Source organism: Arachis hypogaea, chromosome 4 (assembly GCF_003086295.3).
Source record: "Arachis hypogaea cultivar Tifrunner chromosome 4, arahy.Tifrunner.gnm2.J5K5, whole genome shotgun sequence".
Classification (NCBI taxonomy): Eukaryota; Viridiplantae; Streptophyta; class Magnoliopsida; order Fabales; family Fabaceae; genus Arachis; species Arachis hypogaea.
The window spans coordinates 127,091,965-127,196,706 of NC_092039.1; the positions used below are offsets into that span (position 1 = coordinate 127,091,965).

At 31.3% G+C, this 104,742-nt stretch overlaps 15 protein-coding genes and 1 non-coding gene across 24 annotated transcripts; 9 read left to right on the plus strand and 7 right to left on the minus strand.

Moving 5' to 3' along the window:
- Window positions 1-926: 926 nt before the first annotated feature.
- Window positions 927-2,649, minus strand: LOC112744830 (small ribosomal subunit protein eS19z). The gene is made up of 4 exons (XM_072234075.1): window positions 2,405-2,649; window positions 1,669-1,759; window positions 1,349-1,532; window positions 927-1,232 (listed from the first exon to the last, which is right to left on the minus strand). The coding sequence occupies exons 1-4, from the start codon at window positions 2,486-2,488 to the stop codon at window positions 1,160-1,162; spliced, it is 432 nt and encodes a 143-aa protein (XP_072090176.1). The 5' UTR covers window positions 2,489-2,649; the 3' UTR covers window positions 927-1,159.
- A 9,447-nt stretch (window positions 2,650-12,096) lies between these two features.
- LOC112744831 (protein LAZY 1-like) lies at window positions 12,097-16,913 on the plus strand. Of its 2 annotated transcripts, none has more exons than XM_072234076.1 (5): window positions 12,097-12,260; window positions 12,390-12,459; window positions 13,185-14,065; window positions 14,983-15,181; window positions 16,552-16,913. In XM_072234076.1, exons 1-5 carry the CDS (start codon window positions 12,255-12,257, stop codon window positions 16,569-16,571), a joined length of 1,176 nt encoding a protein of 391 aa, XP_072090177.1. In that variant the 5' UTR covers window positions 12,097-12,254; the 3' UTR covers window positions 16,572-16,913. The 2 variants fall into 2 exon arrangements, with proteins under 2 accessions (XP_072090177.1, XP_072090178.1); XM_072234077.1 differs by having other exon boundaries at window positions 12,104-12,260; window positions 13,209-14,065.
- Window positions 16,914-24,668: 7,755 nt separating this feature from the next.
- On the plus strand, window positions 24,669-27,579 carry LOC112744833 (uncharacterized). The gene is made up of 4 exons (XM_072234084.1): window positions 24,669-25,660; window positions 25,976-26,216; window positions 26,806-26,923; window positions 27,044-27,579. Exons 1-4 carry the CDS (start codon window positions 24,990-24,992, stop codon window positions 27,133-27,135), a joined length of 1,122 nt encoding a protein of 373 aa, XP_072090185.1. The 5' UTR covers window positions 24,669-24,989; the 3' UTR covers window positions 27,136-27,579.
- Window positions 27,580-28,349: 770 nt separating this feature from the next.
- Window positions 28,350-32,424, plus strand: LOC112744834 (glucose-6-phosphate 1-dehydrogenase 2, chloroplastic-like). Of its 3 annotated transcripts, none has more exons than XM_072234080.1 (10): window positions 28,350-29,057; window positions 29,198-29,709; window positions 29,809-29,903; window positions 30,027-30,141; window positions 30,300-30,505; window positions 30,590-30,739; window positions 30,817-30,937; window positions 31,027-31,256; window positions 31,363-31,563; window positions 31,845-32,424. In XM_072234080.1, exons 2-10 carry the CDS (start codon window positions 29,470-29,472, stop codon window positions 32,098-32,100), a joined length of 1,614 nt encoding a protein of 537 aa, XP_072090181.1. In that variant the 5' UTR covers window positions 28,350-29,057; window positions 29,198-29,469; the 3' UTR covers window positions 32,101-32,424. The 3 variants fall into 3 exon arrangements, with proteins under 3 accessions (XP_072090181.1, XP_072090179.1, XP_072090180.1); XM_072234078.1 differs by having other exon boundaries at window positions 29,480-29,709; XM_072234079.1 differs by having other exon boundaries at window positions 28,584-29,057; window positions 29,467-29,709.
- A 1,221-nt stretch (window positions 32,425-33,645) lies between these two features.
- On the plus strand, window positions 33,646-37,377 carry LOC112744835 (ACT domain-containing protein ACR4-like). 4 transcript variants are annotated; one of them, XM_025794582.3, is made up of 7 exons: window positions 33,646-33,882; window positions 33,974-34,019; window positions 34,128-34,242; window positions 34,332-34,399; window positions 35,403-36,035; window positions 36,592-36,696; window positions 36,786-37,377. In XM_025794582.3, exons 1-7 carry the CDS (start codon window positions 33,809-33,811, stop codon window positions 37,158-37,160), a joined length of 1,416 nt encoding a protein of 471 aa, XP_025650367.1. In that variant the 5' UTR covers window positions 33,646-33,808; the 3' UTR covers window positions 37,161-37,377. The 4 variants fall into 4 exon arrangements, with proteins under 4 accessions (XP_025650367.1, XP_072090183.1, XP_072090182.1 ...); XM_072234082.1 differs by lacking the exon at window positions 34,332-34,399 and having other exon boundaries at window positions 35,419-36,035; XM_072234081.1 differs by lacking the exon at window positions 34,332-34,399 and having other exon boundaries at window positions 33,647-33,882; window positions 35,416-36,035.
- Window positions 37,378-38,098: 721 nt separating this feature from the next.
- Window positions 38,099-40,757, plus strand: LOC112744837 (uncharacterized). The gene is made up of 10 exons (XM_072234085.1): window positions 38,099-38,420; window positions 38,672-38,740; window positions 38,904-38,983; window positions 39,105-39,204; window positions 39,306-39,359; window positions 39,587-39,664; window positions 39,780-39,877; window positions 39,965-40,022; window positions 40,142-40,263; window positions 40,388-40,757. The coding sequence occupies exons 1-10, from the start codon at window positions 38,220-38,222 to the stop codon at window positions 40,539-40,541; spliced, it is 1,014 nt and encodes a 337-aa protein (XP_072090186.1). The 5' UTR covers window positions 38,099-38,219; the 3' UTR covers window positions 40,542-40,757.
- A 9,570-nt stretch (window positions 40,758-50,327) lies between these two features.
- LOC112740720 (putative glutaredoxin-C14) lies at window positions 50,328-50,729 on the plus strand. Its single transcript, XM_072234623.1, has one exon. It carries the CDS (start codon window positions 50,328-50,330, stop codon window positions 50,727-50,729), a length of 402 nt encoding a protein of 133 aa, XP_072090724.1.
- A 4,541-nt stretch (window positions 50,730-55,270) lies between these two features.
- Window positions 55,271-56,511, plus strand: LOC112744838 (triphosphate tunnel metalloenzyme 3-like). The gene is made up of 2 exons (XM_072234086.1): window positions 55,271-55,875; window positions 55,989-56,511. Exons 1-2 carry the CDS (start codon window positions 55,656-55,658, stop codon window positions 56,375-56,377), a joined length of 609 nt encoding a protein of 202 aa, XP_072090187.1. The 5' UTR covers window positions 55,271-55,655; the 3' UTR covers window positions 56,378-56,511.
- LOC112744839 (small nuclear ribonucleoprotein SmD1a) lies at window positions 56,483-58,074 on the minus strand. Its single transcript, XM_072234087.1, has 4 exons — window positions 57,822-58,074; window positions 57,647-57,723; window positions 57,029-57,220; window positions 56,483-56,916 (listed from the first exon to the last, which is right to left on the minus strand). Exons 1-4 carry the CDS (start codon window positions 57,833-57,835, stop codon window positions 56,855-56,857), a joined length of 345 nt encoding a protein of 114 aa, XP_072090188.1. The 5' UTR covers window positions 57,836-58,074; the 3' UTR covers window positions 56,483-56,854.
- A 7,136-nt stretch (window positions 58,075-65,210) lies between these two features.
- Window positions 65,211-66,496, minus strand: LOC112743445 (serine/threonine-protein phosphatase 7 long form homolog). Its single transcript, XM_072234624.1, has 3 exons — window positions 65,775-66,496; window positions 65,570-65,657; window positions 65,211-65,477 (listed from the first exon to the last, which is right to left on the minus strand). The coding sequence occupies exons 1-3, from the start codon at window positions 66,494-66,496 to the stop codon at window positions 65,211-65,213; spliced, it is 1,077 nt and encodes a 358-aa protein (XP_072090725.1).
- A 1,446-nt stretch (window positions 66,497-67,942) lies between these two features.
- Window positions 67,943-72,570, plus strand: LOC112744840 (uncharacterized). Its single transcript, XM_072234088.1, has 5 exons — window positions 67,943-68,405; window positions 69,069-69,168; window positions 69,310-70,548; window positions 71,306-71,480; window positions 71,605-72,570. The coding sequence occupies exons 3-5, from the start codon at window positions 69,379-69,381 to the stop codon at window positions 72,225-72,227; spliced, it is 1,968 nt and encodes a 655-aa protein (XP_072090189.1). The 5' UTR covers window positions 67,943-68,405; window positions 69,069-69,168; window positions 69,310-69,378; the 3' UTR covers window positions 72,228-72,570.
- Window positions 72,571-78,075: 5,505 nt separating this feature from the next.
- LOC112744842 (uncharacterized) lies at window positions 78,076-80,358 on the minus strand. Its single transcript, XM_072234089.1, has 3 exons — window positions 80,102-80,358; window positions 79,753-79,858; window positions 78,076-78,628 (listed from the first exon to the last, which is right to left on the minus strand). The coding sequence occupies exons 1-3, from the start codon at window positions 80,144-80,146 to the stop codon at window positions 78,471-78,473; spliced, it is 309 nt and encodes a 102-aa protein (XP_072090190.1). The 5' UTR covers window positions 80,147-80,358; the 3' UTR covers window positions 78,076-78,470.
- Window positions 80,359-82,766: 2,408 nt separating this feature from the next.
- On the minus strand, window positions 82,767-82,918 carry LOC112746598 (U12 minor spliceosomal RNA). The gene has a single exon (XR_011881555.1). It is a non-coding gene; the product is annotated as a U12 minor spliceosomal RNA (small nuclear RNA).
- LOC112744844 (wound-induced basic protein) lies at window positions 82,855-84,510 on the plus strand. The gene is made up of 3 exons (XM_072234092.1): window positions 82,855-83,034; window positions 83,361-83,523; window positions 84,260-84,510. Exons 2-3 carry the CDS (start codon window positions 83,453-83,455, stop codon window positions 84,330-84,332), a joined length of 144 nt encoding a protein of 47 aa, XP_072090193.1. The 5' UTR covers window positions 82,855-83,034; window positions 83,361-83,452; the 3' UTR covers window positions 84,333-84,510.
- A 67-nt stretch (window positions 84,511-84,577) lies between these two features.
- On the minus strand, window positions 84,578-91,055 carry LOC112744843 (probable sulfate transporter 4.2). 2 transcript variants are annotated; one of them, XM_072234090.1, is made up of 17 exons: window positions 90,381-91,055; window positions 90,138-90,186; window positions 89,363-89,564; window positions 88,691-88,859; window positions 88,459-88,524; window positions 88,269-88,376; window positions 87,825-87,932; window positions 87,660-87,725; window positions 87,389-87,449; window positions 87,126-87,253; window positions 86,802-86,843; window positions 86,259-86,375; window positions 85,842-85,893; window positions 85,593-85,731; window positions 85,434-85,522; window positions 85,113-85,189; window positions 84,578-85,020 (listed from the first exon to the last, which is right to left on the minus strand). In XM_072234090.1, the coding sequence occupies exons 1-17, from the start codon at window positions 90,729-90,731 to the stop codon at window positions 84,691-84,693; spliced, it is 2,154 nt and encodes a 717-aa protein (XP_072090191.1). In that variant the 5' UTR covers window positions 90,732-91,055; the 3' UTR covers window positions 84,578-84,690. The 2 variants fall into 2 exon arrangements, with proteins under 2 accessions (XP_072090191.1, XP_072090192.1); XM_072234091.1 differs by having other exon boundaries at window positions 89,363-89,568; window positions 90,381-90,926.
- A 4,991-nt stretch (window positions 91,056-96,046) lies between these two features.
- On the minus strand, window positions 96,047-100,225 carry LOC112744845 (metal tolerance protein 11). Of its 2 annotated transcripts, none has more exons than XM_072234093.1 (6): window positions 99,714-100,225; window positions 98,447-98,556; window positions 98,030-98,275; window positions 97,647-97,727; window positions 97,320-97,553; window positions 96,047-96,748 (listed from the first exon to the last, which is right to left on the minus strand). In XM_072234093.1, the coding sequence occupies exons 1-6, from the start codon at window positions 99,886-99,888 to the stop codon at window positions 96,404-96,406; spliced, it is 1,191 nt and encodes a 396-aa protein (XP_072090194.1). In that variant the 5' UTR covers window positions 99,889-100,225; the 3' UTR covers window positions 96,047-96,403. The 2 variants fall into 2 exon arrangements, with proteins under 2 accessions (XP_072090194.1, XP_072090195.1); XM_072234094.1 differs by lacking the exon at window positions 99,714-100,225 and adding an exon at window positions 99,190-99,401.
- Between the last annotated feature and the right edge of the window lie 4,517 nt (window positions 100,226-104,742).

Sequence of the window (104,742 nt, forward strand, 5' to 3'; positions counted from 1 at the left end):
AAATATATTTTGTAACAATATAAAGGATAGCAGTTATCGCATGATGGAGAATAACATTTATCTAGCTAATTTTGCATTAATATCATAATTTTTTACACTAAATTATGTAATTATAAAAAAAATACGAAAATTACAGAAATCGTTAGTTCATATCAAGAGTCAAAATTATGATCTTTTATTGTTTGTTTTCGTTTTTGCTTAGTGTATTTTAATTTATTATCAATTCTAGTAGAGACTAGAGAGAGATTTATAGTCCCTTGAAACCAAATTTGTGCCTAACATTACTTGAATTTGTCTAGATGATGGTGATCTACTAATACATCAAATTGAACTCTAGTATACTAGATCCTAAACTCATGGTTCCTTAAGACACAATTTTTCATAACCATTACTAGACACACAAAAGATATTAGACAATAGACACTAAACCCATGGTCCCTTAGACTAAATTGTGCCTAACTTTACATGAATTCCTCTGGATGATAACGATTTCATTATACATTGAATTGAAGAACTTTGGTGAAGAGAAAATCGGGTTGTCCTTTAGATTCTCAATGTCATGAGGTTGCCGTTTATTTACCTCTCTTTGCTAAACCAGCAAAATGTACATGTAATAGAATATCATTTCAAAACAAAGGAAAATACATTATTTAATTGCTAAGTCCAAAATAATCAAAAATAATTTATTTGAACTAAAATTTTATAACGTCACAAATTTTATTATTATTACCATACATCTAAATATCTGGTCTTGAAATAGAATGAAGACGCTAGAATGTGAAGATAAAGTGAATTGTTTGTCTGAGGCTCTCGGATTTTCATGCTGCATGCTTCTTTCGAAAGAGCAAATAGATTGTTTCTCTGGTGAAAAATAGGCTCTCAATATGAGGGGAAGCATCACTAACGTTCCCAACTATTCCATACCATTAAAAACGTTGAAAATGATAATGTATTGATAATTCAAATCAAAATCTTACTAAACAAAAACTCCAAACTAATGTAAAAGGATAAACTTTGAAATAAAAGATACAAATTGCAAAACGCTCAGCAAATAAAGCTGTTCAACTTAATATTTTCCTTAATGCCATCTACTAATAATAACCAAATTTGATTCCTATGAGCACATGCAAATGCAGCTTTAGTTCTCAGTAAAAACCAATCAAGGAGCAATCACAATGCGGCCGGCAACTTGATCGAGATCCCTACGACCATTAGAAGTCAATCTTCTTCCCCTACAACCCATAGAAACAACATCAAGTTTATGCCATAGATATTATATTAGGTAATGGAACTTTTTTGTTTAATGTTTTGGGATTTACGGGGTTCATAACTTTCATTAAAGCCTTACCCCTTTGTATCGAGCTCAATAATGTTCACTTTTTGCAACTGTTGCAGAATGTGCCTGGCTATACCGCCACTGCTCTTGCAAAAATGCGGGGGACGGCTTCCATTTCTCTTGCTTCCACCATAGATCCTCCTAAAAGCACCAACACCAAGGCCACCTCTCAGATAAACCTTCCTTGCCATGGAGGCTACAACAATTACAGAATCCCATCAGTCTTAACAGCAAACCTTAACATTTACCAACAGAATGAATCATATAGAGAGTATGCAACCATGTTAATGTACAACAAAGTTCCACCCTAATAGTTAAAAGAATAAACTCACCAGCTCTAATATAATACCAGTCAGGATCATAAGGAGCCAATTCCTTAAACTTTGCAGTTTTCACAATGTCTGTCCACTCAGGCAACTCCATCTGTTTAGCAATTAAAGAGTCAATAAATTAGCATGTACAAACTTCATTCCCCTAATCCATCACTGAAATTTTATTACATTCTACATACAAATTTCTACATTGACTCAAAGAAGCACCAAATTTTCAGTAACAAATAAAAAGGAATGGAAGTACTGGACAACATTTCATTCAATTAAATACAGAGAGAGTTCATTGCTATCTCTTGGCAGCATTATAACTGAAATACTTTGACCAAATACTGAAACAGAAACAGAAGCATTAGCAGCTATCATTATGTGCTCTAGAGTGTGAGACCAAAGCCATTAAAGACCAACAAGTTGTCACTCTCTACTTCATCCAAATTTTCTTCCACATAGATGACCTCGTTGAACTTCAACTAAATCCAAAGCAAGAGCTTGCTTAATTTCTACTTATCCACATTAAGACTATTCATTACCATATATTTTGAACAAAAATGAAAACAAAACCTAAGAACACTCCAACCTCACATCATCAAAATAACCCAAACAATAGAGACATATAACATAACCTAAAGCAAGACGAACTACGAAGCCCCAAATGAACTTGAGCATTGAAATGAAGGAACTTGTGAAATCAGAGAAATCCAGATAGAGAATAGTGATGATTAAGGTGGAAAAATCGAACCTTTCCAGAACGCTTGAGGTGGGAGGCATAAGCCTTGACGAATTCATGAGGCGAAACATCCTTGACGGTCCTTGAAGTTGCCATGGCTGAAGTTCGAAGCACAGACAATGCTAACCTCAGCTCCGAATTTCTCGCAAGAGAGGATGGAGAATCTGCGCCTCAGATATGAAATTAGGGTTTTTGCTTCGTTCCGGGTTTTCATTTTTATATTTTTGCCCGACCCGATTCTATTGGGCCTCTCTCTTCTGTTTGAAAGAGTTGGTGGCACTACCCATAAAAAAAAAATTTCCTACAAAAAATAAGATGAATTTTTTTTTGCGACTAAAATAAGATGCATTTGATTCGCATTTTTATTTTCTGGATTTTATGAAAAAAACTTTCTATTTCTGTTTGCTGGATTTTGTGAAAAAAATAAATAAATAATAAAAATAATAAAATTCTATTTTTTATTTTCACCTCCTGTTTTATTCTTTTCTTCACAAAATCTAAAAACAGAAAACACTAAACATGAAAATAGAAAATAAAAACGTAAATCAAACGCACCTTAAATTTTCACCAAGATTTTTTATATTATTAATTTAGTTTATGATATTAGTCTCATGTAGAAACTCACATGCTGATTGTCTTCGTAGTGAAGTTAATATTTAAAAATCGTTAGATGATTTGAGAAGTTTGACTAAATTACTGTCTAACAATTCTCAACTATCAACTTCACGTATAGACAACTATATGTGAGTCTTCACTTTAGTCTCAATAATATTATTTTACAATAATTTATTGGTGAGAAAATTAAATATGAAATTAATTTGATCTTTCTAAAATAAAAAAGAGAGTTTAAATAGATGACAATGACATATATATTTTTCAAAGAAAAAATATTACATATCTCTTTTAGTATAATTAGAATTTAAGGGTTTAATTAGATTCCATATAATTAGAAATAAAAGTAATGAAATTTTCATGCTATAATGTCATAATATTTTGTTCAAAACCTATAATTACGAAAAAGGAGATAAATAATTATTACACATAAAAGCAAAAAAAATTTGACCCCCAACATTCCTAAAGAAAGAACAAAAATTTTCATAGAAGCCAAGCCACATTAGGCTACAACAAAAATATCTTCTAAGTATTCATCATTTATCTCTAATTGTTAAACTACCTTTTTCTATCTATCTATTAAATTACTATAATTAATCTAACAATAACATGACTTGATGATGGTATGCATAAAGTCTTAATTAGATTTAAACTCTACTATTGTTTTTGACACAAGTATTGGTAGTTGAATCTGATTCATTGAATGTAACATGTTTGACAAATTTGAAGGTTGGTTTATGCAAATGTAGTTATCACAAACACACATAAAGGCATATATATATCTCCGATTGTTCCAAGCGTGTGTTAGACAATAGACAGAGAAATGTCAACTTTTGCTGCCAACAAAATCTTTGACAGATGAATGTGCCAACGTGGACACTGTTCTCCTATATATAGGGTAGTGCTTCGCAATCACATCTACCATTTGCATCTTTCCCATAGGATTTGTTCAAAGGTGGTTCCTTTAAGGATCGCATCTTCGTGTGAAATGAATCAAGGATTTTTTTTTTTCTATAATAAAATAAAAAAAATTATTATTTTCTCAAACATCATTTTTAAACTTTAATTCTTTAAATACGATTTTTTTTTTTACATTTAAGCAAGTTCGCCGAATAGAAACTCACGTCAGATTCAGTGAATTTTATTTGAAGTTGATAATTAAAAATTAGGTTAAATTACACAGTTGGTCTCTATACTTTCAGTGAAATTGTAAATTGGTCCCTATACTTTAAAAGTTTGTAATTGGGTTCCTAAAGATAATTAAAATTTGTAATTTAGTCCCCGTCGTTCAAAAAGTGTTTGATTTAACAGAATATTCTTAGTATATTCTTTATTTTAACAGAATATTTTCAGCATATTCTGAGAATATTCTGTTAAATCAACACTTTTTGACCGGCAGGGACTAAATTACAAATTTTAATTCTCTTTAGAGATCCAATTACAAACTTTTAAAGTATAGGGACCAATTTGTAATTTCACTGAAAGTGTAGGGACTAACTGTGTAATTTAACCTAAAAATTATTAAATAATTTGATAGATTTAACTAAATTGTTATTTAATGATTTTTAACTATCAATTAGCCATAAAATTAAATGCAGCTGAATTTCTACTAGTGTAAATAATTAAATAGCTTAATATATTTTATTAAATATATTTTATTAAATTATTTAATACGTTATGGTATCATTTTTATATAAAAATATTTTTATGAAAGTAATTAATTTATTTAAATTATTATATTATGTGATCATATGCAAATAAAAAATATTTAGATATGATTATTTTAAAGAAAATAATAAGAATATGATATGAATTAATACTAAAATCAATTTTTACTATTAATTTACGGATTTTAATTTCCATATACGATTAGCATAACAGAATTTTATGTAGACAATTATTCATGTGTTAACACAACAATAAAAAATAACTAACTTTTAAATTCATTTTATTTAAAAAGATGTCTAAACTTATTATGAATCTATTTAAATAATCGTATAAAATTATTTATACTGCCAGTATATTAAAATTAATTTTTTATTTTAATAAATAATATATAAATATTTTTATAAATATTTAAATTATACTTTTTAATAATATTAAGTAAATTAATTTTGTAGGTAAATAATTTTATGATATATATTATCCAAACTTCTATGAAAAAAGTGTACAATTTGACTTTTTTTTTTTTTTTAACAAAGATATGGAGATTCGAACCTGCAACCTTTTAATTGAGTATGGGGAGACTATGCCATTTGAGCTATTACTTCTTGGCAAATTTGTTGGAAAGATAAAAGACTCGAACCCACAACCTCTTAATTGATTATAGGTAATCTATGTCATTTGAACTATAACTCATTGGCATGTACAATTTGACTCTTATTAGCTTAAAAAAATTAAAATAAATAATTTAATGACACGTATAAAAAGAATTATTCATCTAGGCTTGATTATTTTGAAACACTGTTACTCCTATCTAAGCTAAGAAAAGATGTGTTGGCTTCATCAATAATGCATCATCACAAAAACCATTTGACATAAAGTATGAAATATGAAAGTTGGTTCACAAATACAAGTTATTGGTTCCTTTTGATAGAAAAGAGAAGAATATAATAATCCATAGTAAGTAATGAAGGTGCAAATAATTAAAGGCCACATCCCACATGGTAACAACAACATTGCTGACGTCATACATTAAGGTACACATTGCAAGTTCCATAAAGTAGGGTAGGGGTCTCCTTAAGTTGCATATGCATATGGATATGGATACATGAAGAGGCTTCGTCATAACAACAGTGCAAGAAAAAACACATTGCAATGCGCCAATGTTAGTTGATACATGTTCTTCTATTACTTGCCACACATAATGTGCTGTTCATTGATTATGAACTTGTTTTTCTTCATTTTCATCAAAGAAATAATCATATACAATAAATATAGACCTCACATTATAAGCTATCTTTGTTTTTTTGTTTTTTTTTTAACCGAAGATATGGAGACTCGAATCCCTGCAACCTCTTAATTGAGTATGGAAAGACTGTGTCATTTGAGCTATTGCTTCTTGGCATAAGCTATCTTTGTTTACAGAGATAGAAATACAAAAAGATATAAAATTATTTTTAATAGATAAAATATAAATAAAAATATTATGTCTAGTAATATTGAATTAGTATATTTTATATTTATTTTAACAAAAAAAATATTAAAATATTAAAAAATATATAACTTATTTTATTATTTTTATTAATTTTTTATGATTATAATTTTTATTATCATGTTTTTTCATAAATTTTTTAAATGAAAATAATTTTGATTTGCAGAATAAATTTTTTGGATAAATTTGTTTCCACTAAAAAGATGTTGCTTAAGAACGAAGAGAACTGTATTTTTTTTTTTAACTTAAAGATGAGATGTTGAATCTGATTATGTCATTTGAACTATAATTATTTGATAAATTGTATTTTGTTTTTATTTTTGTATATTAAAAAATACGCAATAATTTGTACCAAGATAAATTTATTTTTCTGGAAAAATTAAACTAATAAAACGATATATAAAATGTTAAGTAAATACTCAAAATATTTTTTAATAAATTAAATAATCATTTACACCAATACAACATATAATATATAAAAAAAAACCCAATTTGTAAGTAATATTATCTCTTAATTTATAATGAACTCACATTATCTCATAGTAACAACGGATCGGATAAGATCTCAAATCATGAAATAATTAATAATGTTTACAGTACAAAGAACAAATTTGGAATTTCATTCGTACGAAGATCAAATCAACTATTAGGATAAACACCATTACACCAGTACGATCCTTCTTCAATTTTAAAATAAATTTAATTTCTCTATTTTTAAATTTATTAAAAAATTAATGTATTTAAATAATATCAACATATACAGACGATAGATTATCTAAATATATTAATTTTTTAATAAACTTAAAACGTAATCAAAATAGATAATAGGATAAAAAAAATAAATAGATCTTATCTAAACCGATTAATCGATCGTTAAAAAAATTCGTTTCGGGTAAAATCCACTCATCTAATCAAATTTAAACTAAAAATCGATTAAAATTGTATTAATTTAAATTTAATTAAATTTATTTTTTTATAAACTGTTAAATCGAAATATATTTTAAATTTATCTTCGTAACCAATCAAATTCAAGCTGCACAATATGATATAATATTATTATTTTATTATTATATTTATAATTATATTTATAATATGTATAATTTATTATATATTTTTATATTATTTATGTATTATTATTATTATTCAATACATATTTTATATTTAAAATATTATTTATTTATTTATTTTAACTAACTTATAATTTTATTTTTATTATTAATTTTTTAAGATATTATTGAGATTTGTATCAGTTATTTAAAATTTAATATTAAAATTTGTTATATATATTTAATTTTTAATTTATAAAATCGTAAATCAAATTCAATTTAAATTGTTTAAAATTAGATCGAATTAACTCAAATTAAAAAAAATATATCATCCACTCTAAATTATATTATAAATAAAATTAGTATTTAGCTAATGAGTAATAGCTTAAATGGCATAGTCTCCATATACTAAATTAAGAAGTTGCGGATTCGAGTCTCATATCTTTGGTAAAAAAAAAATTAGTATTTAAATTAAATGTATTTTTTATGGATAAGTCTAGAGAGTCGACACTTTTATTGAAATTTGGCTAGTACTTAACCATCAAAAGAAAAATAATTAATCCTACACTATTAAATTTCATCTTACACCATTAAAAATATTAATAATAACTAATTGACGGCTAATATCACAAATTCTACTCACCCCTAACACTCCTATTTTTTATTATTCAAACGGCAGCGCAAACATCCCTGATCGCTACTTGTGAAAGCTTTGTTAGGAGTTAGAATACCAGATGAGAAGCACATAGCTTCAAAAGCACAAGTTGCAATGCAAATTGGGCATTGATGAATGATGAATCACTAGGAACTAGGAATTAGTGGCCTCATGCATGGTGCTATTGGATTCAACTATATGATGTTGACTACTCTGACTTCCTGCCTTCTTCATGAAAAATATGGTTCATCATATACGTACAAATAGTAATCAAATTAGATTTTAAGATAAGATATACTACTATTTAATTTACTTCAATTATTTTTTTTAAAGGTATCACTATATATTTTTAAATATGACTATATTTTTTTTTGTTTACAATCATTTAGAATTTATAGATATAGATATAAGAATGTTGTTTCTTTTTTACACACATATACATACAATTGATTATGAATTTATTATTTGAATTTTATTATGGTTTAATTATATGATAATCTCTATAATTTTATTAAATTTATATTTAAATTTTTATAATTTTTTTCTTAATTTGATTCTTACACTTATTTTAACTTTTTTAATTAAATTCTTTTTAGCATAAAAAAATATAGAGATAATTAAATATTTTTTTATAGAAAGTATTTATAATTAAGAACATAATAATTATATTTTTAACTACATATTTTTAAAAAAATATTCTGTTACTAATATTTTTGACATAAAAAATATATAATTACAACACTAAAAATAATATAAGGATCCAATTAAAAAAATATAAGAATCTAATTACAAATTTAATAAAATTATATAGACCAATAGAATAATTAAATATTTTATTATTAAGAACATAATTAATTTAGGTTAATAAAAAAGGTACGGTAATTAAAAAGTCTTTAAACAATGTTATTTTTCATTTTAATAGTATGTTTTTGCCTCCTCCTATAATGAAATTGTGAATTATATTTTAACATGTTAACATATATATATATGGAAAAGTATAGGTAGAGAATAAAAATATTAAATAATAATGTAAATAATAAATATATCATATGTTTATTTTACTATGTGTGTGAATGATTATTCTAATATTAAAATTTAAATAAATAATTTAAAAATATAGTGTATTTTAATTTAATTAGTGATTGTTTATGTTATTCAAAAAAATTATTAATTATCTAGCATTATTACCCTATATATATATATATACTCCTATTGTCTCAATTATTTAATTTTTATTATCCAATCATCAATGGCTGAACATCACTAAACCCTGAACTCTCCAGCATGTTTTTAAAGGTTTGCATATATTCTACGTGGCACAACAAAGGGCATTATTGTGCTCTTATTAGATATATATACTAGATTAATCACTTAATTATTAAACACTTTATGTCTTGTAAGTTGTAAGTTATAAGTCATTTCTTGCTACCTTTAATTTAGCTTCAATAATCGAATGTTGAGAAGTTTATTAATAGAACGTCCCACGAATTCTACACACATACATGATGACATGACACCATATTAATCACTATATATAAGTCATTTCTTGTTGCTATCTTTATATAATTACTTTCAATAATGGAATAATAATAATGTTTGACAAGTTAATTAATAGAAAATGTACCACGAATTCTACGTATGATGCATGACAGCATATTATTAGATATTTTTGTCCCTAAAATTTTTAAATATTATTCCATCTTATTAAAGTTTGCTTTGATTAAATTATTGTGTTTCTCATATTTGAATCGTGTTAATTCTATTTGTTAAGTTCTTTGTTTTATAGTGAACCAATTAGCTAATTTTTTTTTTCAATTTATTTTTTCAAGACATTATTATTCTTTATTATCATGAATTCATGATTGTCAATAATACACCAGCACAACATTATATCATTATTATTATTATCACTGCTCTCCTTCTCTTTCTTGCTCCTGTTCAAATGATTTATTTTAGGAGAATCATCACAATAAAAATTAACTATTATAAATTATCACGGAAGAATAATAATTCATTATAAAATAGATTTTTCAGATGTTTATTTTATATGACTTTTTTTTAGGTATTAGTCATACGAGATTCATAATATAGCATTTTTTTTAAGAGTTAACGTTTAGACTTTATAAAAGCTATTTTTCAAATGTTATATATGTCTTTGGGATTTTTTTCAAGTATTAGTCTTACTAATTTCTTATCCATGGCACAATAGAAGAAACTAATGCAATAAGGCAATCAAGAATAGAAATACTAACCATCAAGACATTAACAGTTCTTATACCTTTTCATTATATATGAGGCTCCTAGATTATGCAGAATCACATTTGGAAAATAATTTACTTTCATGAATTAAGAGCAAAAGTATTAACTTTGTTATGTTTCCAGGTACAGGACGTTAAGACAGGAATATAGAAATACAAAATTTTATTTGACAAATGAAATATGAATAGAAATATTGTATCTAAAGATATTAAATTAGTGTATTTTATATCTATTCTGATAGAAAATGCACAGAGACACTAACAAAAAAACACAATTTATTTGTTATTTTTTTTTATTATTCTTATTAATTTTTTATAACTATATTTTTTTACTATTATATTTTTTTTCTCAAACTTTTTAGATGAAAAAAATGGAAATAAATTATCTTCTCATAATTTATTCTAGTTTATCACTAAACATAATACAAGAACATAAAATTTTATATCTCTGTCTTTTATGTCTTGTTCTCAGTGTTTTATTTTATCCTATTCTCAAAAATAAACACAGCCTATTAGTTAGAACAAACGAAGGACATTGTTGGTGAGGGGTGGTATTAGTTATATAAAAATCAGTCATCAAAATAAAATATATATTAAAATATAAAATATACATTAAAAATAAATTATATATGTATATATTTATACACAATAAATACATAATAACTGATTTTAGAGTATAAATATTATTTTAAAATTAATATTAGAACTAAAATAAAATTATATTAAATATCAAAAATTAAAATAATGATTAGAGATATTTTAAAAATTATAAAAAAAATTTAAAGAGAGAAAATATTATTAAAGCATTATAAATATTAAATTATTAACGACTTTGAAACATAGACTTTTTTTTTTCTTTTTCATATGAAAAAAAAAAAGCTTAGTCTATTACTTCATAGTACACTACATACTATGTTTTTCCAAATTGGGGATGTAATGAATATTATAAGACAGAGGGACCATTAGGACATACTATCTTTATGTTAAGGAAGAATAATAAAATTAAAATGTATGTGCATTATTAAAGAGAGATAATTGTTTATGTGTGAGATATTGTTACATATATCTAATGTTTCCTCATAATGGAAAAGAACCAAATGAGCTAGACATAAAGAGAATACCAAAGATCTGTAGTGATATCGTTTCAATGAATTAGATCTGCATTATACAGTTTTGCATACAATACATTAAAAAGTGTTGTATTTTTTGTAACACTCTAAATTAAATATGAGTTTATATCTTTATATTTGAATTATATTTTTATATTTAAAGAGGTATATTATCTTATCTAAACCTTTTTAAAAATATAAAAAATATTAACTAAATTTATCACTTTTTTTTTAGAGACAACAAATCTAAATAGAGGAATCAAGTGAGATAACATAAAATGAGAAGACATCACATCCAACTCAAAACCTTAAGACAGCAAGTTAATGGGTCTATCATCTTATAAACTCATCACTCTTTCTTGTTTTCTTTGATGTGAGACTAACTTTAACACTCCTCACATTTGTAACATTAACATGTACCTATTCTTATATATATATCTCTAATTTTAAAATTTTCAGAACTTTTTTTGACTTAAGTGTTAGAGTTTTTTTTTTTGAAGATTAATTTATTAATATATAATAACAAATAAAATAAATCTAATTAATTTATATATTTTCCCAATACTGAACAATATGCTTGCTGAAATATATATAACACATAAGATATGAGACAACTTGTGTATATGACAAATTAAAAAATAATTATTATATATGGACTCCAGAATTAACAAATAAATTAAATATAATTTCACATACAACATATGCATAAAAAAAAAATTATAAGCCTTATACTATGAATTGGACCTTTGCATGGCAATGTTTAGGACCCACTTGCTGACTTAATGTTGAGAAATAACAGCAAACAATATTTGTAAGTATCTCTATGTTTTTTTCTCAAATATAATGTATAAGACATCACCACTACTCTTCATCAATTTCTTCTTATATATTCTGATCTATTATTATAAACTACAATCATATTAAGCTTTGATAAAAAGAGTAGTTTCTTTCTTCAACTAATAATCCTCACATACAAGTTAGCGAATTGAAGCAAAGATTTTTCTCTTGAATACCATCATCACCAAAAGATGAAGGTAAGATCTATATATAATATATTATTATTCTCATCAATTTTTTGCCTATAGTAGAAGCAAATTCAAGTTTAATCTATACCCTTTTTTCTAAGTTGGTTTCTACATTATATTTCTTTGCTGTATATACAGTTACTTGGCTGGATGCATAGGAAATTTCGCCAGAATAATAGTAGTGAACCATTCAAAGACTTGGTCATAGGTAATAAGATATTATATATATATATATTTTTCTTCTAAGATGAATGTTATATGCATTTTTCTTTTTATTTTTTTCTTATACATTTTTAATTTTAGATAAGAAGTAACAAATAAGAGAAGATAAAATATTTATTTTTTATACCATAAATAATATATAAAAAAGACGTATAAAAAAATAATACAAATATCATTTTTCGTGCTAAACAGAGAAAGAAATTTAGTTTAAAATTTGGATTTCTGACGAATTTTTTTTTTCTTTAATTTTTTTATAATGGATATTTTTTTGTATTTTATGTTCTATTTTAATCTATATCTGAGTGTTTTTCTGAAAACTTAATTACTTTGCATGCATTGCAATAGTAGAAGATCTAACTCAAACAGTATGAACTATACTTCAAGCTAAATAGTTTGAATTAGAAATTAATATAAAAAAGCTAAATAGTTTCAATAAATTTAATTTAAAAAGAAAAATTTTAGGATTATTACTATAAGAAAAATAAGTCAAATTCACAAATTAAAACATTACATATCCCATGTTGTTCCCATATATACATTTGTTTTTGCTACGGAAATGTTTGGTAACAAAAAAAATCAACCAAAAACAGTCCTAATTTGCTTTATTTAGTATTAATTAATTGTCGTGACAATTAATTAATGCTAAATAAGGCAAATTCTGACTGTTTTTTTTTGTTTACCTAGCATTACCCTATTGTTATTGTGTCACAGGGAACTCTTGCAATTGTCTTTCAGGGCAATCACCACTTGATGATGAACAAAACTATCTCAAACCAAACAACCATGGTGTCAAGCTTTTCAAGAACATGAACCAAAAGGTTATGAGAAAATCCTTTGCAGGCATAGATTCAACAAAAGAACATGAAGACTATTATATTGAACCATCTTCTATGTGTGATGATGATCTCTTCCCTGGGTTCTTAGCAATTGGAACACTTGGATCTTCCTCGGATCAGGTTGTTTCCGACCCGACATCCACTCCGACTTTCGCCATTTCTGTCGAAAGTATCACGGAGAAAGAAGACGAAGTCACCGAGAACGATCTCAAGCTCATTAACGATGAGCTTGAAAAAGTTCTCGGGGCTGATGACGTTAGCATTGATTATTATTCTTCTGGAAGGAACAGCCACGTGAGCACTGGACGGAACAGCCACGTCAGCACTGGACGGAGTAGCCACGTCAGCATAATCACTCTTAGTGGAAAACCAATAACAGAAACTCACAACAACAATAATGGTGGTTCTGTTTGTCCACTCCAGGGTTATCTCTTTGGAACAGCGATTGAGTTGTCGGAGACAACAAGAACCTCTTCTTCTTCTTCTTCGACTATGACAGCAGCAGCGACGGCGACGGCGACGACAAAGAAAGAGCACAGAACTTCACTTGGGGAATTGTTTCAGAGAAGCAAGTTGGCTGAAGAGTGCGCAAAGAATAATAATGAAAATAAGGAAGAGAAAAGGGAAGGTGATAAGTCTGCCATGAATTTGGTGAAAGAGAAGCTGAAGAAAAGGATCCTTCATCATGCTTCTTCAAGGAACTCCACATCAATGAATGATTCTTCTTCCTCTGCTGCTGAGACAAAACTCAATAAGGTACATGCACATTATTATTATAGCAATTTCTTTAATGTTTATAAGATGGTGGAAACTCAGGTGCAGTAAACTTCACGTGAAGTTAATACTTGAGAGCCGTTAGATAATTTGACTGATTTGACTAAATTTTCATCTAACGGCTCTCAGATATCGACTTCACCTGAGTTTTCACCTTATAAGATTCGTGTCGAAATTGTCGAATTTATGTTTTGTAGTAAATTTTAAATATTTAAAAATTATTTATTTATATATTTTTTAAATTAAATATTAATTTTAACCTTTTTTTTAGTAAATTAAGTAAATATATATAGACATTATAGTGTGTACTTAGTCTCTTTTATTATTAGGTGAATGCTATGGTGTTTAAAAAGTGGTGTTTATTTACTAAAAAGGGTTAAAAAATAATATTTAATTTAAAAAATATAAAAATAAATTATTTTTAAAAACTCAAAACTTACTACAAAAAATAAATTATGCAAAAATTAGACAACAATTAATAGGCACCATAAAATTCTCCTTATTATTCATGTTCTATAACTTATCATATATCCTATCATATGTACTTTTATTATTATTATATTGTATTAAGATAGTAACAAATAATGATATCTTTATTATTAGAAGGAATATGTTGCATGCTTTTTGACCTTATTCTTGTATTTTGTATTATTATAATATATTATATAATTGACAATTTTATTGTATATATAATAAGTCATCAAGAGATATTATAATTATTATGTATAATATTAGTCAATTTTAAAGGAGTTTTTATTAAGGAATTTACTATTTTACAAATTTTAGTAAATTATAATAATTTTTTATGACATCTTTTTAATGTAAGAGTATATACTATTTACCTTTTATAATAGATTTTATAATTTTTTTTTAACTATAACTCTGGCATGTATATGTAGATTCTGCATATGTTTCGCAAGAAAGTTCATCCAGAAAGCTCAACAGCTGCACATAAATATTCTAAACAACACCGAAAAAATGAGAACAAGAAGAAGATTATGAGTGACATCAAAGGTAGTGAAATAGTTCATCCAGATTATGATGAAAATGAAGATTCATTCATCAACAGGGAGCACTGGATCAAAACAGATGCAGATTGTAAGTATCAAATTTAATACACTATTCTCTTCATTTCGAAATAATTATCACTCTAATTTTTTTAGTACTTTCATAAATAAATATATTTCGGTAATATTAAAGAAATAATATTTAAAATTATTTTATACATATAACATTTGATATCACATTTATTTTTAGTAATAACTAATAAATATTAAATAAGAGAATTTAAAACTGTACGGATGAAATTTTTTTATTATTTTTTAAATATTATTGATAGTTTTGGTACAAATTAATTTACAGTATTCTAATAGATGAAAACACCATAAGTTTAAGTCAATAAATTATAATTCAAATGGCCAATGAGTAATAGCTCAAATGACATAGTCTCCCCATACTCAATCAAGAGGTTGTGGGTTCGAGTCTCATATCTTTAGTAAAAAAAAATATAACTCAAATGACATAATCTTTCTATATTCATTTAGACGTCGTAAGTTTGAATTTTTTTATTTTTTGTAAAAAAAAAAGAACACCATAAGTTTAATTTGTAAGGTAGCTATTGGTTTAACCTTCTGAGTCACATGCACTCCTTAACATGATTTTACAACATGACTTTTAATTTTTTGTTGTTTCAAGTTGAAACATTATTGGATGTGCAACCATGTGGTAAAAAACCGAAACTTCATCATTGCAATCTTAAAGTCTTAAATAATTTTGTTGGTTAGTCAATTGTTCTTTTTCGATCCCCACTTTCATATCAACCACTAATATTTGGAGATCAAGTCTGGTCAAACACTAGGGTTCAAAACTCTCCCAACACTTCATTTTTCACACTATTGAAATTCGAACCTAACTCGAATATCATTCTCTATTAATTCATTTTTATTTTGCTATTAATTGTTCAGTGCAATTAAATATCATTTAAATATTGTTCTTTATTCAGTCTTTAGAAAAAATAGAAAATAAAAAAGAAGTAATTCTTCTGATATTTTAAATAATTAATACATAAAAGTAGATATTTAAATTAATTAAAACAATAATAAATCCTTAAAAATGTTGAATAAAGACTGAAAATTAAATAACAACTAGCATTTCTCTTAATTGCTTCTCTTAAATCTTTATTCATTTACTATTTTTCTAGTGAATTGTTGGTTTAAAAAATTAGAGTCTGTTTTTATTTTTAATATTTTATGCTTTTAGAAAATTTTACATAAAAAAAAAGATAAAAAAAAATAATATTTAATTTTTATTTACAAAATTTTAGAAATAAAAGATAATATAATTAAAAATAAAAAATAAAAAATAAAAACCAAACACACTCTTAATTTTTACTATAATAATAATGAATATATATGTAGCATATAATTTTTATTTTTAAATTTTTTAATTTACTTTTGTGTGCAATGCAGACTTAGTTCTAGAGCTCTGAAAGGGAAAGGTGGAATTTGAGCTGGTTTCTAAGATGTTATATATGTATGTTCTTATTACTATGATTATTTATTTATCATGATCAGTGCTTGTAATAAGTTGTAACATACATTATTGAACTTATTTATTTGTTATTGTTGTTGTTATTATCATATATAGAAGAAGAAGCTAAGCAACTTAATTGGGATGATTAAGTTAATAATTGAGGTAGTCATGATCATGCATCTTCATTGTCTACCTCATAGTGGTGGTCAATGTGAAACTGTAAGGATTTCTCTTGTAATCATGAATTTATCTATACAATCACATGATGTTTGGATACCATGAAGAAATTATTGAGTTATATATTCACTAAATATCTCAAGTTTAATTTCTTGATTTGGAACCAATTAATGATTTGGAATTTAACTTTAATTAGATTTAGAACTCAATTATAATTATATTCATTTGAGAGACGGTGATATGACATTATTTTTTATTTATTTCAATGATCTACCTAAATTAAAACATGGTTGATGATAATTTGACTTATACATACATATCTTTTTTTTTTATCTCTTTTTTTTTCACATTTTTTTATTTGTGTGGTTGTAATATTTCAAATATTTTATTTTAATCTCAAACAATTTTAAATGAGTTTAATATTTTTTTATTATTAAATCTGACACGAACATTTAACGTATTTAAGATGCGATAATATTCAATTTCAGTACGTAAGTAAAATTAAATCGATCCTCTAGCAGTTACTACAATAAATGATTTTTTATTTTATTTTGGAGTGTTGATATTTAATTATTAGGATTTGAGGTTATATACGAAAAGAAGAATGAAAAGATAAAGTATTATAAAAAAAATTTTGGTTATGTTTCTCTAACATCTAAAAAAAAATGAGTTAACTAAAATTATTGTTAATGTTCACGTCACTCAGTCATATCAAATTTAAAAGTGGAATAATAATGACTCTGTGTGAAACTTTGAAGATTAGCTAAAATAAGATGTTTAAAACATTAGCTACCAAATTAGGATTTAGCCTAAACTTCGAAGACTAAAATAATAGTTTACCCTTTTATTAATAAAAATTAAAATATAATAATGTTGTATATATAATGAGTACGAACAAATTACGTACACATAAAAAATTAACTATTAAACCAATAATTATATATTTATGTATAAATACAAAATTATTACTTAGTTTTAATATTTTATTTTTTGGTTATGCCAATAGCTAATATGATAGCTAATTTTTCGTGTACTTTAACCAAAATACTCATTATTATTAATACACGTACAATTTATTATATATTTTTGAGTTTCGCTAAACAGTCAAGTATTTTTATTAATTAAGTCTAATTAAATTGGTTTAACCCAACAAAAATTATTGACATAAAATGTGCGTGAATTACACACTTCTTTGTATTTTTTTATTTTTTTAATATTTTCTCTTTCTCGTCTTTTTTCTATTGCTGATGTTGTTGATGCATCTTTTTATTTCTGTTTCTACTCCTTTTAATATTATTGTAGTTTTTTTTTTTTTGTTTGATTTTTTTCTTGTTTTTATTTTTTTAAGAGGAGAAAACAAAAAAAAATATGAAAAAGTGAAATAAAAAGGAGAATATGAAGAAAAAAAAGAAAAAGATAACGACAATGATGAAGAATAAGAAGATGATGACAATGATGAAAAATAATATCAAAATTTTTTAAACTTAACACAAAAAATTTTTGAATTTTGATAGTTAAATTTTTTAATAGTGACACAGAAAATTTCTTAACAAATTAAAAGTTATTAAAATCAAATAGCATCGAAATTTTTTAAAAATATCATTGAAAATTTTTAACCATAGTACTGAAATTTTTCCGATCCTAACATATCTTCTTCTTTTTCATTTTTATTTTATTTCTGTGTTTTATATAAAAAAATTGTAATATTATTTTTTTTATCGCCGTCGTTATCATCATTATCATTATAATCAGGGACGGTTCTATGTACAATGGTGTGGGAGCAAGCGCCCCCACTACGATTTAAAATTTTTTTGAGTAGTATATGATAATAATATTTATTTGCCCCCATTAGATTATTAAATTTGACCCCACAATAATTTTTTACTATGTTTTTGGTACTTAATCGTCAATTTAAAAATTTTATATTAGAAATTCGTTAGAATAATTAATTCTCAAATTTAAACGAAATTAGTGTTCCATTTTAAAAATCAACTCAAAAGAATATTATTTATCTTCTTTTTAAATTAGCTTTAATTTTTGCATAGCAACTATATTAATTGAAAGAACTTTTTTAACTATAAATATCAATAAGAGTCGACTTCTAATTGCGTTGGGAAGTGGATTTCTATATAATTATTTAGTAATATATATAAAAAGAGAGAAATTTTGATAGTAGTGTTAAGAGAAAAATTATTTAATTTTTTAAAATAGAAAACCTAAAACAATAGAATTTTAAATTATATATTATTATTTAAATTACTATTTTAGTATTATAATTTATATATTAGATATTTTGAAAGCTAATTATATTTTACAATAATAAAATATAATCATAACAATAATCATGTTATATGTACATAAAAAATAATTATTTGTATAAAATATATATTAAAATATAAAATACATATTAAAAATAAGTTAAACAATACATATATTTATACACATATATATAATGGTTAATAGATAATTTAATATTTAATTTTTTATATACACATATTATTTTTATTATAAAAATTATTATGATGTTATATAAATTTTGCCCTACTACCAAAATTTTCTGAATCCGTCACTGATTATAATTTTTTGTATTTTGTTTTTATTTTTTTCCTTTGTAAAATTTTAAAAGTTATACAAATAAATAAATAAATAAATAAATAAGAATAAGAAAAAACGTATAAGAAAAAAAAACGATATTGATGATGATGACGGTGATAATAATAATGATGAAATAAGAGGAGGAAAAAAACAATTAAAAAAGAAAAAAAAATGTATGAAGAGGAAAGAAAAAAAAAGAAAGGATACGAAGACGAACAAAAAAATGCATATTTACTGTAACTATTAAATTTGGTTATGTAAAAGACTTTATTTTTAAAAAGAAAAATATAGACAGACAATGAAAATACTAAATAATGTGAATAATTGATATATTGAATGTTTATTTCACTAGATGTACGAATAATTATTCTAATATTAAGATTTAGATGATTAATTTAGAAGTGTAATGTATTTTGATTTTGATTCAATCTCTATTATTATTTCAATTATATCTAAAAATGATTGACCAATAAAAATAATCGTACCAATGACAATAAGAGCACTATTCTGAAAAATGTCCATAATGTGACAAACCGGTTGTTAGAAAGTTACAATTGATTTAACATCAACGCTATTTAGGGGTAAGCACTTAAATCCTTTTAATATTACATGCTTAGCTTTTACACAAGAACCAACCATTCAATACAATAATAATGCTCCTAAAAATTAAAATAAAAATCTTAAAAGACTACTTTAAACCCTAAATAGTATTTACCATCTAGTAAGTATTTTCAGAGGATCTTACAGAATTATTGAGATAAAAATAAGAAAAATTATGCTTTTCTCTGTATTTATATGTTTTTAGTACTATTTGCTAAATTTAATTTTTATACATACACTCAGTGTAAAAGAATTCTACAAATTCAAGATAACTAGTTATATATTATCATATTTGTAAAAATAATTAATTTTTAAATTCATTATTTTAAAAGTAATCCAAATAAATTTATGAGTCCAATTATTAAATTATTGTATAAATTTTTTACACTGTTAGTGTATTAAAATTAAACTCTTATTAGATTGAATAAAAAATTAGATGCATTTTACATTAAAATAAAAATGTTTTGCTTGTTTATGCTTTTGTCTTCTCATTCAAAGTTTATGTTCCATAATAATTTTCCTTCAAAGAGATATTTCTTTTTTTTAGAAAAAAAAAATCTTAATACAATTACTGTAAGGATGTGTGTGGTCGGAGAAATTATAAATAATTTTTAGAAATTTTAAGATGAGAATATCATATTCCCATATTTGGTTCAAAGTTTGAAAAATTATTCCTAAACAAGTTTGATTCCAACGAATTAGAATACCATCATTTCAATTCCCACATTTCCTTTGGGTATCTTTGATTTCCATGGGAATGGAATCTTTGTAACAAAATAATACTTGAACCACACACACCCTAAAGATACTTGATAGATTCCTAGGCATAGTGTGTTTCCCTTGACCTTTGTCACATAATAATACACACAAGTTTCCTAGGCAACCACTGACAAGAAAAAATCCTTCTAAGTTCTAAGTATAAGTGTAATGTTCGTATACTATGTAACATGTTCTTATACCTCAGGAGACACAAACATGTTAAATTATTTTGCAGATGCTTTACACAAAGGATATAATTTTGTGGTCTAAAGAATTTTATGTACTGTGTTAGATTCTGTATGCGTCTAGATATGTGTTTTCTTTTCATAAAGAGGTTTCTACATTCTAACCATACATTTTTATTTCATATTATTTTTCATATGTTTTACTTTAGTATTAGATTCTATAGTTTAGGATTATAAAAAATGATAATATTTATGGATTCTTGATATAACTATGATAATTGAACATATAAGAGTGATTGTAAGTAATTCTTAGATAGTAACTTGCAATTAGAGATACTAAATAAATGGCATATCATAGGCTTTATTTTTGTTTTTTAAATAATATGTAGTTCATTTAATTTTTTTTTAAATATGGTTAACTTGTTTAACAAGTTATCATTTTAAATCTTAACAATTTAGATAAAATATAACAAAATAGAGAGTTAAAATTTTGTCTAATAATTACTAAAGAATACAATATTCGATCTTATAAGAACTATTTAAAAAATGAACCTTATTAAAATCTTAAAGAAATTGACGAAAATAAAATGTTTAATGTTTAAGCATTAAAATGGAGGGCTACATCCAAATATAAGAATACTAGATTGTGCAACTATATTTACATTGATATAAAATATAATATTTAAGACGTTCAAGAAGTTAAATTACTAAAAGTTTTTTTAGCAATTTCTCCTACAAAGAATTATGTCCATTTTTTGTTGTTGTTGTTTTTTTCCCCTTTAATTAGCAATGTATTCATTTAATTATGTTTTACTATTTAAATACACATTTGGGCCTAATCCAAAAAGATTATTAGACTGTGAGCTAAGTTGTGGCCCAATCAACTTTTTGTAAACTTTTTTTAAGGAATTTTTTGCAAACTTATCAATACGCACATGTGATTATATCAAAACTAATTTATTTATATTTGCATACAGAAGATGAAATTTCATGTAAAAAAAATGATGGAATTTTATCCATAACTCATGGAGATACCTACATAAAATAATAACCAATCGAAACCGGGTTAAATCTTAAAGTAGTTTTTAAATTTGTACTTGAGCATTAAAGTGATTTTTGAAGTTAATAATTACTCAAATTTATTCTTAAAATTGTCCTCTAAAACTCATAGTAGTCCCCAAAATAATTTCCATTTATCATTGTCATTGGAGAGCTGAATTGGATTGAAACAACGTCATTTTGTATTTATATAAAAAAAATTCTAATTCCTAAGACGGCGTCGTTTTGTATTTATAAAAAAAAATATAATCCTCAATTATCTTCACCAATTATCTTCTCTTGATAGTGTTCTTCTTCTTCTTCAACTTCATAATAACAACATCATTATCATAACCAGCAAAAATTACAGAGTTAAAAAAATCAACCATCACAAAAAATCACACAAAAAATCAACAACAATAAAAAATATCAATTAACCTAAATAAAAAGCATCAATCAACCTAAATAGCGACAATCACAAAAAAATAGCAATAATTACAGAATAACAAATAACAAAAAAATAACCATTGTAGCTACATTAAAACAGAATCAGCAGTAGCAATAATCACCCAAAACATTAAACAATAATAATTAAATAACTAAAAAAAATTAAAAAAAAAGGGCTCACCTTGTCCGCTGAGAAAAAAAAGGATGTAGAGGAACACAGAGAGGAGACAAGAGAAGAGTGTAGACGGCTACGAGTAGAGAGGAATGGAAAGCTGCCGCTATTGTGGAGCTGTTGGTGGGCCTTGGAGTTGCCGGCAAGTGTAGCGCGCTTGAGAGCGATGACGGTGACGACAGAGGAATGGGAGCGGTTGACTGAGCGCTTGAAAACAATGAGAAAGTGCGAAATCTGGACGGCGTAGTCAGAAAGCACTTCGATCTTCGTGGTGGTGAGAAGAAGAATATTGAGGAGTGTAAAAGACTAGGTTGGGAGGCGAGCGGCACAGCATCGAGACGGAGGCCAGCGAGAAACGGCAATAGAGAGGGTTGAAGAAAGTTTGCCTCTGCCGTTGTGAGTGAGAAAGTAGTGTTGAGTGTTGAGCGTGAAATAGTAGGGTTAGAGAGGGAGGACTCAAACGAGTTTTTTTAAGTACAAAATGACATCGTTTCAATCCTTTTCAATGATAATGATGGACAAAAATTAGTTTAGAGACTATTATGAGTCTCAGAAGACAATTTCAGAGACAAATTTAAATAATTATTAACTTCAGAGATCACTTTGAACTTTGAGTATAAGTTTAGGAACTACTTTAAAATTTAACTCAATTAAAATCTTATGAATTGAAGGACCAGCTATTTTTATATGAAATTAATATTCAAAAATTATTAGATAATTTAATAAATTTGATTAAATTACCATTTAATAGTTCTTAATTATTAAATTTACGTTAAAAAAAAAAAAACAAATGAATGTAAATTTTCACGTCACAAGTAACGCCTTCCATGATAATAATAGATATGATTCAGATCTTGAGTTTGACTTATATATATATTATTTGCCTAATCATTTCCCTTTGATCAAATTGATTTATTTCGGTTCTATAGATACATTTTTCGTAAAAAATGATCACAAAGTTAAATTACACCTATTTTCAACCATCTTGTACCCCATAAAAAACGAATGACTATCTTATTCTATTATTGTAGTAATTAATAAAAATTAAATAAAATAAATTTTGACTTTTTTTGTTTTTTTAATATTATCCATTTATTAATAGCTCCTTTTCTCGTTGAGGTTGAAGGAAACAGAGTGGGAGTATGATGAAGCATGAGAAAAATGAGTTGTCGAAATGCAATATAATAAAAACATATGGGGTATGGTTGATGGTGTTGCAGCCTCCAATCATCGTTGGTCCACCAATGAAGCATTGAGAATATGCCACCCCAACAACCACGTTTCGTGGCCAATATTATAACCCAACTATTTTCAAAATATGACTACTTATTTCATATTAATATTATTCTGTATTTTTCAGCCTCATCTTTCATACCACTGTTTTGTTAACTGAACTTAATAATTTTTTAAAAAAATGTTTATGTACCAGCTATCAAATTAATTAATCACTATATATTTAATAACTAAGTTTAATATATACATAAAATAGTTTAATTTTTTTACATTTATTATAATAATAAAATATATTTAAAAAGGTATCATAATTCAAAATTAATTATTTGAATATCAGCATAATTAAGAGTTTCAACTTAATAATTTGTATCACCATTTTTAGAATTTTAAATTATTTTTCACCCATTATTTTCTTTCATAGGCAATTTATTATTTTTTTTTTTAGATTTTTCTTTTTTAGTTAGTATCATGGTCAACATTTAACTAATAATTTTAGTAAGAAAAAAAACAACTAAACATAAACTATTAAACCATTCTTTCACCTTAATTTATGACAACAATAAAAAAATTTTACAACTCATAATTTAATTTTATCTTCATAATTCAATCAATATATTTAATTTTATCTTCATAATTCAATCAATTAACGATTAATAAAATTTTTTCCTATTTTCTTTTTCTATTCTTTCACAATTTTATTATAAAGTAATAACTATAACTAATGATAATTTTTTTTTTTGGTGGAGAACTAATAATAAGTATATTTAGACAAAAACTTTTCATTAGGGATTTTATAGATTTTTTTGTAACAATAATAATAGATTTTTTGTAACAATAATAATAATAATTTATCTTATGTTATATTAATAATAATAATGGTAACGGTAATTAAGAAAAAAATATAAATAGAATATTCGGAGTGAGGAGGAACAGTCAGAAAGGACAGAATAACGTTAACGTTCAGATTTATCCACGTGTCTCATTCTCCCGCTCCGTCCATCTATCCGTTAACCCTAACTCTCTCTCTTCCTCTCTCTCTCTCTCTCTTCTGCAACTCTTCCCACCTTTGAAACCACACAAACCAAGAAAACCGAAAAAAATTCGAAAAAGAAAAAAAAAAAGACAAAAAGAAAAACCGTTATTCCACACACATTGAATCTCTGCAACAATGGGGAAGCTTCTCTGCGATTCCACCACCGTCGCCGCCGAACCGTTCCAAGGTTCGCCGTCAGCGGCTCTTCCTTGGCGGGATCAGAAATCTACGGCGCCGATGGACGCCATCGGAACTGTAGATCTCGTCGCTCCGACCAACGTTGCCGCCGTTGGAGGCGTCGGCGGCGGTTGGGAGGACGTTATAGGTCTGGAGGACCAGCAGCGGCGCCACTTACAGAGGCTGCACGCTAAAGGCGTACTATGGAAGCCACCGCCGGAGGATGAGGAAGACGATGACGATTCTTCTTCGTCTTCCTCCTCCTCGCCGTCGTCATCTTCTCTCAGATCCGTCGTCTTCCGCCTCTCTCACGGCGGCGAGGTCTCCTCCGACGGTAACTGCCTCTTCACGGCGTCGCGGAAAGCGATGTTAGGAGGCGACGACGACGGCGGATTCGACGTGCGGGAGCTGCGGCGGAGGACGGTAGCAAGGTTTCTGGAGGATCTTGGATCTGCGGGATTTGAGGAGAGAGAAGCGATAGACGACGCGATCCGGCACATGTACTCGCCGGATCTGAAGAACGGTTGGGGGATTCACGTCGTTCAAGAGGTGAAGTTGTTGGCCAAGAAAGAGGACAGGTTCGCCCTCGATTCGGCCATCGAAGAGCTCGTTCACCTCGGCATGCAAAGGTATCGCTTCTTTCTTTCTTAACGATTCGCTCGTTCTTGGAAATCGATTTCGAATAGCTGAAGAAAAATCTGTAGAAAAACACATTGAATAAATAAGAAAAAAAAGCCTACTCTCGATTTTGCATAGGTGAAACTACTTTGACAATCTCTGTTGTTACATTTTATTTTTTGAGCTTGAAAATAAGAAATGAAATCGTTTCCGAATATTTTGTTTTGAAGATTGTTTAATTATAAATTTCAATTGTGGTGGATTTTTTTTTTTTTTTCCATTGTGTGATTTTTATTTTGTGGTGTTTTTTGGTTTTATGATTGAAGAGAAATGGCGGCAGAGTCTATTTACAAAGAGAGGTGTATTCCGGTGAATGATGGTCCAAGTTGGGCCAAATACATGTTGATCTCTGGTTCTGCTGATGATGAATATGATATCATCACTTTGCAATATACTGAGGAAGGTTTGTTATCTGTAGATGAGAACAGAGAAGGTCATGCTGCAGCTTTCGGTGATGATATTGCTATTGAGTGCCTTGCAACTGAGTTCAAGCGTGAGATTTATGTGGTAAGAAAAATATGGGGAGCTTTTGGATTGATATTCCACAGAGATGTTGCCATGTTTTAGAGGTTCTTATGTGAATATGTGTGTTGTTTCTAACTATTTTGTTGATGCAAGTTGTTGCATTATTTTTTATAGTATTATAATTTGATGAATCACTGCATAGTTGAATTTAATAGTATGTAACTGGAGTCTTGGCCTGCTACTGTGGATATTATTGTGTTAGACCTGTGTAAAATGTAACACATCCAATTATTTGTTTCTTTTCCGGATGTTGAAGTGATGCTTTTATTTGCAAATTGTAATATCACGCATTTGTTGCTTGTTGAATTTTATACTTCTCCTCTTTACAGGTTTGATTGTGACCTGATATCATTGCTTAACGACCCTTATAATGGTGTATTTGTGGAGATCCTAATTTCTTATTTTCCCACTTTTGTCATCGTGTATTTGTTGCATGCTCCTGATATTGTAACAAATGATATAGACATATACCGAAGGATCAATTATATGAACAGGAATATAACTTTATGTACATGTTTGTGAGTGGTTATCCATCATCAAACTCTCCATCTGAATTTGTTATCATCTTCAGGTGCAAGCACATGGTTCTGATGCCATGGTTGATGAAGAAAATTGTGTTTTCTTCCTTCCCCACCGTCCAAGGAGCCAAATTACAGAGCTTCCCTTCTTCCTTTTCATGAAAGGAACAGGTAATGCAGAACAAGATTGTACATAACTATTTTTGCTCATGCTTTCCCTTTCATGTTTTTCTTCCCATGGTGTTTGTTTCCTAATGAAATTTCTAAGTAATTCCATTCCCCTTATTGCAGGTTGGTGTGGCGCTGGAGCTGACCATTATGAGCCCCTTATTGCACATCCATCTGCCTTTGTTTCGCAAGAAAAGGTTGCTGTTGTACTGTGAGGCTTCAGGGCCTGCAATTTTGTGGAGTAGACAAATGAGTTTAGAAGTAGAATTCCTTCGCCCTATTTATTATGGCGCCTCTTGAAAAATGTTTGGCCTGCCATCTCTCTGGTTCTCCTGATAGTACTATTCCTGGCCTCAAGGAGGATCTCATTTTGCCTAGGCATTCATCATTTTGTTGCTGACATTTAGAATCAATCATCTTTGACTCTTGTGACATTTGTTGAGTTAGCAGGTTTTGCCCTGCAGAGTTTGAGCTACTACCCCCTAGAGTAATTTTCCCTAGTTTTTCACCGGCTTCTGTTTTTTTGCTGTTCATGTTGTTGAGTTCAGTGGATTAGAGGTGTACCTTCTAGGTAGTGTGTTGTTCAAAACGGAAGAATTGTATCTCAGTTTTTTTTTATATTTTCACCAATTTTAATGAAGTGGCTTCTTTTCTGGCCATCATAGTCATTTTTTAACTTTTTAGTTCAAAGTTTCAATCCAGCAGAGAATGTCACATCCGAGTGGATTTCTTGAATTGAATGAAATCAAAAGCGCCAGCAATTGATGGTGATGTTTGTGTCACAAACCAAGGGAAGTGCATTTTGACAACATAGTCATTTCTTATTACTTCAGGAATAAAGGAGTTGTGCCATTGAAGCACTGATTAAGGAGTAGAAAGAATGGTTCTTAGAGTAATTCATTGAATACTCTGAAAGTCTTGGTCCTTATTGTCCAGAATAATTTCTTTCTTGATCTTTGGAAGCACTGATTGGTTAGACCCATTAAATTTAGTTCTCAGGAAAGAAAAGAACAAAATATTGTGGTACAACTCAATACCATAAAAGCCTTAATTCTTTTTTCTCCCGAATAGTGCACTATTGTCAATTGTACATATAAACCTGCGAAAAGGACTACACAAATAAATAGTAATGTTGGCGTACCTGAATGAAAACAAAAGTTGATGGCTTCATAGCTAATTGATGCAATTTAAGTTTTTGATAAAAACAACAAATAATAGGTGAAAAGTTTAAATTAAACCAATCCATTCTAAATAAGACAAGATAGTCAACTATAGTCGCTAATATGACAATATATAATTAGATAATAGTCTAAACAAAATTATGCCATGCAGTTAACTCCTAAACTAGTGTAAATATAATACTATTAGATGATAATAACAAGCATAAAACAAATATATAACTACATAAAAGATAAAAAAAAAAGGGGGGGGGGGGGGCAAAACCAACCTATGTAATACATAACACTTTTTTTTTTTTTTCTAATTGACCAGAAATCACTTGAAGAAAAGTTCAGGGTCAACAAAATCACAAAAGTTGAGACCATTGACAAATCAAATTGATGTTTGATCTTTGAAGGGTGGTAGAGATAGCAAATTGCAAACCTCAATAAAAATTAAAAACATCTATTTATGGTGGCTCCTTTTGGTTTGGGCCAACCTAACTACCGAATCAGAGGAACAAAAAAGCGCATTGTTCTCTTCCAACTCTGCAAAAGGGACAACGCTGAAAGCACCCTTTCGGAGATCTCAAGGGCCTTAACCTTAATCTTAACCTTCCTTAATCCTTAACCCCTTCCCTCACACACTTTCCCCTCCTTCGGTGTCCCTCGTTTTCTCCGAAGCCTTCTTATTAACTCTCTCTCTCTCTCTTAACCTTTGACGCAAACACAAACACTTCTTCGAAAGCACGCAACAGCTCAACGCTATTTCATGGCTACCATCTGTTCGACGCATTGCCGCTCATACCCTTCGCTGCAACCTGTTTCTTCGCCATCGTCTAAGCTCGGTCACGTGCCGCAGCACGTGACCCTGTCGTCTTCCGCATCGAAGCGGTTCCTTGCAGCTAAGGTGTCCCTGAAATCTCAGTCAGATTCCAACGAGGTTGCCGTTCACACCCACCAGCCACAACAAAGCGATGGTTCGTTCCTCATCGGTTTTGACGCTATCTACTGCAATTTCCTTTGACTTAGCTTGTATTCTTGAAAGTTTGTCATTTTCTGATACCCTTTTGTTTGTTGATTCCGATTTCGAATCTTTGCTGTTTGTTTCTTTTTTCAGCATGCCACAACGCTTTTCATGATCTCTCTTAGCTGAATGTTTATTTACTTAATTAGTTTTCTCCCCTGAAGTTACGTTTTTAACCTAGATGGTTAAGTTAGGAGTGTGTATTCATATCCAAATTGAACACGGTAATGCAATGATTCTAAGAAACTTAGACGAAATACTAATAGCAACAATTTCATGAGATGATACATGATAGGTTGGGAATTTGTGATTTTAGTTGTGTTATGTGGTTTGGAGAATCCTTAGTCTTAATATGCAAATAGCACATGAATGTAGGTGCTGCCACAGCTGCCGCAGTCCCTGTTGATATTGACACTACTCAGAAGCTTTTGAATTCTGAATTATTGTCATTTACCTCGGCGGAGGAGTCTCGAGCTGAAGCCAGCTCTTACAACAATGGGAACGAGTCTGTTAGTATTACTGTCGTTGGAGCCTCTGGAGACCTTGCTAAGAAGAAGATATTTCCGGCCCTCTTTGCACTTTACTATGAGGATTGTCTTCCTAAGGTTGGAATTTTTTTTATCATGGCTTCTGACGTAGTTTTTGAAATATTTGGTTCTATTTGCATGGTTGAGAAGTAAATGTTCGATTTATGGTTATGATAGCACTTCACCATCTTTGGTTATGCTCGAAGTAAGATGACTGATGCTGAACTGAGAACCATGGTTAGCAAGACTCTCACTTGTAGAATTGATAAGAGGTAGACATTATACCTACCAATTGTTTATAGTCATTTACGCTGGTATTATTTAACTTAATTTCCTTATTTGTCATGCTTAAGAAACATGTTTAATGTATGAAAATTTATTCTATTGATTTTCAGAGAGAACTGCGGTGAAAAGATGGATGAGTTTCTTAAGAGATGCTTCTACCATTCTGGTCAGTATGACTCTCAGGAAAACTTTGCAGCGCTGGACAAGAAGCTTAAGGAACATGAGGTAATTTTAATTATGGCGCATCATTTTAATTTGTGTCAAGAACTCAAGATCAACATATGAAGGATGCATGAACTTATCCTTTTCTTTGCATTCTATGTATGCTCTTCTAAGCTTTTCTTTCTGATCTTAATTTAGCCATCTGGTTTTTGCTTTTGTAGAATGGGAAAGCTTCTAATCGCCTGTTCTATCTATCAATTCCTCCAAACATATTCATAGATGCTGTAAAATGTGCCAGTTCATCAGCATCTTCTGGTAATGGTTGGACAAGAGTCATTGTTGAGAAGCCTTTTGGTCGAGATTCAGAATCTTCAGCTGCTTTAACAAAATCGCTCAAGCAGTATCTTCGTGAGGATCAAATTTTCAGGTTTTCTACCTAAACCGATTATGTAATCTACTACTTTACAGACTGTAAGTTTCACTACTTAAAATCATGGAGAATCATATACAGGATTGACCACTACCTGGGGAAAGAGCTTGTGGAAAATCTATCTGTTCTCAGATTTTCAAATCTCATTTTTGAACCATTATGGTCAAGGCAGTACATAAGAAATGTACAGTTCATATTCTCAGAAGATTTTGGCACTGAAGGGCGTGGAGGGTATTGTTTCTTCCTTAGCTTCATTCACACTTTCTAATCTATAGAAGGGATTCTCATTTGTTTACTTATCTGTGCAGGTACTTTGACAATTATGGTATCATAAGAGATATTATGCAGAATCACTTACTTCAAATACTAGCCCTCTTTGCAATGGAAACCCCTGTTAGTTTGGATGCAGAGGATATTAGAAATGAAAAGGTCTCATCGTTATACATCTTGCTTTGAGTTGTTTAAAACAATGTTAAATTTTCTCATCACCAGTGTTTCAACTGGTTAATGGATGTCAGGTTAAAGTTCTTCGTTCAATGAGACCATTGGAACTTGGGACTATGGTTATAGGGCAGTACAAGAGTCACACCAAAGGAGGTGTTACATATCCAGCATACACGGATGACAAAACTGTACCGAAGGACAGCTTAACTCCAACATTTGCTGCAGCTGCCCTTTTCATAGATAACGCAAGATGGGACGGAGTGCCTTTTCTGATGAAGGCTGGGAAAGCATTACACAAAAAGGGGTTAGTGGAAGAAATAGATCTTGTGTTTGTTCGATGCCACCTCTATTCTTTGATTATATTTTTTTTTCTTTAAAAATATTTAAGTAATTTTTTGTCTTGGGTTCAGAGCTGAGATACGGGTACAGTTCAGGCATGTGCCAGGCAACTTGTACAATCGGACTTTTGGGACTGATCTTGATCGGGCCACGAATGAACTTGTTATAAGAGTACAGCCTGATGAAGCTATTTATTTGAAGATCAACAACAAAGTTCCAGGTCTAGGAATGAAATTGGACCGCAGTCATCTGAATCTGCACTATGCAGCAAGGTATTTTCTTTTTACTTGAAAAAAAAAATTAGTTTGTGACCCCTGAAGTTCATCCGTGTTTATATTATACCTGGACACCTTATTAATGTTACCATCTTACATTGTCATGGAAAAATTTTAATGTCACATTGATCTAATGTCAACATTAATGTTTTACACACTATTCATGATTCTATGATTTCCAACTTATTTGTTGCCTCACTTGTGAAAATTCAGACTCTATTTGTAATGGTCATTTTCTTTGATCATTTAAGCCGACCTTTTCTTTTTATTTATTTCAGATATTCGAAGGAGATTCCAGATGCATATGAGAGGCTACTTCTGGATGCCATCGAAGGAGAAAGAAGACTCTTTATACGCAGCGATGAGCTCGATGCTGCATGGTCACTCTTTACACCTGTATTGAAGGAGCTAGAAGAGAAACGGGTAGTTCCAGAGTACTATCCTTATGGTAGTCGGGGTCCGGTTGGCGCTCACTATCTTGCCGCCCGATACAATGTCCGGTGGGGTGACCTTGGGATAGACATGGATCAATGATCGTGACATTTTTTTCGTCTGTCGCAGTCGCGATCAGCCTCGGATGTTAGCTATAATGCAAATGTCTGGTTTGTGGTTTCTTCTTGAAGTGCAGCTTGTCTCATACTATTATTATCATTGTTGCTTCCCTAGAAGATAGGTTTGAGGCATACATGAATTCATGTAAAGCATCAAAGCAGAAGAATAAAACGTTTAGATTTTAAATTCTTTTTTTTTTTATTATCTGTTTTTTAGGGTGCAAGAAATAGGAGTTCAAAGATGTTTCATGCAGATGTAGTTCCCAATCAATTTTAGCTATTTAATGTAGGTGCCTACTTTAGTAAAGATGTCAAAAATATTTTTTTATCAGAATATTTGTTTAACTACATTTTAAAAGCGTGATTTATGAGAGAAAATAACAGTTTAAAAGAAATAGTAACGCTTTTAAATAAAAATAACATGTTTATAACGTACTAAAATCAAACTCATTATAAAAATCTACTTAATATAATAATATTAGAGAACAAATAATGTTCAACCAAACTAATATCTTATGGCATATTATAATATTTGTTCAATAGTATAATTCACTATTTGTCCTTTTGGTTTATATACAACAACTAATTAATTAGTTTTGAATCTCCTCTTATAGACAACTTCAAAATGTGTTACATTTCAAGAGAATTTTGGTAGATTTGCAAACACAATTATTTCATACAATTAATAGCAAGTTATTTTTCATTTGAGAAATAACCGCTAATGTGAAATAATTATAAGTAATATAACATGTGATATTATGAATTACATATATTATGTAATGCTTCTTATGCATTACAAATATTATGAATTACTTGTGAGTTGTGACAGGAATTCAAGGGCACGAGAGGATTAAGAAGGACACGAGAAAATCATATCCATTCCATATTTGCATTTGCATTAATATATTTGTAATGTATGCCAACTCATCCTACGTTGTTTCATAATCTTTTGACAAAAAACATGTTAGAGAAATTGGGTTCCAACCACACATCCTAAGTTTTTTCTTCTAGAAATGTTATTAGAAATTTACCAAATATACCACAGAAATATTAAATGCCACATTGGACTATTCATAACGTCATATTCATTTTACAAGTCTTTCCTTTATTTTTTGTTGCCATAGTGTTATTATTCATTTTTTTTCAAGAAAATGAAATAAAAAAATTTTGAATTCCACTCAACTTAATTCTCATAACAAATATTTGACTGAATTAATAACTTTCTCTTTTAACATCACATCAATTTAAGATAAATATAATAATAAAATTTACTTAGGAGACAGCCACCACTTCATCATCCAACTAAATACTCTTATTTAATTATCAAATGTAATCAAATATGTTATAAAGTTATTTTATAATATCAACCAATAAAAATCATAAAAAAATTATCAACATATATAGTCTTTTTATATACATATAATTACTCATTATGATATGAACTTTTTCATAATTTCTGCTAATATATAAATAATAATCTCAAAAGCCAAACAGCAAATATAAATACACACACAAAACCAAAGAAAAAAAAAAGAAAAAGACACAAAATAAACAGAGTATATCAGTATACCTCTCTCTCTCTCTCTCTCTCTCTCTCTCTCTCTCTGTTATCGTTATCACAACACAACACACCTCGTACTGTGTTCTGTTCTGTACTTCTGTTGTGCTCTGTTCCGTAGCCATACCCCAAAATGGATTTTCGGTACTTTTCTATGCCTACGGACGATGAATTTGAGAAGCTTCTCATTCGGATGAATCCTCCAAGGTCAAAATAAAACACCATTGTTTTAAGATTTTCCTTAGTTTATATTCTTGTTCTTTAATCTGAGCTTTTCTTCTTCTTTTTTTTTTTCCAGAGTAACTGTGGACAACAGTTCTAGCAAAACAGCCACATTGATAAAGGTTTCAAATTTTGAAAGCTTGTTTGAAAATTTTGGGTTTATCCTTTTAGCATTGCAAAAGGGTCATCAAAAAACACTGAATTTAATTGAAATTCTGAATTTTTTGTAGGTTGATGGTGCAAATAGGTGTGGGATATTATTGAAGATGGTTCAAACTCTGATTGATATGAACATCATTATAAATAGAGCTTACATTTCCTCTGATGGAGAATGGTTTATGGATGGTAATAAGCTTCTAAATTCTCTCCAATTTTTTTTTATATATTTTTTGTCCTTTTTTTTTGGGCTTCAACTACCACTATGCAAAATCCAGTGTTTCATTGTACGGATCAAAATGGGAATAAGCTTCTTGAAGATAATTTAGCCGACAGAATTCAACAGGTACATTTGAATAACCAACTTTTTTGTTGAGATAGAAAACTGGGCCACACTTGACCCACCAAACTGTTAAAAGATGGTGTTTCGGGTTTGGGCAGGCTTGGGCCGTGAGCCCATCTAATTATTTTCTTATTTTGCTTATCTATAGTTTTTTGTTCTTATTTTGTTAATATCTAATTTTATTGGTTTTCTTTTATGATGAGCAAAAACTATACTATTGTGTTTTATAAGACCTTTATCAAATATATGTTACATGTTTTGTGATTTGCATATTTTTACAACTAAATAATTAGCTACTAAAATAATCAAACTTGTTTACAATAATATAATTAAAAGAAAATGATTAGATATCAAATATATATTTCTATAGTGGACGAGTTATAGCTCAAATGACATAGTCTCTCCATACTCATCTAGAGATCGCGGATTTGAGTCTTCCTATCTTTGGAAAAAGATACATATTGACTAATTGTTAGTTAATATTTGGTGTACATATAATATGTGTGTATCATCATCATCATCATCATGGAACATGGAACATGGATGCAATACATTGAATACCTCCTAGTCCTACCATTAAGCTCCTAATCTTTGTCTTTTATACAAAATGAGAAATGGGATACAAGGGAAAAAGGATATGGTTCTGTTTATGAACAATTTGTATCATATTAGATCACAAATATATTGAAAATGAACCCAACAATACAAGAAGCACTAATTAGTAATCAGTGAAAATTCATGTGTAGTTGTCTTCATATGAAGTTGTTAATTAAGAATCGTTAGATGATTTGATATGTTTGGCTAAATTATTATCTAACGATCTCAACTAACAACTTTACATGAAGATAATTGCATATGAGTTTCCACTTTAGTAATTAGTTCTCATACTTGAATTAGCTAAATAGTTTTAGACTGCATAAACTGTATACTATTTAGAACTCTAATCACAATTTAAAACCATAAGTCATATACTGATATCTTTGTTTCCCCTCTTGACTCATCTTAGTCACTTGGTCCAGCAGCCTTTGGTTTCCAAGCTCTTAGGAGATCCATTGGAGTTGAAGTTGAATCCGTTTTAGAACACACAACAATCGAATTAACCGGAAAAGACCGGCCGGGACTACTCTCGGAGATTTTCGCCATCCTGGCAGACCTTAAATGCAATGTGTTAGCAGCAGAAGTATGGACACACAATTCAAGAATGGCATCAGTTCTTTACATAACTGATGAGGCAACAAAGTTGCCAATCAACAATCCTGAACATCTTGCAAAGATCAAGCAGCTCTTGTTCTATGTTCTTAGAGGGGACATAGAAAACAAGAGTGGTGGTGTTGATGCCAACACTGCTGTTGTCTCTGTTGGATCAACTCACAAGGAAAGGAGGCTGCACCAGATGATGTATGCTAATCGAGATTACGACACGTGTGATGAGGATTGTAATGGATCAACAAGTGATGAGAGTAACAAGAAGAAACCAATTGTGACTGTTGATTATTGTGCTGATAAAGTTTACACGGTTGTGAACTTGAGGTGCCTTGATAGGCCAAAGTTGCTCTTTGATGCTGTTTGCACTCTCACTGATATGCAGTATGTTGTTTACCATGGAACTGCCATTGCTGAAGGACCAGAGGCATATCAGGTTTCTGAATTCATATTTATATGTAATTGATAAATACTTTTAGTAGTTTTGTCCCTGCTAATTCTATCATACCTGTTCCTGTGTGAAAATAGACTCCGAGGTATAGCATGTTTTGTTAGTGTTTGCCGTTGGGTACCTGCAAAGGGACTCCAACGCTCAAGTTAGTAAAAGTAGAAGATAAATATGAGTTATTCAGAATGAATAACGTACCTCTTTCATGTCAGGAATGGATATATTTATAGAATTGTTATGGTAGGATTACTCTGATATTGTGGAGTTGTTACTTAGTGGGTCTAATTATGTGATAACTGCTCTTTAGTGAGCTTTTTTAGAGAGATTTGCGGAGAGATTCTTGTGCCATCTGAGTTGGCACGTAGTTATTTGATTGTATAGGATAAGTTCGTTAGGAGAGCAAAGCACGTACTCCTGCACATGTGTATTTAGTTTTAACCGGATTCCGATTTATAGTTTTGCTTAGCCGAATTATAGGCAACGAACGGATCAATACCAATTACCAACATTCACTTTAGTAGTTTTTTTTCTTCCTTTGTAACAGGAATATTATATAAGGCATATAGATGGATATCCAATCAGCTCTGAAGCAGAAAGGCAAAGAGTGATTCATTGCTTGGAAGCTGCTATTAAAAGAAGAACTTCTGAAGTACTATAATGGATTCTAAATTTTCTAATATAACCTGTTTGTTATAATTGATACATATTAATTAATTAATACTTGATTAATTATTACAGGGCATACAACTAGAATTTTGTTGTGAAGATAGAGTTGGGCTTCTCTCAGATGTAACTCGAATATTCAGAGAGAATGGATTTTCAGTAATTCGTGCTGAAGTTACAACAAGAGATTGTAAAGCCATGAATGTGTTCTATGTTGCTGATGCATATGGTGCTCCTGTTAAGACTGAAACAATTGAAGCTGTTAGAAAAGAAATTGGCTTCACCATACTTCATGTCAAGAATAATGATAACAATAACAATGTAATGAATGTATTCTCATCATCAAAGGATACAACACCCCAAGAGAGTGGAAGATTTTCTTTGTCTAATCTTTTTAAAATGAGGTCTGTCAAGTTCTTCTGCAAAAGCTTTATGGGGTCTTTTTCTTGAACTATTTCATATTATTATATGTTGTAATTTCATAAGAGGTGTGTGTGTGTGTGTGTGTGATATTCACTTTTCTGGTGAGTATTTTATGTACACTTGGGGGGAAAAAAAAGAAAGAAAATAGGAAATAGTAAATTGATTCTGTTCAATTTGTTATTGTAATGATTTATGGTTGATCTCTTTGGATCTTTTTTAGTATAAAATTGTAATCAATTTGTCAGATTATAGAGCTTGGTGTATGTAGTAGGCATATTTATTTGTAGCATATTTAATAAATCTCTCATTTTCTTTTTTTTTTTAATTATTTTCGATCATGTTATATATATATTAAAAAATTAATCATAAAAATTGTCATTTATATAAATTATATATTAAAATACAGAATACATATTAAAAATAAATTAATAATATATATTTGTACAGAAATTTAGTGATTATTTTTTGTATATATATATCATATTTTAACACATATTTTATACCTAAAGAGTTAATTTTTATTACAATTAGGTAACATTTGATGGAGAGACAGAAACGGAAAGACTGAAACTGAGAGACAGAGACTAAGAGACAGAGATTGAAATAAATTTTAATATTTTGTTTGGTGCAAAATGAGAGATAGAAATTAAAACAAAAATAAAACTCTAATTTAATTTGTACAAAAGGTAAAATTAGAATTAATTAATTGAAATGAGAGTATTTTATGTATAAAATGTTATTAAAGTTTTAATTTCTATCTCTAAAAATTTTAGTCCTCTGTGTTCCTACTTCTTAGAGGTACTATAAAATACTGAAATTTTGGAGACAAAGACAAAAATTTTAATACCAATCTCTAAATCAACAAATACAATACTAAATTTCAGTCTCTCAATCTCTCTCTCTCACAGTACCTCAAAAACAAACGGTATCCTAATTTATTTAACTCATTGAAGAATTCATGCAATAAGGTTAAGAGTTTTATCTATACACGTGGCAATATTTTGGAAGCTGCACAAAGCAATAAGTCAATAACAATAAGAAATTAAAAAATAATAATAAAATAAGAAATTGCACTTGCACACGAAAATGGTGGCACTGTTGAGGCTTAACACCCTGGTTTCACTTTCAGGTTTATGTCCAACAAGACATTATTGTTATTATTCGAGGAAACCAAGGTTACCCTTCAGAATCAGAATGGCATCAATCACTGAAACTGAAGCTGAAACTGCTTCAGCTTCCAAAGTCATCTTGGATTCTCATCTCCATGTGTGGGCTTCCCCTCATGAGGTTTTTGTTAAATTTATAATTAGGAAAAATAAATAAACATCATACATGTTTTGGTGACTCTTAAATCTTAGAGGAAATTAATGCATACTTATAGAAAGGAATCAAGTTGAATTTCACTGAACTTCAGCAGAAGTCATGTAATTTTGCCCTATCTTTTGATAAACTTGTTCATACCATGTATCACTGATTTTATATATTACATGCAAACTTTTTATTTTATTTATTTATTTATTGTTAACTTTGAAATGAAGGCTGCTACATTCCCTTACCATCCTGGACAAGAGCCCACTTTAGCAGGACATGCTGATTTTTTACTTCAGGTATATATATATATGCTTCAATTTAATTTCTTCTGTTATCTCTCTTTTCATGTTTATATAGTTGGTGATATTTCAAGAAATTTGTAACTGCTTCATGTTAGTTACATGGGAACTGATGATGGTGACTGGATTTGTGTTTGTGCACACATTCTGAGATGCTCAGTGTATGGAGGAAGCAGGAGTAGATAGTGCACTCATTGTGCAGCCAATTAATCATAAATTTGATCATAATTATGTCACAAGGTAAAATCAAAGATCAAACATTTTCTTAAATATTATGTTCAACATGTTTGATTTCATGAATTTCTGAGCTATGCTTGATCTGATAGCTGTTACCATATACTTATTCTTGTTTATTGGTCAGTGTTTTGAAGAAATATCCAACCAAATTTGTTGGGTGCTGCCTTGCTAATCCAGCTGATGATGGCAGTGGGCTTAAGCAGTTTGAAGATCTTGTTTTGAAGGTCTAATGGATATTTCTTCTTTATATCATTCATATGGTTTATTTTCTTTTCTTTTATTTATTCAGACGTAGCAAATGAAGTTTTCTCTTTGTTCATGGTAGGATGGTTATCGCGTCGTGCGGTTTAACCCTTATTTGTGGCCATCTGGCAAGAAGGTAGGCAACCCCTTTTTTATTTCTTTTAAGGAAATCATACATGTATAAGTGCATAGGCGCGCGCGCACGCACACAAACATGCAGTATAAAGTAAAGCAGGAAAGGGAAATGAAAAGTAGATCAATATGCAGATCAAGAAAGAAAAGATGTTAATATGTTAAGATCATATGCTGTATTGCATCAAAACTAAGAATGAATTTTCTTTTATTTGAATGATGTTAGTATAGATGACAAATGAAGTTGGAAAAGCAATGTTTCAAAAGGCTGGAGAACTCAAAGTACCAGTCAGCATCATGTGTATGAAGGTGTGTTTCACTATTTCCTTGTATCATTGACACAAAACTATAATCTAAAAGTATTTCCAGTTGTGACCAATGATTAATTTGATGAAACTAAAAGACTATGGTTCAACAACTTCAGGGGCTTGATTTGCATATTTCAGAAATTGAACAACTGTGCACAGAATTTCCCTCAACAATTGTGATACTTGATCACTTGGCCTTCTGCAAACCACCACTGTGAGATATTTAATATAGTATAATCACTCTTGCAATGACAGAGAAAATGGAATCTTATTTATGAATTTAGTGAATATCACATTGCAGAACTGATCAAGAACAGCTTATCTTTTCTAGGCTCTTAAATCTATCTAGATTCCCTCAAGTAAGTGCCTGATAGTTTCTTCATGAACATAATCCCCAAACCTTTTACATAAGAAGAAATTAAATATTGACAATATAAGATTTTGGAAATGAATCTTCTAATCCTTTTATTTTGAACAGATGTATGTGAAATTTAGTGCCCTTTTCAGAGTTTCAAGAGAGAAACATCCTTATCTGGATTTGTCAACTCTCTTGTCTCAAATTGTCTCTAGCTTTGGTGCTAACCGTGTAATGTGGGGCAGGTAAACTACCTTAAAACCATTGAACTTTGTAAAAAACACCAACTAGGATTGGCAAAGTCATGATGGGGTTTTATTCATGTAACCAAATCATATGACAAATCTCAAATCACACATCTTTCTGCAGTGATTTTCCATTTGTTGTCCCTGAATGTGGTTACAAAGAGGCCAAAGAAGCTGTCAATCTAATTGCCAATAAGGCATCTCTTTCTCCATCTGATTTGGAGTGGATCATGGGGAAAACAGCCACACAACTGTTTCAAAGCCACTCAGCATCTTAAAACTTGGAATAATAGAAAAGTATTGTTGCTTCTTGGCAAAATTTTTCATCTGGTTTGGAGTTTAATATATACAATTCTGTGTTGAATGTAATATATACAATTGTAACAATTCAAGCATATGTCCTCCTTAATCATCACCTAGTCCTATTCTGAATACTATGTATGCTAACTTGTAATAAGGTTCAATGGTGTTCTGCAAAATTTATTTGCTGAAAATCCAAAAGCTTCAAAATTGTTAGTTTAAGTAATCATAGTTGCCGTCTTTATACGAAGATTATAAGTGAAAATCGATAGATTGATTTGATATATTTGACTAAATTGTTACGAAAAATAGTCACCCAAAATTTAATCACACAAGAAAATAGTGAATTGCAAGTTGTACACGCCAAAAGTACTAACATTATAGAACCAGGAGAGATTCAGAAGAATTGAGAGGCAACATATTTCCAAAACTCATTGGGAAGCCACTTCATTGTAGAACATCAATAAGAAAGGAGTATTACATTAGATTTGCAGAAAAAATGAAACTTCAAAGACCAAACAAATTAATTAAAAAACAAAAGAAATAGTAAGAGGTTCCCAATTGACTAAGATGGAAGCATTATTTGTTCATATTTTGTTTGTGTTTGGCATCACTACAATTTCTTCTCTTGTTCCTCCTCATCTTGTCACAAGCAAATGCTCTTTCAAGTTGCTCCACTCTCTTAGACAGAGAAGTAAGAAGCTGAGTCTGCATCTCATTCCTCTCACATAACTTGGCCATCATCTTCATCATTCTCTCATTATCCTCCATCATCTTCTCCAACATCTCCCTATGCTTCCCTTCTCTTCTTTCTTCATCACCATTCCCTTCTTCCTCTTCCTCCTCCTCCTCCTCCTCCTCCTCTTCTTCATTCTTCACCACACAATTATTCTCATTCTCCTCAACCAAACTTGTTCCTACACTCTCTTCTCTCTCCCCATCACCCTCCTCTTTCTCTTCTATCTTGTATGATTCTGAAACACATTGAATATCAACTCCAGAATCTTCCATTTTCTCCTCTTCTTTCTCTTCTACAGAAGAATTCATGCATGATTCTGAAACACACTTAATATCTGCTCCAGAATCATCATCCATAACCTCCATCTTCTCCTCCTCTTTCTCTTCAGAAACTTCAACCACCTTCTCCTCTTCCTGCACCATAGCATCATTTTCTTCAACAACACAAGCAGATTCTGATTCAACCATCTCTTGCAATGCAATAGCCTTCTTAATCACACTCTTCCTACATTCCCTAACCCCATACCAAGAACTCAGCACCCTAACCGAATCAAGCTTCAAAAGCAAGTTCATGATGGTCTCGCTGAGCCTCACTCTCTCCCTCTGGTCCCTCTTAATCACCTCCATTGAAGCATAAACCCTAGCCTCAACACTCTGCAACTCAACACGTAACCCCATGATCCTCTTCAACGCATTCCTCACAAAAAACCCTCTCAGAACCTTCTGGATCTTGATGGCAGAGTTCTCTCTACTACGTTCTGAACCCACGAAGTGAATGGGAATAGTTCTAACCTTAGAGGGTGTCCTCTGTCTATACGAGGGTACTACGTTGTTGTTGTTGATGATGTTCTTCATGTTCATCATTCTTCGTGTGCTTCTGATTTGATGCGAAGTTGAATTTAGATATCTTTTTTCTTTTTTGTGTGTTTGTTTTTTTAGTGTGATGATTTTAAGGTTTAAGGTTATGGAGGAATTTATATTGGAGAATGTGAAAAGTTTCGAGAAGTTTCGGGAGAGTTTGAGGTTTCTCTGAGAAAAACGAAGAAGAAGAAGAAAGAAAGGAATAGAAGCTGGGTTATGTCTTTGCTGACGTGGCTTATTAAAATATAAAATATTTTAAGTTAAATAAAATAAACACGTTCTGGGTGGCCAATAATATCTCTTCGTTCTAGATAACTGTCGAATCTTCTTGAATCTCAGAATCTGACTAGCTTTCCAAAAATATTCATAACGTATTCCACCAGGTTAGTTATTATTAACTTTGTTTTTTGGTCAACGATATAAATATTTGACTTTTTTTTATTTATTTCTCAAACACGCAAACTCTTAAATGAGTATGGAAAGATTATGCCATTTAAACTATAACTTATTGACATATTTGACTTTTTTTTAGTAGATTAACTATTGTGGTTTGAAATTTAATTTGGAAGACTGTTACTAGATTAAAAAATATATTCTAAAAAATTGTGTTTTTTAATATATTATATTTGGATATTAGCATTTTCGTATTAAATATTTGTTTATATTGTATTATAAATTGTTTGGATTTTTTAAATATCTTTAAGAATAAAAAAAGAGTTTTTTTTAACAATAAAAACTAAAACATAATATAAATTTTTTTGTCAATTTTTGTTCACTTGATATGAGAATATCAAGTATTCACATTTTGAAATGAGAATTAAAAATTTAAATTTGCGCTAAATAAATGTTTTCAAATATTTACTAAGATAGTCATACAAAAAAAAGTCCACTAAGATTAAGATATAAGATGTGAATTATTATTCTTGTAATCTAAATTTTATTCAATTAAATGTAATTTATATTTTAAATGAGCTAAATCTTTCTTAATTGAGAAATGTGTTGTTTTTTTTTTTTTTTGGTCCTATGAAATTTGTAATACTATGATGGGCTAAATTCAACTGTGTTGCCATGTGAAAACAAAAACGAAAGGAAGTTTCCGAACTTGTTTATTGTTGGGCCTACAAATCATCAGCCCATAACTGTTTTTGGTTGGTATTATCCTATTCATTGGGCCCATTTAAATTGCGATGTGAATTGGCCCGCTTAGATTGCATAAATAGTCCACCCAAAACAATAGTGCGTAAGTACAAAATAGCTCCACTTTTTGTTACCCCAAAAAAAAAAAAGCTCCACTTTTAGGCTGAGTTTGGTAAAGCTTTTGCTTTTTAAAAGTAGCTTATGAAAGCTGTCTTTTAAAAGATAGCTTTTTAAAAGCTGCAGCACTTGCGTTTGGTAAAATCAAATTAAAAATGGCTTTTAATAAGTACAAGCACCACAATTATGTTTGGTAAAACAGCTTTTAAAAGTTGAAAAAATTATAATAAACATGTTTATAACAAAAAATAAATTTGTTTCAAATTTTTTAAAAATTTATATAATATTTTAAAATAAAATAATGTTAAAATAAAAAATTCATAATAAACATAAATATAATAAATAAATTCTTTTATTTTTTAACTTTAAAATTTTATATAAGTATCATAAAAATTTATTTTATCCTAAATATCATCACTAAAAATAAAAAATAAAAAATATATGAAGATTAGGTTGAAAAATAAAAAATATATGAAGATTGTGTTAGAATTTGTGAAGGTTAGGATGAGAAGTTAGAAATATATGAGGATTTCAATGGCAATATAATAGCGAGAAATATGTGCGGAAAAATGAAAAAAAATTGGTAAGCATAAGCCAGCTTTAAAAAGCTCCCTCTTAGGTGCTTTCAAAAGCACCCCAAACTTTTAAAAGCCGTAAGCACAAGCACTTGGACTTTTTAATTTACCAAACGCAAAATAACGTGCTTGTGCTTTTAAAAAGCACAAGCACCTCTTGAAAAAGCTTTACCAAACTCAGCCTTACTTGTGAACAATGTCGTCATGCACAAAAAAAATATAGAGGACTCAATTCCTCTTTTATATGTGAGCGTTACAATTCAAAGTCATTTTCATTTTACAATCCAATGAAAAAATAATACTTTTTTACTATCGTTATTGTTGGTCTATTCTAGTTTTATGTAAAATTGCATAGAATAGCTTTATAAATTAAATTTTGTACTTTTTTCAAATGGCGAGCACATGTCAATATAGTAAAGCTAACATTAATAGAGTAATCACTTGTGTTTTAAGTTTCAACATGCATTTGGACATACATAATTACAAAATATTTTGTACATACTAAAATTTAATCATGATGTATTTATGTATATTTATATATTATTTATATATGTTTAATATATTTTTATATAAATAATTAATTTTTAATATACACGTAATATAATTAAATAATAATTAAACATAGCGTTACTATCACATAAATCTACACCATATTTATTTAACTGGATATTCAAAAATATATCTAGACATTTAGGCTGTGTTTATTTCTAAAAATAGGATAAGATAAGACATGAGAACAAGGCATAAAAGATAGAGACATAAAATTTAGTATTCTTGTATTCTGTTTGATAATAAAGTACAATAAATTATAGAAATCTAATTTATTCTCATTTTTTTTATTCAAAAAAGTTCATAAAAAATATAATAATAAAAAAATATAATTATGAAAAATTAACAAAAAAAAAAAAACAAAAACAAAAAATAAGTTGTGTCTTTTCTTAGTGTCTCAATGACCTTTCTATCATTACACAAAATATACTAATTTAGTATCTTTGAACACAATATCTTTATTCATATCTCATCTGTCAAACACGACTTTATGTCTCTATATCCATATCTTAGTGTCCCATTCTTATAAACAAACGCAACCTTACATACACTCATATGCTAAAGTCATGCAATGCCTACATATATAGGGGTAGAAAAATTTGTTGACGATTGACTCTTTTTCTTTTGACTATTAGTATAATAAAAAGATAGAGCATGTCTTTCTCTTCTTTTTGGAAAGCAACAAATTAGATAGAGCAAGGTTTGAAGAGGAGACACCCCTATATATATTTAGCATTGAGAGAGGGTTGATGGAATATATGATGAGTTAAGACATGCATGGAACGATGTATGTGTTAGTAGCTTTTTACTTTCTTGTGATTTCCAATGCATAGAAAAATTTGGAAGAAAATAATGAAGTAGTGAAGAAGGGTTGCGCCGCCCATATCAGCAGAGACAGGGGGGCAGACCACGCGGTTTCTCTTATTTAGACAACATCGAACTGCCACTTTGTCACTTCTTTAGGTGAACATATTATATCCCTATACCCCCTATATTCCATACAAACAATTAATTCTTCTCTTTCTTTCATTTATTCAACTTCAATCCCATTACTCTTTATCTTAGATTCACAGCCTAATTTCATATTATTGTATAGGAAAAATTATCAAAATATATACACAAATTATATTGTTAATAAAAATATTTAAAAAATAATAAAAATAATTAGATATATCTTTTTTAAGAAGAGTTTTTGCAAATATAATTAAAAAAATTAAATATTTTTATCTTTAAAATTTAATAAATTTATAATTTTTTGTCGTGAGTAGCCGAACATGGCTAATTTTTTTTGTTATGAGGTTGACATGTGTGAGTTATACTGAGTTATGGAGTATTGAGAAGATATACACGGTTGTGACGGCGTTTAATTTTTTGTTTTAGTGGGAAGAAATCGGACCGTCCAATTTTACTGCAGAGAGAGAGGGACACACAAATTGGACCATCCGATTTGTGTGAAGCAGAATTTCGTGAATACTGAAATCGGACCTAAGATTTTCTGCCAATACACAAATCGGACATAGGGTTTTCAGTACCTCCAATCGGACGGTTCGATTTGTCTTGCGCAGTCCTCATACCCTGGTGAAACATCATATACCTTCGTAACTCTGCTATACACCAACCTACTCTCCATATTAAAATTAAAAAATTCGCGGAACATATGTGTAAAAAACAAAAAATATTTAGATATTGACTAATTTAAAACTATTAGAATTATGACACACAAAAAGAGTAGGCTAATTTAGAACTATTTATTAGGGTTAGGGACATTTTGTGATGTGAATAACAAGTAGATTAATTAGACGTTAATAAGAAGAGACAGAAATTCAAAAATAAGAAGTCAAAGTCCATCCCCAGCAGGATCCATTGAGTTTACCTACGTGCTATGTGTCACAACTCAGAACTAATAATGTTCTTTCCAAAGTGATGTGTAAAACCTGGATATTCAGTGTAAAAAAAAGAATATCTTATTTAAATTAAAAGTAATTATATATTATATTAGCCAGAATTGATCACGCCGACTCTGGCAGCAGCAAGCACGCTGGCAGTTTTATTTTGTACTGCCATTGGCTAATGCCTATTACAATTTAAAGCAGCTTCCTGCATGTGAGACATACATTCTTCTATTTTCATTTTTTATTATTCATTCTTTTTCTCTTTTTTCTTTTCCTCATTCTTATATTAGTGTGGTTATTGTTACTTTAGTATATACAGCTGCATTTAAATCAAAGAAACGGTCAGAATTTGTCTTATTTAGTATTAATTAATTGTTGCAACAATTAATGAATGCTAAATAAGGCAAGTTATGACTACTTTTACTTGATTTTCTTTGGTTACCAAATATTTTTGTAAATTAAATTATGCTGGCCAAGTGGTCAACTCACTCATTGGCTTAAACTGTTGGAGGTTTGAATTCCACTCTATACATGTAGCAATTGATTGGCCTGCATTAAACCCTTAAATAAAGCTCAAATTCGTGACGGATTAATCTTTCACTTGTCGAATCGAAGAACAGCGTAAACAACCAAAAAATATACAGCTACATTTATTTATAAGGATAAAATACTAAAATATAAATATAAAAACACAAAATTATATTTAATAAATAAGATATAAATAATAATATTATATTTTAAAATACTAAATTAATGTATTTTAATTTATATTTTAAAAATATATAAACACGCAACTAAAACACAATTTATATTTTATTTTTTTATTATTATTATTTAATTTTTTATAATTATATTTTTATTTTATATTTAATTTATTAATAAATAAAATATAAAAATACTAATTTTTATATTTTTATTTTTTATGGTTTATCTTCTCTTCTTCTTCTCAAAATCAAACGCAATGTGTGTTTATATAGCTTAGAGTATAGTCGTTTTCAAGTAATAATAAAGCGTTTACTTTTGCAAAGTGAGCATACTTTTGTGTGATTATATATGCATATGATGAATGAATGATGATAGATTGTGATCTAACACACTTGGACTTGGACAAGTACGCACATACATAGCATGCATCAATAGTAATCATTCCAGACAAAAATAATCATTATAACAATACCAAAAAAAATTTAATAATAATCATTATAAAAAGGTACATATATATATAATGCATGTGTGACTATGTGAGCAGCATATTTCAATAAACTAAAGAAATAAAACTTTGACTCGTCACTTCCATTTTTCAAGGAAAATATTATTTATATATTTAATTATTGAACACTACTTAATCTCATTAGTCATAACAACAACACTTTCAGGTATCAAATTTGGTTAGATGCTTAGTTTTAGGATATTACTACTCTATATATTTATATATATTTTATTTATTTATGATGAATGTTGTTTTAGTAATAAAGAAGAGGATATGCATGCATGGGTCACGTGAGAAGACATAAAAGAGAGGTTAATCGACAAGAAAGGACGCACACTCCCTTTTTCTATGGAGTATGTATGTATAGAAAAATTTTCAAATGTACCGAAAAATATGGGTGTTCTAATTGTTTTAACTGTTAATTTTAATTAATATATGCTATATATATTTTTTATAATTCAGATTAACGATTAAAACGACTGAAACACCGGTGTTTTCGGTATATTTGAAACTCTTCTATATGTATGTAGTGTACCTATAGCTAGGTCCGTCTATTTTTTCACTTTTCCCACCAAAATTAATTATTAAAAATTATTAACTATATATACCTAACAGCAAGCAATAGCAGTGTAATCTTAAGATTGTAACTTCAGAAGAAAAATATTAGGGAATTAATATTTTTAGTGAACAAAATCGGTTAGTAATTTAATACTAAATTAAGTACAAGACAAATACAAACGAAAAATATTAATTTTTAATATGTATAAATTATTTTTTAACCATACTATGTGTATATCATAATCAATCATTATAGTATAAAATATATATTAAAATAAGTTAAATAACAAATATATTTATACATAAATATATAATAATTAATTCTAATAGTTAATTTTTTTTTTAATATTTTTTATCTACTTAATATGAATTTCTTTTTTATTTTTTTCTTCTATGTTGGACAAACTCCCCGGGTTCTTTGGCACCAGCTTTACTGTTGCATAGCTCACAAATGATCTGACTTATGTCTAGTAGAAAGTTTTGTTATTTTATTATAATATCCTAATGTTAAGTAAATTATGATGATGTTGGAATTGCATGGATGTAGCATAATAGCTGGAGGTAAATAAGGCAGAGCACAAGAGAAGAAGAGAGACAAGTGAGTGACAACAATGAATCTCAACAAAACATAAAAGTCAGATCATCATCACACGCGCTGCGACAGCAACAGACAAAAAAGCCACCCCTCTCAGCCCCATCAATTGCATCACTCTCTCTTACCCTTTTAAGCTCTCTTTTTTTATTTTCATTTCATTACTATTTTAATTATGCAGATATAGTTTTGTTATTCAGAGGATAGAAAATAAAAAATAAAGAAATAGTGAATGAATTCCTCCAATTTATTGGGAGTATATATTTTTTCTATTGGAAAAATAAAAAATAAAGTAATTGATAGTTAAAAAATAGAGTTTGAATCTAGTAAACAAAAATTAATAATTAATCATTTCTTTTTAAATAGATAAATACTTAGTAATGATTATAATAGTATAAACTAAAATTAATTATTAGTATAAAATATATATTAAAAATTAATTAAACAATATATATATTTATACATAAATACGTAATAACTAATTTTAATAGCCAATTTTAATATATACATATATATAATATCTTTAATTCATTACTTAATAGTTTGTCCTTAAATAATGAATAAACCACGCCTAAAGAATTAGTCATTGTATTTATGTAATCAATTTAGGTTGATCTAATAGTCAATTTATTTAACTATTTAAATAAGTATTTAGAGTTTAAATCTCATCTTATACATACAGTAACTAACATCAAACTTTTAAATGAAATTCAGTTCTTTATCTGTTGAAAATACAATGTTACATATTAATAAGATATATAAAAAAGGGTAAAGTACTAAATTGGTCCCTATGTTTGGGCGTAATTCTGTTTTTGTCCTTAAGATTTAAAGTGTTCTATTTGAATCCAAAAAAGTTTCATTTAGTATCAATTTAGTCCCATAGTGAGGTCAAAAACGGAATGTCCTACATAACAACAGTACAAGAACAAAATCGATAATCTGGAGAACAAGTACAAACTCTAGAGGCACAAAATCAACCGTTGATGCATCAATATATTTATTTATCATTCTCTTTAGTTCTATAAAAAATATTTTATTTACATTATAAGAAAAATAATAAATAAATATATTAATGCATCCACGGTTGATTTTGTGCCTCTAGAGTTTGTACTTTTCTTCAGATTATCAATTTTGTTCTTGTACTGTTATTATGTAGGACATTTTGTTAATTATTTAACTTTGACCTCATTGTGGAACTAAATTGATGCTAAATGAAACTTTTTTGAATTCAAATAGAATACTTTAAACCTTAAGGACTAAAATAGAATTACGTCCAAACATAGAGGATCAATTTAATACTTTACCCTATAACAAAATAGCTAATAAATTATAATTTAAATGACATAATCTTTCCATCCTCACCTAAAATTTTCGTATCCAAGTCTCTCACTCCAAACTTTAGAAAAAAGTAACATTATTCCACGTAGGCAGAAGAGTTTCCTTATATAAATGATGTCATTGGCTTCACGATTTGTCACAGCACAAGAACACTACTCATCAAGAATCTGAAAAACACAGAGAGCTATAGTTTGATAATGCAGTACCAACAATCATCGTCATGGAGCTACTACATGAGCATGAGAAGTAACCGTCACCGTGTGGCGGAGGAGGAGATGACGATGGAGAGGGTGGGGAGGCTGGCGTCAGAGAGCGCGGTGGTGATCTTCACCATAAGCAGCTGCTGCATGTGCCATGCAATGAAAACTCTCTTCTGCGGCATGGGAGTCAACCCTATGGTCCACGACCTTGACCTTCTCCCCAACGGCAAACAAATCGAGCGTGCTTTGATGTCTCTTCTCGGAATCAGTGGCGGCGCCGTCGTCCCTGTTGTGTTCATTGGCGGCAAGCTTGTTGGGTCCATGGATCGGGTCTTGGCTTTTCACATCAATGGCACTCTTGTTCCTCTTCTCAAACAAGCTGGTGCCTTGTGGCTTTAATTATTAATAATTAATCATCTTTCATTAATTTAATTTCCTTATTATTATTATGCTTTGATTTTGTTTTGTAGTTTAATTTGCCTTAGCCTTGTATAAACATGCAAAAAAAATTAATGTATGCGAAACTTGGAAATCAAAATTAATGAGCTTTTATTTAACAATTACTGAAACTAACTCTTTCTTTATTTTATTTTCTATTCATACATTGCTTGCTATTTTAATTTCATGGATGCAAGAATGAAAGGTTTAATTATAGTTTGGTTTAATTTCAAGCAATTTGAATAAAGAATAATTTCTTTTGCATATACATAATTTATATATTTGGAACAGTTTTATTAAATGGACATATACGGATAAAATTGCACCAATATTTTTTTTTTTTTACCAAAGATATGAGACTCGAACCCGCAACCTCTTAATTGAGTATGGGGAGACTATGTCATTTGAGTTATTACTCATTGGCTAAAATTGCACCAATATTGAAAGTTAGTTTTGTTCATATCATATTGAAACTATATTTCTCTATGTATCCAAGAAAGGGAAAAAAAAACTGTAAATCTGTAATATATATAGATGTGTTATTTATGAATCCAATGGACTTGTATAAAACATAAATGATGAAATGCATTACCAAAAAAAAAAAAACTTGATGAATGTGTACTTAAAATCACTAGTTAGTTCATGATAAATTAAATGTTTCTTCAATTCTCATATTTTGTGATATAATATATATATGTGCAACCAACATTATTTAGAGAAACTCAGGGTCAGAGATTAGGTTTCATATATACTATAAGAACAAGCTTCGTTTACTCACTTTTTAATTTGAATATGGAAGTAAAAGTGGTGTTGGACTGGAGAATACAGGTGCTTTACAGCCATGTGGTATCAGTGAAACAGAATTCGGACCATGCGAGTTCTCCATCAATAAAGCGGACGGTCCAAATTGCGTTTGATATTCTATTTCATAAAAAAATTGACAACAACAAACAACTCGGAGGGTCCGTTTTCTAGCTTCCGAAATTCATATTTGTCCAACCACAAGTCATGCGATTTGTGTATTCTAAATTTTTTTCAACTTTTTAGTACTCCCATAATTTTAAAAAATACCAAAAATTATCATGTTAAAGTATATTATTCATTTTGCTTCCATATAAAAAATTTTTAGCCTCATTTACTCATATTTTGGAGAAAAAAGTTCAACAAATTAAAAATAAGTAGCAAAATAACTAATTCTGCATTGTAGAATCAGTAAGAATGACAAGAATTTTGATAATAGGCCCATGAATTAATAATAATAATAATAATAATTTGCATAAATAAAGTGTTATATATATGCTAAACAGTGGGTGGATGATGGTGATGATCATGATCGGTGATGGGTGCAGGTGCAATCTTGTTGTTACAAGTATCAATTTCTTGAATCATACCACAACCAGAAAATATGGCAATCACAACAAAAGTAAATGCAAAAACTATGATCAAAGCAAAGCTAAACCCTGCCCAAAGAATTTCTTGTTGCTGCTTATTATGATTCCTATTATTAATATAATTACTAGTACTAGTGCTAGCTTTGTTCTTTGTTGTAGCTACCAATTCCTTTATGAAATGGAACACTAGGATTAGACATAAACATGACAAGATCGTACTGAAGAAAAGTAACACTGCTAGAATTGCTGATTTTCCTCTGCTATTCAACATCACTACTCTTCTTTCTCTCTCTCTTTTTTTTTTTCTTTTTTTTTCCCCTCTAGAAGGAAAAGAATGGAGAAGAAATTATTGTTGTTCTTATCTTTGGCAGAAAATGATGAGAATACACACATATCTGTTTATATAAATATGTGTTTGTGTGTGTGTGTGACCTTGGGACTGCATTCATAATATATGTTTTATAATGTTGATTGGTGAAATTAAAATTAAATTAATGAAGATTTGTTCAATTAAAACTATAACATTACATCTTTATTATATATAACTTTTGGCTACCATTGAGGGGTAAGTATATTAGTATATTAGTATTTCATTTCACCAAAGGTTTGGATGAAAAGTTATGTATATATTATACTAGTACTAGTTTATGTATGTATATGTGGCTTGATATCCTATTAAAGAGTTGAGTATAATATTTATAATATTTGTATATAGAGTTGAAATGACACAGTTTAGGCCAGTTATATATGATACCAAATTGTATTCTCTTAATTTGAGTGACTACTAATTTTCTTTTTTTAAGTGCTCTATTTTTTAGGTTAGACAGGTGCTACATTTGTTTATACCAAATTTAACATGCATGACATGTTTTCTTTTAAGCCATCTAATAATAATTCTGTGAAAAATGCAAATAAAAATAAAACCAATTAGGATGTAACTTTATATTTGTCAAATAAAAAAATACTAAAATTTTAAAATTATTCTTTAGATATAATTTATATATTGTTATTTTTATTATGTCAAATTAAGATATTAATGTAATAATACTGACAAATTTTATGTTTATTTTTGTATTAATTATTTTTAGAATTTGAAATTTAATTTTTATTAAAATGTTAGTAAAGATATGTATTTTAAATTTTTATTTTATACTTTTATTGATTTGATCACAGATTCAATTTTAACATCTATATGACAGTATATATAAGAATCAGTCATTATATACTTTTATATTTATATATATTATTTATATATTTTTAATATATTTTTTTTATATTTTAGTATATATTTTATATGAATTATTTTAATAAAAGTAACTATATCCGAATCGATGATAATTACTGCAATGTTAAATATATTTTTCTATCTAAATTTTAATGTTGTCGCTCACTTAATTATTTTACAGTTTGAATTTGAGGCTTACTTCAAGTTAAATTATACCATGTTTAGACCGATGAATTTAGTCACTTATGCATTAGTTATTAGCTATTATGTATAAATAATTGGATAACTAATAATGATGAACTTATATACAATTCGTCATCAATAAAGTAGTGGATAATCAAGATATTAATTAAGAAGGAAAAATAAAAATGTTAATTAATTGTTGACTACAAAATAGTTTATTCTTAATCTTTTCATAGAATTCTATCTCTAAAGTGATATGAGTAAAGTTTTTTTTTTTAGGGTCACGTGTTCAAGTGGTTGGGCATGCTCCTTCTTACCCAAAAAAAAAATTTGTTCAAATAATGCACGAGGTAAGACAATAAAACTCCTCCAAGGCCAAAATAAGAATAATACACCCAAAAAAAAAAAAACTCATATATATCATGAACTATATATGATAATTTTGAAATATATCATAATTAAACTCTATACTATATAGATATATTTTTTAAAATTACATCATAAAAATAAGTAAACTTAGCAATAACGATATATAAATATATAATACATATGGCTTAGCTTATTCAGTCACAAATAGTCAAATACACAAACCATGTGTTGGAAACAAGAGACTAGACTGGAGAAATGATTTGTATATTATTGAGTGTATTCAGGTTGTTTATTCAAGTTGTCTGGAATGATACAATATGAAAGGATATTGGTGGAAACTCGGCTGCAGTCGACTTCATGTGAAGTTGATAGCTGAGAGTCGTTAAATGATTTGACTGATTTGACTAAATTTTCATCTAACGGCTCTCAACTATCAACTTCACGTGAAGTCGACTGCACCCGAGTTTCCACCAAGGATATTTATAGGTACTAAGAGAATCGTAATAATAAAGACGTAATCTTCTATAATAAATATTCAGATATACTAAATAACACTAATTGATGCTAATTATATTCTAACACCATGAATGAGTCTTAGCTTCATAATATTAAAGTTTGAGCAATTATATGCATTATGATGATGATGATATGAAGCATCAAAGATCAAACCATGGCTACAAGCTGATGTTGTTGTTGTTGTTGATGATGATGATGAGCAACAATAGTATCAGAAGAAGAAGTAGATGGTGCAATCTTGCCCCTATTATTGAACCTTTTGATGAAATGAGGAACACAAGTAACACAACAAGAGAATAGAGCAAAGAATAAGACTATGAATAGAGCAACACCATGTGCACCCCATGAAACTATTTGATGATGTTTTCTTAGCAAAAAAGGGAAGCATGCAAAAGTTAATATTGCACCAATTAAAATTATTAGTGCTGCTATGGCACCTTTCTCTCTTCCATCCATTTTTTTTTATATACTAATGAAGTCAAATTGAGAGAGGAAAAATCAAAGAGTTTATAAGCTTTTATGAAATCAATTCAATTTTCTTGAAATTTGTGTAATGTTAATTATTTTCAACTAATAAGGGGGCAAACTTAGTTATATCTCATCACCAAAGGCTATGGCGAGAAGTTACCTGTATAATATTGTTTTGTAGTAATGTGGCTGGACAATATGTTTAAGAGTTTATAATAAAACATATATATTATGATAAGTTTGAGCCAAAGATGAGAAGATTATTTTTTAATATATTTTATTTTTCTTATTTGGGTAAAAAATGTTTTTGGTCAACGTTTATATATAACTATAGTCTCATTGAGATAAGTGTATTTGTTTCAGTGTTTCATTCAATACAAGAATAACAATATATTTATATCTCTTTATCTTATTGTGTCATGAAAAAAAAAGAGTTAAAAAAATGATTTTTGTTAGTATACATAATTTTGATTTACATAATCTTCATGTAATTGCAATTCTTTTGTAGTGAAAAATTAACGCCAATTAAAATTTTGAGAAAAAAAAAAAAAAAAAGTCTTAGGCAAAAGCATATACCTCCTGGTTTGGTTTTGTTGTTTTTTGAACTATACTTTTGTCTCACGGAAATTGTTGTTTAGCATGAATCTTATCCATTTCAAGAGGCACAGAATAAACTTGGGAAACTTGAAACAACTCATTCTCTGTCAAGCTTGATTAAGAAGGTTATAATTACAAATGGAAGTAGAGATTAAGCTTCGGCTACAAGATTCAGCATCTCACCAGAAGCTTTCCAAGTTGCTCTCTCAATTTCACACCAAAACTTTAATACAAGAAAACATCTTCTTTGATGGAACAAACTCAGAGCTCACCTCCAACCTTGCGGTTCTCCGAGTCCGGTTCTACGACATGGATCAAAATTGTGTTCTTTCCCTCAAAGCCAAGCCTATGATCTCAGGTAGTGGTGATGAGAAAACACTAATTACTACTCCTCTTTCTATTATAGTTTCAGATATTGAAGACTTATTCATGCAGTTAACTCTTGTGTGTACTAACAATAATTCCTACTAGGTGGGGTGAGCCGCATGGAGGAGCATGAGGAGCCATTTGACCCTGTGCTCGGTCGAGCATGCATTGCCGAGCCATGGAGGCTCTTATCAGTCGACAATTCGAAGGTACTGAGGAGGGTGAGAGATGAATATGGTTTTGGTGCAAGTGGGGTTGTGTGCTTGGGAGGGTTTAGGAACTTGAGGGCTGTGCATGAGTGGAGAGGGTTGAAGCTGGAGCTGGATGAGACCAACTATGACTTTGGTACAAACTATGAGTTGGAATGTGAGAGTGCTGACCCTGAAAAGCACAAGGAATTGCTTGAGGACTTCCTCAAAGAGAATGGAGTGCAATATTCATATTCTAATGTTTCTAAGTTTGCCATTTTTCAGTCCAGGAAGTTGCCTCAATGAGGTAGTAATTAGTATGTTGAATGCATGATATGATTAGGGTGTTTTTAAAACACAACATTGTTCTGTGAATCATATATGCAGCACACTGAACAATTCACTACTACATTGATTTATAAAGCACACATTCTTAAATATATGCCGTGCATGTATTAAACATAAGAATCTGAATAATCAGGAAATATCTCACAAATAGTTCAAGAGCATTAGGCTTTCTCTTGGGCCTATTTACTATGTTTTGTATCATCACTAAGTCATGGACAGTACATCAATATTGCTAAAATGTTGGGTCAAACTTAAGTCGGTAGTTATAAGCTAATCATAATTAAGGATACATCAGAGAAATCAGCTTCTGCAAGAAAACAGTTGGAACAGACTAACAATTCTGCTTCTCAGATGTTCCTAAAGGTCTAACACCACCTCAGAAATCCTCCCAAACATAGCTTCAAACCACATGTCACAAAAATTATGAACCACAACTCAACGGCCGCGACCACGACCACGTCCACGCCCGCGTCCCCGTCCTCTCCCCAAAGGCTTCCCTGCAAATGCAATAAAAACTTTTTAAGTCCATAACTCACTACGACAGGGATACCATTAGAACAACCGAAAGAGCATGAATGAAGAACTCTGGAGAAAAGCTATATAGAGTACCGGCAGTTGGCTTCTTGGGTTTGACCCTAGGTGTCTCCTCAACAAGCAAAGTCTCGAGATTCAAGCTGTCGGGAAGAATATAGTAACGGATGTTGTTACCCCTCACACTGAGATGATCCAGAGTCACCGGATTTTTCCCTTTCAGAGTCATTTTAACTGTTTTCAAATGTGTGTTCATACTAATATCAACACCTGTGGCAAAATGTCCCACCATTAACATGATTTTCCAGACACTGGAAAGTAGATTCGACACCGGCCAATAGGCAATAATAAGCATTACTAATCATTAATAATAAGCTTAATTTTAGCATAAATTAGAGAACTTATATTCTAAAAAAGCTTAGAGATTTTCCAATAATCAACCAAGTTTCAAGAAATCAAATATCTTCCTACTACTCCAAATCTAATACTTTAATTGCAAGCAAGGTCAGCATACTAAGAGTTCAAGAGTTCAAATTTACTATTCAAATTTACCTAAGCTACACGAATTCAAATGAACTCTCGAGTTTGATAACCTTTTAATGAAAGCATTATAATAAGAATTTGGCAATCACTGAATTAGGTTAAGATAACAATTTTTTTCAGTAACAAAAATATGAAGAAGGAAAAAAAACCAACCTGTAATGGTGCCATGAACAATGGTACCATTCTTGAGCTCAATTGACACAGTTTCATTGTTTAACTTCATTAAAAACCTGCTCAAATAACATCATATTAAGTTCTAAAACCCTAAAATTCAAAATTCAAAATTTAAAAAAGAAAAAGAGAGAGAGAGAGAGAGAGAGAGAGAGACCTGACGAGCTTCATGATGAAGGTGAGATAGGGAGTGGTGAGGGGCGGCGGCCGGAGAACGGTGGTTGCAGGCAGTGGCGCGGCGTTTTCCTTTCAGCTAATCAGCTTTTGGGAGGCGACCAGAGAGATTAGGGCAAACTGCGAAAAATTGAAATCTTCAGAAGCGGCTTCTTTTCGATTTGGGTTTTGGATTTAGGGATACAATTGTCTTTTTAATTTCATTCAGGGTATTCTCGTCTGAATCTTAATACATTATCTTCACAATACGCTTTTTTTTTTTTTGTACAATACATAACTGGATCCGAAATTCATACAAGACTATGTTCCAAGCCCAATTTTTTATTTTGGAGGGCTGGCAATTTTTTAAAACAGCATGTATAATTGTCCCCAAAAAATAGCATGCTCCAAGAGTCCAAGTATGCAAGACTATTAGGGTCGGGCATCAACGGGGTCAGGTTATGGGACGAATTGGGTTCTAGTTGTTTGGCAGGGCCAGATCTCTGGCCCATGGCCATGTCCAAAAAAAAAAAAATACCAACCGCAACTAAAGCTTTGGTTGAGTAGGTCAATCAGTCTTAACTCATATGGCATATCTCTCCCTCCCTACTTCAAAGGTTTAGGATTCAAACTCTAGAGATTGCAATTGAAAAAAAAATGTGATAAAAAGTATGAGAAGTGTGTGGGTGTGTTGTGTACCTATGATTGAGAGTTGTCCAATTTATTGGGATACCTAGAATTGGGAGTTGTCCAATCTACTGATTACAAAAAAAATTTGAATTTTGACCGTAGCCTAATAATAGACATAACCATTAAATATGTAGTGTGTAATGTCTATAATTAAAAATTGTCCAATTTATTCGACCAAAAAAATAATTAACTTAGATTAATCACTAATTAACTTACTTATCCATTTAAATAAGTGCGAGACTCTGAATATATATGAATTAAAATCTAAACAAAAGTCTTATAAAATTTTAGACTTCTCTACTATAATAAATAACTTTTGTGGTGGCAATGGGCTGTTGCTTTATGTTCTTATTTATTAATTTATATAATCTCTCGCTTATATCTAATTAAATTATTTTATCAATTAATATTAAGTCTATTTTCCTAAAAAAGAAAAAAAGATGAAAAATAGTGACACGAAACTAAATTGAAGTGAGGAGAAAATAAAAACTCAAATATAAATGGACGGCAACCAACATGTTGAAGGATTTTCCGAAAATAATAGTCAAATATGAAGGCTTTTTAATTTCTTAGGGTGGCACAAAAATTATTTAAGGAATTATTAAGATGATAGTGATTATTGAGCATAGATTTGTCCTATTATTATTCCATATTCCATGAAGATGTTGCAATCTTAAGATAGCATAGAAAAATCAACTTAATGAGTTAATTGCTTCATACTTCGGTCGGTGTTTGATGCTGACTATAAAATTAAACAAATATATGTGTACGTTTCTTACCAAGAAATAGGGAGGAACTATGAAGGAAATGAACATCACAATAAAAACAAAAATCCAGGCTACATATTTTTATAAAACACTCAATAAAAAAAATTAATATTTTAATTATCCAACATAATATAATGGCCTCGCATGCACCATTTCTTAAAAGGTCCCACATAGTACTAATTATTCTTAGAATGTTAATAATTAAGATCCATAATGAGAGGGATAAATTGAATTCAAACTTCATTTACACAGAACACAATCAAATTGGTCATTATAAAGTTAAAGAATTATTGGAAGGAGTGGAATTATTGAAAAATGTCCATCTTATTGCTAATAGAACTAGCTATTTTACAATAGGAAATGTTTGGTAACCAAAGAAAATCAGCCAAAAACAGTCATAACTTGCCATATTTAGCATTCATTAATTGTTGCGATAATTAATTAATGTTAAATAAGACAAATTCTGGCTTTACAATAATAGTTATTCATCCTCTCTCTTAACTCGACAAGTCAAAAATTAATCTGTCGTAGATCTAAATTTTATTTAAGGATCTATTGCTAATCAATATCTCCAATATTTACTTAAGCGAATGAAAATGAACTGATAACTCTACTAATCCAAATTGATTAAATTCAAAATCATGTAATTAACATAATTAAGGATCGGAAGTATAGTAGTAAAGTGTTCTTCTCTACCTGTTCCTTTTAAATAGAACATCCATTCAAGTGAAAATGTCATGGACTCATGGGTCATTTATAGCTACTATATTTTTGTCTATGTTATCTAATCAATCTTGCTTTTCTTTAAGTAGATTATATGTAATTATATACGAGGGACATTGAATCTTACATATGTATAACATTGATTTAGACGCATATGATCCATTTTTTTTTTCTTTCTAAAAAATTTTGGCCTTAATCAACATGGATATATGCCTAGAACTTCTTTGAATTCCAATTTGGATTTGAATGGAGTGATTGGGGTCATTAGTATTCATAAGGAACTATATAATATTGTTGCATATATTATACAATTCGGAGTAGTTTTATAAACCAAGTAAAGACAAATACATGGGGAAACAAAATGTCTATGAATTTTTAATATTATCTGAATCATAGTGTAATGTTATAAAAGAAGGAAAGGTCACCACTACTTCTCATAACCCATATAATCTTTGGGTAATGCTGGTTAGACAAAAAAAAATAGCAATTAATTAATTGTCATAATAATTAATAAATATTAAATAAGGTAAATTATGACTGTTTTTAGCTGATTTTCTTTAAATATCAAATAATTTTGATAATCTTTTTCTTATTGGACAATTATATCTACTAATAATTGACATCTGAGCTTTATATTCCTAATTTTTTTTAAGTATCTTAATTTGTATTAGTTATTTTACAAATTAATTTAAATTAATCGAGTGATAAATTTATTCCTTCATTTAAATAAATATTAGATTTTTAAATTTTATTTTGTGTATATATCAATCTATTAACTATCAAGTATCAACAAATTTTAATTGAGGGCAAAAAACTAGAATAAACCAAGGGAAGTTGCAAATTACCTAAATGAGCCAAAGTGAAATTCGTTTCTGCAATGAGCCAAACCCTATATTTATATAATTCGAACCAGTGTGGTTCGAACTCTATTCATGAGTAATTCGAACCAGGGTGGTTCGAATTACTAAGAGAGAAATTCATTCAAGTAAATCGAACCAGGGTGGTTCGAATTACTTGGGAGGAAAACGTAGCACATAATTCGAACCAAGCTGGTTCGAATTATATGGGGAGACGCTGCATCAAGTAATTCGAACCAGGCTGGTTCGAATTACACAAACTGAATTCGAACCAGTCCGGTTCGATTTAGTGGTAGACAGTGCAGTATATATATGGTTCTAAACGTGAGTTGCTCTCATAGAGGGTGTAATATGGCTAGTGAGGAGAGTTTTGTGGTTTTGGTTCACCATAGAGGATCCATTAAGAGGAAAACTCGCTCCGGTGTGAAGTTTACAGATAAGAATCCTCTCTGTATTGTCGTGAAACCAACGACGAGCTATGATGATCTTGTTAGATCTGTGCTGATGAAACTTGGTCTGGAAAGTGCGAAGCGAGTGAAGAAGTTTTTCTATCGCATTCCAATCACTGTCTTGCAGGATACGGTGAAGTATGATTGCTTCACGATTGGTAGTGATGAGGACCTGCAAGTCATGTTTCTATGTCGGAGGCAGTTTCCCGAGGTGAGGACACCAGAGTTGTTGGCAAAGTTGGTTGATGTGGTATCCAGCTCAGGGGGTTCGAACCGGAATGCCACCACTGAAGCAGCGGCAGCCGGTTCGAGTTCCAGGCCTGCCATTGCTTCTTCGTCCGTCCCTGTGTACGAGCCAGCGGTCGAACCAGTCGCCTCCCCGTCTTTTGCTGTTGATCTGAATGATGGAGTAGGCGACGTGGTAGGATCAGTTGATATTCTGCCGAACGCTTTACAGGGAGTTCCACCGGTTGGCGTCGGAGACGGAGTGTTGGGTGATGTAGAGGAGGACGACGTCGAGCCGGATATGATTGAGGATGACAGCGGCGACGAGGTTGGAGCGACTGAGCCTGCATTGGTAGTCGGTGGTTCTAGTTCTGGCACACAGCAGTATCCACCACATTTTTCCTCTTTGGACCTAGATGCCATGAGGCAAGAGGGTGTTTCAGGGCACTCTGTTGGATTCGGAGCTAGAGATGCTGAAGGGACTGCTGGTTTGACAGAGTTCCAGGTTGGTCAGCAATTTCAGGATAAAGACGAGGCCCTGTTAAGTGTGAAGACTTACAGCATCCGGCGAGGGGTACAGTACAAGGTTGTGGAGTCTGATCATCGCCGTTATGTGGGCAAGTGTTCTGAGTTTGGGAATGGGTGCACATGGTTGATTCGACTGAGTCTGCGGAAGCGCAAGGGCATTTGGGAGGTCAAGCGGTACAATGGACCTCACACTTGTCTTGCGACCTCCATCTCGAGTGACCACAGGAGCTTGGATTATCATGTGATTTCCGCGTTCGTTATGCCAATGGTTAGGGCTGATGCATCCGTCAGCATCAAGGTGCTTCTAAATGCCACGGCAGCACACTTCGGGTTTAGGCCGACTTACAGGAGGGTCTGGATGGCGAAGCAGAAGGCAATTGCCCTCGTATACGGTGACTGGGATGAGTCATACAACGAGCTCCCCAGGTGGGTTTTGGGAGTCCAGTTGACGATGCCCGGTACTGTTGCAATCCTACGGACGAGCCCCGTTCGAGTTAGTGGACAAGTAGACGAGTCTCAAGCTTTTTTCCACATACTTTTCTGGACGTTTCCACCGCTCATCCAGGCATTTCGCCATTGCAAGCCCTTAGTTAGCATTGACGGGACCCATCTGTATGGGAAGTACGGGGGTACTTTGCTCATCGCGATTGCACAGGACGGGAACTCCAACATTCTACCCGTTGCATTCGCACTAGTAGAAGGTGAGAATGCAGAGTCTTGGTCATTCTTTCTCTCCCACCTTAGACAGCACGTGACACCGCAGCCCGGTCTTCTGGTTATATCGGACAGGCATAACGGCATAAAGGCTGCGCTTGAGGCTCCGGACGGAGGTTGGTTACCTCCATCTGCATACCGTGCATTCTGCATTCGACACGTAGCGGCTAATTTTGCCCTTACCTTCAAGGGCAAGGATGCACGTAGGCTTCTAGTGAATGCCGCATATGCCAAGACCGAGGTTGAGTTTGATTACTGGTTTGATATTCTTCGGTCTGAAGACCCGGCGATGTGTGAGTGGGCGAACCAGATTGATTATTCCTTATGGACTCAGCATCGTGATGAGGGACGGAGATTCGGTCACATGACGACGAATATCTCGGAGTGTGTGAACTCAATCCTAAAGGGTGTCAGAAACCTCCCTGTATGCTCTTTGGTGAAGGCAACATATGGAAGGCTTGCGGAACTCTTTGTTCGCAAGGGTAGAGAGGCTGAGGCCCAGATGGGAACCGGACAGCAATTCAGTCAGTACTTGGTGAAGTGTATAGAGGCCAACTTGAAGAATTCGCGGTGATTCACGGTGACTTTGTATGACCGGCATAACTCCGAGTTCACCGTAGCCGAGACCACTCCGACGGGCTCTTTCTCATTGGGTACCTACAGAGTATCGCTTGCGTCCCGGACCTGTGACTGCGGGTACTTCCAGGCACTTCATTTCCCGTGCCAGCACGCACTTGCATGCTGCGCCTACTCACGGGTTACCTGGTCCTCTTATGTTCACAGCATGTATCAGATTAGTTCAGTGTTCCGTGTGTACCAGATGGGATTCACACCGCCGATAACGGAGGGATTCTGGCCACCTTACGACGGGCCAACCGTGATCCCGGACCCCGCCAAGAGGCGTGCAAGAGAGGGTCGTCCGAGATCCACTAGGATACGGACGAATATGGACGAGGCAGATCCGAATCGGCCAAAGAGGTGTGGCCTTTGTCGCCAACCCGGACACACCCGCAGGAGTTGCCCACAGCTTGGAGGACCGTCTCACACGGGGGGCCAGTAGTAGCGATCTTGTTATTGTTAGTGTTTATTGATTTTATTTTTCCTGTTACGTGTTATGTAAGATGACTTATGTAATCTGTTTATCTTTTTACCTTCTAGTAATGAAAAAGTTGCATTTGAATTTGAATATAGCTAGAAATCCCATGACTGCAAAAGTTGATAACTAAAGTGTTATATGATTCAATGATAATACATAGTCACTAATCCACTAGGTAAATACCAGATTTTTAAGTACAATAAGATGAGGAAACAACAAGGAAAAATAGCTCTAAAGTAACAACAGTAATCCACATCGGTCTGGTACATGAGTGAACCCTAACATCCAAAATACATGAAATGTAAATCATCTAAACAAGTGGGAGCCTGTCCCACAACGACGGGGAACCCGTGGCCTCTGACCTCTGCGGATAAACGGCTCCTCATCCTCTATCTCATCTGCGTCCTCATGCGGGGCAGGCTGTGCGGGTGGCGTAAAATGGACAGGTGCGGCAGACGGCCCGGCGACAGACTATGATGCAGCGGTGTAAGCGGAATGTGGGGTACCTCCCAAACCAAAATGGTCACCAACAGGTGTCGTAGCAGGCTCGTTCAGATCAACATCTAAGGGTGCCTGCGTGCCAGGGGTCTGAGGACGCCTCCTGCCCGGCTCGTCCTCCTGCATGATAGCCGAAATCTCTGCTAGAAACCGTGGACTGCCGAAGTCCGCATCAAGCGTATCTGCCCCAAGGAAGTCCTGCCACTGTGATCCGGGAATAACCCATGGAGTACCGTCCTGCTGAGGCTGGTCGTCGGTGGGTACTCCAACAAAGTAATGTCCAAAAGGACCGGACCCAAGTCCAGCGTCACTAGGCTCAGCCCCGTCACCCATCCCTGAGCCATACCACTCACCTCCGTGCACCCCATCCTGGGTACTACCACCAGCAACTGAAGCCGCCCCTGCACCATCTCCGCCCTCGGGCCCATGCTGATCATCGTCATCGTCCTCAGGGTCAGGTGCAGCGGCATGAACCGCAGCACGCCCTCTACCTCTGCCAGGATGATGTCGTCGTCGACCCCCAGCGGGGCCGGCCTCGTCGCCAGCCTCCATAGCACGCTCAAGCCACCCCCAGTCACGCTGGCTACGACGTTTTCCCACGCGAGCTCTCCTATCAACCCGCCTCCTGTCCGGCACGTCGTCAGGCCGATCCATCTCAGGTACTCGCCTAGCTCCCCGCTGTGAGGCCTCAACAGGAATAGTGACAGCTCTCGGATCGCCCAACTGCGGATCCGGAGACAAAAACCTCTTCCCGTGCTGACTCCACCAATCCAAGAACTGATGCGACGGACCAGGGTCAGCAACAACATCGAATCTCAGCACGCTCTCCGTACGGTCGTCCCAATACTAATGCCACTTCTGCAAATGGGACGGGAACCATCGATCGCCGCCTCTGCCGTCCTTCGACATCAGAAAGTCGATGTTCAGGGCGGCCTGTGGACGGGGCTGCACCCCTCCAAACTGCGGAAGAACCCTGTCTACCTGATGCCACTCTATGACGGCAAAGTAGATAAGCGATGTAACAGACCGCCACAGCACCATATGCCGAGGCTCCAAAACCTCGGGATGCACGACCTGAAGTACGTCGGGGCTACTGTATGGCATCCAGATAAACTGCACCCAGAACGATACAATGTCAGGGCAACTCGTGATCCCAACTCGTAAATCGTGGTTAAATGAAAAAACTTATTAAGTAACATACTGACCTCTCTATCCTGCAACCGGTCTATCCAGAGCCTCCACGTCTGAACTCTAGGACCCTTCTCGCTACTGGAAGGGATGTAACCTGACCACCTGCAACATGCACATGTGTTACCGCTACTTATATGTGTGCTTAGGGTATCCAATACATTATGAATGAACACGCGGTTATGTGTAGTAAATTGAAATAGACAAAGATTAGTAAAGTACCTCGAGGCCAATGGCCAGCTGAACGTCTTAAATCCTGCAGGCCTAAACCGAGGAAATCGCCAGAAAATCCATGACTGAAGTAGCTGAAGTGGGCCCGCTAGCTTGATAACATTTCTGTTCGCCACACGGCACATGCACCGGTACAACCATGCCAGTGCTGCAGAACCCCAGCTGTAGGTCCCCATCTCCTCCAGCCTAGCTACAAACGGAAGCCATCTGATGTGAACGCGGTTGCCCAACTTATCCGCAAAAAGCTGCGTGCCCAACAACATCATGATGTACGCACGGGCATAACGACGCACAGTATCCTCATCAGCTCCCTCCGGGCACTCACCAAACGTTTCCTGAAACCAGCTGCAGTTGACCGCGTACTTCTGAACCTGGCTAGGAGGAGGTACCACTCCAAGCGACTCCTCGAACCAAACCCAGGCTGGACGGCCACCCTCGATGTATATATGGAACTCTGATAGGCAGCTGCTGACGTAACGCCCGTCCACTGGCAAACCCAGCTGGTATGCCACGTCCTGCAGTGTGATCATGCACTCTCCGAACGGCATATGAAACGTGTGCATCTCCGGACGCCATCGCTTAACAAACGCACTGACAAGGGCCTCGTCCAACCGGAACCATCTATCGTTCAGCCTTGCAAGATGGTAAAGACTAGCCATCTGCAGGTACGGAACGTATCTGTCATCCAGGACCATGCCCTGCTGCCGTCGCATGCTCCTGATGCATCGCTGAGGTTGAAGAAGAAATGAATCGCATTATTAGAACCAGCTTAATTAACGGTGACAAACATAATCAACACGATAATTGATAAACCAAAAAATCTTACTATGTATAGCCGCTTAAAAATCCAAGAACGAGAACCATTTGCATAAGAAACTTAAATTAGAAACCACCATAGGCTACTGACATGAAAGATCTAACATTATAAAACCACAACTAAACCGCTTACATAAACCACTAACATAAACCACTAACGTAAACCGTTAACGTAAACCGCTTACATAAACCACATACATAAACCACTAAGATAAACCACTAACATAAACCACTAAGATAAACCACTAAGATAAACCACCAACATAAACCACTAACAAAAACCACTAACATAAACCATTAATAGAAATCACTAACATAAACCACTAAAATAAACCACCAACTAAACCAACATCTAACCCGCATGCCAAACCACTAACTCACATGTACCGGTAAAACAAAGTTATTTCCGTACTAACCTCTTCGTTGATGACCCCAGCTATATGGGCGACTCCGTCCAAGCGATATAACCGTGCCGGATCGTCCCCCATGAGCAGAGTATTCCGTTCAGGTCTTTCTCGGAGAGAATCTGGGTCGTTTTCTCTGAGATTTGGTGGGGCAGAGGAAGGTGAGAATGGTTCGAATGAGGCTGATTCGAACTCCTTATATAGGCCAATCACTAGTAATTCGAATCAGAGTGGTTCGAATTACATGATGACCTCATTTACCCATAATTCGAACTGGAGTGGTTCGAATTACTTGCATTCCTAGTTCGAACCAAGCTGGTTCGATTTACTTTCAATTTTTTATTTGAAATTCGAACTGCTCTGGTTCGATTTATTTGAAGATGAAGTTCGAACTAGCCTGGTTCGAATTACATAAAAATATGATCTGGCTTATTGCTGTATCGATTTTCATTTTGGCTCATATAGGTAAATTTGGATTGATGTTGGCTTATTATAGTATTTTGCCCTTTAATTGAATTATAATTTGCAATAAATTGATACTTAATTTATTGTATTGAAAGATGAATTCAATTTTAATGTATTGATACTTAATACAATCTATAATTATATTCGTTTTTTAACTGACTAATTGACCATTCACATAATTAATATAAAAAATAATTATTTTTATTAATATAATATTACATAATTGAATATATATGTAAAATTACTTTACACTAATAACGCATCAAAATTAAATTCACGAAAAAAAATATAAGGAATAATAATTAGGGTTAGCACTTTGGCGGCACAAACAAAATGTGCAGTCAACAGTCAACACCAAAATAAATAGAAATAAAAATAAAAATATATTGATGGCGGGAAATACGCGAAGAAGACAATTATTGTTTGGCGCGTAAATCCACACGCGACAAACCGAAACTAAAACTAAACCTAACAATAAAATAAACACTAAATTTATATGATCAAATTGTGAAGTAACACTAGTTTCAGGCCCACTTGGAACCTCATCATTATTGTTTATCAAAATCCATTCTTTTTTTATTCATTCATCATTCAATCCCACACTAATTCTAAACCAAGTAACCAACGCTTCGTAAATCCACAATCCCTTCTTTTTGTATCCCCAAAATTTTCACAAATTTTATCGGAGAAACAGCTACGTGTCAAAATCCCCAGCTGTTTTTGACCCAATTGATGTTTATGTCCCTTTTCTCCTTCTCTGATGATAATATAATAAATAAAGAATTTTGTTGATTGCCCAATTTGCTTTCTTGCAAAAGGAAGCAACTTTGATTGGTTTTGTTTCATGCAATGGAGTTTTTCGATTATGGGTGCCACTAAGCTACAAGAAAAGTCTTCTTTCACTTGCACACAATTCTCACACAACAACAAGAAGAAGGTTCTCTCTCTAACACTCCTCTTTGGTATTCTTTCTATGTAATTGATGTTCTTCTTTTTTATGATTATGATTGATTTTGGTTTTTTTTTTTGTTGTTATGGGTTCATTTTAGAAGAAAATCATGATTTAGCTAAGATCTTGATTTTGCTTGTGTATATGTCAAAGTATGATTTTAATTTCTATTTTAATATTCTATTTTGGTGTTTGTAGTGGGATCAGAATGATTTTGCTTTTGACTTTACACTGCTTTCTTTGCTGTGTGTTGATTGCACATAATTGTATCAGATTCATTGATTTTTTTTTTCTTTTGGATATTTAGATTCGTTGATTTAGTTTCTGCTTGTGTTGATATCTTTCTCCTTTATGCTTTTATTGTTTAATTTGCTACTAAATATGAAAGGTTAACTACTAGGCTTCAGCTTATTGGGTGCTACTTTCTTTCTTTTTCTTTTGTTAAAATAATAAAAATTCCATGTTTTGCAATATGCTTTTCATTAATGCTTCTTTGATGAGAATCTTTTTGTTTTGTTATGCTGAAATTGAGTTTGCTTTCATAACTTACCCCCTCTTACTTTATTCATTTCAGTATTCTTACCTTTTGTCAGTTTATCTTCTCTTAATCCTAATCTAATTTTAATATTAGAATATTGACATAATTTACAGGGAGGCAAGAAGAGGATTCCAAGAATTGGAAGCTCTAGATTTGATATCCCCTATTTATTATTCTTGCTGGTCTACAGCACAAGATTGATGCAATAAAAGGGTTAGTTTGCAATTCTTTTGCTTTTTCGGATTCACTGCATTCATAGGTTGTTTTCTAAGGTAGTGGGGAGACATTGCTGCATAGATTTTATGTATCGAATCGCCTTTGTTTCTTTGTGTCAGTCCTTGTAATTTGTTGCAGACCTTTTTATTGGCTGATTTTTTCGGGGAGTGAATCGAGTTTGAGGTTTATTGAGTAGTCTTGTAGAATATGGAGTCTACACACCAACCACCAAGTGTAATTTTAAAATTGATGGGTCTTGATAAAGTGTCTCCCCGTGAACCTGTTCGAGATAAACCGAAAGTGCTCTCTGAAGAATACCTGCAGAAAGTTGCATCCATTGGTGTTAGAAAGAAGCGTTCATCGCACCAGCATCGTTCCCTTGGAACGGGAACTGATGAAGAAATGGAAGAACCTGAGGGTGTTTCTAGAGTGGTCAAAACAATAAGGAGAGATAAGCATGATAATCCGTCGAGGGAAATTGGGAAAGAAAATCCATACTTTTTGGGAACAAAGGCGAAGTGCTCGCCACAACAACTGCTTATGGATGCTTCAAATGTGAATCAGGGAAAGCTCTCGCAGAAAGATGTGCATGAACATGGAGAGGCTGGATTGTATGAACTACTTAGGCTTCCAAAATCTCAATTGGACATGAAGGGTGATACTTTCAACTCAGCGACTTCGAAGGCGAATTCTAGAAAGGAGGGAAATGGAGTTTTATTTCCAAGTTCCTGCAAATATTCTCGTTTGGCTAATGGAATGCTCCAAGAGGTGTTTTATCCTAAAATCACGAGGGTATATCCTGAAATGAGAGAGATTAGGAAAATTTCTCGCGACGATGATTTTGGTAAGCAGAGTTCTAGATCTTTTTGTAAAATTTCGGAGAATGTTTCTGTGCAAGCTGGAAATGCTACAAAGAGAGTTTTAGGTACTGTTCCAGGGGATGGAACAACAAACATGAATAAGCAAAGTCGCTTTGGTAATGTTAACATCAAAACAAACCTCAGATGCAAGGTTGATGATAAGCATAGTCGTGTTAGAAAAGTGGATCTTTGTGGATCTTCACTTATTGCTGATAATCGCAGATCCATCACTGAAGATAACCTTTTCGAGAAATACTGGGGTTTGAGGAAGAGTTCAAAAAATTCGCCTCCACAGAAGTCAAGGAATCAAAGTATCAACCATAATGATTATTCAGAAACTATGGACCTTAGGTCCAGCAGTGAGAAATCCCAATCTTCTTCCTCTTTTTCGGATATTAATCATATTAAAGAGAATTATGCTGGCCTATATAATCCAACCATGCAGCAATGTGAATCAACGGGCTTACCGGGAGACAATGATGCTTTGAGTCACAGTTCATCTGCTTCAACACAACAGGTATGATTGTTATCATTATTTTCACTTTCCCGCAAGTTGTTAATGCTATGAAATTGGGTTACAAACTTACAACTAAACTATTCAATAGATCTTTAATGGTGAGGTTGGATACAAGACAAAAATCAAACCTCTGTTGGTTACCATATGCTTATTTCCGGATACAAAGTTTAGGTGTCTGAGTTGGCATATTTTGACGAAAACATTCATGAAATTTATCAAGTGAACAGATGAAAGTAGTATAGACCTACACATTGGTTTAGTGGAATTCAGACCTTTAAATATATAAGAATTGTTAAAAATCATGACTGCATGTCTAAAATTCTGAATAAACCATCAATTTAATTGATCATCTAGGTTTTAGAAGCTCTTATTGAAGTTTATTAAAGTAAGCTCAACATATCCTGTAACACTTTAATAGAAGTCTTTGTCAACCATGTTTAGATTTAAGAGTTTTGAAGCAAAACAATGTTACTGATAGGGATTTTAAGTTCTAGTTATAGCGAGTTTTGATGTTGTTTTAAATGTTTACGTCTGTTCTGCTTCATTGCCTTCAATTTAAGCTGAACCATATTAAGTTTTACTTTACTGGGTATCAAACAGAGAATTCAAATAGACAATTCATATTTAGTTTTTTTGTGAATTTTTTTTGGCCTGTATGATTATGTAAATTGATGGAATTCGATGATCTTTTCGTTTTACTTTGCGAATACTTTTATTGCAGAGTTATTTACTTTTTGTCCTTCTGTGTATGTTATAGGATGCATCAGAACTTCAAGAAGATTCTGTATCTTCACTTTTATCTGGAACTGACCCGGATTCTCTCGGTAGCTCTGAGGATTCATGCGAACCAAGTCCAATTTCAGTCCTGATGAACCCCTCATTTGGAAACAAAACTTCATTTAATTTGAAGACTTCTGGCGCTGATGTATATGGTGTGTCACAATCTGCAAAGCCTTCGCAAAATTCGCTTTACATATCATACTATTTGTTTCATTTTCTAGTCTCCCTCCAGTTTCGGTTATTAACTACCTTTGTATCATTGCATCTTGATTTCAGACTTCTCTGAGGATGATGATGAAGTATTTGCCTTGAATATTTCAAGTGATGAAGAGTGTGGAGATAAATCTGTTACTGGTGAATATGAAGAGAAGAAAGATTTAGTAGGATCATTTAGATCCGAGGAGAGTCGAGATTTCTCCTATCTTGTTGAGGTGTTAACCGAGGCGGGTGTTTTAAACAGGAGCTTGTTTACTGACTTCTCTACATGGCACTCTGCAGAATGCCCTATTAGCACTTCAGTTTTCGAAAACCTTGAAAAGAAATTCGGTGAGCAGAAATTTTGGAAACGATCTGAAAGACGGCTTCTTTTCGACCGAATCAATGCAGGACTATCGAAGATTATGCAGCCATGTGCAGCATATGTCCCAACATGGGAAAAGCCAGTGTCGAGAAGGTTGAGTGCGGAACTAAGCGACAACATGATCGAGGAGGAGATATGGTGGATGCTTGTTGCTCAGGAGAAGAAAGCAATTAAGGATTCAGCAGATAATGATATGCTTGGAGGTGAAATTAGTTGGATAGAGTTAGGTGAAAGTATTGAAGATATTGTTAGAGAGATAGTTAAGTTGTTAATAGAGGATCTTGCACAAGAGATGGTAGATAGCTTGGAAAATTTTTGAAAGATGTTTTTTTTTTCGGTTTTTTTGCGTCCAGCTATAGCATTCATATTGTTGAGCTTAAACTGTTAGGAAGAGGCAGATAAATTGTGGCCGACACATATATAGAGAAAAAAAAAATTCATGTATAGGTTGATTTCGAGTCGATTTTGAGAGATTGATTTTGGAGTCGATTTTGAGAGATTGATTTTGAGTTCTTTATTTTGTTGAGAAGTTGAAGAATTTGAATTAGGTTGTAGGTATAGGTTCATTATTCATTCATATGGAGTACTATTGTATTTCATTTGTACTTTTTTTTTTAAAAAAAAAAGAGAAAGAGAAAGGAAGTAGTTGTGGATTTGTTGAATTTGTTATGAATTTATGATCTTCTTATGCATCTCATTCCATTAATTCAAACCTTAGCTTCATATTTTTGGTTGTGATCATATCTCCATTCTCCATAGAATTGCAATATTAAAAGTTTGCTAAAATAATATAGTCATAAAAAAACTGAAACAGAATATACAGTCATAAGGAAAATGAATCTTCTTGGTAGAAAATCATGCATATGTATATATATCATGATTATTTTATATAATATACTTGCATTTTTAAGCAAGTGTCGAGGATCTGAATCTCGTTGTGTGTATGTAAGCATTTATTGGTTAACAACAAACTCTTAAATAGAGTTCAGATCTGCTACGTATTAGTCTTTAAACGAGTTAGAAAATATCATGAAAAGTAAAAAAAAAATTAACACTGCTCTGACATGTACCAAAATTTACATCATATATAATTGAACACAAAAAAGTGATGAATAATAGTTTTGTTGAAAGAAGTAGGGAAACAACAAATATGTTATTATTACACAAATCTATGTAAATATTAACGTTGTACTACTACAATAGATGCTGCCACTATGAGTATGATGCAATAATAACAAGACAAACGACAATTGTTCACGCCTCAATAAGGATTCAGAGGTGTATCCTCGTCGTTTTTGGATCTCTAATGATGTCGTTTTTACTGCAAGAAAATAATATATGATATGATGGTATGAAACCAACCAATAGGAATTAGCCACACCAAGGTCTATTGGATATTAAATATCATCTTCATTGGATGCATCAAAGTGATGAGATAACAACCCACTATCAAATTTTGTATTGAATTGGAATGTCAAGTGAGTGTTCAAGTTGTAAATCATTAACACTACTATATAGCCATCAAAGCTACATCAACAAAATTATTGCTTGTTTCTGCTTGTACCGACCTCAAATTTTTTCAATGCTCTAAGATATTTTTTTTCTAAAGTTAGGAATTGATTCATCCGAGTACTAGAGTGACCGAGCTTAGCAATTTCGAGCAGGTTGCAGGTAGAGGAGAAGAGCTGTACGTCGGTTAAGGTCAAACACCGCAGTAGGAATATTTGCAAAAGATACCCCGACGCTCAAGTTAGTGATAATTTCGAGTGAGAGTAATTAAGTAAATATGAAGACTGAGAATTAAACTTGATCTTTAGCTGAGAATATTAGCTCGACTTTATAGACGTTGTTTTACCCGTTTTTTCTGGATTAGTCCGAGTTTATGGATTAGTTATCATATTCTATTTTAGTGATCTGCTTTGTTTAAGCACGTTTTTTATTTTTCGGATAAGTGGTGCCGAGCTTATCTGGTTACGTTCCGAGCTTTGCGGGTGGCCGAAGTATGAGATAACGTATCAGGAATGAAACTCGAATCCAAAACTTTTATATAAAGACCGAAAAATTATATTATTTGAGTTATAGTTCGTTAGTTTTCAATAATCAAGATTAATTAAACACAAATATGTACATAAATGTATTGTAAATGCATAGCGAGGTAAAAAAAATTTTAATCGCTGTAATTTTGTGACGATTTGGATTGTCACAAAATATAGTATAATGTGTTTATGGGTTACCGCCACACCATCAACATTACAACTATTCTGATAGTACTAAAAATGAGTCAAGTCAATTCATGAACATGTTTAAATTCAACTTTTTAATGTGATAAGTGAAATTTATAAACTTGTGAACTAAACTTTATCCTAAATTTAAACTTAAATAAGCTTAATTTATTAGCTAATAAATTAATTTAATTATATATATAAAGTTATAACTATATATTATTTATTATAATTATTTATACTAATATTATATTATATATTTTATATTTTTAGTTTATAATAATAATATACAATTTTACACACATACACATAATTATAATATTCGTGTTTGTTAAATATATGAGGGCATATTATTTTTGTCATATTTAAATTATAATATATTGTAAGTTGAGTGGATAACAAATTAAAACGTGACAAGTGTAATTAAATTATTTTTCTTAAAAGAAAGCAATATATTTGTATATTAATATTTTGAAATAAAATTTTATAGTCATCTTTTTATAACAATAAAAAAGATGAACTATAATTAATAGATAAATAACATATATAATTAGTATTTTTTAAATATAAATTAAATAAAATTATAAATTATGTTTATATTAATTGTGTCAATTCATAAATTTTAATGAGTCGAACATAAATTTTATAAATATATTTAATTGTTAATAAGCGGATTAAACTATGAGTCGAATCCAATTTTTGTAATTCAAATTTAAACTTATTTAACTTTTTAACTTGGCTTACTTCTAACTGTATTATATGCCGGTGTAGCTTCATGACAAATTTAATTATTAAGCGTGTTATACAAATGAAGCTTGCTACACATACAAGTTTTTTTGTATTACAAGTCTTATAAGTTGGCACAAGTCCAATAAAACACACGTATTACACTTTTATATTCAAGAGTAAATAAACGCACGTTATTCAACCACTTCCTGTTTCTAAAGCACGCTACTCGCCATGTATTATGAACGACTCTTCTTCTTCTTCCTCCATGAAAACGAGTTTCTTGCCAAAATTGAAGATAATGAAACTTCAGAAATACACCCAAACGATTACAGAAATACATCCAAAATTCGTTGAAGTACACCTCATGCATAATTCAGAATTCTTTCTTTTTTTCTTCCTCATCTTCTGCTGTTTCTTCTTCTTAAAAAATGATTTTAGAGCTTGATGTCAAAAAACAATGGAAATCGAGAATAACGAAAAAAGAAAATAGAGAGAAAAGCACGTAAATGAGGAAGGAGAAAGAGAAGGCAAGAAACAAAAAAAAAGAAAAAGAATAAGAGGAAGAGAAAGAAGAACGTGCAGCAAAAAGAAGAAGAAGATGCAGTAAAAACGTACAGTAACGGTTCGAAGCGCGTTAATATAAATGACTTGTAAAGACTTATATAAAAAAAACGCTTGTACGTGAAAAATTATTCTATACAAATATTGTGATTTTCAATCTTAATTACAAAGAATTTCTTATAATTATAACCATTTTTTTTACGCTAGATACTCCATTAGAATATCACAACTCACCGATTTTTTCGATATTGATCAATATTCAATCAACTTTTTCATATTTGCTGTCTTGTCTCTTTTTGTATCTTCCTTCAACATTGTGTTTGAATTTTTTATTGACTAAAAGAAAAAGTTAATTCAATAATTAAACCAATAAATTTTATTTAAGATTTGTATGGGATACTTGTTGATAATTAAGGATAGTTTATATTGAGTAAAGTATCGTTTTTGTCCTTAACGTTAAATCGTCATATTTGTATCCCTAACGCTTGTAAAAGTGATTTAATGTTATCCTGTCATTAATTACACATCATGAGCGATTTAATTTGAGTTTTAAAAATCTCTTCTTGAAGTTAGAATACAAATGTTTAGGATAGAATCGATGATCTACTCCAAAAATAGCTCATCAAATGTTGAAACTAATTCCTACAATATTTACATAATTCACTTTTCTAAGGACATAATTGAATCTAAACATAAATAGTGGGTATAAAATTAAAATCGAACACATCCAAATAAGACCTAATTGAGAATGAATACATTTAAGTGAGAATAATTGAAAAATATAATCTGATTGGTTAGTATAATTAATAGTAGGATAACATTAAATCACTTTTATAAATATTAAGGATACAAATAAGACGATTTAAACGTTAGGGACACAAATAGTACTTACCCTAAACGTTGGGGATAAAAACGATACTTTGTTACTCGTTTATATATTTTGAAAAACGTTCTAGAAAGAACCAAAGGTATGATTGAAGCTAAGTCATGATCATGCTTACACATTTCAAATTAAATAAGAAAATAGTTATTATATGGTGGAAATATCTTGGATCGTCGTCTATAATGTAATGTTGACATTACATTTGAGTTTTAATGTTTTATGCATGATGATGACTTAGCTTTCTCTGTGTCAATATGTGTGTATTAGGGTAGAACAAAGACAAATTACCACATTGCCCACCTCAACATACAACGTTTATATGTATCCATCAACATCATAGATCAAATTAAAGGTAGAAATCTTACTGATGCTGACGTGGCATGCTTTTATTTGCTAGCTTATGGATGATGTAGCTTTTACATTAGATATGGTGAGACCATTTATGGTCCTATGAGGGCCATGTAATGTAACAAACTTCCGTGCTCCTTCCGTATATATCACATTTATTTCATTATTTATTTATTTGTTTCTTCTTTTGTTTTTTACGATACTATTCCAACTTAATAAATTAAGAATTGATTTACTATAAAATTAGACTTTGTCTAAAGATTTACTGATGATTATTAAATCGTTGTATAGATAAAACAAAATTTAAAATTTAACACTTATTTAAATAGAGAAATAAAACAATCACTCAATAAATCACTACAACAGAAGCGAGCAGAGAATAGCGGCGGCAAATTGTTTGCCGTTTTTTCAACAGCAACAATTTTTAGAGGATAACTGCGATCTCTTCCCAAATCATCAATTTGACGCCGAATTGTAGTGAATTAGTGTCGATTCCACTAAGTTCTGCCGTTAACCCCAATCCATTTAGTGATTTTACCCAAATTCAATTCAGAGTACCCAAAATCAATAAATTAAGGAACCCGTCAAAGAAGAGTGTAGAGTACGCAGAACTCTTTCCTGCTCTACCGTGCTCCGCTGTGTCACCGTGAAATCACGTGGTGCCGATCCACCCTTGTCTCATTGCCTTCGACCGTTTCCAGAATCAAATTCGTAGTTTGTTCTCTTCCTCGCGTGAACACAAAGGGACAAAGGCGCGAAACACACTTTTGCGCGCAAATCCTTGCCGCCGTTTTTCTCCGCTTGTCAGTACCAGCTGCATCGCGCTTCTTGTTAGCGGTGAGTCCATTGCCGATCAGCTTCTTCGTTTAGATTATTAATATATGTATGTACAAAGGAAAAGTATGAGGAGCCAATAGAATATTTGTACAATATGTACAATAGAAGTTTATGGAGTATTAGAGATATAACTATTAGTGTTATATTTTTCCATCAACTGAAACTTTTGGGATGAGTAGTATCATAACATGGTATTAGAGCTCTAGATCCGAAAAGTCAAGAGTTTGATCTTTGGTGAACTCCAAAATCGGTTTAAGCTTTTGAAAAGATATTTATTATCCCTAGTACTCAGATGGTTATTCTAAATAGTATGGGGATGTTCATTTTCTCTTCCTTAATAAGATTTTAGCTTGTTCTTCGTTTGTTATCTCTTTCTATCATATGATTTCTTTTTTTCATTTTAATTTTTTTTAACTTAACTAGTATCTAAATTAACTATTAATAATCATTCGATAAACTCAATTTAATACCCAATTTAAAGAGATGAAGATTGTTCTGTATATAAGCCTGAGAGTTAATAAGATGTATAGAGATAATCGACTTATTATCAATACAAAATTAAAAGATTAGAATGAATAAAGCCCAACTACCACCACCAAATTAACACTTTATTAGTAATTATCATATCATATATCATAGATTAGTATAACATTGCAACAATATAATAATACATACATAAAAACGATCCATGCATGCATCCAGCATGCATAAGCATAATTTAATTAATATTACATATATATATATATATATATAGAAAGAAGGGACCACAATACACATGCAATAATAGTAATGTAATAACAAAAGAGGAATAACACAAACATACACTACTAAAGATAGAGAAAGAAGCTATGTGTTTTGGTTGGTTACATTACAAGCCAAGGGAATTTGATGATGAGGAACTGAACACAAAGGTCTGAGAAATCGTTTTCAATAAATAAAAATGGGAATAATGTGATTATTAATAATTATATATTATATTATATTAGTTGTTGGTAGAACCTTTAGAAGAAGAAGAGGAATCGGAGATCATCTTCTGTATCATTTGGTTTGTCTCTTCCTCAGACATTCGGTCGTTTTTGCTCTTAGACTCACTATATGCCTCAAAAAATTCCTTGTTCTCTTTCTCCAACTCATTCCATACTGCATATATAAATATACCAAAATATTTTATAACAAAAAAAAATTAAAATTTATTTTATTTAATTTTTTTAATTATTATTAAAATTAATAAATATTAAATAAGATAAATTTAGACGGTATTCTTTTATTTTTCTAACATTATTGAAAATATGTGTGTTTAATTAATTAATTAATTTTTATTGTTCAATATATAAAAATTTATTATGAGACTATTATATATCTATTCAACTTATGCATACATGCATGATGCATGCTATATGTATAATTTTGAGTATGTGGAACATGTATATGAGTAGGGGATGGAATTGAATTCTACTAATTATATATATGAGACTATTTATATTATTATGCACCTTTAATTAACAACATGATGGGCTAAATTTAACACACAAGAAAGTTGATGATGATGATTAATAACAAATAAAGGCTTTAAACTAACTCACTAGTTATATATGTTTTTAATTAGTTAACATGCTTCTTAATTAGTTACAGTGCAATCCTTTTTAGACTTGAAGCATAAGAATAAATTAAGCACATGTTAATCTGAGCTTAAAAGATTAAATTCTTAAATGAAAGTCAAATTAAAGATGAATTATGCATCCTAAAAATATGAGTAGTCTTGTGTTCGGCTTGATAATTTTTTAAGATGGACATGAACAAAAAGCTTTTGATTAATATATATATTATCAAAAGTTTAATTTAATTTCAGATTCAACATAGTTTATAAGCCGAATCAAACTAGTTATACAAATTGTCATCATGAGTAGTCATAGATATATAAAATAACTAGGTGTGAAATTCAACCTTTAATTTAATTTATGTTAATGATCATTCAACTATTAATTATCTCTTCATCAACTTTGCAAGCTAAGCCATGGATTTGTATCTTACATTTATTGTGTATATATGCTCTTTACTTCTATATACATGTGGTTTAATTAATTTGTTATGTTTAATAACTAACAACACATATAATATAAGAACAAAAAATAGGTATCAAAGCTAGTGATAAAGAACATATATATTTATCGATAATACTAGAGAAACAAAAAAATAGTCAAAAAATTTTAGATATTTTTGGCTAATTTATTTTAGTTACCAAACATTTCTGTATATTTATATACCTGTGGAAGTTATGACAGGCTTAATGTTTGCATGCTTAGAGAGAGCTTCCATGCATTCCTCCTTTGTCATGTGAAAGATCAAACACTTCTCAATCAAGTGCTGCACCTAATTTCATTTTCACACCAAAAAAAAAAAAAACTAATTAAAATGGTAACATAGATATGAAATTTTCTTTTATAATTAATATATAAGAAAAAAATTGTAAAAAAAAAAACTATAACATATTAAAATTTACAACAAAGAGAATTCTTAAACTAACTAAAACCAACAACATAGCCATGATATATAAATATATGATGATCAACACTATACCAAAATTAATATACATGTAAATATGATTAAACTAACCATATGAATGTATGATGCAGAAGAAGAAGAAGAAGAATCTCCCATGATATGATCCAATAATAGTTGCTAAATAGTAGTGAAGGAAATAGTGAATGATCAAAGAGATGATGATGATATGCAATGCAAGTAGTTTATTGTATTGTTGAGATCTTATGCTTAATAATTATGAAAGAAAATGAAAGAAGAGGTAGAACATTATATAAAGGGAAAAATGAAAGGTGGGACAAAGTGTCCCACGTGAAAGATAAATGATAATTGGTTGAGAGGGGATTAGAGGAGATTGTAAATGACCAATTCTTTGTATGTCTTGTGCATGGACCCACCCCTCCACGTGATTTGTGGGACATCCCCACACATATTTTCCCTAAAAAGACAAACATTGAAACAACATTAGGGATTTCTGGTTAACACATCATCATGAGCTTAATGCATGGGTGATGGATCCATGTAGAAACAACTAAGTTTTCATCATTCTACAAAACCTATGGTTTTATTTGCCACCATCCAATTTTTGCCCATGCTTTTATTTCCCATTGTGTTCAGGCATAGGTCAATATCATCACATTTGGTTCATTAGCTCTGAAATTATATTCGAGTTTGATTTTGATACAATAATGACAGTGTAAAACGTTTTAGAAAAAAATCTTAAACAGTCTCTGATAATTACTTCGAAAAGAAAACGAGGCCTTAACAAAAAAAAGATATCCAACCCGACTCTTGAGATTTATTTTTATGGGACTGATTAACTTTTGTGGCAGTGTGGTTTTTTTGTTTTTTTTTTTAACACAAGAGCTAATCAGTCCCATAAAAGCCATAAAAGTAAAGTTCAGAAGCTGGGTTGGGTTTTTTTTCTTAAGAGCTTAATAGTCCTTTCGAGGTAATTATCAAGGGTTGGGTATTTACTTATCATTTTACAAAATCGTGTAATTATATCTGTTTTTTCGATAACCATTTATGTGGTCAATGTAAAAAGTAGTTATGTTTACTGAAGTGACATTATATAATTGGATGCACGTATAAAACTACCTTACACTGATAGTGTATCAACATTAAATTTACTATATTTATGAAAAAATTTTATTTGGAGTTAACTAATGTAAATATATAGTTTATAATAAGCTTTAATTAGTTTAAATTTTTTATCATTTCTAACAATATTTATAGCTTTTCAAGAAAAACAACAGTTTGAATAGGGTAGTATGAAAAATCATACATAAATTTATTGTCACAATTAAAATTCTGAGCAACTTTGAGTGTCTTGTTGATAATCGAAAAATATGATTTTTCATTTTCAGGTAAAATAGAGTTTAATATAGCCCGTTCATTTTAGATTCTCTTAATATTATATAAATAATACAACAGCAAATATCTTGAAATATTATATATTAAAATGAAGAATAATAAATAAATCATAAATATTCCCATACCTATGTGTTAGCTATAATTTATATACAAAATTAAATATATCAATAAATGCACAATTTGAAATACAAAAATGCTATATCAGCTACTCCTAGACTATCATTATTTTAAATCTCAGTTAAGTAAGTAGATTAAAAATACAACAATGTTATAAGTTATAATTAGACAACTAACATCTCTCTTAGATGAGTATGAGTCCTATACATTTTCAATAGGTCTCAAGTAAATTACAAGACTGCCTCCAAAGATTTTGACACTAACAAATATTTTTGAAAGATCAAAATGAAAAATATCTAAAAAAATTTAAAATGTAATAAAAAATTAAATATTAAATTTATATTCTAAAAAAGAGACTTAGAAATGAGTTTTGATACAATATTTTATAAATGTGATTAAAAAAAGTAGAATATTTTCATCTTTAAAATTTAATAATTTTATAATCTCATGGCAAATGGATATCTTTTGTGATTTTTTTTTTTTGTGCAATAGTAGAAAAAGTTTTAAGAAAAATGAAAAAGAGATCTAGAAATTAAATTTTGTTTCATTTTTTTGTATTCATTTTTTAAATAATTATCTAAATATTTTTATAAAATTTGAATTAAATACATAAGTCGTTTGCTACTTATAGACAGAGATAGTATAGTTAGTACCTAAAGTCAGGTACAGATATGATCAGTTAGCTGTTTGAAGTGGGAGCTTCTAACAGGTTCAGATGGTAAGATTATTGTGCTTAGTTAACTAACAAGTAGTTAGACTTAAAAGGTGAGTTATACATAAGTTAATTAGAATTCAACACTGGTTTTGCAAGATTTTTCACTGGTTTTCTCCATCACTCGCCACCTTTCCCTGCTTTTCCTCAGAAAAGAGTTTTGTCAATAGTTGCAAATTTAGAAGCAACGATGGCAAACTTTTTGGCTAGGGAAGTGAATAATTGAGTATACCACACAAACATAAATGATGTTATTAGTTTGATGAGTAGCATAAGAGTCAAAAGACCAGAAATCCAAAATCAAATAAAATTGGTGTTTCAAATAAAAGCTTATTGAGGGAACAACTCAAAACAGTGAAGTATTGCTTTGAGTTTATTGAAATTTGAATCAGTGACACCTATGAAACACTGTTATTGGATTGGTCACAGTGACTAGAACAATAGTTTTAAGACATTTTTGGTTGAGCCAAAAATAAATTGATGATAGAATTTAAAAAAGTGAAGTTTTGAAACTGAATTAGGGGGCTTGGGCTTGGGAGGCCCGCACAAGTGGGTCCTGCAAAGTAAGCAGCGTCCACACCTGGCCAGCCTATAACCCCTCCATAAATTCTTGCGCCTTTTTGGTTCAGCGCTGCAAGCGGCTCCCACCACTTGCTTTGTTTTCCTTACTCATTAGTTTAAGGCACCTTTTACCGTTGCTCCTTCTCTTCAATTTATACACCTCTTCCTTTGCTTCAAAAGCTTTATCCGTCGATGTAGGACAAAATAAACAAAGTGATACCACACTATAACATAGATAATTGTATGTTCAAACTCACTCCATCTTTGCATAAATCATGTGTTTTTCAGAGATTGAAGGACTTTTATTCATTTTATGCTGTTTGTGGGTGTTTAAATCCCAGAGATTCTACGTTGCAGCTTAATTTGTTTAGCTCATATATGCTTGCTTATAACTTACAACTTACAAACAAGTACTACTAGTTGTCTAGTTTAGTAATAATTGTTTGTTGTGGCTCTTGTCGGGTCCTATTATGGGCTTAACAAGGACTGGACTAGGCCCAAATACGGCCCAATTGGAGGTGATTTTATCGTTCTCGTCTTCTCTAAAGTATAAATTGCTTTTTGAAGGAAGACCGAAGATTGCAGAAACTGCGCGATCTCAAAGGAAGAAAGAGAACTAGGGTTTCCTCATCCGCAATCAGAAGAAGACAAAGGCGACAATGATTTACGACGTTAACTCTCCTCTCTTCCGTTCCTTCCTTAGCCAGAAGGGAGGCTCCTCCGATAAGAGGTTTTTATTCTCTCTCTCTCTCTCAATGATTCGTTCGACGTTTTTTGCTAAATTGTGTAATTAGGGACTTAGGGTTCATGATATGTTCTGTAGAACAGAATATGTACTATGATTTTGAGCATACCTTTTTTTTTTATTGTGAAATTTCAATCCTTTAGTGCGTTTATATTGAGAAATTTTTGTGTGCTTGTTTGGAGAGTGTTGTTTATGCTAAATGGAAAGTTTTGAATAAAACATATGCTGTTTTTATTCTTGTGAATTATGCAATGCTATTATTGTGTAATTTTATCAGCAGATTAACTCGTACTTTGTTGATTTTTCATTTCTGTGTATTGAAAATTCTTCTTTATATGTGCATGAAAAAAAAAAAGAGAAGTAGGATTAAAGAATACACACATTTCCAGCTCAAGCTTTGTGGCACTTAACCTCAGCTTGGTGCTTATGGTGTTTGAATTATGCAGCAGTTGCTTTGAATATTCTTAAAGTGATATATTCTGTTAAAAAGCACTTTATTTAGTGATGTTGGAAATATTTTATTAGAGTGATAATATATATCACGAAAAACAAGCCTTATTTCATCAAGTGTTGTTGGTCATTGGTATAGGTTCTTGTTACTCTGGTTAAATGCTGAAAAATTTAATCCACTGTATATATGAACTTTTGTTTTGCTCATTTTTCTTAATGACTTTTGATGTTGTGTTTAGACTAATAATAAGGAACTCTTCTTGTATTTCAGGAAAACAGAGGAGCAGAAGCCAAAAGAGCAAAGACCGAAAGCCAGTGAGAACAAACCTGTTATGACAGAGTGACAGAAGCTTGGTTATAAGAATGAATTAGGGACATAGGTTGTTGTATTGGTCCTATGCGTATCTGTTATGTGTCGCCAGTCACTCTGGTAATTGTAATAGTGATTAGGGTTGATAATCAAGACCTTGTGAGTTGTGATGGAAACAATTTAATGAACTGAGAAGTTAGTTTTGTTTGAAATGCATTTCCTTTGCAACTCGAGACAATGTTTGAATATAAACAATCCAAAACGCATAACAAAAAGTGATAGTTTCACAAAAAATTATTGCTTGAAAGTTTATTCAGTACATTTTACAACAATCATACAATTCAAAATAATGGCAAATACATTTTTTTTACACTAAACCTAGAAAGAAAACTTCACTGTTGTTTTGGTAACAACGGTTCCAGATGGGAAGCTTTGTCATTATTGGAGGGTGGAGGTCTGCCATTACCAGACTCCAAGTCGGTAATTGACAAGTTTTCTCCTCTCTGTTTTAGTAATCGCTCAAACAAGCTTGGTTTGTCTTCTGAAAAAGTGGGTGCTCTTGATGAACCGTTGGATACTCCTTTAAGGTTTTGAACACGCTGCAAGCAAACTTGAACAGCATCATGTACCCTCACAAAGTACCACTCTTTGCCGATCAGATCCACCACCCCAGACCTAGACAAGGTAAGAAGAACCTCTGGGCTTGGATTTGATATTGCAATCTGCAAGTAACAACCCAATTTTGTTGGTGGTAATGATACTTGGGAAGAATTTTGAACATTCGAATTGAAGTGTAAATGAAATTTCGTTGTACCTGGATGCCCCGTAATTTGTATTCCTGATACAAGTCTTTCAGAGCCTGAACAGCACTAGAGTCTATATAGGTCACAGCTGCAATCATCACAAGTCCATATGAAAATTTTTTTGGTGTTTCTTAACTAGGAAAGTACTTTCAATGATCATTAATCAGAACATCAAAGACAGAATACAAAACTGAAAAAGGGAAAATTATAGTGTCAAGGAGACAAATCAGAGCATGTCCAGAATTTAATTTGTTCATAATCATGCCCAGAAATGTGGAATTGAGGTTACGGCGTATGCAGTATGCTAATTTGTGAAAAAAGGCAAGACTTACGTGCCATCTCTAGAATCACAAAGTAAATTCTTTCAACCTCGGGGCAGCGGCTTGTAGAATTAACAAAATCGATTTCATATTCCCGCAACCTGATGGAAAACACTAATTGAATTAAAGCACTCGATTAGAAAGAAACTCTAACTACAAATGGTTTCTTACCTGTCCTTTATATAACTTGTGTTTGCAAAATAAATAGGAGCATCAATACGAACTATTACAATTCCGTTGTATGTATATGCTTCAGGATACTGTTTAACATTTCTATAAACAGTTGTCCCTGGCAAACGACCCAAAACAGCTGCAGCTCACAGCAAAATAATAATGTCAACAATACTAAAGTGTTTTTCACAAGATAACACAAGAATAATCTAAAGAGTCTAAAGACTATTACTAGACCAATCAACTTACCAATATGTGGATTTGCTGACTCATGAATGACAAAGGCAAGTGAGACACCAACCTACAATTTCAAAACCTTATCACTAGTCAGAAAAAATGATTAGCTTAGAATATAGAGAATGCAACTAATTTTGCAAGACTACTAAAAATAAACATCCTAAGAAATCAAGATGACAATGTTCAGGCTTTAGGGTGTCAATTTATTATGTGAGCGAACACGTATCCGATCAAATACAAATACAAAGAAATCATCTTACATAGTTCCATTGGAATGAGATCAACACCCTAAGAAATGGCTTATCCATCATCTCCGAGTGAAACAAGAAGGGTTCTATCCAATAAAAAGTCTATTCCATAAAGAATATGCCTGACCATATAAAGACTACTCCATAATGAATATGCATTTTTAGTTCACCTTGTACTCACCCCAACAAGTACACCAACTTCAATACCAAAGAACAACGTTGTAATGCTAGTAATGGTCCAAAGAAGAAAATCCTTTTTATCTACACGCCATAAAAAGATGGCCTCATCATAATCTACCTGAAAGAATCATAAAGTAAATACTGAGATGTGGAAAAAGCGATAGCCTACAAAACATTCACAATTGAGTTTAGATGAGCATGACAATAAATGATTTAGCTGCTACAAAAGATAATCTCTCGAATCAACAAATTTTGAAAATTAGATGAGATAGAAAAGAAGACATTTAACGTATAAAAATTACTAATGAGCTGATTTTTCATCGTATCCAAGCTAAAATAAAATGATCAAACAATATCTCATAGCAGTGAGAACAAAGATAGAAGTAAACTCTAATTACGTTTTCCGATTTTCCACTACATAAAAGTACTAACATTACTTCTTCCTTCGTTTTTTTCCTCCAGAACTAAGTAAATATATCACTTCTAACTATCCACAGAAATTGAACATGAAATAAATTCATTAGTAGAAAGGGGGAATTCTTACCAGACCTATCACAGCAGAGACAACAATAGCAGCAAGACCACACTGGATTTTTGGGACAATAAAATTCATAGTAAGCACTAACTCAGTACTGAAAATGCATATTGAGAAAGAAGTTTAAATTCAATAGAAAGGAAAGATAAAGTTAAATAATTTCTCAAATTTTAATGCTATTTACTAGTGAACATTGTTCTAAGTTTTATGATTGAATTCCAGCATGTCGCTGTAGTAGAATCTCCATTTGAACTTATTTAGTCTGAAACAGACAACTGCAAGAAAAACCTTTTCAACCACAGCATATGGTCTATAAAAGACATGAAAACAAACCTGAGGTATGTACTCAAACAATGGAGTAAAGAACAAAAGTGCACAGGTCACTATAATTCCAGAAACAATCCCAGATACTCCAGATTTGGCACCGCTTTCATTGTTAACAGCTGACCTTGAAAATGAACCTGTATTACTCATTCAGAATAAATGAAAATTATTTCAATATATTTTTTGAGCTAGTTAGGTCATAATTCCGAAATCAATTGATGCTTTGGTATGGCAGAAAGCTAAATATTTTCAGAGTCACACAGAAGTCTCACCTGTAGTAGGGTATGCTGAAAAGAATGAGCCAAGAACATTCGAAACACCAAGCCCAACCAACTATCCAGGAAACCAGAAACAAATTAAATACAATCTGGATTATTGCATAAACATGAAATAAAAGAAAAAACCAAAAGTATCCAATCCAATAATTGCTATGAGTTTTACTAGCAATATCCATCCCGTATCTCAGGACGGATAACTAGACTGGAGATACTTCTATACAACTGCAACAAACAGGCATTGTAAATGCTTTGGAAAGAGATATACCTCTTGATTTGAGTCCAACTCGTACCCATTTTTAGCTGCTAATGCCTTGGCAATACCCACAGATTCCTGTTTGGAAATTTATGTGATTCTAGAACAAACTGCCAAGCTACTATTTTAATTAAGCTCAAATAGAAAAACCCAATGAAAGAAAAAAGGAGACCTTACCAATATCGCCACACCAGTTATAAGAGCAGCAGTTGGAATTAAAGATTCTGCATACCCGAAAGCTTTAGGAACAGAAAATGTCGGAAGGCCCTGAGGTATATCTCCCACCTAGTCAAAAGTCAGTACAATATTAATCAGTTTGTTACATTGGATTTGATCAGCTTCATGTATCAATAGCTCTCAATTATTATTTCAAAGAGAATAACCCAAAGTCCAAAACTCTGAATACTACAGTCACGTATAATACAAAAATCAATTATCTGTACAAATAACAAAGCACATTTTTCTCATTTATGACAGTAATTTAGGGTAATAATCAGAGGACATGGAAGTATGCAATAAGTTTCTTGAGCATTGTAGAACCATGAGAGTCAAATGTTTGAGTATTAATATGACCAGTGCATTGCAAGGCCAATAGTTTGTCACATCTTTTTAGGTACTCACCAGAGAAATTGATGATGGATGAAATATTTTCGCGAAGATAGTTCCCAGAACTACTGCAGTGAGGGGACCTGCGGCTCTTAAAAATCTTAGCTGCTTCCTTGATTTTCCCTGAATGTATAATGTCAACACAATGAATAGGAAGCTGACACGAAAAGGTAAACGTTTTAGCAAATACCGGACATATACATACCAGGTGTTTCATGGTAAGTAGTATTGCAAGCATAATTGACCCCATCACAAAAGGCTGCCATTTAAACTACAAATGGGAAAACCTCCTCTGTTAATAAAGAAATGCAGAAGGAACAATTTTCCATGATAGTTATATGAACAACAACTTATTTACTTGAAAATTCACTAGAAAGTCATACATGCACTGATTCTAGTTCAAGTTAACCAAGCAACGCAAGGACGGTAATGCATACCTTATGTGCTCCAGCTATTATACTCTCAACCAGTGGTATGATTTTGCTACTATTGACTACATCGTATCCCAAGAAGTATTTTGCTTGAGATAAACCAATGATGATAGCTGAAGAAGTTGTAAACCCAGATATCACTGAATGGCTAATGAAACGAATCAACCACCCCAGCCTGAAACAACCAAAAGACAAGTATCTTAAAATCCTTTTCATAAGAAAAAACTTGGTTGATGCTCAATTGTTTGTTTGAAGTATAACAGGTGCCATAAGAGTCCCATCCCTCCTCTTGGTTACGGTACTCATATTTCAATTAATCCGTTAGAATCATCATGTCAATTTATACAAGCACGTTTATCGTCCTTAACCTTAATTGTAATAAAGCCATATTCCAAATGAATCCAAAGACATCATTACATCGTGTCCATACATTAGGACAATATCACAAGCCTAACACAACCCTATATCGATTCAAAGGCATTGTATCAAAATAATTATTTGATCAATTTAACACGCATGGTGAAAATAAAGTACAACTATATATTTGGTTAAATTATCAGATATTCAGATACCAGTACATAAAGGGAGAAACAACGTTTAAGGAAATGCCCATGCATGTATCCATAGCCTTGGTAAAATACTAAACCTATATTCAGAAAATGAGAATGACAAAAATACCTCAAGATTCCCATTATGCACTCCATTATCCCAACCATAAGAGCCAATAGTATTGCCAGTTCTGTGTATAATTCACTGGATGGGTCAGCTATGCTACTTAGCACATTGGAGCATAAGAGAGAAACCAATGCGACTGGACCAACTGCAAGCTGGCGAGAAGAACCAAATAGCCCATACACTAATAGGGGAACAAATCCAGAGTCTTCCTTGCAAAGATAACATCAATAACAAAATATTACATAGAACTTCAGGATATAAGCAACAAAAATATATGACACACAAATAATGCAAGCTACAAAAGTAATGAAAGCAAAAGTATAGCATGTTTTAAGATTAGCATGGTATGAACAACACTTGATTCGTAAGAATCAAACTCTGGGAGATGCTTGGAAGACACGGTATATATTTATTTTGTGCATAGATGATTTGATAAAAGAAAAAAAAGAAAAGAAAACTATTTTTGAATCTAAATCAAACAATGTCAACAACTTGAGAGTTCTATTGGTTTTGTCTAAGTTGGAAAAACTCGTTCATAATTTTGTATCAATTTGCTCATCTTTTTTTCTTTCTCATCTACTATTTTAGTTCTTCCAGTAAAGAAAACATTGCCATTGGCCTCTATCACCTTTTCCCACATACAATCACTCAAAAACAGAGAGAGAGAGAGAGATGAGTAAAATTTAGAAATTCATGAAGCTATGCTTAACTACGTTACATGCATAATCGAAAAACTTCATTAACCGTTCAACATCATAGCAGAGATGAGCAATCTTACAAAGTCCATATATCGGTTGCAGTCCTGCTAATTTTGCATAAGACATCGACTGCATGAACGAACGAACGAGCAATAAGCAGCTTAGTTAAAAACAGCTTATAATGAAATCACAGATTAAGAAAGAAACTATTATCTATTAACAATTAATCATTTACCAAACACGAACTTAACTTAGCAATTCAAATAAGAACTCATTCAAATTTTCCTCCGTTTTTTCTCGGCAACGAAAAAAGCATGAGTTACCTGAGGAACGAGCATGACGCCGACGGTGATGCCGGCCATGAGATCGGTCTGGAAGTACTCGCGCCATTTGTAAGTGCGAATCCATCGCATGCAAGGTAGGAAGAACTCGATCCACTCGATCCACGTCATTCGCCGGAGCTTCATCGCCCACCGAGAGAACGGAAACGGCGACGGCGACGAGGAAGACGAAGAAGAAGACGTCCTCGTAATGTTCGGGTGCTGAAGGGGGATGATCCTGACCGGACGGGATGTGGCTGTTCCGGCGGCGGCGGAGGTAGTGTTGGTCGCCGGCGACGTCATGGAGGCGGAAGAGAGGTCGGCGAAGCTGGGGGATGCGTAGGTTATCTCCATGCGCAGCGCCGGCGCATTTCGGTGATGGTATTTCAGAGCATGCGCGTGCGTGGCGCGTGTGGCGCGTGGGAATGAGTTTCGAAGTTGAAAGTTTGAAAGTATAACTAACTAGTGGTTGTGGCGCATAGGCATAGGTAGTGATGGAGAATTAAAAGGGAAAAGAAAAACTGAATGAGACACAAATCAGAAGAACTCAAGGGTAAGATGGGACACAAAAATCTTTTATATAATAATAATAATAATAATAATAATAATAATAATAATAGCCAACGAGTAATAGCTCAAATGACATAAACTCTCCGTACTCATTTAAGAGGTTGTGGGTTCAAGTCTTCATATCTTTGGTAATAATAATAATAATAATAATGATAATAATGACGAATAAGGAAAGTTGATTGAGAAATAATCTAACTGATGTCATGTGAAAAGCTTTTAGTCAATTTCTCCTGTAGAAATTTTAACAGTTAAACAAATGTGGATTTTACTCAGTTTTGTAAATTATATTACTATTTCTTAGATATTTGTATAGATCTCATATTTAGTGTTCTAAATATGCAATTTAGTTTGGTCAAATTAGTCAATTGATTTGTTTGATTAAATAAGTATTAATTTTTAGTCTATTAAACTAAAAAATATATGAATAATCATGTATTATTGAATTTAAGTGCTAGTGTGTCACATTAAAAAAAATTCAGTTGATATGTATTATATATATAGTTTAATTTTAATGTATTAATAATGTAAAATGTTTTAATAGTCATATAATCACATTTATTTTTTTATGATTATTATTCACGATATCAAAGTGAAAGGAAGTTATTTTTGTTAATACAGTATTAAATAATTAAATACACGTGTAAAATTATTTTATCAAAATTAAATTTTATATATATATTCAAATCTTCAAAATGATTGAAATTTTAGTGATTAATTGTGAGTTATATATTATTTAGGACTAATATATATATGAGTTTAAATTATAAATATTTTTGAAAATATTGATCGGTATGATTTAGTATTCTTCCTATGAATAATTGGAGGGAAAGAAAGAAGAAACGTGGGAATTGGGAAACCAAATCTTCACTTGTTTATTATTTGATGGTTTATTAGTCAAATATGGCTTAAGCTCCACTTTATGAATCGAATAGTGAGGTGGAAAAAAAATGAATCTTCCCCTCATAAAAGGACAAAATATCATTTACTCTATGATGAAATTAATAATTTCTTATAGGATTTCATTATTAGTTATTCATCGTTTGATATGCCATATGATCTATTGGGAAATTCGAAATGGTGGCCAATAATGTATGTGCCCGTATTGGTGGGTTGAATTAATTCTATAGAAAGCCAATCATATTTTCACAAAAGCAAATAAATAATGAACAATGAAGACATTTGTCATAATATTATTAGCTGTAAATTTTATATTATTTATAATAAGTAGCTCAACTTTGAATGATTGACGTGAACCTAGACGTCTTTTCATGAAGATCTAAAAATATTATGGGATACGCTGCAACTACAAGCAAGATTCTTTTTTAAAGAAAAAAATTTAAAATAGTTTTTCATAATTATCTCGAAAGACAACGAGATCTTTAATAAAAAAAAAAAACTCAACTCATTTTTTAATAATTACTTCGAAAGGATAATGAAGTCTCTGTACTAAAAAAAAGTTAATATTATTTTTTTTTGTACAGGAGTTAATCAATTCCAAAAAAAAGATCAGAGACCGAATTAGATGTTTTTTTTTTTTAAAAGTCCCATTGTCCTTTTGAGATAATTGTCAGGGTCAGATGGGTATTCACTATTTTTTAAATGATGGATTTGGCTTAATCAGCTTTCTTATAAAATTGTATACTACTCTTAATCTTTTAAATTTTAGGAATATACTACTCTTAATCAATATAGCTGTAAGGTTCTAATTTGTTAAGTAGTTCACCTTTTTTATGGTGAAAATTTATTGTCATTGACTACTTATGGGAATATTTAATTATCTAAAGAAACTTGCTTTTCATCACTTAATATATTTTAATTAATAATTAATTTAAAATCTACTAATAAAGCAGTAATAAGACTGTATCTAAACTCTTGATATTCATTTTCTTAGCAAAAATACTTAATACAATATGTTAATTAAGTAATTAAATTAGTCATTATATATTTCTATATATTTCTATATATTTATATATATTAATTTATATTTTTTTAATTAAATAATAATTATTAGAATAATCAAATTAATAATAAACAAATAATCAAACTTGTTTATAACAATATAATGACTTTTTTTTTGAAAAGCCAAATATAATTTTTATACACAAAGATTAATTTATAACTGAATTTTTGTATTCACACTGTACTATGATTGGATCAAATATATCTTAAAAACTTCATTTTGTATTTTGTACTTTGAGTAACTTAAAAATATGTTAGAATGATATACCATTGGTCATTACATGTTTGTTGAGAGAGTTAGTCACTAACTTAAATCAAACTAATTGGGGTTCATTAAAATTTAAATAGTATTTTCACAAAAAAAAAATTATAAAATAAAATGGAATAAAATTTGGTTACAAACTTACACAATGATGCACCTAACTTGTCAGGTAATAATCAGGTCATGAAAATAGGCAATTGGACCATCACTTGTATTTAATGTATGTTGCTATATAATGTGCTTATTATTGTATGAAGGATGTTGTCACAGTCAATGATATGAACAACTTTACTATAATTGCTTATGGAACATTAAAATCTATGTATCAATATTAGGGGTGTTCGCGGTGCGGTTTGGATCGGTTTTAAGTTAAAAATTCATTCAATCTGAATATTAATTTTACTTGCGGTGCGGTTTGGATTGGATGGTTTTCTTGAAAAAATCCGATCCGATCCAATTTTAAGCGGTTTGGATTAGATTGGATTTGCGATTTTGTAAATTAAAAAAATTAAATACACATAACAAGTCTCAACATCAAATTTTAAATAATCAACAATGACATAATAAGTCTCAATAATATTTCAAAAAGCTAATGATAACATAATAATAGAAATAAAATTATAGGTTAGTTAAAATAAATAAATAAATAAATAATATTTTAAACATAAAATATTTATTAAATAATAATAATACATGAATAATATAAAATGTTAACAAATTAAACATGTTATAAGTATAATTGTAACTATAATAATAAAATAATAATATTATTGCACATTGTGCGGTTTGGATTGGATTGGATCGGTTATGAAAAGTAGATCTGAAATCCAATCCGATCCAGCGGTTTAAAAAAAATAAAATCCAATCAAATCCAAATTAATACGGTTTTGATCGATTTTCGGTTTAGATTGGATTGAATGAACGGTTTAATTTAGATCGGTTTGAATTTGAACACCCTTAATCAATATTTTCATTTTCATGCATACACAATACGAGATTTGAACCATTTACACTTATTTAAATAGACGAGTGAGTTGACTACCCGTCTAATTACGAAACATACATGCATATGTAGATAGGATTATAGTATCTTAGGAGTGGTAAACGTATTTGAAATCAAACATTTTCAAAGATCATGGTTTAATCGTTATTAATCATTATTATATTAGACTATTAGATTATTATTTATCATGTCACTTGAAATTAAACGATGGAATATTATATCACTTGAATAAAATAAGTTTTAAATAAATTATTCTAAAGATGGTGATTGCTCTTTCTTTCTTTCATTGCTTGTCAAGGTTTATGAATCAGAATCACGCATGTTTTAGAATTTTATATTGAGGTGTTACGCAATAGATGTTATGAAATAGTCGCATACTAATTACAATTAACAAATAGGTTAACAAGTCTTTATTGAACACGCAACTTAAGATCTAACTTCTCAGTAGATGTTACCTTATCTAAGCAGTTTTCTATTTACATTATTAACCTCTTTAAGTTTTAAATACTCTCTCTGACTTAAGTGGTAGTATCATTTTCATGTTTTGAAATCAAACACAAAGGAATCGAATAAGACCAGGTAATTATATATATTATGAATTCTTAGTTCCGAAGACATGGACTCATGCACTATGTTTTTTTTTTTTTTTTTGGTGGTTCGATTGTTTATGTCAGGTTGCATATGGTTAGGGATAACACACCTAAATTGTCGTATAATCACAAAATTAGATGGTTCGTGCAAAGTTGAGATAAACTTTTAGTTTTAAATATAGTATATTAAGTGTGTCCCATTGTTTGTCTTAGTTTAATTTCGTATTATACTATACGTAAAAGAAAAACGTTTCTCTTTAACAACGATATTATTATTATTATTATTAAAAAATTAGATAATCATCAGTTTTCTCTTAAATAAATGTTATCCCCTAACATTCTCAGAAAACAAAAAACAGAAAATGATGCTTAGTGTAAAAGGACATTAAATTAAATAAATATCTTGTTTGTTGGATCTATTATGAATTTCATACGTCGAACGTGTCGCACATGGCATATTAATATTATATTTTATCTTCCTTGACTTCATCGGTTGATCCACAGACTCATTTGCACGTCACGAAATAAAACCAGCTCTTTTGACATTTATTTAAAGACCTTCCCTATATATATATGTGTGTGTGTGGGGCTAATTTTTTTGGTAATGAATTGGAGAGGTTTATAATACATAGTTATGGAGAGTTGGTATATTTTTTATGGATATAGAGATAATTATTTTTTTTTAAATTAGAAACTACAAATCGGAGACTCAGATTTGGGTAGGGATAGAAAACTGAGGGTCAGATTTTAGGTAGAATAGAAAACTGAATATTGGTTTTGTGTAGGAATAGAAATCTGAGGGTAAATTTTGAATAAAAAAACAAAAAAAAATTCAAAATCCTCAAATCAGAGGGTTCAATTTGCATGTTTCAAAAAATTTTTATTGTTAAAGCACAAATTTAAAGATCAGATTTGTAATTTTTTTTAAAAAAAATAAAAACCACAAATCTGACCTCAGATTTGTGGTGTCCATACAAAAAAAAAATGTTAACCATCCACATTATTAGAAAACACCAGTTGCACTCCAACACAAAAAATAAATAGCTAGTGTGTGTGTGTGTGTGAAAGAGTTACAGAAATGTTCAAATCTAAGATGATAGTTATGCATAACCTTTGCTGGTATGTTATCTAAATATTCGAATCACTTGATATTACACGTGAAATTCATCTTTAATTTGGCAACTTACCAGATTGATCTTTGATGTTAAAGCCCTCACATGTATTGTTTTTCAACAAAATTACCAGACATAGAAATCACGGAAAATTGGAAGGCAAAAACATGAACTAGAAAAAAACACATCCTATAGTTTAATCATGAAACTGGTCCAAGGAAAACATTAGATTTGCACATTTTAACCAGCACCCTATATTGAGATACAATACATGGGTGATACTGTACCTGAATAGAGGTAGAAGCAAGGAATCTATTTCTGCTACTATAGTACTCTGGGATGTTCAAGGATCTCTGCATGATTTTCCTATCATGACATACACTTGGGGCATATATTACCAAGTTGAGATTTAAGAACTTATGATGCATGACAGGGTTATGTGGAAGATTAGCAACTTTAGAGTGGAATCCAAGTGAAATGGTTCACATTTACAATTGATGGCAAGGCATTGCATTTCCTAATTGCTGCTATCAATGGGATTGGGCATGCTCAGGTTTGTGACTGTACTCATAATCAAGATGAACAAAGGCACGTTCAATCTCAGGCAAAAGCTCAAGCTTTTCTTGCAATGATTCCCCAATGTCATGAGCCTCTTGCAAGGGCATATCAGAAGGCAGGACAATATCAACCTCAACAAAGTAGTGAGACCCAAAAGTGTAAGCACGCACAGTGTCAATGTGCCGCACGGCCTTGTGGTGGTTCCAGCAGAGGTATGTTAGTTTCTGAAGATACTCTGGTGCAGCTGATCTTCCAACCAGGGAATTCACGTTTTCCAGCACTGTCAACGACCATGTGCGGATAGTGTACAAAGCCAGCTGTAGTAGAAGAGTCAGCCATAACCATAAGTAAGGCAATTGAAAGTTATATGTTACAAGCTATTATATAGGCTGGCAAGTAAACATAAATAGTGATAATATGACATCGCTTCCATCACAATATGGTACTGCTCAAAAGGACTAATGCTTGTTCTTTAAATCTTAGAAGTCTAGAGTATGATATAAAAGGTATGCTGTATGCATCAAACCATCATAACATGCAATAATTCATGGAAGAGAGACTACAGAAATTACGAGGCTAATTTGACAGTTGCAATCGTCTAACCAGGTCCCATTTGCACAGGATATTGATTTCCATAAAAAGGAATAAATTGTAAAAATACAGGAGGACAGCAGAAGCTAATGCAGAGATGGTCACTGTTGTCAATGAATGTGAGGAATAAAAAATATCATTTTTGTATATTTTGGTTCATTAGCTTTTACTCCTAGGTATGAATCAGAACTTAACATAAATTCATGGAGAGTTTGGCAGAAGACTTGTGTGTCCTTTTCTATGGCTAACAAAATAACACAGTTCAAACCATTAAACAAAGGGGGAATATTCACTTACAATGATAGCACCAACAGGATCCATCCAATCATCTACATAATTTGCCAAAAGTGCAGCAATGAGACCAATGACATTCGTGATCACATCAAAAAAGTGATCTTGGGCATAGGCTTTGACAATCTCATTAGTAAAGGAGCGGCAATAGATCATTAGGAGGAATTTGACCAACGTCACTGAAAGCATAATACCAACAATCCACTGCTCTTGTTCTCTGGTCAAGCTGAATGCATTTTCCTGGAGTTGTTATTATGCAATGGATTAGATTAGAGAAACACGATATATTGTTATCCGTTTGTACGTCAACTTCATAACCAATAATCAACTTACATCTGATATTAGTGTCCGCATTGACTCCAAAATAATTTGCAATCCTAGTGTTGCCATAACAGAGGCAAAAACAAGAATCCCCTGCAACCAGATTTGAATTCAATATTTAGTGGCAAGATGAAAACATAATTATCCGTTAGAGAATTATCGATGAAATTTTCTTTTATGCTTTATCCATGGAACATATGTACGCGTTACGCAATTACACAACAGAACCAAACTATAACATAGTAATCTTTCTCAATATCTGATTTAATTATAAAGTAAATCCCAAGAGCCAAGAAGATAGGGAAACAGAAAAATACCAACTCTTTGTATGACAGGCAAGAACATAAGTTGATATTCAGACATTCTCAAAAAGAATATAAATTAGGAGAACTAACCAAAGGTTGCATTCGCTTTTTTCCTATAGGGTACTGATACGGGTTCGGTGTTTGCATGGAAAATGCAGTAAACCAGAGTATGAATCCAGACAGGAGATCAAGAAGCGAGTCCAAAGTGGATGCAATGATGGCCAAGGAACCACTTCTGATTGATGCATAGACTTTAGCAATAAAGAGAACCATGTTTGCTACATTTGATAGTCTGATGGCAAACGTCTCGCTTCTTGCTAGCTTTTCCTGCTCCTCCTGTACACAAAATTGGATATTCAGCCAAAGGCACTGATGTATTTGGAACGTTAAAATATATTTCAATAGTGGCTTATTTATATAACCACTTTTTACTCTAGTCGATTATATGGACATCAATTTGTTTGGAAAACTCAGCTGGAAACATAGAAAGCAGAATGAAATATAGACCTTTGACATCCCAGGAATAAAACCACGTTCTGCCAAGGCATCCATTTCATTAAAGCCCTCTAGCACTTCAACCTGTTGCTGATAGTACTCAGCAATGTTATCTTCTTGCCCTGAGGAATGAATACTTTTAGAAATATCATTTCAAATTTCAGTAGGTAAGAGTAAGATACAGATACCATCATTCAAAATAAACTTGTTAGAAATATAATTAACCTCCTCTCAGAAAGAAATCCGCACATAAGAATTCATGGATGAAGAAAATTCAGTAGCACACTCAAAGCTCAAGTACAAATAAACTTAATTTAAAGGACCACAAAAATAATAAGAAAAAAGTCTCCATAAACCAGACAACACAGTAAGCAAGTCATATGAAAACAAGCGGACAGATTGTTAACTTGAAAAGCAAAGCCTTCCATAAATCTGCAGGAATCACAGAAGCAACAAAACTCCATTTAAAGACACAAGGCAAAGATCCAAAATCCAAATGCAAAACCTAATACACCAGTCATTTCATGAAACTTCTTCAAGTTAAAAACATGGAGCATGAAAGTGTACAATTCAATCACCAAAAGCTACTAACTTATTGTGCAAACGGAAAGAACCCCAAAACACCCAAATCTTCACAAGGACCTTCACTTTATACCCAGAGTCCCAGACCCTTAGGCCAAAACACAAAATTCCAATAAATACTATCAAACCAGGCCAAACAAACATAAATGCAACGACAAACTCTGAAATTTCACCTTGAACGAAATCCACCATCGGAAAGAGAAAAACTAACCCTAAATAGTATCAGTATACTCTTATAGCAAAAGAAAATACAAAAGAATATAAAACAGGGAGCTTAAATCCTTCTCGTACACACAGAAACAGCAAAAACTCTAGAAGCACAAGCTCGCAATTAACTACAACCATTCATAGAAAGCAAATTCCAGATTCCCACTCACAATAAATAAATTAACCTCACCATATCATAACAAAAAGCAGATTCCAAGAAAATATACTACAAAACCAATACCGAAAGAAATTCCAAAAAGGTTATAGCAAAATTTTTTATATTTGTCAGTAAATCCTCAAATTCACCCTCAAAATAGTAAAGTTCCGATCAAATTAGCATCTGACAAGTACCGATGTGAGGTACTAATTTGAATCACTTACAAATTAAGGTACTAATTAGAATCATTACTCAATTATCTTCATCTTATTTCTTCATTTGTTCCTTCTTTTTTTTTTTTTCCACATTTCGATTTTATCGTTTGTGCTGTACCTAGAACACCGTAGCAGTCATGGATTCCACGCGAGGGTTTCACTTGCTTGTCCGCGTGCGGCGACGACATCTGAAACCCTTCGAAGTTCAACCGCCATGAACGGTCGCCATTGTTCGAGTCCGGCGACAGCAGCGATCTCTGCTCGTCGCTTTGCACCTCCAACGTCTCCACCATTGTCTCCGTTCACCAGAAACCCCTAAAACGCCGTCGTTTATAACGTTCTCGCCGTCGTCGTTGTTGACTGAAAAAGTAGATCAAGATTTTGAAAGAAGAAGAATCAACGGTTGTGATTGCATTGATGCATTTTAGAGAACGTTGTGGTTGTGGTTGTGGTTGGTGTTGATGCTATGATATACTTTCTTCTTTCTTCTTTGCTTGTAATAAAGATGCAGACACAATTGAAATAGTTTCGAAACGTGAGACTGTGAGAGGGGAATTGAAAGGCATGAAAAAGAAATGAGCTGAAGGAGTGAGTAGTAGCTGAAACTAAGAGAGTAAGGAACACGCGCGATACGTGGTGGTGGTTTTGTTGGACGGTGACGACGATTGATGGTTTTGGCGCGTGGTGGCTTGGTATTGTACACGTGGACGGATGAGATTTTGCGCGGAGCAAGGGCCACATGAATGATGAATCTGGTCCCGGGTTTTGAAAATGATACTATGAGTAAAACCTAACAGTGCAGTCAATTTTACGTAAAATTGATAGTTAATAATTATTAAATAATTTAAATAATATAATTAAATTTTTATATAATAATTTTTTATTATCAATTTTATATAAATTTAATTGTATCTAAATTTTTATCATAATAAATAATAATTTTATATAAAAATAATTACCAATAGAGTTTCTACTCAAACATGGCGTGTTCATTCATTCTACCAAGAAGTCTCCAATTGAGTGCCTTTTTTATCTGAGCCAAAAAATACGTATAGGTTTGGTTTATTTGGATTATGTTTCTATGATAAAAATAACAAATCAAATAATATATTAAAGTAAATGTAGTTACCAAAAAAAATATCAAAGTAAATGTAAATCACCTTCACTGAATCTCAACGTTTTTTTAAAAAAAAAAATAGAATTCCCAATTTGTAAAGACTTTTATGATTGCTGTAAATAGAGTTGACAAAATATAGATTCTTTTAGATGAAATAATGGAGCATGCAATACTTTTAATATAAAAAAAATTATATATTAGAGTATCTATCATTATTGGTAACTAATTATGTATACTTCCGTATTGATACTTTTTTTAAAGTGCATGAGTGTTGATAAATATACTGCCTCTCAAAAATGTTTATATACACTAAAAATTAATTATTATGAAAACAAAAAAATTATTATGTATTATATATATATTGATTTGTATTTTTTAATTAAATAATTAATTATTAAAAATTAAATTTATTATATTAAAATAATTAATTATGTAATAGATAAATAATCAAATATATTTATAATAATATAAATTTTTTTTATGAAATACTAAATTTATAATCTATACAGTATACATGGTAGTTTATTTCTAGTATATATGTAACATAATTGATTTTTTTTTTACACAACTTCTTGTATAATTGTTTATAAAAATGTTTTACAAATATTAAAAATTTATAACAATAAATATATGTATATGTAAAGATAAAACAATTAACTATAAAAAATAACCAGCCTTTTTATAATCAAATAATTAATTTTTTAATACTAAAACTACTTTTTTCCAATAAAAAATTTTAGGCTTAAATTCTTTACTCGACAATATTGAATTTTTTTTTTAAATATTGGTGAAAGAATATTATGTTGAATTAAAAAAAAAAAAAAACTTTTGTTTTTAGTTTGATATGATGCATGTATGATGCACCTCCCTTTTTATTGGATATGACAAGGAATTTATTCATTTCTTAACCTAACAACATTTATGATGTAATATTTTATTTGACATGAATAAAATATTTGATAATTTTTTTTGTATTTTATTCTCTACAGCATGGCTTTGAAACAACTAGATAGTATCTTAAAAAAGTGGATAGATTATATGGATAAAATGTTTTCAAATATTGGACCCAATCTATATTCATTGATTTTTACCAACTCTAAATATTGCAAATAAAAGCTCTAATAATATGTTTGAATTTTCTTTAGTCAAAATGTACAATTTGCCCATTTTTCTTAGCATTATATTTCAGAATCAACATCAAATTGTTAACAGAGATGGAGAACCAACTGGGTGGGAGAGAATATAATAAAAGAATATACCATTATCGAATGATATAATAAATAATAATTGTTTAATTTATTATTGCAATGCATAATAAGGGAAGGTGTTGTATGGTGAGTGGGATTCTGGGGAAAACTATATATCTGTTTGTCAATAAACTAAAGTCATATAAATAATTCTCTTTGACAATTATACAAGAAAAGTATTTAAAAAATATAATATATATTGTATATTTATATTATAAATTATAGACAAGAACGGACATATAGAGACAAATGAAGATTTTGGCCTCAGCTTTTTTTGTTAAGTATAATTTAATTTTTTTCAGTTATAAATATTATAAAAAATAAATTTTAAAATAAAATAAAAGATAAATTTTTTATTAATTATTTTTTTATTTACATTAAAAAAATACTACAAAATTTGATATAAATTTTATTATCGATGAATTTTATGAAAAGAAATATGAATCTCTCATTAAATTACTATAACCAATCTATTCAAAATTTTGGACTATTATAAGATGATTGCTTTACTTGGATTTGGATTTGAATATCTTCTCCTATCAAGTTGCATGGAAAGAGACTATTATAATTGATTTTCGTTTATTGGAAAATATAAATAAATTGATAATGTCATCAAAATTGATCAGAATCGATAACCTTTTTCTAAACAAATTAAATATGTTATTAGTTTCAGTCGAAAAAAATCAATTTTAATGCATATACATCTAAATAAAATATAAAAAAATACGTATACTAAAACTTATTAAATAAATTAATTATTATGTATTTTTTTATATTTATACATTCAGATGCATTTTTTTTAACTAAATAATCGATTATCAAAATAATTAAATGTTCCGACTCAGCTCAGCTGGCATTACGCCTCGACCCGGGCGGTCGACCCAACAGGCACGTCGGATCCGAATTCGAAGGTCAACTCGACACCTTTACTCCTCCAGCAAAGCACCTAACAGCTGAGGAAAAAAATTTTTTGAAAGGCGGGTCTGTTTCTGTGGGACCCACCCTAGGTACGAAGTATATAGGGGAGGGTCCTACCCTTCCCCGAAGTACGTCACTATACCCTCTCTCTCCTGCCATCTGTACGGATTCTGACTTGGACGTCGGAGTCTTTTTTGCAGGTGGCTCCCCCTTTACACCACAACAGCTTGTGAGGTCGCGAGGCTCCAACGATCCATCCTTAGACACGAATCCGGGAGATACATACATTCGCCAGCATCCTTGGACCAGATTCCCTTCATCCCTCATAACCACTTCGCTCATCTGATCCGTTTGGTACCCGGCTAATCGAACATTAAATATATCATAGTAAAATAATTAAATATATCACAGTAGAATAATTACACTTGAAATAGACAATCCAAAAAAAAAAAAAAGATAAAACACGTGATTAAATCAGTACAATAACAATTTTACATCAATGTTTCAATACAAAAAACGTTACATACATGTCTTGATACACATATCTATATAAATTCAACATTTTGTACTCAACTCCACAACGGATATTATAAGTCGTCACGCTTAACACGACCTCCTATTTATCCTGAAATTGCTGCTCGACTTGGAACTCAGCCGACGCTCCAGTATCCTGTGGATCTCTGATCCCAAATTTAAAGAGTACTCCCGGTAAAGACATCTGTGTCATGGCATCCAAGTTTAAAGTTGAAAAGTATGAAAAGTACTAATGAGTTTCTGAACTAGATGCTCTACCAGCCCTAATTGGAATATTCATAGCGATGTCGTCATCACGATCATCAACAATCATGGTGGACTCCACATCATTATCATCATCATCCCGCAGTACATCATCGATACCAACCAGTGCTCCACCCTCTTCGAAAACTGGGACCATAACAGGAGTACCGGTCATAGCAATAACAAGATTACTGAAGGATCGATTGTCACCTACTACTCCGTCACAATTGCAGTTGATATCAGCTGCGAAGGACGAAGATGCAACTAAAACGGCCGCATGTGCAATCACAGGCACAGATAACGAGGCACCAACAAGTTTCAATCTGGAAGCGGCTGGATTTGTCGTCGACTGAGAATTTCAGTTCGAACCTCCTGAACTACCGACCACATCTACAAGCTTAGCTAATAGCTTAGGGGTCTTCATCTTGGAAAACTGGCGACGACAATAGAACAGAACTTGTAAATCTTGTCACTGTCTATGACGAACGAATCGTACTTCACACTGTTGTGCAACACCGAAATTGAAATTCTATAGAATAATTTATCATCCCGTTTCATACCATGCAGTCCAAATTTTTCGATTATAGTGTTCTGAAATTCACCGAAACTCATTGAAGGTTTTAAAAAAACACTCGGTGGATCTTTATCAATAAATTTTATCCCAAATCACGTTTTTTTTTTAATCGACCCTCTATAGTGCACTAAAACTAAGAAACTCTCATTACTAACCATTGCGAACCCCACTATAATGAGGAATAAACTTCAGTTCCTTTTTATAAAGGTGTATCCTACTATATCAAATTAGTTGATGTCGATTTATTCGTATGGTTGATTCATATATACTAAATCGAACTTGGCTGTGTCAATTTATTACTATCACACAATGCACATAAATTGAATTGATTACATTCGATTTAGTAATGCATAAATCGATATAAGCTGTTTCGATTTATATAGTTTTCTCCAACACTAGTAATCTGATACACCCTATTTTGATTTATTACTACAAAATCTAATTTAAATTAGCCTAATTCAATTTATATAAATATGTGTATGGAGACATGTACGTAACATTTTTTATTTTAGAA

What these genes read in the sequence shown, in the direction of transcription:
- LOC112744833 (XM_072234084.1), top strand. Translation starts at nt 24,990, where the DNA reads ATGGGGAAGCTTCTCTGCGATTCCACCACCGTCGCCGCCGAACCGTTC. An exon ending in TCAAGCGTGAGATTTATGTG is followed by an intron (nt 26,217 to 26,805) that starts GTAAGAAAAATA and finishes TATCATCTTCAG; the next exon opens with GTGCAAGCACATGGTTCTGA. An exon ending in CCTTTTCATGAAAGGAACAG is followed by an intron (nt 26,924 to 27,043) that starts GTAATGCAGAAC and finishes CCCTTATTGCAG; the next exon opens with GTTGGTGTGGCGCTGGAGCT.
- LOC112744845 (XM_072234093.1), bottom strand. Translation starts at nt 99,888, where the DNA reads ATGGTGGAGACGTTGGAGGTGCAAAGCGACGAGCAGAGATCGCTGCTG. An exon ending in TTATTCCTGGGATGTCAAAG is followed by an intron (nt 98,276 to 98,446) that starts GTCTATATTTCA and finishes TTTTGTGTACAG; the next exon opens with GAGGAGCAGGAAAAGCTAGC. An exon ending in TGCGGACACTAATATCAGAT is followed by an intron (nt 97,554 to 97,646) that starts GTAAGTTGATTA and finishes TAACAACTCCAG; the next exon opens with GAAAATGCATTCAGCTTGAC.
- LOC112744839 (XM_072234087.1), bottom strand. An exon ending in TGTTCATGGCACCATTACAG is followed by an intron (nt 57,221 to 57,646) that starts GTTGGTTTTTTT and finishes ATTTTGCCACAG; the next exon opens with GTGTTGATATTAGTATGAAC. An exon ending in ACCCAAGAAGCCAACTGCCG is followed by an intron (nt 56,917 to 57,028) that starts GTACTCTATATA and finishes TTGCATTTGCAG; the next exon opens with GGAAGCCTTTGGGGAGAGGA.
- LOC112744830 (XM_072234075.1), bottom strand. Translation starts at nt 2,488, where the DNA reads ATGGCAACTTCAAGGACCGTCAAGGATGTTTCGCCTCATGAATTCGTC. An exon ending in CTGGTATTATATTAGAGCTG is followed by an intron (nt 1,533 to 1,668) that starts GTGAGTTTATTC and finishes TAATTGTTGTAG; the next exon opens with CCTCCATGGCAAGGAAGGTT. An exon ending in ATTGAGCTCGATACAAAGGG is followed by an intron (nt 1,233 to 1,348) that starts GTAAGGCTTTAA and finishes TATGGGTTGTAG; the next exon opens with GGGAAGAAGATTGACTTCTA.
- LOC112744834 (XM_072234078.1), top strand. Translation starts at nt 28,850, where the DNA reads ATGGCTACCATCTGTTCGACGCATTGCCGCTCATACCCTTCGCTGCAA. An exon ending in CCAGCCACAACAAAGCGATG is followed by an intron (nt 29,058 to 29,479) that starts GTTCGTTCCTCA and finishes ACATGAATGTAG; the next exon opens with GTGCTGCCACAGCTGCCGCA. An exon ending in GGCACTGAAGGGCGTGGAGG is followed by an intron (nt 30,740 to 30,816) that starts GTATTGTTTCTT and finishes TTATCTGTGCAG; the next exon opens with GTACTTTGACAATTATGGTA.
- LOC112744844 (XM_072234092.1), top strand. Translation starts at nt 83,453, where the DNA reads ATGATTTACGACGTTAACTCTCCTCTCTTCCGTTCCTTCCTTAGCCAG. An exon ending in GGAGGCTCCTCCGATAAGAG is followed by an intron (nt 83,524 to 84,259) that starts GTTTTTATTCTC and finishes CTTGTATTTCAG; the next exon opens with GAAAACAGAGGAGCAGAAGC.
- LOC112744840 (XM_072234088.1), top strand. Translation starts at nt 69,379, where the DNA reads ATGGAGTCTACACACCAACCACCAAGTGTAATTTTAAAATTGATGGGT. An exon ending in CATCTGCTTCAACACAACAG is followed by an intron (nt 70,549 to 71,305) that starts GTATGATTGTTA and finishes TGTATGTTATAG; the next exon opens with GATGCATCAGAACTTCAAGA. An exon ending in TTCTGGCGCTGATGTATATG is followed by an intron (nt 71,481 to 71,604) that starts GTGTGTCACAAT and finishes TCTTGATTTCAG; the next exon opens with ACTTCTCTGAGGATGATGAT.
- LOC112744837 (XM_072234085.1), top strand. Translation starts at nt 38,220, where the DNA reads ATGGTGGCACTGTTGAGGCTTAACACCCTGGTTTCACTTTCAGGTTTA. An exon ending in ATGCTGATTTTTTACTTCAG is followed by an intron (nt 38,741 to 38,903) that starts GTATATATATAT and finishes TGAGATGCTCAG; the next exon opens with TGTATGGAGGAAGCAGGAGT. An exon ending in GCCTTCTGCAAACCACCACT is followed by an intron (nt 39,878 to 39,964) that starts GTGAGATATTTA and finishes ATCACATTGCAG; the next exon opens with AACTGATCAAGAACAGCTTA.
- LOC112743445 (XM_072234624.1), bottom strand. Translation starts at nt 66,496, where the DNA reads ATGCGACGGCAGCAGGGCATGGTCCTGGATGACAGATACGTTCCGTAC. An exon ending in AGCTGGCCATTGGCCTCGAG is followed by an intron (nt 65,658 to 65,774) that starts GTACTTTACTAA and finishes TGCATGTTGCAG; the next exon opens with GTGGTCAGGTTACATCCCTT. An exon ending in ACCGGTTGCAGGATAGAGAG is followed by an intron (nt 65,478 to 65,569) that starts GTCAGTATGTTA and finishes TTCTGGGTGCAG; the next exon opens with TTTATCTGGATGCCATACAG.
- LOC112744842 (XM_072234089.1), bottom strand. Translation starts at nt 80,146, where the DNA reads ATGGGAGATTCTTCTTCTTCTTCTTCTGCATCATACATTCATATG. An exon ending in CTGCATCATACATTCATATG is followed by an intron (nt 79,859 to 80,101) that starts GTTAGTTTAATC and finishes AAATGAAATTAG; the next exon opens with GTGCAGCACTTGATTGAGAA. An exon ending in GCCTGTCATAACTTCCACAG is followed by an intron (nt 78,629 to 79,752) that starts GTATATAAATAT and finishes TTATATATGCAG; the next exon opens with TATGGAATGAGTTGGAGAAA.
- LOC112744831 (XM_072234076.1), top strand. An exon ending in CTGAGACAAAACTCAATAAG is followed by an intron (nt 14,066 to 14,982) that starts GTACATGCACAT and finishes ATGTATATGTAG; the next exon opens with ATTCTGCATATGTTTCGCAA. An exon ending in GATCAAAACAGATGCAGATT is followed by an intron (nt 15,182 to 16,551) that starts GTAAGTATCAAA and finishes TGTGCAATGCAG; the next exon opens with ACTTAGTTCTAGAGCTCTGA.
- LOC112744838 (XM_072234086.1), top strand. Translation starts at nt 55,656, where the DNA reads ATGGAAGTAGAGATTAAGCTTCGGCTACAAGATTCAGCATCTCACCAG. An exon ending in AGCCAAGCCTATGATCTCAG is followed by an intron (nt 55,876 to 55,988) that starts GTAGTGGTGATG and finishes AATTCCTACTAG; the next exon opens with GTGGGGTGAGCCGCATGGAG.
- LOC112744843 (XM_072234090.1), bottom strand. Translation starts at nt 90,731, where the DNA reads ATGGAGATAACCTACGCATCCCCCAGCTTCGCCGACCTCTCTTCCGCC. An exon ending in ATCCATCATCAATTTCTCTG is followed by an intron (nt 87,933 to 88,268) that starts GTGAGTACCTAA and finishes ACTTTTGACTAG; the next exon opens with GTGGGAGATATACCTCAGGG. An exon ending in ACAAATTACGGGGCATCCAG is followed by an intron (nt 85,021 to 85,112) that starts GTACAACGAAAT and finishes TGTTACTTGCAG; the next exon opens with ATTGCAATATCAAATCCAAG.
- LOC112740720 (XM_072234623.1), top strand. Translation starts at nt 50,328, where the DNA reads ATGCAGTACCAACAATCATCGTCATGGAGCTACTACATGAGCATGAGA.
- LOC112744835 (XM_025794582.3), top strand. Translation starts at nt 33,809, where the DNA reads ATGGATTTTCGGTACTTTTCTATGCCTACGGACGATGAATTTGAGAAG. An exon ending in TGGAGAATGGTTTATGGATG is followed by an intron (nt 34,243 to 34,331) that starts GTAATAAGCTTC and finishes TGCAAAATCCAG; the next exon opens with TGTTTCATTGTACGGATCAA. An exon ending in TTAAAAGAAGAACTTCTGAA is followed by an intron (nt 36,697 to 36,785) that starts GTACTATAATGG and finishes TAATTATTACAG; the next exon opens with GGCATACAACTAGAATTTTG.